General features: G+C 36.8%; 1 protein-coding gene, 1 long non-coding RNA gene and 1 pseudogene across 4 annotated transcripts; 2 read left to right on the top strand and 1 right to left on the bottom strand.

Annotated features, from left to right (window-relative positions):
* Nucleotides 1-52,974: 52,974 nt before the first annotated feature.
* On the bottom strand, nucleotides 52,975-53,317 carry LOC125752541 (overexpressed in colon carcinoma 1 protein homolog; annotated as a pseudogene).
* Nucleotides 53,318-57,565: 4,248 nt separating this feature from the next.
* Nucleotides 57,566-70,276, top strand: LOC125752543 (uncharacterized). The gene is made up of 3 exons (XR_007402348.1): nucleotides 57,566-57,703; nucleotides 60,718-60,872; nucleotides 61,856-70,276. It is a non-coding gene; the product is annotated as an uncharacterized LOC125752543 (long non-coding RNA).
* Nucleotides 70,277-95,858: 25,582 nt separating this feature from the next.
* C15H1orf185 (chromosome 15 C1orf185 homolog) lies at nucleotides 95,859-129,147 on the top strand. Of its 3 annotated transcripts, XR_007402347.1 has the most exons (6): nucleotides 95,859-96,808; nucleotides 107,714-107,819; nucleotides 119,438-119,573; nucleotides 122,437-122,750; nucleotides 126,844-126,880; nucleotides 128,430-128,527. XR_007402347.1 is itself a non-coding variant. In XM_025420118.3 (5 exons), the coding sequence occupies exons 1-5, from the start codon at nucleotides 96,721-96,723 to the stop codon at nucleotides 128,822-128,824; spliced, it is 762 nt and encodes a 253-aa protein (XP_025275903.3). In that variant the 5' UTR covers nucleotides 95,984-96,720; the 3' UTR covers nucleotides 128,825-129,147. The 3 variants fall into 3 exon arrangements, 2 of the variants coding, with proteins under 2 accessions (XP_025275903.3, XP_025275904.1); XM_025420118.3 differs by lacking the exon at nucleotides 122,437-122,750 and having other exon boundaries at nucleotides 95,984-96,808; nucleotides 128,430-129,147; XM_025420119.3 differs by lacking the exon at nucleotides 122,437-122,750 and having other exon boundaries at nucleotides 95,987-96,940; nucleotides 128,430-129,147.
* Nucleotides 129,148-144,179: the final 15,032 nt, after the last annotated feature.

Below are 144,179 nucleotides of genomic sequence, written 5' to 3'. Positions count from 1 at the left end.
CTGTAAGTTCCATGAGATCAGGGATGATGTCTATTCACAGTAGTATTCTCAGCATCTAGTAAAAATCTGGAATCCTTTGAGTAGTCAACAAATATGTACCCAGTACCTATCATTGGTTGAGCACTTTTCTAGACTCTAGGGATACAGTAAAGAACAAACCAGACAAGAATTCTAACCTCATTCTATGAGGGAGAACCAAGATGAAAACCAAAATATACAAATAAAATCTGTGGTATGCTAGAGGGTGGTAAATGCTATGCGAAAAAAAAATCAAAGGAAAAAGAAAGTATTGTGGGAATTGCGATTTTAAATAGGGTGATTGTGGAGGGAATCAATAGGTAAAATTTGAGAAAACATCTAAAAGTTATGAGCCATATTGCTATCTGGGTTAAGAGTGTTCAGACAGAGGGAAAAAAAATGAAAAGGCCCTTGGGCAAGGGCATGTCTGTCGTGGGCATATTCAGAGAACAGCAATGAAGCCAATACTGTAGAATTAGTAGAGTGAGTGAGGGGAAAATAGAGATTACATCAGAAGTACTGGGGGATAGTGAGGCAGATAATGTATAATCTTGGAGACCACTGTCAAAATTTTACCCTGAGTGAGATGAGGAGAAACATTTAAAGCTTTGAGGAGGGAAATAATATGATCTGATTTCTATTTTAACACTAAGATGTGTGGAAGGGAAGAGTTGTAATCATTGACCATAGAATTTAAATTAGGTAATTAGGTAAGAAAAGTGTGAGGTCATAAGTGGGATGAAGGATAATTAAAAGGTCACAGGAACAGTCTTGGGGCTTTGAGACTTATTGGAGTTATGATCTTAGAGAGAGTAAGTGGAAAGACAAATGATGGTTGGACAGTATGATGCTTGGAGTTGAGATTATAGGAAGGTTATAATTACAGGTAAGACAAGGTCCAGAGTGTTACAATGGTAGTGATTGGTAGATGTAGGTTGGAAAAAGAGTCAAGTAATGAAATACACATAGTCTAAAGGAAATTACAGTCTCAGGTAAGAGGGATGACCTATTGATCTGGGCTTTTTATAGAGGTTGGTATAAACAGGGACAAATGACCATCACAAGGTTATTTCTGATGGCCCCAAGGAAGATGTTTGTGGTAAAGTAGCGAATATTGCAAGAGAGAAGAAATCTTGTTAAAAGCTGAGAGTTTTGTGCCACACCTCAAATTCTGGCAGAGGTATTAAAATATTCAGAGGGTCCCTGAATAACAAAATTTAACAATTATTGAATGTCAATAATTCAGAATAACTGAATAAATGTAAGAAAATTTTGGGGTCAACTCACTGAAGTCTGGCTTCAATCCCTACCACTGTTATGAAGAATGCCAGTGAGCCTGCTTGGGTTTTCTTGAGAGGGACTCCATACAGGACTGCTTGAGAGTGAGGTGACCTCAATAGATAGGTGAACTGTCAGAAACTAAGGTTGAGGGGAGTTGTAACAATAAGCTAGGAGAGTCATTAGGTATTGTAGAGAGATTCCGAATTGAAAAGAAGGGTCTACAATTGAAAAAGCCCACAAAAGTACTCTATGAAAGAGAGAGCTACTAATTGTGCAACTGGCCTAAAGAAGACCCTAAAGGCAGATTATAAGTAAGTCAGTTAAGGGAGATTTTTCTGCCTCTTCCCTCTTCTCCCTCTCCCTTGTTCCAATCCAGATATACCCTAGTGAATAGGAAGGGGGGAGTGAAAGAGCAAGGTAGTAAAGTAGAACAGAAGTCAATTACATTACTCTCCTCAACTCGGGGTTTATATCTATCACAAGTCAAGCTGGATAAAGAAGTTTAAACTGTATGCAAGTTTGAAGTAGGAGAGTTTGGACTGGACGTTTTTAGTTTCAAACAAAAAACTCCTTTATTTGACTGGAAGTTACTAAAAATAATCTGAAAAGCTATGAAACATCTTGAGATATCATCCAAGGGTGGGAAAGAAAAAGTTGAGAGTAGTGTTGAAAGAATCTGGGGGAACAAACAACGTTATTTTCTGGTAGCACTATACCAGGTCCAGGTTGTTAGTAAAGAGGCTACAATTACAAAGTAGAATATGATAAGTGACATAGGAAAAGAAGAAAAGTTCTTTGAGAATTGGGTGAAAAAAAAAGAACCCAGGAAGTAAAATGGAAGGGGCAGCAATTAAGCATGACTTGAAAATAATATTGGATACTTCAGAGTAGATAGAATTTAAAGCTGAGAAGGAAAGACTACTAACTAACAAGTCACATTAGCCTGGGTTCCCTAGAAAACAAATCCTGAGGCAAAGCTGAAGTATTAAAGTAAGACTGAGGAAAATAGGGTGCCTTGGTGGCTCAGTCAGGTAAGCATCTGACTCGATTTCAGCTCAGGTCATGATCTCAGGGTTGGGGGATCAGGCTGGGAATCAGGCTCTTTGCCCAGCAGGGAGTCTGCTTGAGATTCTCTCTCTTCCTCTGCCCCTCCCCCTTCTCTCTCTCTCTCTCTCTCTCAAATAAATAAATCTTAAAAAGGAGAGAGAGAGAGAGAGAGAGACTGAGGGAAAAAGGCAGTGAAGTAGGGAGAAGTTGGTAGCAAATACTATGTATTGCATTGCTAAACTGGCTATTACTTCTCAAAGTTAGACAGCCAGCAGCAATTTACCCAAACAGGATATCTGCAGACAAGTTATACAGAAACACTTGACCCAGACATACCAGACCAGAGAAGAATGAAAAAAGAATCTACTGGTTGACCCCTCCTGTGTCCTGTCCCCATTGTCAAAGTTTTCCCCTGACAGAGTTAACTACCCTATATTTTCTAGTCATTTGGCCTCTCCTATACTTTTTGGATAAACAAGATCTCATACTCTATGGCATGATCCCTTAGTTGAGTCTGGAATTTGTGGGTGGAGTCTGAGACTTAAAGATTCAGTTGTGAAACAATTTGGATCAATTGCAATCTTTTTAATTGACCAAAGAGGCAGTAGCTAGGGCTGACCAAGTAGCTGAGGGCCAGGAAAACTGGTAGAAAAACTGAGGCAATGCTGGAAAGTATCAAATATACTCCCAAATCTGTAACTATAACCTACATATTCCCACTTGGATTGTCTACAGGTATTTTAATCTCAATATGTCTAAAATATGTTCAAACTTTTTTTATTATGATATATTACATACCCAAAGAAAACTGGGGGAAAAAGCCATGGAAAGAGAGAATATATTTGCAATACATAAAACTTACACAGGACCCATTCTAGAAGAATATACTAAAAAGCTCCTTTAAATCATTAAAAAGTAGGGGTGCATGGGTGGCTCAGTTGATTAAACAATTGGCTCTTGGTTTCAGTTTAGGTTGTGATCTCAGGGTCATGAAATCTAGTCCTATGTTGGTCTCCACACTTAGCACAGAGTCTGCTTTGGGACTCTCTCTCCTTCTCCCTCTGCTCTGTCCCCCTGTTCTCTCTCTAAAATAAATAAATAAATAAATAAATAAATAAATAAATAAATAAATAAATAAATAAATCTTTTTAAAAAGTAGAAAACTCAGTAGAAAAAAATCTTTTGCAACATACATTTCACAAAAGGGAAAATCCAATGCCCCTAAATAACATGAAAACAGCTCAATTTAATTAGTAATCTGGAAAATTCTCTTTAAATCATGATAATTCCACCTGTGGGTAGGATACGGTGGGAAGGAAAAATAAATGTTCTTTTGTAACAAAGAAATGGATAAATTCCAAAAATGTTTTTAAATACATCAATGTTCATTTAGATGAATTAGACTTTTATTTATTTTTTTAAAGATTTAAAAAAAATAAAGATTTTTATTTATTTATTCATGAGAGACATAGAGAGAAAGGCAGAGACACAGGCAGAGGGAGAAGCAGGCTCCATGCAGGGAGCCCAATGTAGGACTCGTTCCTGGAATTCCAGGATCATGCCCAGGACCGAAGGTGGTGCTAAACCACTGAGCCACCCAGGCTGCCCTGAATTAAACTTTTAATGGGAAGAGCCCTCTCCAGGTAACTTGATAACAACCAACAGTTTTCTTTCCTCATTATATTTATTAATTCTAGGCACTGAGGAGTTGGGCTTGGCCAAACAGAGGGATTCCCTTGGGAGAAAAAGGAAACAGAAAAGCATCTGACAGCCATTGGCTGGTATAATGGATAGGAATTTAGAGGTACACCGAATAGAAAGAGAGAAAGAGAGAGAGAGAGAGAGAAGTAAACCATAAGGAACTCTTAATGATAGAGAACCCTTAATGATAAGGGTTGATGGAGGAAGGTGGGTGGGGGATTGGCTGAATGGGTAATGGGTAGTAAGGATGGCACTTGTTATGATGAGAACTAGATGTTATATATAAGTGATGAATTGCTAAATTCTATTCCTGAAATCAATATTACCCTATATGTCAAAACCTAGAATTTAAATAAAAATTTGAAAAAAATAGAAGTACACCATATATGGAGCCAGTTTATCATAAGGGTCATTTTCTAACTGAGTGGAGCAGGAAGCAAGAGAACCTGGGCCAGGGAGGAAGTGAAATTGCATAGGGCAGGAGACAGAGTCTTGCTGAATTAAATGGGCCTGCAATAAACACACATCAGGCCTCCCTCCCTCCCAATAAATTTGCTAGGTTTCATATCTGCATGAGAAGAGAAGCAAAACATTAAGTTTAAAACAAGGAAATTTCAGAGCTGAGGAGATAGAGACTCACCAGTCTTTCGTAAAAGCCTGGAATGGGCACACTGAAGGATGGGGCTGGGCTGAAAAGGTAGAGTGAAATCTCTGTGGTTTCCTGTTGTTCAGACCTCTGAATGAATGTCCATTAGTGTGTTAGGCTTCTCCCACAGTAGGTCAGTATTGCAGACTTACCAAAATTCCAATTAAAAGCTTAGAAGGGGGCAGCCCCGGTGGCGCAGCAGTTTGGCGCCGCCTGCAGCCCGGAGCGTGATCCTAGAGACCCAGGATCGAGATCCACATCGGGCTCCCTGCATGGAGCCTGCTTCTCCCTCCTCCTGTGTCTCTGCCTCTCTCTCTCTCTCTTTTTGTCTCTATAAATAAATAAATAAATAAATAAATAAATAAATAAATAAAATCTTTAAAAAAAGAAGCTTAGAAGGGCCACTTCTAGAGAACGGGGACAAATCAGAGGTGAACTGAGTTTCACTAAACGTATAATTCAGCTTTTGCCTAGTTCACTTTCCAGATTATACTGAGGTGATCTTACCTTATTTCGTTTATTTAGCAGAGAAAAGAGTGAACTATCCCTGAAGGAAAATAACATCACCAGTACTCCCTATAATTACGTTATACACAATGTCTGCATATAATTAAAAATTATAATACACATAAAGAGAAAAAATGACACCAATAAAAAGAAAAAGAAAAAAACAGAGCCAGAACCCAGATGATACATATATTGGAAATAGCAGACAAGGACTTTAAAAATCACTATTAACAAATATGTTTTTAAAACTTAAAGAACAGATTTTTATTTCATTTTATTTTAGAAGATTTTATTTTTAGTAATCTCCACATCCATTGTGGGGCTCGAATTTGCAAGCCAAAGATCAAGAATTACACACTCTGAGGGGTGCCTTGGTGGCTCAGTGGTGGAGGTCTGCCTTTGGCTGGGATTGTGATCCCGGCATCCTGGATCGAGTCCCATGTCGGGCTTCCCACAGGGAGCCTGCTGCTCCCTCTCCCTATGTCTCTGCCTCTGTTTCTCTTTGTCTCTTATAAATAAATAAAATCTTTAAAAAATTTTTTTAAAGAATCACAAACTCTTAGATCAATGGGGCAGAGTAGAAAACCAGAAATGAACCCACCACTCTCCAGTCAACTAATCTTCAACAAAGCAGGAAAGAATATTCAATGGAAAAAAAGATAATCCCTTCAGCAAATTACATAGGGAAAACTGAACGGCCATATGCAAAAAAGGAAACTGGACCACTTTCTTAACCCCATACACAAAAATAAATTAAAAGTGGATGAAAGACCTAAATGTGAGACAGGAAACCATCAGAATTACTAGAGAAGAACACAGGAAGTAACCTCTCTGACCTTGGCTGTAGCAACTTCTTACTAGTTATGTTTCTTGAGGCAAGGGAAACAAAAGCAAAAATAAATTATTGGGACTTCATCAAAATAAAAAGCTTCTGCCCACTGAAGGAAACAACAAAATTAAAAGTCACCCATGGAATGAGAGAAGATATCTGCAAAATGACATTTAATAAAGGGTTAGTATTCACTTTTTAGAAGATTTTATTTATTCATGAGAGACACAGAGAGGCAGAGACATAGGCAGAGGGAGAAGCAGGCTCCCTGAGGAAAGCCCGATGTGGGACTCGATACCAGGACTCCAGGATCATGCCCTGGGCTGAAGGCAGGTGCTCAACCACTAAGCCACCTAGGCATCCCAAGGGTTAGTATTCAAAATAAAAATAATGAACTTATCAAACTCAACAGCCAAAACACAAACAATCCAGTCAAAAAATGGGCAGATGACACGAATAGACATTTTTCCAAAGAAGACAAACAAATGGTTAACAGACACATGAAAAGATGCTCAGCATCATTGATCATCAGAAAAATACAAATCAGGGATCCCTGGGTGGCGCAGCGGTTTGGCGCCTGCCTTTGGCCCAGGGCGCGATCCTGGAGATCCGGGATCGAATCCCACGTCGGGCTCCCGGTGCATGGACCCTGCTTCTCCCTCTGCCTGTGTCTCTGCCTCTCTCTCTCTCACTGTGTGCCTATCATGAATAAATAAAAATAAAAATACAAATAAATAAAAAAAATACAAATCAAACCTACAGTGAGATATCATCTCACACCAGTCAGAATGGCTAAAATTAACAACACACACACAAAAACCCAACAGGCTTCCTCAGCAAGAATGCTGAGAAAGAGGAGCCCTCTTACACTGTTGGTGGGAATGCAAACTGGTGTAGCCACTCTGGAAAACAGTTACCAAAAACTGGATCGTTTCTTGAGAACTGGAGGTTTCTCAAAAAGTTAAAAATAGAACTACCCCACATCCAACAATTGCATTACTAGGTTTACCCCCATAATACAAAAATACTGATACAAAGGGATACATGCACCCCAATATTTATAGCGGCATTATCAACAATAACCAAAAAAGAGTCCAAATGCCCATCGACTGATGAATGGATAAAGAAGATGTAATATATATATATATATATATATATATATATATATATATATATAATTAAAAAAGAATAAAATCTGGCCATTTGCAATGTCATGGATGGAGCTAAAGAGTATTATGTCAAGCAAAATAAGTCAGTCAGAGAAAGACATATACCATATGATTTCACTCATATGCAGAATTAAGAAATGAAACAAATGAACATAAGGGAGAAAAAAAGAGGCAAACCAGAAAACAGACTCAACTATAGAGAACAAACTGAAGGTTACTGGAAGAGAGGTGAACAAGGAGATGGGTTAAATGGGTGATGGGTATTAAGGAGGGCACTTGTTATGATGAGCACTGGGTGTTGTATGTAAGTGATGAGTCACTAAATTTTACACCTGAAACTAATATTACACTGTAATACTACACTGTATGTTAACTAACTGGAATTTAAATAAAAACTTTGGGGAAAAAGAGTGGAATACTCTAATAACTGAACCAGCCAGGTGCCCCAAGAAGAGATTTTTTATTTTATTTTATTTTTTATTTTAGAGAAAGAGCATGAGCAGGAGGAGCAAAGGGAGAGGGAGAGAGAATCTCAAGCAGACTCCACGCTGAGTGTGGAGCCTGACTTGGGGCTAGATCCCAGGACCCTGAGATTGAGCTAAGCTGAAACCATGAGTTGAAGACTTAACCAACTGCACCACCCAGGCACCCCTAGAAGAGATTTTTAAAAAGTGTTTGAAAAGGTGGAAAACTTCAAGAGCGAGTTGAAATGTATAGAAAGGAATCAAATAGACACTCCAAAACTGAAAATACAACACTGAAATAATGAATTCATTAAGTGGGTTTAAAAGCAGATTAAAAAGACCACTGAACTTAAAAACAGGTCCAATGGGGATCCCTGGGTGGCGCAGCGGTTTGGCGCCTGCCTTTGGCCCAGGGTGCGATCCTGGAGACCCGGGATCGAATCCCACATCAGGCTCCCGGTGCATGGAGCCTGCTTCTCCCTCTCCCTCTCCCTCTGCCTATGTCTCTGCCTCTCTCTCTCTCTGACTATCATAAATAAATAAAAATTAAAAAAAAAAAACAGGTCCAATGAAAAATACCCAAACTGAAGCATAAAAAGAAAAAAGATGAGAAAAACAGAACATAAAAAATGTTAATGAAATATTCTACATTCTTTTTTTTCATACTGTCTTCCAAATCTAGTGAGTTTTACTTTTGCAGTGCATCTTAATTTGAACTAGCTACAACACGGCACCTGGCTAGCTCAGTTGGTGGAGCATCCAACTTTTGATCTCAGGGTCATGAGTTCAAGCCCCACACTGGGCAGAAACCTACTTTAAAAAAAAAAAAAAGAACTAGGTGCATCAAATACTTAATAGCCACATGCAGCCTAGTAGCTACCAAATTGGACAAAACTCTAGACATGTCAATATTTTTCTTTACTTATTATAATCATTACCACATAAGTCAGTAAATTCAGTCAAAGTAAATCAAGGGGACGCTTGGGTGGCTCAGGGATTGAGCATCTGCCTTGGGCTCAGGCATGACCCTGGGGTCCCGGGATCGAGTCTCACATCGGGCTCCCTGCATGGAGCCTGCTTCTTCCTTGGTCTGTGTCTCTGCTTCTCTCTCGGTGTCTTTCATGAATAAATAAATAAAATCTAAAAAAAAAAAAAAAAAAAGTAAATCAGGACTTCTATCACAATAGAAGAATCTTACAATAATCTAGCTCCACTTATTCCCCATCCTCCCTTTGTGACATTGTTGTCATATGTTTTATTTCTATATATGTAATAAACCCTACAAGATTGCATTATTGTTACCTTTTAAAAATCTGTATTCTTTTGTACCAACTCACATATTTACCCCTATGGTATTATTTATTCTTTTCTGCAGTTCTGTACCTCTTCTGGGATCACTTTCCTCTAACTTGAAAATCTTTTAGAATTTATTATTGGGTGGGGCTATTGGCAACAAAGTCATTTAGTTTTCTGTCTGTCTTTCTGTTACCTCATTTTGAAGAATATTTTTTTCTGGGTATAGAATTCTAGTTTGGGAGGGTGTTTGTTTGTTTAGCAATTTAATGATATCATTACATGATCTTTTTGGCTTTAGCTGAATGTCAGTTGGAAATCTTGTTGTTACTCTTTTAAAGAATACTTTCTTTTTTCTCTGTATGCTTTGAAGGATCTTGGTTCTTTTTCTTTTATTTTCAGCAATTTTTCTGAATTATATCCGGTCATGGTTATCTTTGCATTCATCCACAACTTCTTGAATCTGTGTAATACTATCTTATAATCAATTTTGTAAAGTCCTTGATTATCATTTCTCAAATATTGCTTCAGCCCCATTCTCTTTTTCTTTTCCATTCCAGACTCCAGTTATATATTTATATATTTATATGTCTATATATTTATTTATATATTTATTATATATATGTTGATTACATGTTTAAATGATAATATCTTAAATATATTTGGTTAGATAAAAACATTGTTTAAAGTAATTTCACCTCTCTCTTTTTGCTTTGTAAATGTGGCTACTAGAAAACTTAAAATTACATATATAACTTATTTTATATTTTGGTTAGACAGCACTAATTTAGAGCAGTGATTCTCAAACAGGATTAATTTGGCTATCCTGGGGAACATTTAAAAATGTCTTGGAAATTTGGGGATGTCACAACCTTGGGTGGAAATTTGGGGATGTCACAACCTTGACTAGGTACAGGTCTTAGATGCTGGTAAACACCTAGAATGCACAGGACAGTCTCCACAACAAAGAATTATCTGCTCCAAAATGTCAGTAGTGCTGAGGCTGAGAAAACCCTTTCTTTCTTTCTTTCTTTCTTTCTTTCTTTCTTTCTTTCTTTCTTTCTTTCTTTCTTTCTTTCTCTCTTTCTTGGAAACCCTGCTTTAAAGTGATCTTTAATATAATAATACCTAGTGTGTAACTAAAAATTCACTATTCTAAAAGAAGAAGATGAGGACTATGGGAAAAGGTTAATAAGGAAACATAGATGAAACAAATAGCAAGATGACATATTTAAATCTAAATATATCAGTACTTAAATGTACATGGACATTGATTAAAAGAAAAGTATTGTAAGAATGACTGAAAACAAGACCTGGGGATGCCTGGGTGGCTCAGCGGTTTAGCACCTGCCCTCAGCCCAGGGCACGATCCTGGAGTCCGAGGATCGAGTCCCACATCAGTCCCTGCATGAGGCCTGCTTCTTCCTCTGCCAGTGTCTCTGCCTCTCTCATGAATAAATAAATAAAATCTTAAAAAAACCTCAACAAGATCTGATTATATACTGTTTACAGGAAACATGCTATAAAGACAAGAACAGGTAAAGGTAAAAAATGAACCTTAATCAAAAGAAAACTTACAGCTATGTTAACATGGGAAAAAGTGAAGCCAAGGCAAGAAGTATTGTTAGATATAAAAGGGGACATTTGATAATGATTAAAGTTATTAATTCAAAAGGAACACACAGCAATCCTAAGTTTATATGCACCTAATAACATAGCTTCAAAATATATAAAGCAAAAAAAAAAAAAAAAAAAGAAAGAAATAGAAAAACAAAAAGAAAAACAAAGAAGAAAGAAAAAGAAAAAAATCCAAATGGTCTTATACCTATTAAAGAAATGGTATTCAAAACTGAAACCCTTTCCACACAAAAGAACTCTAGGCACATATGGCTTCACTGGTAAATCATTCCTAACATTTTAGGAAGGAAATAATAACGGTATTAACAGCCTCTTTCAGACTATAGTGAAAGAGTGAACACTTTACAATTTGTTTCATGTAGCCAGCATAACTCTAATTATAAATAAAGACATTGTAAGAAAATAAAATTATAGGCCAATATCTCCCATGAACCTAGATGCTAAAATTCTTAAAAAAAAAAAAAAGTATTAAGAAATCAAACCTTGTGATCTGTAAAAAGAACATATCATGACCAAGTTAGATTTATTCCAGGAAGCAAACATGCTTTAACATTTGAAAAAGCAACTAACTAATTTATTTTACCACATAAAAGAATAAGAAGGAAAAAAATAAAATCATCTCAATAGCAGCAGCAAAAGCATTTAATAAAGTTCAAAATGAATTCATGATAAAGGGACGCCTGGGTGGTTCAGCGGTTGAGCATCTGCCTTCGGCTCAGGGAGTGATCCTAGGCTCTGGGATGGAGCTATATTGGGCTCCCCGTGGGGAGCCTACTTCTCCTTCTACCTATGTCTCTGCCTCTCTCTCTCTCTCTCTCTCTCTCTGTCTGTCTCTCATGAATAAGTAAATGAATCTTTTAAAAAAAAGAATTCATGATAAAAACTAAGAAAAAATAACTTTAAAATCTGATAAAAGTTATTTACATAAAACCTACACTTAGGTTACATCTCCTTTAAATCTGATAAGATGTTCACTATCATCTATTCAGTATTATACTAGAGGTCTTAGGCAGTGTGATAAGAAGAATTTTGCAATATGTGAAGATTGGAAAGAAAGTAAAAGTTGTATTTACAGATAATATGATTATATATATATATATATATATATATATATATATATATATATATAGCAAACCCAAGAAAATATACCAAAAAAATAGGTGATTTTGGCAAGGTAGCTAGATGCAAGGTTATTAGATAATAATTAATTGTATTTCTATATTCAAGCTAATTCTAAAATTTATATGGAAATGCAAAGTATTTAGGTTAGTCAACATAATCCTGAATAAGAATAAGATTTGAAGATTTACTGCAAAGGTACATTGGTTAATATACTGTGGTAGTGGCAAAAGAATAGACATTTGTGTCCTTCCCCCTCCCTTCCCAAATTCATAGGTTAAAATTCTAACCTCCAATATGGTAACATTAGGAGGTAGGGCCTTTGGAATATAATTAGGTCTTGAATGGAGCCATCATAAATGGGATTAGTGCCCCTATAAGAAGAGACAGGAGAGTTTGCTCTCTATTTCTCTGCTCTCCACTATGTAAGGATACAAAAAAAGACCCATCTAGAAACCAGGAAGCAGGCTCTCACCAGACACTAGCTCTGTGGGCATCTTGATCTTGGACTTCCCAGCCTCCAGAACTGTAGGAAAAAAATGTTTGTTGTTTACACCAACCAGTCTATGGTAATTTGTTATAGCAGTTTGATGTGCAACAGTAGACATACAGACCAATGCTGTTACAGAATAGAGTTCAGAAATAGATTCATATGTATATAGTCATTTGATTTACAATGAAGTAAGTTAAGTAACTGTAACTGCAATTAAGTGGCAAAAGGATTTTTTTTTAAGTAGTGCTAGGTAAAGTGGATACCTGTTTTAGAAACAATGAAACTTAACCCCTATTCATACCATCTATAAGAATTAGTTGAGATGAATTGTGAATCTAAATGTGAAGGCTAAAACAATTAAGTTCAGAGGGGCAAACATAGGAGACTATCTTTATGATCTTGTGGTAGGCAAGGATTTAAATAGGTCACAAACAAACACTAACTCTAAAATAAAAATTAATAAATTAAATTTAATTAAGAACTTCAGTTCATCAAAAATACTAGTAAGACAGTACAAAGGAAGGCTATAGTCCAGAGAAGATGTTTATAGCACATACAACTAATGAAGAACTTGTACCTTGAGTTTACAAAGATCTCCTACAAATAAGATGAAGGGAAAAATTAATTAAAAAATAACGAAGGAATTCAACAAGTATTTCTGAAAGAAGGTATCCAAATGACCAATAAAAATCAACATCATTATCATCAGGGAAATGTACTTTAAAACTACAGTGAGGGGCACGTGTCTGGCTCAGTCAGTAGAGCATGCAATTCTTGATCTCATGTTGGAATTTAAAGATTTTAAAAATAAAATCTTAAGGGGCTTCTGGGTGGCTCAATAGGTCAAGTGTCTGCCTTCAGCTCAGATCATGATCCTGGAGTCCCAGGATGGAGCCTGTATCAGACTCCCTGCATCAGTCTCAGTGAGGATTCTGCTTCTCCCTCTCCCTCTGCCTGCTGCTTCCCCTGCTTGGACTCAATCCCCCACCCCCCTCTCTCTGTCAAATGAATAAAGAAAATCTTTTTAAAAATAAAAATAAAAAATTACAAATAGAGTTTCCATACGATCCAGTAATTTCCTACTAGGTATCTATCTAAAGAAAACAATAACAGTAATTAAAAAAAATGAACCCCTATGTTTATTGCAGCATTATTTACAATAGCCAAGATATGGAAGCAACCCAAGTATCCACTGATAAATTGAATAGACAAAGATGTGGCAATAATGGAATATTATTCAACCATAAGAAAGAATGGGATCTTGCCATTTGCAACATGGATGGACCTAGAGGGTACAATGCTAAGTGAAATAAGTCAGTCAGAGAAAGATAAATACCGTATGACCTCACTCATATGTGAAAATTGATAAATAAAACATGATCAAAATAAAAAGAGACAGACTAAAATATAGGGAATAAATTGGTGGTTGCTAGAGAAGAGGTGGCTGGGAGGATATGTGAAATAGATAATAAAGGGGATTTAGAGTATACTAATCATGAGGAGCATTGAGTAATATATAGAAGTGTTGAATCAGGGGCTTCTGAGTGGCTCAGTTGTTTAAGTGTCTGCTTTTGGCTCAGGTCATGATTTCAAGGTGTGGGATCAAGCCCTGCATCAGGCTCTCCACTCAGCAGAGAGTCTGTTTCTCTCCCCTACTCTCCCTCTGTGTGCTGTCTCTCTCTCACACAAATATGTAAATAAAATGTTTTTTTAAAGAGAAATGTTGAATTATTATATTATACATCCAAAACTAATATAACACTGTTAATTGACTCGAATAAAAAATAATAAAACTGAGGAATAAAAACTTCATAGTTATATACTTAATATATTTTGCTACATGGATATTAAGCTTAGGAAAAATGGTGGCATGGCTATCACTAAACATCAGACTATATCATATTCAGAATGAATTTTCAAGTTATAGGATTTCATTGGAGACACTTCTTTTTTTCTTTTTTTTTTTGATTTATTTTTTATTGGTGTTCAATTTGCTAACATACAGAATAACCCCCAGTGCCCGTCACTCATTCACTCCCACCCCCCGCCCTCCTCCCCTTCTACCACCCCTAGTTCGTTTCCCAGAGTTAGCAGTCTTTACGTTCTGTCTCCCTTTCTGATATTTCCCACACATTTCTTCTCCCTTCCCTTATATTCCCTTTCACTATTATTTATATTCCCCAAATGAATGAGAACATATAATGTTTGTCCTTCTCCGACTGACTTACTTCACTCAGCATAATACCCTCCAGTTCCATCCACGTTGAAGCAAATGGTGGGTATTTGTCATTTCTAATAGCTGAGTAATATTCCATTGTATACATAAACCACATCTTCTTTATCCATTCATCTTTCTTTGGACACCGAGGCTCCTTCCACAGTTTGGCTATCGTGGACATTGCTGCTATAAACATCGGGGTGCAGGTGTCCGGGCGTTTCATTGCATTTGTATCTTTGGGGTAAATCCCCAACGGTGCAATTGCTGGGTCGTAGGGCAGGTATATTTTTAACTGTTTGAGGAACCTCCACACAGTTTTCCAGAGTGGCTGCACCAGTTCACATTCCCACCAACAGTGTAAGAGGGTTCCCTTTTCTCCGCATCCCCTCCAACATTTGTTGTTTCCTGCCTTGTTAATTTTCCCCATTCTCACCGGTGTGAGGTGGTATCTCATTGTGGTTTTGATTTGTATTTCCCTGATGGCAAGTGATGCAGAGCATTTTCTCATATGCATGTTGGCCATGTCTATGTCTTCCTCTGTGAGATTTCTGTTCATGTCTTTTGCCCATTTCATGATTGGATTGTTTGTTTCTTTGGTGTTGAGTTTAATAAGTTCTTTATAGATCTTGGAAACTAGCCCTTTATCTGATATGTCATTTGCAAATATCTTCTCCCATTCTGTAGGTTGTCTTTGAGTTTTGTTGACTGTATCCTTTGCTGTGCAAAAGCTTCTTATCTTGATGAAGTCCCAATAGTTCATTTTTGCTTTTGTTTCTTTTGCCTTCGTGGATGTATCTTGCAAGAAGTTACTATGGCCGAGTTCAAAAAGGGTGTTGCCTGTGTTCTTCTCTAGGATTTTGATGGAATCTTGTCTCACGTTTAGATCTTTCATCCATTTTGAGTTTATCTTTGTGTATGGTGAAAGAGAGTGGTCTAGTTTCATTCTTCTGCATGTGGATGTCCAATTTTCCCAGCACCATTTATTGAAGAGACTGTCTTTCTTCCAATGGATAGTCTTTCCTCCTTTATCGAATATTAGTTGCCCATAAAGTTCAGGGTCCACTTCTGGATTCTCTATTCTGTTCCATTGATCTATGTGTCTGTTTTTGTGCCAGTACCACACTGTCTTGATGACCACAGCTTTGTAGTACAACCTGAAATCTGGCATTGTGATGCCCCCAGATACGGTTTTCTTTTTTAAAATTCCCCTGGCTATTCGGGGTCTTTTCTGATTCCACACAAATCTTAAAATAATTTGTTCTAACTCTCTGAAGAAAGTCCATGGTATTTTGATAGGGATTGCATTAAACGTGTATATTGCCCTGGGTAACATTGACATTTTCACAATATTAATTCTGCCAATCCATGAGCATGGAATATTTTTCCATCTCTTTGTGTCTTCCTCAATTTCTTTCAGAAGTGTTCTATAGTTTTGAGGGTATAGATCCTTTACATCTTTGGTGAGGTCTATTCCTAGGTATCTTATGCTTTTGGGTGCAATTGTAAATGGGATTGATTCCTTAATTTCTCTTTCTTCAGTCTCATTGTTAGTGTATAGAAATGCCACTGATTTCTGGGCATTGATTTTGTATCCTGCCACGCTACCGAATTGCTGTATGAGTTCTAGCAATCTTGGGGTGGAGACTTTTGGGTTTTCTATGTAGAGTATCATGTCATCGGCGAAGAGGGAGAGTTTGACTTCTTCTTTGCCAATTTGAATGCCTTTAATGTCTTTTTGTTGTCTGATTGCTGAGGCTAGGACTTCCAGTACTATGTTGAATAGCAGTGGTGAGAGTGGACATCCCTGTCTTGTTCCTGATCTTAGGGGAAAGGCTCCCAGTGTTTCCCCATTGAGAATGATATTTGCTGTGGGCTTTTCATAGATGGCTTTTAAGATGTCGAGGAATGTTCCCTCTATCCCTACACTCTGAAGAGTTTTGATCAGGAATGGATGCTGTATTTTGTCAAATGCTTTCTCTGCATCCAATGAGAGGATCATATGGTTCTTGGTTTTTCTCTTGCTGATATGATGAATCACATTGATTGTTTTACGGGTGTTGAACCAGCCTTGTGTCCCAGGGATAAATCCTACTTGGTCATGGTGAATAATTTTCTTAATGTACTGTTGGATCCTATTGGCCAGTATCTTGTTGAGAATTTTTGCATCCATGTTCATCAGGGATATTGGTCTGTAATTCTCCTTTTTGGTGGGGTCTTTGTCTGGTTTTGGAATTAAGGTGATGCTGGCCTCATAGAATGAATTTGGAAGTACTCCATCTCTTTCTATCTTTCCAAACAGCTTTAGGAGAATAGGTATGGTTTCTTCTTTAAACGTTTGATAAAATTCTCCTGGGAAGCCATCTGGCCCTGGACTCTTGTGTCTTGGGAGGTTTTTGATGACTGCTTCAATTTCCTCCCTGGTTATTGGCCTGTTCAGGTTTTCTATTTCTTCCTGTTCCAGTTTTGGTAGTTTGTGGCTTTCCAGGAATGCGTCCATTTCTTCTAGATTGCCTAATTTATTGGCGTATAGCTGTTCATAATATGTTTTTAAAATCGTTTGTATTTCCTTGGTGTTGGTAGTGATCTCTCCTTTCTCATTCATGATTTTATTAATTTGAGTCTTCTCTCTCTTCTTTTTAATAAGGCTGGCTAATGGTTTATTAATTATGGTCTTATTAATTCTTTCAAAGAACCAACTCCTGGTTCTGTTGATCTGTTCCACAGTTCTTCTGGTCTCGATTTCGTTGAGTTCTGCTCGAATCTTTATTAACTCCCTTCTTCTCTTGGGTGTAGGATCTATTTGCTGTTTTTTCTCTAGCTCCTTTATGTGTAAGGTTAGCTTTTGTATTTGAGTTCTTTCCAGTTTTTGAATGGATGCTTGTATTGCGATGTATTTCCCCCTTAGGACTGCTTTTGCTGCATCCCAAAGATTTTGAACGGTTGTATCTTCATTCTCATTAGTTTCCATGAATCTTTTTAATTCTTCCTTAATTTCCTGGTTGACCCTTTTATCTTTTAGCAGGATGGTCCTTAACCTCCACGTGTTTGAGGTCCTTCCAAACTTCTTGTTGTGATTTAGTTCTAATTTCAAGGCATTATGGTCTGAGAATATGCAGGGGACAATCCCAATCTTTTGGTATCGGTTCAGACCCGATTTGTGACCCAATATGTGGTCTATTCTGGAGAAAGTTCCATGTGCACTTGAGAAGAATGTGTATTCAGTTGAGTTTGGATGTAAAGTTCTGTAGATATCTGTGAAATCCATCTGGTCCAGTGTATCATTTAAAGTTCTCGTTTCTTTGGGGATGTTGTGCTTAGAAGACCTATCGAGTATAGAAAGAGCTAGATTGAAGTCACCAAGTATAAGTGTATTATTATCTAAGTATTTCTTCACTTTGGTTAATAATTGATTTATATATTTGGCAGCTCCCACATTCGGAGCATATATATTGAGGATTGTTAAGTCCTCTTGTTGAATAGATCCTTTAAGTATGATATAGTGTCCCTCTTCATCTCTCACTACAGTCTTTGGGGTAAATTTTAGTTTATCTGATATAAGGATGGCTACCCCTGCTTTCTTTTGAGGACCATTCGAATGGTAAATGGTTCTCCAACCTTTTATTTTCAGGCTGTAGGTATCCTTCTGTCTAAAATGAGTCTCTTGTAGACAGCAAATAGATGGGTCCTGCTTTTTTATCCAGTCTGAAACCCTGTGCCTTTTGATGGGGTCATTAAGCCCGTTCACATTCAGAGTTACTATTGAGAGATATGAGTTTAGTGTCATCATGATATCTATTCAGTCCTTGTTTTTGTGGACTGTTCCACTGAACTTCTTCTTAAAGGGGAATTATAAGAGTCCCCCTTAAAATTTCTTGCAGAGCTGGTTTGGAGGTCACATATTCTTTTAGTTGCTGCCTGTCCTGAAAGCTCTTTATCTCTCCTTCCATTTTGAATGAGAGCCTTGCTGGATAAAGTATTCTTGGTTGCATGTTCTTCTCATTTAGGACCCTGAATATATCCTGCCAGCCCTTTCTGGCCTGCCAGGTCTCTGTGGAGAGGTCTGCTGTTACCCTAATACTCCTCCCCATAAAAGTCAGGGATTTCTTGTCTCTTGCTGCTTTAAGGATCTTCTCTTTATCTTTGGAATTTGCAAGCTTCACTATTAAATGTCGAGGTGTTGAACGGTTTTTATTGATTTTAGGGGGGGATCTCTCTATTTCCTGGATCTGAATGCCTGTTTCCCTTCCCAGATTAGGAAAGTTTTCAGCTAGAATTTGTTCAAATACATATTCTGGCCCTCTGTCCCTTTCGGCGCCCTCGGGAACCCCAATTAAACGTAGGTTTTTCTTTCTCAGGCTGTCGTTTATTTCCCTTAATCTATCTTCATGGTCTTTTAATTGTTTGTCTCTTTTTTCCTCAGTTTCCCTCTTTGCTATCAACTTGTCTTCTATGTCACTCACTCGTTCTTCCACCTCGTTAACCCTCGTCGTTAGGACTTCTAGTTTGGATTGCATCTCATTCAATTGATTTTTAATTTCTGCCTGATTAGCTCTAAATTCTGCAGTCATGAAGTCTCTTGAGTCCTTTATACTTTTTTCTAGAGCCACCAGTAGCTGTATAATAGTGCTTCTGAATTGGCTTTCTGACATTGAATTGTAATCCAGATTTTGTAACTCTGTGGGAGAGAGGACTGTTTCTGATTCTTTCTTTTGAGGTGAGGTTTTCCTTCTAGTCATTTTGCTCAGTGCAGCGTGGCCAAAAGCAAGTTGTATTGGGAAAAGGTGAAAAAGAGAGGAGAGAAAGAAGGAAAGAAAAGAGAAAGAGAAAAAAAAAGGGAAGAAAAAAAAAAGAAAAAAAAAAAAGAGAAAGAAAAAGAAAGGAGGAAAAAAAGGGGGTGGGGGAAGGAAACAAATCAAAAAGCAAAACAAAACAAAACAAAACAAAAAAAAACAAAACAAAACAAAACAAAAAAAAAGAACCACCGGGGAGTATCTTCTGATTCTGTGTACTTTAAGTCCCTTGGCTTCCCCTGGAAGTTGTCAGTCTAGCTGGTGTTCTCGGGGAGGGGCCTGTTGTGCTGATTTTCAGGTGTTAGCAGTTGGGGGAGCTGCTGTGCCCCTGCCTGGTGCAGGGCTCAGTGGGGGTTGTTTACCCCGTGAGGCCCCAGGAGCAACAGCCCCAGTGGCGGGGCAGCTCTGGAAACCTGGATTCAGCTCCGGCAGGAACTCCGTCTGCAGGGCCTGGAGGCTCCGGGGCGGGGCCGCTGATCTGCTCAGCTGGGGCAGGAGCGTCCTCGCTGTCCTGGGCCCTCCCGGCCTCTGCCTGTCCCGGGGGAGGCCGGATCCTGGGCTGTGTCCCGGCGCCCTGTGCTCCGGAGCCTGTGCTGGTGGATTCGCGCTCCCGGGCCGCGCAACCCCCTCCGCGGAGCTGCCGCCCGAGCCCCTCCGAGCTGCTCCTGGAACCGCGCAGCCCCCTCTGCACGGAGCCTCTTCCTCTGCTCGAGCCCCGCCGAGCTGCTCCTGGGGCCGCGCAGCCCCCTCCGCGGAGCCGCCGCCCGAGCCCCTCCGAGCTGCTCCGGGTCCCGCCGTGCGCGCTGCAGCCCTTAGGGAGCTCGGCGCACTCTCCTGGGCGCGCAGTTGCTCTGTTACTGTCCCAGGGAGCCTGAGGTCATCCCCGCCCTCCTGGGTCCTGCTCCAACTCCCCGCGAGCCCCTCTCCGCCCGGGAAGGTCGGTGCAGCTCCTGCGTCTCCGGGACGGGGCTCTCCTGTCCTGGGGACCCTCGCCCCGGCCTCAGCCCGGCTCCTCCGGGGCCCCTCCCCCTTGGAGGCCTTTGTTTCTTTATCTCTTTTTCCCCGTCTTCCTACCTTGATAGATGCGCGAACTCCTCTCACTGTAGCATTCCAGCTGGTCTCTCTTTAAATCTCAGGCCGAATTGATAGATTTTCAGGATAATTTGAAGGTTTTCTAGGTAATTTGGTGGAGACAGGTGAATTGGAGACCCTACTCTTCCGCCATCTTGCTCCTCGGGCTCTTTTTTTCTTTTTAAAGATTTTATTTATTTATTAGAGACAGAGAGAGAAAGAGGCAGAGACACAGGCAGAGGGAGAAGCAGGCTCCATGCAGGGAGCCGGACATGGGACTCGATCCCAGGACCCCAGGATCACGCCCTGGGCTGAAGGCAGGTGCTAAACTGCTAAGCCACCGGGGCTGTCCTGGAGATACTTCTTGACCTGGACTTTGCCTTTCCAGAAATATTTATTCATTCTACCAACAGGCTCCTATTTATTTGTTATAGCTAAATATTTAGTGTTTTCTATAATATGCCACACACTTTTGAAACTTTGCAAATGCTGTTTTCTGCCTAGAATATCCTTTTCATCTCTTTATCCTACTCCAAATTTTCCTGAGTAATTTATACACAATTTTAAGTCTTGATTCAATTAGTATCTCGTCCGAAGAACCTTGGCAAGACATCTCAGATACAGTTAGGATACCTCTTTGCTATGGTTTTGTTGTTGTTGTTGTTGTTGTTGTTGTTGTTGTTTTAGATTTTTAAAATGTATTTATTCATGAGAGATACAGAGAGAGAGAGAGAGAGAGGCAGAGACACAGGCAGAGGGAGAAGCAGGCTCCATGCAGGGAGCCTGACGTGGGACTCGATCCTGGATCTCCAGGATCACTCCCTGGGCTGCAGGCGGCGCTAAACTACTGCGCCACCGGGGCTGCCCCTCTTTACTATGTTTTTGCACACCCAATCATAGCATTTTCAAACTGCATTATAAGTTTTTGTTACTTGTGTGACTGTTTCACTAAATTGTGAATTCCTTAAGAACAACCATCTTATATTTGGTGTCTTTAAAAAATACTATTAAGGGATCCCTGGGTGGCGCAGCGGTTTGGCACCTGCCTTTGGCCCAGGGCGCGATCCTGGCAATCCAGGATCGAATCCCACGTCGGGCTCCCGGTGCATGGAGCCTGCTTCTCCCTCTGCCTGTGTCTCTGCCTCTCTCTCTCTCACTGTGTGCCTATCATAAATAAAATAAAAAAAAATACTATTAATACATAACATAGTCTGACATAAATTAGGCACAATAAAAGTTTTTGTAAGTAACTGAACAAGAGAACAATTAGGGGAAAACCTGATAGATTACTGTATTGAGTTTCTTCTATATGTTTAATGTAGTGTCTGTGGCTTTTCTATTATGGAGAAACTCAAAAGACAGAACTCCGTAATTCCTGACTTGAGTACTACAAGGATGGCATTAAATTTACTTCCTTCAGGGAGGTACTTAAATATATAAAATTGTTTGTATTCCCAGAAACAATTTTAGCAGTCAAATGACTTGAATAGAGGATAGATGATTTTGCCCAAGGAAGGTCCAACAATTAGTAGATCTATAATCTTTCCTTAAGAATAACCAGGAGAGATAAAACTGACCAAATCAGGCTAACATAGTTTATTCAGATGATCATTCATCATGAATAGAATGTCATTAAACATTAGAAGGTACAGAAATGATGGTCTTCATAGCATTTAAAAATTCATTTATCATTTTAAATTTTTAAAAAGTAATCATCTTCATTTCATCATTAACAAAACAGTGCTTTCTGAAGATATTACATACAGAGTATACAGGATTAATTATCTTGTACTGGGACAACTGGGTGGCTCAGCAGTTGAGTGTCTACCTTCAGCTCAAGGTATGATCCCAGGGTCTTGGGATTGAGTCCCATATCAGGCTCCCCACAGGAAGTCTGCTTCTCCTTCTGCCTATGTCTCTGCCTCTCTCTGTCTCTTATGAATAAATAATGAAAATCTTTTTAAAAAATTATCTTGCACCAAAATAATGGGTATTTGTTTTTTTTTTTTAATTTTTATTTATTTATGATAGTCACAGAGAGAGAGAGAGAGAGGCAGAGACACAGGCAGAGGGAGAAGCAGGCTCCATGCACCAGGAGCCCGATGTGGGATTCGATCCCGGTCTCCAGGATCACGCCCTGAGCCAAAGGCAGGCGCCAAACTGCTGCGCCACCCAGGGATCCCAATAATGGGTATTTGATTGACAATCTGTGCAGGTGTATCTTAAATTCAACCTAGTTGTATTACTCTAGGATAATGCACTTTTTAGATCAACAAAAGATGTTTGCAGTATCACACCAAAGCTTATTGAAACCATGTGTTTGGTCCCTATATTCTTTTTTAAAGTAGCTTTTAAATTATAAAACATTAACTTAGCAAATATACAGTCAAATGTGTTTTCAAGACATGATTATTGCCTTCATTTCATTATATTTTTTAAAATTGGAATTTTAAGCTAACACCTCTCAAAAATCAATGTAACAGATCACGTTAAAATGTATAGCAGCTGCTTAGTTTGTTGTAACGTATATTTGAGATTCCCTCATCCATACATTCTTTTTTTTTCATACATTCTTATTGTTTTTTTAAAGTTTTTATTTTAATTCCAGTTAGCTAACATACAGTGTTATATTAGTTTCAGATGTACAGTAAAGTAATTCAACACTTCCATACATCACTCTGTGCTCTCATAAGTGCACTCCTTACTTAATCCCCATCATCTATTTAACCTATCCTTTCACTACCCTATTGGTTTTGATAATGATCTGAGGTAAATCTTTTTTTAACCAGACAATCCAAAGAACATGTTCTGGATATGGTACAATTTAGTCTAAATACCTTATGATGTTTTTTTTTTAAAGATTTATTTATTTATTCATGAGAGAGAGACAGAGAGAGAGGAGGAGACACAGGCAGAGGGAGAAGCAGGCCCCATGCACCGGGAGCCCGACGCGGGACTCGATCCCGGGTCTCCAGGATCGCACCCTGGGCCAAAGGCAGGTGCCAAACCACTGAGCCACCCAGGGATCCCCTTATGATGTTTTAATAGCAGGAAATCCTGTTACAAATTTGTTAATAACATCTACTTCTACTAAGATTTTAATAGTAATTTTGCTTTTGTAAACTTACAGTCAAAATATTATTTGGGAATGTGTATGCAAAACCAAATTTGGAAGTAAGTGAACTACAGTAAATTTTTAACAGGAACACAACTTGAGAATTTGGAAAATTATCATTTTAACAACATAAAATAAGCATTTCTCATAAGAAGCCACCTGTAACACATTAAGTATAAATCATAGTTTCTCAAGTGCTGTTTGGGGACCTTTATGTTGCAATTCCAGAAACATAAATTGATTAAGCAAGGGTATTGTTGCATTTGGGATGAGCAAAACAGTGATGAAAGATAGGTCTTAAAATATTTGGGGGAGAAACACTTTGGAATTTACACTCGATATAGAGTAAATGTGGGGGAAAATAATAAAGTAAGAATTTAATGTATAAATATCTACATAGCAAAGGATCATTAATTTACTGATCTTACTAGATTATTTTATAATTGTGCCATGAACAGATTCCCTTTTATTTAAAAATATAACCAAACAGGGGCGCCTGGGTGGCTCATTTGGTTAAGCATCTGCATTTGGCTCAGGTCATGATCCTGGGGTTGGGCTCCCTGCTCAGTCTCCCTCTCTGTCTGCTCTTCCCCTTTTGCTTATGCTCTGTCTCTCATTTTCTCTCTCTCAAATAAATAAATAAAACCTTTAAAAAATATGTAACAAAACAGCACCGAAGTTGTAAATTAGAAGAAAAATTATATATTTTAACATTGAAATGCAACAAAATACAGAGTTCAGTCCTAATCCTAGAGCCTCTTAAAACCTTTACTAAAAATCCTCATTATTTTTTAATATTTATAATGCTTACAAAGTATCAGCTACAATTATAAGCATTTTATAAGTATGAAATTATTAAATCCTTATAATAAACTCATTTTACAAATGAAGAAAAAAATTGCTTTTGCTTGGGTAAAACCTACAACATATTGAAGTTAAGTAACTTGCCCCAGTTCACCAAGATAGTAAGTGGCAGAACCAGCCTTTTTTTTTTTTTTTTTTAAGATTTTACTTATTTATTCATGAGAGATGAGACCCAGAGAAAGAGGCAGAGACACAAGCAGAGGGAGAAGCAGGCTCCATGCAGGGAGCCTGATGTGGGACTTGATCCCAGGACTCCAGGATCACACCTGGAGCCACCCAGGGGTCCCCAGAACCAGACTTGAACACAGACAATCGCTCCAAAGACTATGATTTTATTCACTCTATGCTATGCTGCTACCCCAATGCCTAATATTTAGTCTTCAGAAGATTAACTAGTATCAGATGTAGAACTAAACTAAAATGGAGTCATTTATGTCAATGACAAAATGGGAAGGGTCAATGCAGGTGCATAAAGAAAACAATCTAACCTTATAGGAATTTATAGCTCTTCTTGCAAATCAGCAGAGGACACCAGCCAATCCCCCAAACTCCAAGTCTGTTTTCATCATCTCTGGACTTCCTTGTTCCTGTGGCTCAGCTATCCTGATCCAAATAAGAAAACTACTAGGCAGCCAATCAGCTGAAAAAGCCAAATAACTTCTGCATTCATCTCATAAAAATCTCTTATTTTGTAAGCAACTTCGAATTCATCACTTCTGCATTCTTGAGTTCCTGGTTTGCAAGTCGAAAGCCTTGCAGTGAACTCATCTTTATGCTTTGTTTTATTCAGTATGTGGAGTTTGGCTTTTGACACAGGGAATAATAGTGCATTTTGAAATTTTTTAATTCAACAGAATATCAAAGAATATAAAAGCTAAGGGCATTTTATTCTCCTAAAACTCCCCATAGATAGTTGAATTCCCCATAAATAGTTGAATAGCAGGAATTTCTAACGTGTCTTCTAAAGTCACATGAAATTAACCTCATTTTTTTCACACTTACTCTTCAAATATGTGAAGGAAACTGACTGTGTTCTAAAATGTGTTCCTCATTCGTACTTTTTCTCCTCTGAATCTGCCCCAATCTGTCTTGTATCTTTTAAAGTGCACCATTCCTAAACTGAATTCCACATTCAGGGAGGTTTTTTTTTGTTGTTGTTAACTAAAACAGAGTAGCAACATTACTATTCATTCTAAATACTATTAATGTAGATGACTATTGATATTTTATTTTATATTTTATTTTATTTTATTTTATTTTGTTAGTAGGCTCCATGCCTAGCAAGGAGCTCAATGTGGGGCTTGGACTCAGAACCCTGAGATAAAGACTTGAGCTGAGATCAAGAGCCAACCGCTTAACTGACTGAGCCACCTCGGCACCCCATATTTTTATTTATTTATTTACATAATCTCTATATCCAATGTAGGGTTGAACTTATGCCCCAGAGAACAAGAGTTGCATGCTCTACTAACTGAGCCAGCCAGGAGCTGACTTTTTAGATAGCAAAAACTTACAGACTTGCATCAAATTTATCATAAAATAAAGCCTCTAAGATTTTTTTCACATATATTCTGCAGCTTGCAACCGATTTACTTATGCAGTTGATTTTTGAACATAAATTTAAATTTAGCCTTATGAAATTGAATCTTACAGAAGATCAGTCTATCATTCCAGTCTATTGAGATCTTTTAAAATCCCAGTTATCTTTTTTTTTTTTTTAGATTTTATTTATTTATGCACGAGAGACCGGCAGGGACACAGGCAGAGGGAGAAGCAGGCTCCACGCAGGGAGCCCGACGTGGGACTCGATTCCGGGTCTCCAGGGTCACGCCCTGGGCTGAAGGCGGCGCTAAACCGCTGAGCCACCCGGGCTGCCCAAAATCCCAGTTATCTTAACAAATTAGCTATCACTTCTTGTTCTTCTCCACCGAAGTTGATTGGGACACTATCAATATTTATACATGATAGTCATTTAAATACCAAACATGAAAGAAACAAAGCTCTACTACTAACTTAAAAAATTATTTATTAAATGAACTGTTTACTTTATAACAGTTTGAGATGTATGTAAATATTACAAAGATAGTACAGAGACATATACCCCATATCCAGTTTTTCTATTATTAACATCTTACATTGTTAGTATGGTATATTGTCAAAATTAATGAAACAATATTTATATATTACTATTAAGTAAAGTCCATAGTTTATTCAGATTTACCCCGTTTTTCCCTAATAGTCCTTTACTGTTCCAGGATCTCATCTGGGATACCACATTTTATTTATTTATTTAAATTCAATTAGCTAACACACAGTACATCATTAGTTTCAGATGTAGTTTTCAATAATTTACCAGTTGCTTATAACACCTCTTGTCTCTTTAGACTACTCTTGGCTGTGATGGTTTTTCAGACTTTATTTTTTATGACCTTGACAGTTTTGAAGAATCCTTTTTTTTTTTTTTTTTTTTCAAAATACAAGGATACAAGAATAAATTTTTGTGAAATTGACCTGGTGTTTTTCTCATGAGTAGAATGAAGTTACAGGTTTTGGGGAGGAAGACCACAGAGGTAAAATACCATTCTCCTCAAATCTTATCAATATGACTGCTTTCGATACTATCAATATGACTTATCATTGTTGATACTAGTCTTAGTCACCTGTCTTGAGATTGTTTGCCAGCATTCTCCACTATAAAATCACATTCTCCCTTTTAAAAAAAAATATTTTTCCATGATTTACCCTTTGAGAGAAAGTCAAAGAGTGTGCAGCTCACACTTGTGAAGCAGGGATTTCTGCTTCATCTCTTTAAAAGTAGATAATTTATGTAAGTTATTTGGAATCCTGCATGCGATACTTGTCTATTCTTTCTCATGTATTCATTTATTTAATCATTTAATTATATCAATATGGGCTTGTGGATATTTGTTTTAGACTTTGAGTTATAATTTGATACTATTTCATTTATTTTTTTTTGTTCAAATTGTTCCAGCTTTGGCTGTTGGGAGTCCTTTCAGATGGCTATGTCAGCCCTTCAACATACTCTCATCACTTGGGTGGGTGTTTGAGCACTTTCTTATTTTCTGGCACTACTTTTTTTTGTTTGTTTTTAAGAAGTCTCTGTACCCAATATAGAGCTCGAATTCATGATCCTGACATCAAGGGTTGCATACTCCACTGAATGACCCACCCAGTTGCCCCTCTGGCACTAGTTTCTTACTTTCTGGCTCATATTGTGTACTTGTTGCCCCAGTTATAGAGTTATCCATCTCTCTAAGGCTTATCAGTAGCTTTTTTTAAAAAAATATTTTATTTATTTATTCATGAGAGACACAGAGAGGAAGGGAGAGAGAGAGTGAGGCAGAGACACAGGCAGAGAGAGAAGCAGGCTCCATGCAGGGAGCCTGACATGGGACTCCATCCCGGGTCTCCAGGATCAGGCCCTGGGCTGAGGGTGGGGCTAAACTGCTAAGCCACCCGGGCTGCCCTTATCATTAACTTTTAATGACCAAATACTTCTTCAAGTTTAAAACGGACCTATAATTCTTACTCACTGAGTATTGTTTTTAATATAAATACACATTTTATTGCTGAATTATCAAGTCAACATGGCTATGTTATCCACTCACTGTTGTCACAAGCAATTAGGTCTAGAGAGTGTGTGAGCTGAAGTCCAGACACAACATATAATGGTTTCCTTATTCTAATAAAGGTCTATTAATACTTTCTAATGACATTATCCAAAGAAGAGAAGAGTTGATATGACTTATAAAACACAGGCTATATGCATGTATGACTGAAAAGGACTTATAGAACGAAGTATCACAACCTGAAAATAAGTCTAATTATGAAGCTGTTAAAAAAGCAAATAAAATCCTAGCATCCAGAAAAGAAGAGCAATATGCAGCAATTTGTAATTATCCCTCTTTATACCAGGTAGATACTTATTAGACTGATTTTGAGTCAATAATAAGTTACATAACCTCAGAAAGACAAAGCTTTTTAGAGAAAGCTTACAGAATACTCATGAAAAGGATGAAAGGGTAGGAAAATGGAAAAATTAATAGTTAAGATTAAGGAAAATTATATTACTCTAGAGAAAAGACAGATACAGTGTTATTTAACAGTGACACGTCTTTCAGTGCCTAGAAGAGATTTAGATATTACTGAAATAATTTAAAAAATCACCTGATACTGTATATTTATGTGGATAGCTGAGGATACCCTTTTGAGACTCCAACCCATAAATCTCTCAGAGATCAAATTTAGGATGGAATTAATTTAATCACTTGGAAGCTGAGTCCAAAAATAAAACAAATCTAAAACCAACTTATTGTTGGCATAATGTGCCCTTCTAATAATAGCTGAAGGCCTAAAAGACTTGCACATAGATAATTTTAGTCAGTTGTTTAATTTTCAGTTTCAGTATATGCTACATAGATATCTCGTATCTTGGAAAGTTTTAGTGCAAGAATATGTAGGTTTGTGGTAGTCATAGCCAATGCAAAAGACAAAATTATAAAATTGAAAATACTAAGAAAGAGGCAAAAGTATTATTATTTTGCAGATAAAACAATTGAATATGTAGATAATTTAAGAGAATCAACTGAAGACTTTTAGAAATGTGAAAATCTTTAGTAAGTAGTTGGTTACATAATATGCAAAAGTTGAAAGTTTTACTATATAAGATAAAAACATTATGATGACAACTACCATGAAAAAAATCTAAAGGATGTCTAGTTAAGAACTTGATAAGAAATATTCAAGACATATTGAAAAGCATAAACAAGATGGACATAAGGAAATAAATAGAAAAAATATAAGCATAGAAAAATGCTACTTCTCCCCTTATTAATTGATATACTTAATACATTCATCCCCTTATTAATTGATATACTTAATACATTCACAATCAAGATAAAAAATTTTTGGAACATAATGCCTTCAGAAATTCTTCTGAAAACATTAATATTGAGAGGTCTGTTTCCAGCAAATTGTTGGATTACACACTCTGAAGGGCTTTCCTACTACTGTATAATGACATCCTGGATAAAATACAACAAGTATATATTTTTTAAAGCTTTGCTGGCCATTCAATAAAGTAAAGGAAATTTCCAAGAGCCAAAATAAAGACAGTGATGTGAAAACAGAATTGTGAGGGGTTAGTAAATTCTGAAGTGGAGGTTTCACTGGAGTTAGATGCCAATACAAACACTTATATTGCGAGGCAGAATGTAGATCCTGCCTTGAAGTAAAAAAGCAGAATTCAAGATTCAGATAATTAACAGGAAGATAATAAAAAACACCTCATGAACAGGGCTGAAATTGTTCCATATTTATATCACAACTGCTTATTATTAGGAGCAAGCATAAATCTTCTTTGAAGGAAAGTAATCCCATTTAGACCTTCATGATTCTATATATTGAATTTAATAAATTATGTGAACTCCCCACAATACCAAACACACAAGGAAACAAGTTACCACGAGTAAAAGTCAGCAAAATGATAACAAATTTAGACCTCCAAAAATTTCATATATTAGAAGATCAGATAAAGAATACAAAAACTAAAATATAGAATGGTATTTTTAAATTATCAATAAACAAGAAATAAAATGATTAGGCAAACTTGAAAGTAAATAAAACTTTTAGAAATGAAAAGTAGAATAAGAGAAGTTTTAGGGGCAACTGGGTGGCTCAGTTGGTTAAGCATTTGCCTTTGGCTCAGGTCATGATCCTGCAGTCCTGGGATGGAGCGTATTGGGCTCTTTGCTCAGTGGGGAACTTGTTTCTCCCTCCCCCTCTGCTGCTCCCCTTGCTCTTCTCTCTCTCTCTCTCTCTCTCTCTAATAAATATGTAAAATCTTTAAGAAAAAAAGAAGTTTTAAAAAAATCTGTTTCTGAGTGAACAGATTAGCTACAGAAAAATATGGATAAGAGATGTAAAATAGAAAGGAAGATGGATATAAGACAATTTCCAATAATAAAGCACAAAAAGGTTAAAATAGAAAATAGGAAGAAGAATTTAAGAGCTAACATACCTCTAAGACAATTTCAAGAAAGAATATGGGAGATGGAGTATTCCAAGAGATTATAGCTTAGAATTTTCCAGAAATGATAAAATATACAGATATATTTTAATATAAAAATATAAAATTATAAAATATGCAGATAATAAATGTACAGATATATCAACAATAGTATTTACCATACAGGATAAGCAAAAACAAAGTAAAACCAAAAAACCCACTCCTAGATATATTGCTGACACATTTGAAAAACAACATAGATGAAAAAGATGAAAAAGATATATTCTAACAATAGCCAAAAAAAAAAAAAAAAAAAAGGACAGGTAAAAAGAAGACATCTTAAAAACAATCATGGAAGCATAAAAAAATGGAGTATCTTCAAAGTGCTTAGAAAAAAATAACCACCTAAAATTGTACAGCAAAATTATATTTCAATAATGATTTTTTAAGTGCTTTTAGAGTAACAAAATAGATGTGAAATTACTACCAAGAAACCTAAATTAAAAAAATCTTCTAAAGGATTAATTTTAGGAATAAAGAAAATGTTCCCAGCAGGTAGTCCACAATACATAAAGAAAAAGTGAATACATAAACATGTAGAGAAATCTAAACAAAAATGGCCTATTAACAATAATAACAAAAAAATACTTTGTGGTGTTAAAAATACAGAATTAAGAGGAAAGGACTTCTAGCTTGGGCAGAATGAAAATTTTGACAAATCCATTCACCTCAAAACAACTATAAACCTGGAAAAAATTGTTTAATTTTTTTTTCACGTTCTGGAAATAGACCAGAGGGAAGCAACGAATTGAAAAGTGTTGTGAAGAACCACTGAATAGTATCAGTACGTGGAGTTCTTGCCTAGGGCTGCTTGCATCCGCAGAATAACAGGGAAATATGATCCATATTCAAGAAAAGTGCGATCAACAGAAACTGAGTCTAGGTGGGTCATGATATTGGAGTTAGCATAAAATGACTTCAAAGCAGTTATTATAAATAAGTTCAAAGAATTAAAGGAAACCATGTTTAAAGGTTAAAGAAAACTATGATGAGAATGAATGAACAAATATGGCATATCAATATAAATAGAAATTATTAAAAGAAGCAAATTTTAGGGTTTATAGGCTTTATTTTACAAATGTGAAATGATTAGAATGAAAAATTCACAACTGCAATTTAAGTGCTAAGTTTTTGTTTTGTTTTTTTTTAAGGAATCAGTGGGGATGCCTGCGTGGCTCAGTGGTTTAGCGCCTGCCTTCATGCCCAGGGCGTGATCCTGGAGTCCCGGGTTCCAGTCCCACATCGGGCTCCCTGCATGGAGCCTGCTTCTTATTCTGCCTGTGTCTCTGCCTCTCTCTCTCTCTCTCTCTGTGTGTCTCTCATTAATAAATAAAATCTTTAAAAAAATAAAAGAATCAGTGAACTTGAAGCTAGATCAATAGAACTAATTTAAGAACACAAAGTAAAATTACTAAAGTGTTTTTTTTTTTTTTTTTTTTTTTTTTTAGGAACAGGGAAGAGAGGGCAGAAAAGTATTTGAAGAATAATGGCTGAAACCTTTGCAAATATGATTAAACAAAGAAAACATTAACTGAGATATCAAGAAGCTCAAAAATACAGTTACTAGGAGAAAATCTTGAAAGTAGCAAGAGAAAAAAGATTATCAAGTGTAGAGAAACAACAACAATATGATTAACAGCTGACTTCTCAACAACAATGACCAGACAATAGGCAGTGGGATGATATATTCAAGGTGCTGGGAGAAAAAAATGTTATCACCGAAGAATTATATAATGAAAATTCAGGAAAAAAAAGGTATTTCCAGATTAAACAAGACTGAAAGAATTCAGTCAGGAAGTCCTTCAGGCTGAAAGGAAATGATATGAGACACTAACTTAAATCCACAGGAAGAAATGAAGTGTGCCAGAAATGGTAAATATATGGGTAAATATAAAAACCTGTATAAATATCTATAGTTCTTTTTTCATTTCTTAATTTAAGAGACAAGATTGTATGGAAGCAACAATCATAACATTATATTGTTGAATTTATAACATATACAGATAATGTATGACAATAGTAGTACCAAGGATGTAGCTATAATTTACTGGAATTGATCAGTATTGACCTTAAGTAGATAATCATGAATTAATATGCATATTGTAATTCCTAGAGCAAATATAAAAATAAGTACAAAATATTCAGTTAAAAAGATAACCAGAGGAATTAAAATGATATGCTAAATGTAGTTGTTTAAAACAAGAATGCAGTATAGAAAAAATATTACATTAGACATTTGGAAAACACATAGCAAAATAGCAGATGTAAATCTAACCATATCATAATTAATTAAATGTGAATGGATTAAAAACTACAATTAAAAGAGAGAGTTTAAGACAGTATAACAGGCAAGATTTAACTATATGCCATATACAAGAAATACACGTTAGATTTAAAGACACAAATAGATTTAAAGTAAAATTATCATTCAAAGAGTAACCATAAAAAAGTCAGAATGACTATGTTAATATCAGATAAAATATATTTTAAAGTGAAAAGACACATTTCATAACGTTTTTTTTTTAAGATTTTATTTATTCATGAGAGACACACAGAGAGATGCAGACACATAGGCAGAGGGAGAAGCAGGCTCCCTGGGATCATGACCTGAGCCAAAGGCAGACGCTCAACCACTGAGCCATCCATGTAACCCACATTTCATAATGTTAAAAAGCTTGATACATCAGGAACACGTAACAAGTAAAAATTTACACACATTTAACAACAGAGGCACAAAAAACATGAAGCACAATCTGACAGAATTAAAGAGAAAAATTGATAGTTCCACAGTTTGGGGTACAGATGTCAATACACCTTTCTCAATAATTGACAAAATAACCAGGCAAAAATTTAACAAGGAAAGAGAAAACTTGACTATTTACCAACTTGCCCTAAGGTATTTTTTGGACTAGTCCACCAAACAACAGCAGAATACACCTTATTTTAAAGAATATATAAACTATTTCCAGAATTGATCACATGCAAGGTTATATAGTCACATGAAAAAAGTCTCAGTAAATTCAAAAGGACAGACGTCATTAATCTATGGATTTAAAGTAGAAATCAACAACAGAAAGAAATTTGAGAAATCTTCAAATGTTTGCAAATTAAACAACATAACTTTAAATAAAAATCAAAAGAGAAATTAGAATACATTTTGAAAAGAATGAAAATTAAAACACAACATACCAAAACTTGTGAGACAAAATGAGTGTAGATTAAAAATATAGCTTTAAATGCATATATTAGAAAAGAGGAAAGGTTTTTAGCATATGTCTAAGCAATAACTATAACAAAACAAAAACCAACCAAAAAAAAAAAAAAGCAAATCAAAGCAAGCAAAACAAGGAAAGTAATAAATCAATGAGAGGAAATCAATGAAATAGAAAATAGAAAACAGGGGATCCCGGGGTGGCTCAGCGGTTTCGCGCCTGCCTTTGGCCCAGGGCGCGATCCTGGAGTCCCGGGATTGAGTCCCGTGTCGGGCTACTGGCATGGAGCCTGCTTCTCCCTCTGCTTGTGTCTCTGCCTCTCTCTCTCTATGTCAATCATAAATAAATAAAAATAAATCTTAAAAAAAAAAAAGAAAATAGAAAACAATTTCGAAAATCAATGAAACCAGAAGTTAATTCTTTAAGAAAATCAACAAAATTGCTAAACATCCATTTAAATCGACAAAGAAAAACAGAGAAGACTCAAATTACCAAAATCAGGAATGGAAAAAGGGATATAGTTACTATTGTCAATCCTATTGGAAAAAAGCAATTAAAGGGATTATTTTCGACAACTTTGCACCAATTAGGCACTTTAGATGACATTGACGAATTTCTAGAAAAACAAAAATTGCCAAAGTTGACTTAAAGTACTAGAAAATCTGAATATACATATAACAAGGAAATTAATTAAACTAGTAATAACAATTTATTTATTTATTTATTTATTTATTTATTTTTATTGGTGTTCAATTTACTAACATACAGAATAACACCCAGTGCCCGTCACCCATTCACTCCCACCCCCCGCCCTCCTCCCCTTCTACCACCCCTAGTTCGTTTCCCAGAGTTAGCAGTCTTTACGTTCTGTCTCCCTTTCTGATATTTCCCACCCATTTCTTCTCCCTTCCCTTATTTTCCCTTTCACTATTATTTATATTCCCCAAATGAATGAGAACATATAATGTTTGTCCTTCTCCGACTGACTTACTTCACTCAGCATAATACCCTCCAGTTCCATCCACGTTGAAGCAAATGGTGGGTATTTGTCATTTCTAATAGCCGAGTAATATTCCATTGTATACATAAACCACATCTTCTTTATCCATTCATCTTTCTTTGGACACCGAGGCTCCTTCCACAGTTTGGCTATCGTGGACATTGCTGCTATAAACATCGGGGTGCAGGTGTCCCGGCGTTTCATTGCATTTGTATCTTTGGGGTAAATCCCCAACAGTGCAATTGCTGGGTCGTAGGGCAGGTCTATTTTTAACTGTTTGAGGAACCTCCACACAGTTTTCCAGAGTGGCTGCACCAGTTCACATTCCCACCAACAGTGTAAGAGGGTTCCCTTTTCTCCACATCCTCTCCAACATTTGTTGTTTCCTGCCTTGTTAATTTTCCCCATTCTCACTGGTGTGAGGTAGTATCTCATTGTAGTTTTCATTTGTATTTCCCTGATGGCAAGTGATGCAGAGCATTTTCTCATATGCATGTTGGCCATGTCTGTGTCTTCCTCTGTGAGATTTCTGTTCATGTCTTTTGCCCATTTCATGATTGGATTGTTTGTTTCTTTGGTGTTGAGTTTAAGAAGTTCTTTATAGATCTTGGAAACTAGCCCTTTATCTGATATGTCATTTGCAAATATCTTCTCCCATTCTGTAGGTTGTCTTTGAGTTTTGTTGACTGTATCCTTTGCTGTGCAAAAGCTTCTTATCTTGATGAAGTCCCAATAGTTCATTTTTGCTTTTGTTTCTTTTGCCTTCGTGGATGTATCTTGCAAGAAGTTACTATGGCCGAGTTCAAAAAGGGTGTTGCCTGTGTTCTTCTCTAGGATTTTGATGGAATCTTGTCTCACATTTAGATCTTTCATCCATTTTGAGTTTATCTTTGTGTATGGTGAAAGAGAGTGGTCTAGTTTCATTCTTCTGCATGTGGATGTCCAATTTTCCCAGCACCATTTATTGAAGAGACTGTCTTTCTTCCAATGGATAGTCTTTCCTCCTTTATCGAATATTAGTTGCCCATAAAGTTCAGGGTCCACTTCTGGATTCTCTATTCTGTTCCACTGATCTATGTGTCTGTTTTTGTGCCAGTACCACACTGTCTTGATGACCACAGCTTTGTAGTACAACCTGAAATCTGGCATTGTGATGCCCCCAGATATGGTTTTCTTTTTTAAAATTCCCCTGGCTATTCGGGGTCTTTTCTGATTCCACACAAATCTTAAAATAATTTGTTCTAACTCTCTGAAGAAAGTCCATGGTATTTTGATAGGGATTGCATTAAACGTGTATATTGCCCTGGGTAACATTGACATTTTCACAATATTAATTCTGCCAATCCATGAGCATGGAATATTTTTCCATCTCTTTGTGTCTTCCTCAATTTCTTTCAGAAGTGTTCTATAGTTTTGAGGGTATAGATCCTTTACATCTTTGGTGAGGTTTATTCCTAGGTATCTTATGCTTTTGGGTGCAATTGTAAATGGGATTGACTCCTTAATTTCTCTTTCTTCAGTCTCATTGTTTGTGTATAGAAATGCCACTGACTTCTGGGCATTGATTTTGTATCCTGCCACGCTACCGAATTCCTGTATGAGTTCTAGCAATCTTGGGGTGGAGACTTTTGGGTTTTCTATGTAGAGTATCATGTCATCGGCGAAGAGGGAGAGTTTGACTTCTTCTTTGCCAATTTGAATGCCTTTAATGTCTTTTTGTTGTCTGATTGCTGAGGCTAGGACTTCCAGTACTATGTTGAATAGCAGTGGTGAGAGTGGACATCCCTGTCTTGTTCCTGATCTTAGGGGAAAGGCTCCCAGTGCTTCCCCATTGAGAATGATATTTGCTGTGGGCTTTTCATAGATGGCTTTTAAGATGTCGAGGAATGTTCCCTCTATCCCTACACTCTGAAGAGTTTTGATCAGGAATGGATGCTGTATTTTGTCAAATGCTTTCTCTGCATCCAATGAGAGGATCATATGGTTCTTGGTTTTCTCTTGCTGATATGATGAATCACATTGATTGTTTTACGGGTGTTGAACCAGCCTTGTGTCCCAGGGATAAATCCTACTTGGTCATGGTGAATAATTTTCTTAATGTACTGTTGGATCCTATTGGCCAGTATCTTGTTGAGAATTTTTGCATCCATGTTCATCAGGGATATTGGTCTGTAATTCTCCTTTTTGGCGGGGTCTTTGTCTGGTTTTGGAATTAAGGTGATGCTGGCTTCATAGAACGAATTTGGAAGTACTCCATCTCTTTCTATCTTTCCAAACAGCTTTAGGAGAATAGGTATGATTTCTTCTTTAACGTTTGATTAAATTCTCCTGGGAAGCCATCTGGCCCTGGACTCTTGTGTCTTGGGAGGTTTTTGATGACTGCTTCAATTTCCTCCCTGGTTATTGGCCTGTTCAGGTTTTCTATTTCTTCCTGTTCCAGTTTTGGTAGTTTGTGGCTTTCCAGGAATGCGTCCATTTCTTCTAGATTGCCTAATTTATTGGCGTATAGCTGTTCATAATATGTTTTTAAAATCGTTTGTATTTCCTTGGTGTTGGTAGTGATCTCTCCTTTCTCATTCATGATTTTATTAATTTGAGTCTTCTCTCTCTTCTTTTTAATAAGGCTGGCTAATGGTTTATTAATTATGGTCTTATTAATTCTTTCAAAGAACCAACTCCTGGTTCTGTTGATCTGTTCCACAGTTCTTCTGGTCTCGATTTCGTTGAGTTCTGCTCGAATCTTTATTAACTCCCTTCTTCTCTTGGGTGTAGGATCTATTTGCTGTTTTTTCTCTAGCTCCTTTATGTGTAAGGTTAGCTTTTGTATTTGAGTTCTTTCCAGTTTTTGAATGGATGCTTGTATTGCGATGTATTTCCCCCTTAGGACTGCTTTTGCTGCATCCCAAAGATTTTGAACGGTTGTATCTTCATTCTCATTAGTTTCCATGAATCTTTTTAATTCTTCCTTAATTTCCTGGTTGACCCTTTTATCTTTTAGCAGGATGGTCCTTAACCTCCATGTGTTTGAGGTCCTTCCAAACTTCTTGTTGTGATTTAGTTCTAATTTCAAGGCATTATGGTCCGAGAATATGCAGGGGACAATCCCAATCTTTTGGTATCGGTTCAGACCCGATTTGTGACCCAATATGTGGTCTATTCTGGAGAAAGTTCCATGTGCGCTTGAGAAGAATGTGTATTCAGTTGAGTTTGGATGTAAAGTTCTGTAGATATCTGTGAAATCCATCTGGTCCAGTGTATCATTTAAAGTTCTCGTTTCTTTGGGGATGTTGTGCTTAGAAGACCTATCGAGTATAGAAAGAGCTAGATTGAAGTCACCAAGTATAAGTGTATTATTATCTAAGTATTTCTTCACTTTGGTTAATAATTGATTTATATATTTGGCAGCTCCCACATTCGGAGCATATATATTGAGGATTGTTAAGTCCTCTTGTTGAATAGATCCTTTAAGTATGATATAGTGTCCCTCTTCATCTCTCACTACAGTCTTTGGGGTAAATTTTAGTTTATCTGATATAAGGATGGCTACCCCTGCTTTCTTTTGAGGACCATTCGAATGGTAAATGGTTCTCCAACCTTTTATTTTCAGGCTGTAGGTGTCCTTCTGTCTAAAATGAGTCTCTTGTAGACAGCAAATAGATGGGTCCTGCTTTTTTATCCAGTCTGAAACCCTGCGCCTTTTGATGGGGTCATTAAGCCCGTTCACATTCAGAGTTACTATTGAGAGATATGAGTTTAGTGTCATCATGATATCTATTCAGTCTTTGTTTTTGTGGACTGTTCCACTGGACTTCTTCTTAAAGGGGAATTTTAAGAGTCCCCCTTAAAATTTCTTGCAGAGCTGGTTTGGAGGTCACATATTCTTTCAGTTGCTGCCTGTCTTGGAAGCTCTTTATCTCTCCTTCCATTTTGAATGAGAGCCTTGCTGGATAAAGTATTCTTGGTTGCATGTTCTTCTCATTTAGGACCCTGAATATATCCTGCCAGCCCTTTCTGGCCTGCCAGGTCTCTGTGGAGAGGTCTGCTGTTACCCTAATACTCCTCCCCATAAAAGTCAGGGATTTCTTGTCTCTTGCTGCTTTAAGGATCTTCTCTTTATCTTTGGAATTTGTAAGCTTCACAATTAAATGTCGAGGTGTTGAACGGTTTTTATTGATTTTAGGGGGGGATCTCTCTATTTCCTGGATCTGAATGCCTGTTTCCCTTCCCAGATTAGGAAAGTTTTCAGCTAGAATTTGTTCAAATACATATTCTGGCCCTCTGTCCCTTTCGGCGCCCTCGGGAACCCCAATTAAACGTAGGTTTTTCTTCCTCAGGCTGTCGTTTATTTCCCTTAATCTATCTTCATGGTCTTTTAATTGTTTGTCTCTTTTTTCCTCAGTTTCCCTCTTTGCTATCAACTTGTCTTCTAGGTCACTCACTCGTTCTTCCACCTCGTTAACCCTCGTCGTTAGGACTTCTAGTTTGGATTGCATCTCATTCAATTGATTTTTAATTTCTGCCTGATTAGCTCTAAATTCTGCAGTCATGAAGTCTCTTGAGTCCTTTATACTTTTTTCTAGAGCCACCAGTAGCTGTATAATAGTGCTTCTGAATTGGCTTTCTGACATTGAATTGTAATCCAGATTTTGTAACTCTGTGGGAGAGAGGACTGTTTCTGATTCTTTCTTTTGAGGTGATGTTTTCCTTCTAGTCATTTTGCTCAGTGCAGAGTGGCCAAAAGCAAGTTGTATTGGGAAAAAGAGAAAAAGAGAGGAGAGAAAGAAGGAAAGAAAAGAGAAAGAGAAAAAAAAGGGAAGAAAAAGAAAAAAAAAAACGAAAAAAAAAAAAAAGAAGAAAAAGAGAAAGAAAAAGAAAGGAGAAAAAAAGGGGGTGGGGGAAGGAAACAAATCAAAAAGCAAAACAAAACAAAAACAAAAACAAACAAAAAAAGAACCACCGGGGAGTATCTTCTGATTCTGTGTACTTTAAGTCCCTTGGCTTCTCCTGGAAGTTGTCCGTCTAGCTGGTGTTCTCGGGGAGGGGCCTGCTGTGCTGATTTTCAGGTGTTAGCAGTTGGGGGAGCTGCTGTGCCCCTGCCTGGTGCAGGGCTCAGTGGGGGTTGTTTACCCCGTGAGGCCGCAGGAGGAACAGCCCCAGTGGCGGGGCAGCTCTGGAAACCTGGATTCAGCTCCGGCAGGAACTCCGTCTGCAGGGCCTGGAGGCTCCGGGGCGGGGCCGCTGATCTGCTCAGCTCCGGGCAGGAGCGTCCTTGCTGTCCTGGGCCCTCCCGGCCTCTGCCTGTCCCGGGGGAGGCCGGATCCTGGGCTGTGTCCCGGCGCCCTGTGCTCCGGAGCCTGCGCTGGTGGATTCGCGCTCCCGGGCCGCAGCCCCCTCCGCGGAGCCGCCGCCCAAGTCCCTCCGAGCTGCTCCTGGAACCGCGCAGCCCCCTCTGCACGGAGCCTCTTCCTCTGCCCGAGCCACTCCGAGCTGCTCCCGGGGCCGCGCAGCCCCCTCCGCGGAGCCGCCCCCGAGCCCCCCGAGCTGCTCCGGGTCCCGCCGTGCGCGCTGCAGCCCTTAGGGAGCTCGGCGCACTCTCCTGGCGCGCAGTTGCTGTTACTGTCCCGGGGAGCCCGAGGGCATCCCCGCCCTCCTGGGTCCTGCTCCACCTCCCCACGAGCCCCTTTCCGCCCGGGAAGGTCGGTGCAGCTCCTGCGTCTCCGGGACGGGGCTCTCCTGTCCTGGGGACCCTCGCCCCGGCCTCAGCCCGGCTCCTCGCGGGGCCCCTCCCCCTTGGAGGCCTTTGTTCCTTTATTTCTTTTTCCCCGTCTTCCTACCTTGATAGATGCGCGAACTCTTCTCACTGTAGCATTCCAGCTGGTCTCTCTTTAAATCTCAGGCCGAATTCATAGATTTTCAGGATAATTTGAAGGTTTTCTAGGTAATTTGGTGGAGACAGGTGATTTGGAGACCCTACTCTTCCGCCATCTTGCTCCTCCTAGTAATAACAATTTACACACACAAACACACACAACCACTTGTGCTCTGAGGCTCAGGTAGCTTAACAGGTAAATTCTTTTTTTTTTTTTTTAAGGTTTTATTTATTTATTCATGAAAGACACACAGAGAGAGGCAGACACACAGGCAGAGGGAGAAACAGGCTCCTTATGGGGAGCCTGATGAGGAACTCGATCCCCAGACCCCGGGATCACAACCTGAGCCAAAGGCAGATGCTCAACCACTGAGCCACCCAGGTGTTCCACTTCATAGGTAAATTCTATCAAACATTTAAAGAATAAAATAATGCCAATCCAAATAAACTATTTCAGAACATCTGAACCAATGTTCAGATGATGCACTTTTTCCAGCTCAACTTATAAGGCCAGTAGTACCCTGTACCAAAGCTAGATGAAGATATCACAAGAAAATAAAATTACAGCCCAGTATCCCTCATGAATTCAGGTATAAAATCTTTAACAAAGTATTAGCAAGTAGAATACAGCCATATATAGAAAGTATTACACACCATGGGCATGTGAGATTTATCCTAGTAGTTGGTTTAACATATGAAAATTCATTAATATGGTGCATCATATTAATAGAATTAAATAAACATGATAATTATAGTCAATACAAAAAACATTTGACAAAATTCAACACTTACTAATGATAAAATCTTTTAACAAACTAAGAGTAAGAGAACTTCCTCAATCTGATGAAGGGCAGCTAACAAAGCTTTGGACATCTAGAATGGATAAAGAAGATGTGGTGCACACACACACACACACACACACACACACACACAGGAATATTATTCAGCCATAAAAAAGAATTAAATGACATGGATGGAGTTTTGAAATGACATGGATGGAGATAGTATAATGCTAAGCAAATAAGTTAGAGAAAGACAAATACCATATAATTTCACTCACATGTGGAATTTAAGAATCAACACAAATAAGCAAAGGAAAACAAAAGAGAGAGAGAGACAAATAAAGAAATAGACTCTTAATCATAGAGAACAACTTGATAGTTACCAGAGGGGAGGTGGGTAGGAGGATGGGTTAAATAGGGGATGGAGATTAATGAGGGCAACTTTTGATGAGCACTGACTGATGTATGAAATTGTTGAATTACTACATTGTACACCTGAAACTAATACAACACTGTATGTTAACTATACTGGAATTGAAATAGAATTAAATCTTCAAAAATTTTATTTATTTACTTATTTATTTATTTAGTTAGTTATTTGAGAGAAAGAGAGAGAGAACAAGCAGGGGGAATGGCTGAGGGAGAGCGAGAAGCAGGCTCCCCACCAAGCAGGGAGCCCAATGTGGGGCTCGATCCTAGGACCCTGGGATCGTGACCTGAGCTGAAGGCAGATGTTTAATTGACAGAGCCACCCAGGCATCCTAAAAAATGTTTTTTAAAAAGCCTTACATATTTAAAATCATATTTTAATGGTACAAGACCAAATATTTTCTCCTAATATCAAGATCAAGTCAAAGAAGTCCTCTCTCACCACTTTCTATTGAACATTTTACACTAAATTCTGGCCAATGCAATGTGACAAGATAAAGTTAAAGGTATACAGATTTACAATGTATTTCTTTATTCCTATTTAATGTTTGTACTGATTACATGTATTCAGATATAATTTTATGTCTGTTGAATTTAATAAGAAATTTGACTTGATTTTTCTATGTCTTTAAAAACTATTGCATTTTTAAAAAAGATTTTATTTGTTTATTCATGAGAGAGAGAGAAAGAGGCAGAGACACAGGCAGAGGGAGAAGCAGGCTCCATGCAGGGAGCCCGACATGGGACTCGATCCCAGGTCTCCAGGATCACACCCTGTGCCTAAGGCAGCACTAAACTGCTGAGCCACCTGGGCTGCCCCTATTGCATTTTTAAAGTAATGCATTTTAATTTTATTTTCCCAAAGTATTATTATGTGATAGATGGGTTTTAAAAAACAGAACCTGAACTTTCCCCACTGGAAATTTGAGAAGTGCTGCCCTAGACTAGTTTGCTATCCAGGGTCTCTAACTATATAGAGAATCTGGCAATACTTATGTAGATTCCAAAGCTTCTGTTCAGCAGGCTGACCAGTGCTATAAAATAAACTCTATATAATCAACCACCCATTACTTATTAAACGCATTAATGAATCCAAAAGAAGAAAATTAGAAAAGGGAATTATTCATCCAAGACCACATAAAAGGAAAAACAAAACCACAAATATTATCAATACCCATCTAAGCAATGTCTAAGGGTAAGGGTAGGTAGCCACATTATTTATTTCCATTATATTTGCAAAGCCATGCCTACAAGACATTGATACTGTTGCCAAAGAAACTGGAATATTCTTATTCTTTTAATAGTATTAATATTTCTATGGACTCATAACTGTGGAATTAACCATTACATTCAGTCTCTGGATTAGTGACTTCATACAGGATGGTGAACTAGCAGTAGTTGTTGGCTGTCTCAGTTAATTCTGTTACTGTCCCTGAGCTCCAAGCTCACCCTTCTATACTCTGCTTTGTGAGGCTATTTCTTGGACGCTGCAAACTCTGGGTAGCTAATATATTTCAGGACAATTCTCACCAACCAACACAAAGACTGAGAAAATTTCCAGGAGGTTGAAAGTGGCTCTGCCAAAAGGTGGCAGTTGAGAAGGACTACAAGCCTTGGGCAGAAAGAAGAAACTTGCTGTTCCTGTTTGTTCTTTTTGGGCCTGTGTGGGCTTCCTACTTATTTGCAGTTCCTTTAAGTGGCATCCCAGTAATTATTTACCCATGGCAATACTTTCTTCCTATCACATCAACCAAATCCAGGATGCAGTTATTCCAACACTTGTAGAACCAGCTTCATTGTTCCCTATTCCCTCTAAAGGTACTAGCTTCAACTGGGTACCCCCTTCAAAGAAGGTAGTCCCAGGCCTAGGTTGGCAAGATCTCTGTTCAAACTTAATGCCATTAGTAATAGTCAAGCAGCACGCCTACTGAGATGTCTGAGTTTCATCTCTGTCTCCCCTTCTTTAAGTTTCCAAATTTTAGTAATTCCAATCTCTTCACCTCTTCTCAGCCACAGGAGTTTTAGCTGCCTTCTGCAGTTGCTACTTCTGGGATACCCTACAGTTCTCTGTTTACCCTTTCAGTTACATGGGTAAAAATAATTATATCAAATTTGTTGTATACACATGACTAGTATGGTTGCTGTTCCTTGACAGACTCTGATCCACTGGCTCCCTTCAGTGAATGCTTTCTGGAGAAGCCACAGGAAGGAGGAATTGATAGATCTCAGATCCATTCTTATCAACTAATTCAAGAACTGTGAGAAAATTTTAGGAAGACTGAATATTTCTAGGACAAACTGTAGAGAAAGAGTGTCCTAGGCCCATAGAAGGCTAGGGACCACAGACGGACAGATTTCTTTTTTTTTTTATTTATTCATGATAGTCACAGAGAGAGAGAGAGGCAGAGACACAGGCAGAGGGAGAAGCAGGCTCCATGCACCGGGAGCCCGACGTGGGACTCGATTCTGGGTCTCCAGGATCGCGCCCTGGGCCAAAGGCAGGCGGTAAACCGCTGCGCCACCCAGGGTTCCCGACGGACAGATTTCTAATTGCACTCTTTTCTCTTTACTATATTGCATTATATAAGTCTGACAACAAAAACAAAACAAGTGTGATCTAAATTGGGAAGATTGTTTTTTTACTGGCTGGTGACTCCTATTACTTTATTACACTGAAAACACAAATAAAGTAGAACACCCAGGCAGAACTGATCAAGAAAAAAAAGAGATCAATAAAATGTGGTGGTGGGGAGAGTGTGGGGGAAGGGAGGAGGGAGAGGGAGTTAGAAAAAAAAGGAGAGAAGAAATACAGAATTAGAATCAGAAAACAATCATAGATATATCCAATATTTTTTTTAAGATTTTATTTACTTACTCATGAGAAACACGGAGAGAGAGGTAGAGATACAGGCAGAGGAAGAAGCAGGCTCCCTGTAAGGAGCCTAATGCGGGACTGGATCCCTGGACCTCAGGATCACGCCCTGAGCCAAAGGCAGACGCTCAACCACTGAGCCACCCAAGAGTCCCTATATCCAAGATTTTACACTAATAAAAGAAATTATGAAAAACTATATGCCAAAATATTTGAAAACTTAGATAAATAGACAAATTCCTGGAAAGGGTTTTCAAATGGAAGAAAAAAAAACAGCACAACATTCAGTAGAAAACTTTCAGAAAGAGATAACATACAGAAGATAAAATGGGAGTCCATTCCCTCTTCCCTATTTCTCTTTTCTAAGTGCTAGTGTCAAGTAGTAGAGTTCTATTAAGTTTTCAAAGAACATAGAAAAGAAGTAGCACTAATTCTTTTTTTTTTAATTTTTATTTATTTATGATAGTCACACAGAGAGAGAGAGAGAGAGAGAGAGGCAGAGACATAGGCAGAGGGAGAAGCAGGCTCCATGCACCAGGAGCCCGACGTGGGATTCAATCCCGGGTCTCCAGGATCGCGCCCTGGGCCAAAGGCAGGTGCCAAACCGCTGCGCCACCCAGGGATCCCTAATTCTTTTTTTTTTTTTTAAAGATCTTACTTATTTAATCTGAAAGACACACACACACACACACACACGCACACACACACACACACACAGAGGCAGAGGCAGAGGCACAGGGAGAAGCAGACTCCATGCGGGGAGCCCGAGGTGGGACTTGATCCTGGGTCCCCAGGATCACAGTCTGGGCAGAAGGCGGCGCTAAACTGCTGAGCCACCAGGGCTGCCCAGTAGCACTAATTATGATATAATAATAATAATTATGAGATAATAACCTTGACAGAACATCCAAATATAGTACAAGAAAATTGTAAGCCAATTCCACTTATGAAAATACATGTAAAAATCCTAAACAGTAGCTAATTGAATGCCACAGTATATTTAAAAAATGCAACATGATCAAATTTAATTTAGCTTACTAACATGAGGAAACATTATTGAAGTTAGATATTTTGGATAGTTTTCTCAATCACTATTTCTCTCACCAATTATTTGAAGGCTAGAAGTCTTAAAAAACAAAACCCAAACATCTTCTAGATCCCTTTGCAGCTAGGGTTCTGAATATAAATCAGGTTCTACCAGTAGAATACACCACACCAGTGAGATTTAGAAGGTGAAAGTGAGATAGATATCTATTTAGCTGTAGTTCTGGTCTGTTGATGCTAGAAAGCAAGTTTTGTAAACATGCAGCATTCTGCAAAAGCATTCCAGTATCCAAAAGTAAGGATAAGTGTCCACATTCTTTGTTTATTCCAATCAGATTTGCAAAGCCATGCCTACAAGACAGATTGATACAAGGAACTGTTGCCAAAGAAACTGAAATATTCCCAGTTACCTGTGAGTAAAGAGGCAATAGTCATGGCAATGCTTCTTCATCTGAATTCATACTTTGTAATATCCTGTCTGTTGTATTAGATACTCATATGCTGCCTTGTGTGTAAGAGACTGTTGTAACAGCAACTTCTTTTTTTTAAGTTTTTATTTAAATTAGCTAATTAATATACAGGGTAATATTAGTTTCAAGTGCACAATATTAGTGATTCAGCACTTCCATAAAACACCCAGTGTTCATCACAAGTGTACTCATTAATCCCCATCACCTATTTAGTCCCCCCACACCTGCCCTCTGGTAACCATCAGTTTGTTCTCTATATTAAGAGTCTGTTTCTTGTTTTGCCCCTCTCTCTTTCTTTCTCCTTTGTTCTTTTTTTAATTTAAAATACATTAGCCAACATATAGTACATCATTAGTTTCAGATGTAGTGTTCAATAATTCATCAGTTGTGTAAAACACCCTTTGCACTTAGATGCAGTGGCCTCGGTGATAGTTGTCCCCTAGTGTATCACTTCAGAATTATTCTGGTAGTAATTCCAGGATACTTATTCAAGAAGCTGCTCCTACTACTCTCCAAAGATTTTGTGGATGGAAAGTAAATAACTGCACACTGACAAGTTAACTTATTTGTATGCTGTGGCAAAACATTTGGTAAAACTATTGTCTGATAAATTGGAAGTAAAATTATGTACTGACTGGGGTTAGAAAATAAAAACATGTAGTATACATTGGCTATTATTCGCTGCTTGTAAAAAGATGTTACAAGAAAGAAATATGCTCAGAGAAGAATTATCCAAATTTCAAGGAGAGATAAAAGATAATTCATCTGCTAAGGGAGACTCTTCTGCCTGTGGATTACAATCTAAGTTGACTCATACCTACCAGGGTTGGAAAAATTCAGCTGCTCATATTCCTCCAAACAAGAGACTATATAGCTCCAGATTCTTCTCAGGATTCTTCCATTAAGACTTTTCTTCCAGGATGAATAAATTACAAAATAAACCAGCTGCAAAGATTGGGTTAAGAGTGATGCCTTCCAATTCAAGATTGTTATTAATTTAAGTGGACTCAAGATAGCTGCCATTTATCTGTACAAGATCAGACAAAAAATGTAAATAAGTTAGTCTCAAAAAAAACAACAACCTGGACTATGATTCTTTTTTTGAATTTTAAGATTTTAGCTTTGAACTTTATTTTTTTATAATTATTTTTATTGAGTTTGATTAGCCAACATGTAGCATAACACCCAGTGCTCATCCCATCAAGTGCCTCCTTCAGTGCCCATCACCCAGTCACCCCAACCTCCCACCCACCTCCCTTTCTACTACATGTTGGTTTGTTTCCCAGAGTTAGGTGTCTCTCATGTTCTGTCATCCCCACCGATATTTCCCTCTCATTTTCTCTCCTTTCCCCTTTATTCCCTTTCACTATTTCTTATATTCCCCAAATGAATGAGACCATATGTTTGTCCTCCGATTGACTTACTTCACTCAGCATAATACCCTCCAGTTCCATCCACATTGAAGCAAATGGTGGGTATTTGTCGTTTCTAATGGCTGAGTAATATTCCATTGTATACATAAACCACATCTTCTTTATCCATTCATCTTTTGATGGACACCGAGGCTCCTTCCAGTTTGGCTATTGTGGACATTGCTACTATGAACATTGGGGTGCAGGTGTTCTGCCATTTCACTGCATCTGTGTCTTTTGGGTAAATCCCTGCAGTGCAATTGCTGTGTTGTAGGGCAGTTCTATTTTTAACTCTTTGGGGAACCTCCACACAGCTTTCCAGAGTGGCTGTACCAGTTCACATTCTCACCAACAGTGCAAGAGGGTTCCCCTTTCTCCACATCCTCTCCAACATTTGATGTTTCCCGACTTGTTGATTCTCACCATTCTCACTGGTGTGAGGTGGTATCTCACTGTGGTTTTGATTTGTATTTCCCTGATGGCAAGTGGTGCGGAGCATTTTCTCATGTGCTTGTTGGCCATGTCTATGTCTTCCTCTGTGAAATTTCTGTTCATGTATTTTGCCCATTTCATGATTGGATTGTTTGTTTCTTGGGTGTTGAGTTTAATAAGTTCTTTATAGATCTTGGATACTAGCCCTTTATCTGATAGGTCATTTGCAAATATCTTTCCCTTTCTGTAGGTTGTCTTTTAGTTTTGTGGACTGTTTCTTTGGCTGTGCAGAAGTTTTTTATATTGATGAAGTCCCAATAGTTCATTTTTGCTTTTGTTTCCCTTGCCTTCATAGATGTATCTTGCAAAAAGTTGCTGTGGCCAAGTTCGAAAAGGGTGTTGCCTGTGTTGTCCTCGAGGATTTTGATGGATTCTTGTCTCACATTTAGATTTTTCATCCATTTCGAGTTTATCTTTGTGTCTGGTTTAAGAGAGTGGTCTAGTTTCAGCCACATGCAGAAGAATGAAACTAGACCATTCTCTTACACCAGACACAAAGATAAACTCGAAATGGACTATGATTCTTAACACCTATAATTGTCTGGAAGTATATCAGAAACCTACTAAATATTTTAGGAAATTGTGTTGCCAAAGAAACCATAACCTGGCTTGAAGAAGCCTGTGGTTGTGTCTAGGTATAAATATCTTTGAGCTTATCATACTTGGGGTGTGTTGAGCTTTTCTGATGTATAATGTTTTTCATCAAATGCAGGAAGTTTTTGATCATAATTTCTTCAAGTATTTTCTTCTGCTCCTTTTTCTTTCTCCTCTCTTTCTGGTACTGTCATTATGCATTATGCATTATATATATACATCACTATGCATATATGAGGCTGCATGTTTGAGATTATCCAGTCTGAGGACAGAAAGAAAAAAGAATGAACAAAAATGAACAGGGTCTCAGAAACCTGTGAAACACCATCAAACATATTGACATATATATAATGAGAGTCCCAGAAGAAAAAGTGAGAAAGATCAGAAAGACTATTTGAAGAAATAGTGGCCAAAATCTCCCCAAATTTGATTACAAAATCAATCTACACATGCAAGAAGCATAGCAGGCTCCAAGTCAAATAAATTCAAAGATATCTGCATCTAGACACTCCAAATGAAACTATTGAAATCCAAAGAGAAAATCTTGAAAGCAGCAAGGGAAATGCAACTCATCAGGCAAAAGACCCCCAAAAAAAGATTCACAGCAGATTTCCAATCAGAAATCTGGGAGGCAAGAAGTTGTGAGTTGACATCTTCAGAGTGGTGGGAAAAAAGACTGTCAAGTATTCTATATCAAGCAAAATCACCCTTCAAAATTGAAGGAGAGGGATACCTGGGTGGCGCAGCGGTTTGGCGCCTGCCTTTGGCCCAGGGCGCGATCCTGGAGACCCGGGATCGAATCCCACGTCGGGCTCCCGGTGCATGGAGCCTGCTTCTCCCTCTGCCTGTGTCTCTGCCTCTCTCTCTCTCTCTGTGAGACTATCATAAATAAATAAAAATTAAAAAAAATGTTCAAAATTGAAGGAGAACATAAGGATAACAAAAGCTAAGAAAATGCTTCATTTGCACACCTGTACTACAAGAAATTAAATACCAAAGGGAGCTTTCAGGCTAAAAACTACACTGCAGTATCATTTCTCACCTGTTAGATTTGCCAAACTTCACAAGCTTTTCAACACTATTTTGGTGAGGTTTCAAGAAATAAGCACTCTCATACATTTCTGATGGGAATTAAAAATAGTCCATTCCCTGTTGAGGTGAATGTGGTATTATCTAATACTATATATATAGTATATATAGTATATAGTATAGTATATATAGTAATACATATAGTAATATATATAGTTATATATAGTTTTATATATATATATATATATATATATATATATATATATATATATATATATATCCTTTGACCAGCAATCTCATGTTTAAAAATTTACCCTGGAAACGAACTAGGGGTGATAGAAGGGGAGGTGGGCGGGGGGTGGGGGTGACTGGGTGACAGGCACTGAGGTGGGCACTTGACGGGATGAGCACTGGGTGTTATTCTATATGTTGGCAAATTGAACACCAATAAAAAAAAATTTATATATAAAAAAATTTAACCTAGGATCCCTGGGTGGCTCAGCGGTTTAGCGCCTGCCTTTGGCCCAGGGCGTGATCCTGGAGACCCAGGATCGAGTCCCGCGTCAGGCTCCCCGCATGGAGCCTGCTTCTCCCTCTGCCTGTGTCTCTGCCTCTCTCTCTCTCTCTCTCTCTGTGTGTGTCTATCATGAATAAATAAATAAAATCTTAAAAAAATTTACCCTGAAGACACATCTCTAGGAATATGAAAATACATATGCACAAGGTTATTCATTGTCCCATTATTTGTAATTATTTGTAAACAGAATACAGAAAAAAAAACAGAAATGCTCATACATAAGAAATTGGATGAATAAATTACAGGACATCCACACAATAGAGCATGCAGTTGTAAAAGATAATGAGGAAGATCTGTATAAACTGAAATGAAGGGATTTCTAGGATATAATGTAAAGTGAATAAAGCAAATTTAAAATAAATATGCTATCTTTTATGTAAGAGATAAAGGGAAACAAGAAACATAAACATATAAACATAGTATATATATATATATATATATATATACACTTTAAAAAGTAGCATAGGAAACACAAACCAATAACTAATGGAAATTACAACGTAGCAAATATAATGAGACAAATTGACATAATCATTATGATTTGGCCAAAATACATAACCTGAATTTAATCCTAAGGAAGCATAAGAAAAACAAAAATCAGAGGATATTCTGCAAAACAACTGTCCTACACTCTTCAAAAGCGTCAGTATCATTAAAACTTTAAAAAGTCCATTCTAAGGGGACCTGGGGGTCTCAGTCAGTTAGGCGTCTGACTCTATAAGTACATATATATATGTACTTATATATACTTATAGTAGCCAAAAAAAAAAAAAAGACAGAAAATAGAATGGTAGTTTCCAGGTACTGGGAGGAGGAGAGAATGGGGAGTTGTGTGTGTGTGTGTGGGGGGTTTGTTTTGTTTTAAATTTTTTTTATGAAGTAATTTCTGTGCCCAACATGGTGTTCAAACTCACAACCCCAAGATCAAGAGTTGCATGCTCTACTGGCTGAGCCAGCTAGGTGCTCCAGGAGTTATTGTTTAATGGAAATAGAGTTTCAGTCTTACAAGATGAAAACTACAAGATGGAGAGTTATCCATCTCCACAGCTCCATCTTCATAGCATGTGATGGTTCCACAATATTATAACTGTATTTAATACCACTGAAGTGTACACTTAAAATGGTTAATATGGGTAAATTTTATGATAAGTGAGTTTTACCACAACACAAAATTGAAACATATGTATGTGTGTTTGTGTGTCTAGAGAGAAAGGAGTGATAATGAAAAACTAGCAAAATATTAAAATTAGTGAATTTGAGTGATTGGTATACAAAATGTACTATTTTTTCTTTTTTAAAGATTTGTTTATTTATTTGAGAGAGAGAAAGAGAGCAGAGGGAGCGGCAGAGGGAGAGAGAATCCCAAGCAGACTCCCAGCTGAGGTGAGTCCCATGTGGGACCCCAAGATCATGACCTGAGCCAAAACCAAGAGTCAGGCACTCAACTCACTGAACCACCCAGGAACATCATAAAATATGCTATTTTTGCTGTTTTTTAGGTTTGAAATAACTTCAAAATAAATTTTTAAAAAAGATATCGATTACCCATACCATCAGATGGTTTTTATTATAAAGGTCTGCATTAAGTGAATGTATGATGTGATGATGAGTTTGAGAAATCACTATTGAAAGATGAGAGATGGTAATTTTGAAGAGTTGCAAAGCTCAGAATAAGTCCAAAAGAAAATAATTTCTGAACAATAACATTACCAAAATAGAACTTATGAAACGTAGTTCTTAATATAGATCATGTTGGAAATAGGCTACTAGATTAGAATATGTTAGAGTATGTAATTTTAAATAAGTAGTACAGGTTTTTTAAATAAGTAATTTTAAAATGAGGTAAAAATATATTAGACTTATTGCAAAGGGGAAAAATTGGCCAAATCTTGTGATGGGTAAGTTATGTCAAATAAAGAACTGAGAAATCAAAGATTTCAAGTTTTCCAGTATAGCTAACAATAATAGTTACACATCATAAGAGAAAAATGTAAAGAGATAAGAGTTTAGTGATAAATTTTTAAAATAATGACTTTTATTTTTATTTTTTTAAAGAGGGATAAACATTTTTAAATTGTTGAAATATATTGGTAAATTGAGTAATCTACATTGTAGTACTAAGTGGCTACACATGGTCATCCTCAAATTAAGAACTTTCCAAATACCCCACTAACCATCAATCACAAGTCCTTGAAAATACTATAGGATTAACTTGATGAGATGCTATGATCACACAAAGGAGAATAGGAGAATCAATGACTGCAAAGGATTCGTGGTGACATCAGCCTTCGACTAAAAAGAAAATAGAAAATCAATCAAAACATGCATAAGGCATGCGAATTTTGGTGGCTTATTTTTCAACATTGCAATGTCATACATTGTTCCTAACAGAAGAAATCCTCTGACACTTACACAAAGCTGAAAACCAAAACATAAAAAACAGTCAAGAGAGAACCGTTAAGAATCAATTTAACCGTTTTACAGCTAAAAATTAATGTGACATAAAAATAGTGAAAGATAACCCACAAATATATTACGTTAGGGATTCATTTATAGTGCCTTCTTATCTGAAGTTATAAATAGAATAAGGATTTTTTATATAAAAACTATCAAAAAAGTATCAGTGAAAAGACATGATCTTCATGAGCTGTACTGAATGGCCAGGGAACAAGTCCTGCGAGACACAGCAGGCTAGCTCCAGATACCAGCAGTTTGTCAGCTTGTCTTTCACAGAAGGACCCCAGAAAGTTCCATATACCCGTGTATTGTTGACCTGATTCCTTTCTAGTACAACATTCAACATGTACCCATGGTTTCAATTACAGACTTAAGAATTTGGGTGGAGAGGGGAGGCGGAGCAGGCGACTATTTAGAATTTCCTTGGAAATTTCTGTACACATTATGATGTCCTGTGGAATGCAATTCCTTCCAAATCTCAATGAGCAAGCTCTTGATTATTGAGTCATGATATTTTCTTCTAATTTTTGTGTACAGTCCTTGTTTGATTAGATATCATATTGATAGCTTCAGATGGCAGACCTACTTATATCCCTCCATAGTTTCTCCTCTTGTCATCTTCCATTATCGATTCTTCTGTAGCATCTTTAGCTGCTCCTGCAGGGCCTAGGCTGGTCCCTGCGCTGGTGGCGGTAGAGTTACTGCAGCCCATCGCGCCGCTGGCCGGGTGAGCGGCGCTCAGGAGCTGGCGGCCTAAAATAATGACTTTTAGATGTTTTTAGGAAAACCAATCAGAGACAGGTTCACCTTTCATCTTTTCCATAGCAAGTTTTTCATTTCACTTTTACCCATTTCTAGCTTCCTTCTTAGCTGCTTTCTAAAATTTTAATACATTCTTGCTGCATACCTTTGGTTGTTTTTGGAAATCCTCCCCACCCACTCATCAAATTTTCCTCTAAAATTTTCCTTCAGAACAATTCTTTAAAATTATTATATTAGCTATTTCATCAAATGTAAGCAATTACTATATTACTATAGCTATGGTGAGCTCAAATTGCAATAGTCTTAAATATTATTCACATTTATATATAGTTAACTATAGATAATAGTTAATTATTATTAACTATACCCATTTCCATCTACTGTGCAAAAGTCCTGATTTTTTAATTAACTGTTTTCTGTAATTTTGGTAAGTTTTTCCTTGTTAAAGACTGTAATAGTTCTTTCAGGATTCTTTAATGAAATACCATAGACTGACTGGGTTAAGCAACAGATATTTATTCTCTCACAATTCCAAAGGCTGGAAGTCCAAAATCAGAATGTTAGTATAACCAGTTTCTGGTGAGAAACCTTCCAGGAGTGCAGACAACCACCTTCTGGCTGTGTCCTCACATGGTGGAGAGAGAAAGAGCAACTCTGATATTTTTTCTTTAAAGGCCATTATTCCCATCATGAAGATCTGATCTCATGATCTTATCTAAACTTAATTCTCCTCCAAATGCCCCATCTCCAAATACCTTCACATTGGGGATAATCCTTTAACATATGAATTGGAGGGGTGCATCATACAGTCCATAGCAAAAACCTGGCCTTTATATAAGTTTAATTTATATTAGTTTATGCCATTTGGATGTTATTCTTAATCCTGGCAGTAAAGATGGAGCAAGAGATCATTTAAAACACATCCATTAATCTGTAAAGTATAAAAGATCCAATTTATGTCTCTATTACCAACTTTGAATATCATTTCATTATTTAACATTCTCTTTGAAAATATGTTTACAAAAAATAAAAATCTTGACAATAAAATGTAGTAATTTGAACATCTGAAATGCAAAATTAGTATTATTATAACAAATAAATGAAAATTGGTGATGATTTTGTGGTATACAATAGAATGTCACTTTTCTCTGTTCTCATTCTCAAATTCCCACATTAACATGTTAACCATGGCACCATCTTGTGGATATTTTATCAAATAGCTGAGCTGTGCAAACACGTATATGGAAACAATGAAAGCACATGTATTAAAAAAAAAAGAAAAATTTAAAACAAAGTAAGTTAATAAAATAAAATGTTGGCAAGTAATTTTCTTCAATCTTTTTCAAAGGGCTTTAACTAAGGACGCCTGAGTTGCTCAACAGTTGAGGGTCTGTCTGCCTTTGTCTCAGGGTGTGATCCTGGAGTCCTGGGATGGAGTCCCGCATCGGGCTCCCTGCATGGAACCTGCCTATGTCTCTGCCTCTCTCTCTCTGTGTGTCTTTCATGAATAAATAAATAAAATCTTTACAAAACAAAAACAAAAACAACCCTCCCCCTCCCACAAAAAAAACCAAAGGGCTTTAATTATATAAGTAAACTCTTGAACCAGCTCCAGCTTGGTTACTTTTTCTTTTTAAGGCATTTTCTGTACTAACTGCTTATATTAAGTTTCAAACTGGCCAACTGGTTCTGAATACACTAAATAGATTGTATTTAGTGTGTATAACGTATGCACATGTTTGTTTACACATATAAATATAGGGGTACCTGGCTGGTTCTGTCAGAGGAGCATGCAACTCTTTATCTCAGGGTCATGAGTTCAAGCTGCATGTTGGGTGTAGAGATTTCTTAAATGAATAAATTTTTAAAAATACATATAAATGTGTGTGTATACTACTGTAATTTTATATTGATCTAACTTCAGGCTCTATTAAAAGATGGGAATTGACAGATTAGGTTAAAAAAATAAAATAATAAAATAAAAAAGAAATTAAAGTTAGGGGGATCCCTGGGTGGCTCAGCAATTAAGTGCCTGCCTTTGGCCTAGGGCCTGATCCTGGAGTCCCGGGATCAAGTCCCACCTCAGGCTCCCTGCATGGAGCTTGCTTGTGTCTCTGCCTGCCTTTCTGTCTCTCTCTCTCTCTCTCTCTCTGTGTCTCATGAATAAAAATAAATAAATAAATAAATAAATAAATACATAAATAAATAAATAATCTTTAGAAATTAAAGTTAGTTACCTATTGGCTATGAACAACTTACTTTGAATCTAATTTTTCTGAGGTAGAATGAAACATACTGGCAATTGTCAAATATTAAAGGAGATATAATAAAACACACCAAGTTCTGATAACATCAAAACTATATATTATTTTTTTAAGATTTTTATTTTTTTATTTATTCATGAGAGACACAGAGAGAGAGAGAGAGAGAGAGAGAGAGGCAGAGACACAGGCAGAGGGAGAAGCAGGCTCCATGCAGGGAGCCCGACGTGGGACTTAATCCCGGGTCTCCAAGATCAGGCCCTGGGCTGAAGGCGGCGCTAAACCGCTGAGCCACGCGGGCTGCCCTATATTATTTTAATATGAAGGATTTAAATGTCTATTTTTAAAAAGATTTTATTTATTTATTCATGAGAGGCACACAGAGAGAGGCAGAGACACAGGCAGAGGGAGAAGCAGGCTCCATGCAGGGAGCTCAATGTGGGACTTGATCCCGGGACCAGGATCACGCCCTGAGCCAAAGGCACACGCTCAACCACTGAGCGATCCAGGCATCCCTGATTTATTTATTTATTTTTAAAAGATTTTATTTATTTATCAAAGACAAAGAGAGAGATACAAAGACACAGGCAGAGGGAGAAACAGGTTCCATGCAGGGAGCCCGACGTGGGACTCGATTCTGGGTCTCCAGAATCATATCCCAGGCTGCAGGCGGCGCTAAACCGCTGGGCCACCGGGGCTGCCTAGATGTCCTTGATTTAAATGTCTATTGACTGTGATAGGAAAATATACTAAATATATTTTAATTAGAAAGGTATTGATCACACTTTTTTTTTTTTTTTTACTTTTTTTAATTTATTGATAGTCACACAGAGAGAGAGAGAGGCAGAGACACAGGCAGAGGGAGAAGCAGGCTCCATGCACCGGGAGCCCGACGTGGGATTCGATCCTGGGTCTCCAGGATCGAGCCCTGGGCCAAAGGCAGGCGCCAAACCACTGCGCCACCCAGGGATCCCAATCACACTGTTTTGATAACTTCGTCAGAGAGTATGTGGAAAAATCACTGGTGAAATTGATGAGATTTTTCAAAAAAAATTACTGAAAGTGTTTTTCTGTAACACTTTCATTGTAGTTTCAGAATTTAGAGTTTACAACCACATTTAAAACCTTTCATTACTGGGGTGTACGGATGGCTCAGTTAAGCATCTGACTCTTGATTTTGTCTCAGGTCAGGATCTCAGGGTCAAGAGTTGGAGCTCCAAGTGGGGCTTCATGCTGGGCATGGAGCCTGCTTAGATTCCCTCTCTGTTATCTCTCCCTCTGCCCTTACCCCCTACCTCATACACATGCTCTATCTCTCTCTCTCTAAAAAAAACTTAACAAAACTTCTCATTACCATATTTACACAAAAGAGAAAGGAAAGAGGAATAGCATCTCTTGTAAACCCTACTATATGCCAAGCATTTAGATACATTACCAATAAAAAGTATACTAATCCTTTGAGTTGGTATAATTATTTCTACTTTTCAGGTAAGGAAAACTGAGACTCTGTAGTTATATAACTCACCAGGGTCATAGAGTAGTAAGAAGTCATAATTTTAGCTTAAGTCTTCAAAGTCTAAATTCTTGTCAAAACACAATCCTGCTTCCAAGAAATTTAGATAGATATCAGAGATTTTAGTCCAGAGATTAAAATAGAATCTTAAAATATATTTACTCAAAGTCCTATATTTATGCCAAATTAACATTGTTTAATTTTTCACATACAAAATTTAAAATATATTAAACTTAACATTATTGCATTTTGAGACAAAACTCTCCCAATAAGACCATACTTTGAAAGTATAGAAATGCTAGGTATATTATTATAAAATTCTAGATAACTGTAAATAAGAATAAAATATAAAGAGAGAGCAAATTTTCTTTCTTTCTTTCTTTCTTTCTTTCTTTCTTTCTTTCTTTCTTTCTTTCTTTCTTTCTTTTTTTAGGGGAAGGAGGGGCAGAAGGAGAGAGAGAATCTTAAGCAGACTCCACACCCAGCATGAAGGCCCAGGTGGGGCTTGATCTCATGACCCTGAGATCATAACCTGAGCTGAAATCAAGTTGAACACTCAACCAACTAAGTCACCCAGGTACCCCCAAGACCAAATTTTCTTTTCCTTTCTTTTAATTAATTAACATATAATATATTATTGGTTTCAGAGGTAGAGGTCAGTGATTTAACAGTCTTATATAACACCCAATGCTCATTGCATCACCCAGTTACCCTCTCCCCTCTAGTGACTCTTAGTTTGTTTCCTATGATTAAGAGTTTCTTATGATTTGTCTCCCTCTCTGATTTCATCTTGTTTCATTTTTTCCCTCTTCCCCTATGATCCTCTGTTTTGTTTCTTAAATTCCACATATGAGTGAGATCATATGATAATTGTCTTTCTCTAATTGACTTATTTTGCTTAGCATAATACCCTCTAGTTCCATTCACGGCATTGCAAATGGCAAGATTTCTTTCTTTCTTTCTTTCTTTCTTTCTTTCTTTCTTTCTTTCTTTCTTTCTCTCTCTCTCTCTCTCTCTCTCTTTCTTTCTTTCTTTCAAGGCTGATATATATTAATATGTGATTATATATTATATTATATATTAATATATATTATACATATTATTATATATTATTATCACATATTTTTTATCCATTCATCTACCGATGGACATCTGGGCTCTTTCTATAGTTTGGCTATTGTGGACATTGCTGCTATAAACATTGGGGTGCAGGTGCCCCTTCAGATCACTGCATTTGTATCTTCGTGATACATACCTAGTAGTACAATTGCTGGGTCATAGGGGAGCTCTATTTTCAACTTTTTGAGAAAACTCCATACTGTTTTCCAGAGTGGCTGCCCCAACTTGCATTCCCACCAACAGTGTAAGAGGGTTTCCCTTTCTCCATATCCTTGCCAACATCTGTCGTTTCTTGACTTGTTAATCTTAGCCATTCTGACTGGTGTGACGTGTTGTCTCACTGTGATTTTGATTTGTATTTTCCTGAAGCCGAGTGCTGCTGAGCATCTTTTTCATGTGTCTGTTGGCTATTTGTATGTCTTTGGAGAAATTTCTGTTCATGTCTTCTGCCCATTTCTTGATTGGATTATTTGTTCTTTGGGTGGTAAGTCTGATAAGTTATCAGATATGTCACTTGCAAATATATTCTCCCTTTTTTTGGCTGCCTTTTGGCTTTGTTGTCTGTTTCCTTCACTGTGTAAAAGAAAAGCTTTTTATCTTGATGAAGTCCCAATAATTCATTTTTGCCCTTGTTTCCCTTGCCTTTGGAGACATGTCTAGTAAGAAGTTGCTGCAGCCGAGGTCAAAAAGGTTGTTGCCTGTGTTCTCTAGGATTTTGATGGATTCCTATCTCACATTTAGGTCTTTCATTTATTTTGAGTCTATTTTTGTGTATGGTGTGAGGAAACGGTCCAAATTAATTCTTCTGCATGTGGCTGTCCAGTTGTCCCAACACCATTTGTTGAAGAGACTTTTTTCCATTGGATACTTTTCCCCACTTTGTCAAAGATTAGTTGACCATAAAGTTGAAGCTCCATTTCTGGTCTCTATTCTGTTCCATTGATCTAGTGTCTGTTTTTTTTTTGTTTGTTTGTTTGTTTTTGTTTTTTGTTTTTTGTTTTGTTTTTTTTGAGGACCATATTCTCTTGATGATTATAGCTTTGTAATAGAGTTTGAAATCTAGAATTGTAATGTCACCAGTTTTGGTTTTCTTTTTTTTTTTCTTTTTTTATTTTTTGGTTTTCTTTTTCAACATTCTTTTGGCTAATCAGTCTTTTCTGGTTCCATACAAATAGCTCTCTGAAATAAATTGATGGTATTTTTTTTTTTAAGATTTTACCTATTTATTTGAGAGAGACAGATAGAGATAGTGATAGTGATAGAGAGCACAAGCAGGGAGGAGAGGGAGAAGCAGGCACCCTGTCCAACACGGGGCTTAATCCTGGGCAGGACCCCGGGCAGACGCTTAACTGACTGAGCCACCAAGGTGCCCCAGTTGATGGTATTTTAATGGAGATTGCTTTGCACGTATAGATTGCTCTGGGAAGCATAGACATTTTAACAATATTTGTTCTTTCAATCCATGAGCATGGAACATTTTTCCATTTCTTTGTGTCTTCCTCAATTTCTTTTATGAGTGTTCTATAGTTTTCTGATTACTGATCCTTTGCCTCTTTGGTTAGGTATATACTTAGGTATTTTATGGTTTTGGGTGCAATTATAAGTGGGATTGACTCCCTAATTTTTCTTTTTTTCTCACTGTTAGTGTATAGAAATGCAACTGATTTCTGTGCATTGATTTTATATCCTGCCGCTTTGCTGAATTTCTGTAGCAATTTTGAGATGGAGTCTTTTGGATTTTCCAGATAGAATATCATGTCATCTGCGAAAAGTGAGAGTTTGACTTCTTCTTTGCCAATTCAGATGTCTTTTATTTCTTTTTGTTGTCTGATTTCCGAGGCTAGGACTTCTAGTATTATGTTGACTAACAGTGGTGATAGTGGACATCCCTGCCATGTTCCTGACCTTAGGGGAAAAGTTCTCAGTTTTTTTCCCATTGAAATGATATTTACTGTGGGCTTTTCATAGATGGGTTTTATGATATTGAGGAATGTTCCCTCTATTCCTATACTGTGGAGAGTTTTAATCAAGAAAGAATACTATACTTTGTCAAATGCTTTTTTTGCATCTGTTGAGAGGATCACATGGTTCTTGTCCTTTCTTTTATTAATGTGGTGTATCACATTGATTGATTCATGGATGTTGAATCACCTCTGCAGCCCAGGAATAAATCCCACTTGGTTGTGGTGAATAATCCTCTTAATGTACTGTTGGACCCTATTTTGGTGAGAATTTTTGCATCCATGTTTATCAGGGATATTGGTCTGTAATTCTCCTTTTTTAGTGAGGTCTTTGTCTGGTTTTGGGATCAAGGTAATGCTGGCCAAAACTGAAACAGAAAGAAATAGAAAACCTGAACAGACTCATAACCAGCAAGGAAATGAAGCAGTAATCAATCATGCAGGGAATGATCCCAATCTTTTGAAGACCAAATTTTCTCAATGGTAATTCTTTTTTTTTTTTTTTTTTAAGATTTTATTTACTTATTCATGAGAGACAGAGAGGCAGAGTGAGAAGCAGGCTCCATGCAGGGAGCCCGATGTGGGACTCGATCCTGGGTCTCCAGGATCAGGCCCTGAGGCCGAAGACAGCGCTAAACCGCTGAGCCACCCGGGCTGCCCTCAATGGTAATTCTTAAGCATCAATATCCCTTAAATCATTGTTTTCTTTTTTTTTTTAAGTACTATAGCTTAAAATTATTTATGTCTTCTAAAAATTAAAAAGAATATCATGCTAAGAACACTTAAGATCTACCTGCTTAACAAATTTTTAAGTGTACAATACAGTATTGTTAGCTATAGGCACAATGTTGCTCAATAGATTTCTAAAATTTGTTCATCTGAGTAACTGAAACTTGATACCCATTAAAAAAGCAATTCCCTATTCTCCCTCTTTTCAGTACATGGAAACCACTATTGTACTCTATTTGTATGAGTTTGACTATTTTAGATACTCTATAAGTGGAATTATGTAGTATTTATCTTTTTAAAAAGATTTTATTTATTTATTTGAGAGAGAGAGAGAGAGCGCGGGGCGTGGTGGTTGGCTCAGAGGAAGAGGGAAAGAAAACCCCAAGAAGACTCCATGATGAGCACAGAGGCAGATGCAGGGCTTGATCTCACAATCCAGAGATCATGACTTCAGCCCAAATCAAGAGTCTGAGGCTCAACCAACTGAGTCACCCGGGTGCCCCAGTATTTGTATTTCCATGATTGACTTATTTCACTTAGCATATTATCTTTTAGGTTCATCCATGCTGTTGCATATGGGTAGATTCTCTTCTTTTTTTAAGGCTGAATAGTATTTCCTCATATGTATATATTACATTTTCTTTATCCATTTATCCGTTTATGAACATTGAGTTTTTTTCCCCACACCTTGGCTATTATAGTGTTGTAATAAACACTTGAGTGCTAGTATCTCTTCAAGATCCAGATTTCAATTCTTTTGGATATATACTCAGAAGTGAAATTGCTGGGTTAAATAATAATTGTATCATTTTTTTAATGAATCTGCATACTATTTTCCATAATGGCTGCACCATTTTATATTATCCCCAATTTGTCCATATCTGAGCCAACACTTGTAACCTTTTGTGTTTTTATTACAGCCATCGATGTTTTTTTAATTTATTCAGTCATGAGAGACAGAGAGAGAGAGGCAGAGACACATGCCGAGGGAGAAGCAGGCTCCGTGCAGGGAGCCCGACGTGGGACTCGATCCCGGGTCTCCAGGATCACGCGCTGGGCGGAAGGCCGCGCCAAACCGCTGAGCCACCGGGTCGCCCCGTGAGGTGTTATCTCATTAAGGTTTTGGTTTGTATTTCCCTGATTAGTGACAGTGAGCATTTTTTTCATACCTATCGGCCATTTGTATGTTTTCTTTGAAGAAACATCTATCACAGTCCTTTGCCCGTTTTTTTTTTTTTTTTTTATCTTTTAAAATTTCTGTGATGCTTTTTATTTTTTAATTTTTTTTATTGGAATTCAGTTTGCCAACATATAGTGTAACACCCAGTGGTCATCCTTCAAGTGCCCCCTCAGTGCCCATCACCCAGTCACCCCATCCCCCCGCCCACCTCCCCTTCCACTACCCCTTGTTTGTTTCCCAGAGTTAGGAGTCTCTCATGTTCTGTCTCCCTCACTGATTTTTCCCACTCATTTTCTCTCCTTTCCCCTATAATCTCTTTCACTGTTTCTTATATTCCCCGTATGAGTGAAACTGTATAATGTTTGTCCTTCTCCGATTGACTTATTTCACTCAGCATAATACCCTCCAGTTCCATCCACGTTGAAGCAAATGGTAGGTATTCGTCGTTTCTAATGGCTGAGTAACATTCCATTGTATACATAGACCACATCTTCTTTATCCATTCATCCTTCCATGGGCACCGAGGCTCCTTCCACAGTTTGGCTATTGTGGACACGGCTGCTATGAACATTGGGGTGCAGGTGTCCTGCTGTTTCACAGCATCTGTATCTTTGGGGTAAATTCCCAGCAGTGCAATTGCTGGGTCAGGGCAGATCTATTTTTAGCTGTTTAAGGAACCTCCACACAGTTTTCCTGAGTGGCTGTACCAGTTCACATTCCCACCAACAGTGCAAGAGGGTTCCCCTTTCTCCACATCCTCTCCAACATTTGTTGTTTCCTGTCTTGTTAATTTTCACCATTCTCACTGGTGTGAGGTGGGATCTCATTGTGATTTTGATTTGTATTTCCCTGATGTCTTTGCCCATTTTTAAAAAATATTTTATTTATTTTATTTATATAGTCATGAGAGACACACAGAGAGAGGCAGAGACATGGGCAGAGGGAGAAGCTGGCTCCCTCCAGAGAGCCAGATGCAGGACTCAATCCCAGAAACCCAGGATCATGCCCTGAGTCAAAAGCAGATGCTCAACCCTTGAGCCACCCAGGTGTCCCTAATTCCAGTATATTTAAACATAGCATTTTGTGTTTCAATGTTTTTAAAAAAGATTTTAAACCTTTTTAAAAATATTTTATTTATTTATTTAAGAGTGAGCAAGAGAGATAGCATGAGTGAGAGGCAGAAGAAGAAGCAAACTCCTCACTGAGTAGGGAGCCTGATGCCAGGCTCAATCTCAGGACTCTGGGTCATGACCTGAGCCAAAGGCATACACTTAACTGCCTGAGCCACCCAGGCACCCCAAGAATCCTTTTAAAAAAGATATATTTATTTATTAGAGAGAGGGAGAGCATGAACAGGGAGAGGGGCAGAGGGAGAGAATCTCAAGCAGACTCCCTGCTAAGTGCAGGGCCTGATGTGGGGCTCAATCCCAAAGACCCCAAGATCATGACCTGAGCTGAAATCAAGAGTTAGAAGCCCAAATGACTGAAGCACTGAGGTGCTCTGGGAGAGAGAGAGAATCTTCAGCAGGTTTCAGGCCCAGTGGGAGCCTGACTCAAGGTTCGATCTCACAGTCCTGAGATTATTACCTGAGCCAAAAACAAGAGTTGGATGCTTAACCAACTGAGCCACCCAGGTACCCTTTTGTGGAGATTTTTTTTAATTAAAAAATCATTTCTTTAATAGATATATGGATATTGACATTATATTTTTCTTCCTGAGTGAGTTTTGTTAGTTCCTTTCAAGGAATTTGTCAATTTGATTGTTATCAAATTTATTGTCACAAAGCTATTCATTATAGTCTCCTTTAACGTCTATAGTACCTGTAGTGATGTTCTCTTTTCATCCCTAATGTTGACAATTTACATCTTCTTTCTATTATTGATCAATCCTACTAGAGGTTTATATATTTTATTGATTCTTTCAAAGTACCTGCTTTTGTTTTCATTGACTTTCCCCAATTTTTCTGTTTTCAATTTTATCAGTTTTCTTTTATTTCCTTCTTCTACATGCTTTGGGTTTTATTTGCTTTTTCTAAGTTGGAATAAGTTAGTATGTACTTGAGACATTTCTTATTTTCCAATAGAAGGTTTTAGTCCTACAAATTTCCCTCTAACCACTGCTTTAGCTACATCCCACAAATCCTATTATGTGTATTTTCTTTCCTTTCTTTTTCTTCTCAAGTTGCTTTAAAAAAGTTTTAAAAAATATAATTCATACATGGTATATTTCACCTATTTTAAAGTGCATAATTCAGTAGTTTTTAGAGTATTTGTTAAGTGGGTAATTATCACAACATTCTAAGTTTCGAATATTTCATCACCCTTAAAACAAACCTTATACCTATTAGCAGTCATTCCCATTTCCCCACACGACCCTAAACAACCACTGATCTATTATTGCCTATCTCAAAGAATTTTCCTATTTCACATCAACTTAATCATATAATATGTGCCTTTTCATGTCTGGCTTTTTTTTTTTTTTTGATTATTTATTTATGAGAAACACACAGAGAGAGACAGAGACATAGACAGAGGGAGAAGTAGGTTCCCCATGAGGAGCTTGATGTGGGACTTGATCCCAGGCCTGCTAGATCATGACCTGAGCCAAAGGCAGATGCTCAACCACTGAGCCACCCAGGTGCCCCATGTCTGACTTCTTTTATTTAACATAGTATTTTTAAGATTCATCCATGTTGCAGGATGCCCGGGTGGCTCAGTGGTTACGTGTCTGCCTTTGACTCAGGGTGTGATTCCAGAGTTCCAGGACCAAGTCCCACATTGAGCTCCCTGCATGGAAACTGCTTCTCCCTCTGCCTGTGTCTCTGCATCTCTCATTAGTAAATAAAATCTTAAAAAAAATAAGATTCATCCATGTTGCAGTAGGTATCACCTACTTTATTCCTTTTCATAGTCAAATAATGCTCCATTGTTTGGATATACTGTATTTTATTTACTCATACACCACTCCACATTGGTTTATACAGGTCTTCTTAACTTTTTAATGCCTGTGTAGTCTCCATGATGTATATTTACCACAGTTTATTCCAATCGGCCCCCTGCAAATGGATGGGCAGTAAGTTTTCAAATTAGGAAGTGTGAGTACTTGAGCTCTGTTCTTTTTCAAGATTGTTTTGGCTATTCTGGATTCCCTACATTTACATATGAATTTTAGTATTATCAATTTCTGTAAAAAGGACAGGTTGTATTTTTTTTTAAGATTTATTTACTTATTTATGATAGACATAGAGAGATAGAGGCAGAGACATAGGAGGAGGGAGAAGCAGCCTCCACACCGGGAGCCCGACACGGGACTCAATCCCGGGACTCCAGGATCGAGCACTGGGCCAAAGACAGGCGCTAAACTGCTGAGCCACCCAGGGACCCCCGGACAGGTTGTATTTTGACACAGATTGCTGGGATTACTTTGGAAAGCACAGACATCTAAAAATATTAAATCTTCCAATCCAAACATATGAGATGTCTTTCCATTTATTTAAGTCTTTAAATTTTTTTCATATGTTTTATTTTTTTTAAAGATTTTATTTATTTATTCACGATAGACAGAGAGAGAGAGGGAGAGAGAGAGGCAGAGATTTAGGCAGAGGGAGAAGCAGACTCCATGCCAGGAGCCTGACGCGGGACTCAATCCCGGGACTCCAGGATCGCTCCCTGGGCCAAAGGCAGGCGCCAAAACGCTGAGCCACCCAGGCATCCCCTGTTTTATCATTTTTAGTATATAAGTCCTGCACTTCTTTTGTAAAATTTATTTCTGGGGCACCTGGGTGGCTCAGTCAGTTGTGTCTGACTTCAGCTCAGGTCATGATATCAGGGTCCTAGGATTTTTTAAAAAGATTTTATTTATTTATTCATGAGAGATAGATATATATATAGAGAGAGAGAGAGAGAGAGGCAGAGACACAGGCAGAAGAAGTAGGCTCCATGCAAGGACCCCAATGTAGGACTCCTTCCCAGGACTCTGGGATCACTCCCTGAGCCGAAGGCAGACACTCAATCACTGAGCCACCCAGGCATTCCAAGATTTAGGATTTTCTATCATATCATACTCAAATAGAGATGGTTTTACTTTTCCTTTGCAATCTGGGTATCTTTTATTTCATTTTTCTGAATAATTGCACTGAGTAGGACCTCCAGTACAAGAATGAATAGAAAATGGCAAAAGTGGACATCCTTGTCCTATCTTAGGGGGCAAACCTACAATATGATTCTAGCTGCGGATTTTTCATAGATGTCTTTTGTCAGGTTGAAGAAGTTCTCTTTTATTTTTCACTTATTATTTTTTAATGACAGGGTATTAGAATTTGTCGAATGCTTTTCTGCATCTAGGAATGATTTTGTGAGTTTCCCCCATTATTCTATTAATATAGTATAATAAATGTATTTTTCTGTTTTTATTTTTAAATTCAATTAATTAATATATAGTGTATCATTAGTTTCAGAGGTAGAGTTCAGGGATTCATCAGTTGCATATAACACCCAGGGCTCATTCCATCAAATGCCCTCCATAGGGACACCTGGGTGGCTCAGTGGTTGACCATCTGCCTTCAGCTCAGGTCCTAATCCTGGGGTCCTGGGATCGAGTCCCACATCAGGCTCCCTGCAGGGAGTCTGCTTCTCCCTTTGCCTGTGTCTCTGCCTCTCTCTCTCATGAATAAATAAATAAAATCTTTTTTAAAAAAGTGCCCTCCTTAGTGCTCATCATCCAGTTGCCCGCCCCCCCCCCAGCAACCCTCAGTTTGTTTCCTATAGTTAAGAGTCTCTTATGGCTTGTCTCCCTCTCTGATTTCATCTTATTTTATTTCTTCCTCTTTTCTCTATGATTCACATACGAGTGAATTCAAATAACGGTGAATTCCACATATGAGTGAAATCAAATAACTGTCTTTCTCTGATTGATTTATTTTGTTTAGCATTATACCTTCTAGTTCCATCCAGATCATTGCAAATGGCAAGATTTCATTCTTTTTGATGGCTGAATAATATTTCATTGCATATATATCATATTTTTATCCACTCATCTGTTGTTGGACATCTAGGCTCTTTCCATAGTTTTGCTCTTCTAGACATCACTGCTTTATAAACATTGGGGTGCAGGTGCCCCTTTGGATCACTATGTTTATATCCTTTGGGTAAATACTCAGTAGTGCAATTGCTTGGTCACAGGGTAGTTCTATTTTTAACTTTTTGAGGAACCTCCATACTGTTTTCCAGGGTGGCTGCACCAACTTGCATTCCCACCAGCAGTGCAAGAGGATTTCCCTTCTTCTGCATCCTCACCAACATCTGCTGTTTCTTGACCCATTCATTTTAGCCATTCTGACTAAAATGTATGAGGTGGTATGAGGTGGTATCTCATTGTGGTTCTGATTTGTATTTCCCTGATGCTAAGTAATCTGGAGCATTTTGTCATGTATCTGTTGGTCATTTGTATGTCTTCTTTGGAGAAATGTCTGTTCATGTCTTCTGCCCATTTCTTGACTGGGTTTTTTTGTTGTTGTTGTTGCTGTTTTGTTTTGTTTTTACTGTTTTTTTTGTTTTTGTTTTGTTTTGGGAGGTATTAAGTTTGATAGGTTCTTTACAGATTTTGGATACTAATCCTTTATCATATATGTCATTTGCAAATACCTTCTCCAATTCCATAGGTTGCCTTTTAGCTTTGTTGAAAATTTCCTTCACTATGCAGAAACTTTTTATCTTGATGAAGTCCCAGTAGTTCATTTTTGCTTTTGTTTCTCTTACTTTTGAAGACATGTCTAGCAAGAAGTCGCTCAAAAAGGTTGCTGTCTGTGTCTATGCTTTCTAGGATTTTGATGGATTCCTGTTTCCCATTTAGGTCTCATCCATTTTGAGTTTATTTCAGTGTATAGTGTAATAAAGTGGTTCAGTTTCATTCTCCTGCTTGTGGCTTCCCATTTTCTCAACACCATTTGTTGAAAATACTGTCTTTTCCATTGGATATTCTTTATTGATTTGTTGAAGATTAGTAGGCTGTTAAATATTACAGGAATACCTCACACATGAGGAGCTGCTTCTCTCTTGCTCCTTATAAGATTCTGTGCCTTTGGCTTTCTACAGTTGGCTATGTTGTCTTTAGGTATGGGTCTTTTTTAGTTTATCCTCTTTGGAGTCTCTTGAGCTTCTCTATTGTGCAAACAAATGTTTTTCATCAAATTTGGGACGTTTTCAGCCATTGTTTCTTCCAGTATATTTCCTATTTCCTTCCCGTCTTCTCCCCTTTCCTCTCCTTCTACAGGTACCATTATGGATATGCTGGTATACTTGATAGTGTTCCCAAGTCTCAGGATCTATTTTTGTTCATCTTAGTTTTCTTTCTGTTCCTCTGTCTAGATAATTCTTCTGCCATCTCAAATCTGCTATTGAACTTTTCTAGTAAGTTTTTCATTTCAGTCGTTTTCAACTCTTGAATTTATATTTGGTTCATTTAAATCATTTCTATCTCTTTATGGATGTTCCTTATTTGGTGAAGCATCATTCTCTTACCTTCCTTTAGGTCTTTAGAAATAGTTTCCTTTAGTTCTTTAAACATATTTAATAATAGCTAATTTAATGTTTTGTTAGTAAGTCTAGTGTCCAATCTTTCTCAGGAGTAGTTTTTATTAGCTCCTTTCTTCCAGTATGAGTCATACTTTATTTCTTTGAATCTCAAAATTTCTGTCAAAAATAGACACTTTAAATAATATGTGACAGCTATGGAAATCAGATTCTTACCCTCTCCAGGGTTTATTATTATCGATAGCTGTTTATTTATTATTGTTGTTTATTGTTGCTATTTACTTAGTGACTTTCCTTAACTCATTCTGTAAATTATATATTCTTTTTCATGTGTGGTCCCTGAAGGCTCTGCTCAATTACCTCAGTGGTTAGCTAACAATTACAAAGATTTTCTTAGGTGCTTGGAATCAGCAAATCTCCTAGTCTTTGCCAAACTGCCCATTGGGGCACTTTCAACTCTCAGGAAGGCAGTTTACAACTCTGCTTTAGCTGTCACTTCCTGTTTATATAGACTCAAGGTCAGTCATAAGTGAGAGCTTAAAGCTTTATTAGGTCTATCCTGCACATACATACAGCTCTGCTATACATGCTCACAGCCCTATGCATTTGCATTGCCTAATAAATTTCTGGGACTATGTCAGAGTTTTTTAAGACTCTGTGTGGATATCTTATTTTCTAGATTTTTTTTAAAGGTTTTTGGTCAGCTTCTTGTTTACCCTATCACTGCCACCCTAGGCAGTCTTAATGTTCAACAGTTGCCAATGACTGTTTATGACAAACACTCCAAGGTGAGCTCTGAATCAGGTGAAATAAAGCAAGCCCTCTGTGTGAAATTTTCCAGAGAATAGTCAGGTAGGTCAAATAAGGACAATTCTCTGATAATAGAGATTTGAGCAAGCTCCTCCTCATGGATGCAAGGCTTCTGATTTTCACCATGACTGTGAAACTGTTGGTTTTCAAGGATATCACTTAACTGGAGACAGGAAAATGGAAATAAGACAAGTAAACATACTTCAAGGCTTACAGTGCTTACAAAGTCACTTAAGTTATTTTTCTTAAACAAATGGTCCATGGATTGCTGCAAACATGAGGCTAATTTCCAGAGTTCTAGAAAAAGTTGATTTTGACAATTTTGTCCACTTGTTGTCTTTGCTTTTAAAGAGGGGAGGATTTTTGGAGTTGTTACTTCATTGCTTCCACTAATGTTACCCATATTTTCATTGTCAGTCAATTTAGAATATTTTTAATTTCCCTTTAAACATTCTGCTTGAATATGGGTTATTTGGTAGTTTTTTCCAGATTTCTTTGTGTTCTTTATTCTTAGTTTAATTCCATTGTGTTCAGAAATATACTTTGTATTATTTAAATTATTTTATATTTCTTGAGTTTGCTTTATGACCTGGAACACTGTCTATCTTGGCAAATGTACCATGTTCAAGTTCTTTTAAGTCTTTGATGGTGGCACTTATTTACATCATGCCAGGGAAGCTCTGGTATCTCAGCCTTATTAAATATAGTTTCACTCATATGGGGAATATAAAAAATAGTCAAAGGGATTTTAGGGGAAAGGAAAGAAAATGAGTGGGAAAAATTAGGGTGACAAAACATGAGAGACCCCTAACTCTGGGTAACGAACAAGGGGTAGGGGAAGGGGAGGTGGGCAGGGGGATGGGGTGACTGAGTAACAGGCACTGAGGGGAGCACTTGACGGGATGAGCACTGGGTGTTATACTATATGTTGGCAGATTGAACTTCAATAAAAAATAAAAATATATAAGCTATTGTTGAGTCCAAGTTCCATAAACAAATCAAGTAAGCTGTTAAGCTGCCATGAGTTAATGCATTAAATCCAGTGTAATATTCCACTTTCCTTGGTCCAATTCCTTCAGAGTTACTCCCACATTTCCCAGATTTCTGCTGATATATATTAGCAAAGCCTTTCAATCATTTCAGTGGTGTGTAAGCTATTTCTTCCTGGGTAATAGTGTTACTTGATTCTATGGAGCATGCTGAAAATTGACCCTTAATTGGGGTCTAATGGTAATAAGAGATGGCTATGGTTGGTCTTAAAAAGAATGAGCATCCCCTTTTAAGGCATCTGTGCCATAGGAGGGCATCACAAAGTTTTCTAGAAAAGGAAGGCTAGTCTACTCAGAAACAAAAGGGCAACTACTTTCATAGCAAGTGAAGCCCAGAGTGACAATCACATCTGGGTTCAACCAAAAGTTCCCATTCCAAGTTTCAAGATCCTATTCTTTCCAATTGCTATGGTCTAAATGTTTGTGTTCCCCCAGACCCCAATCTACATATTGGAATCCTAACACCCAATGTGATGGTGTCAAGAGGTGAAGCCTCCAAAAGTGATTAGGTCCTGAGAATAGAGCCTTCATAAATGCAATTAGCACTTTTATGAAATAAATCAGCAGAATGTCTTACCCCCTCCCACCATGTGAAGATATGAGAAGGCTGTGATGCATTCAATGGCCCTCACCCAACCATGCTGGCACTCTGATCTTAGACTTCTAGCCTCCAGAACTGTGGGAAATAAATTTCTGTTGTTTATAAGCTACCCACTCTGTGACACTTTGTTGTAGCAGCCTGAATAGACCAAGACACCAGTCAATTTTCTAAGTTTTCCTCAGAAACTTGGTAGAACTATTAATTCTACTGACACTGTAATTCAGCAATATATGTAGTTAGATTTTACATATTCTTTCTAGGAATATCAGCCCTGTGGCCATAAGATATCAGATTATTTTTATGACTGTCAAGGCAGCTCTCTGGTTCTTAGATCATAACTTCAGCTGAGAGATAAAAGATTTGAACTTGTCATTTTCTTTCTGTAAATGTTCAAGACAGTCAGTCGGATACATTTCATACTAGTTCTTTTAGTCATTATCATAACATTCAACTACAGCAGTCACTTGGGCTCATAAGTGAGTTGTTCCAGTTGTTATCTATTAACAATCATCTTCAGGTAGTAGCATGATTACTTGTGGTGATATTGCTTAACATGAACTACTAGCATCCCACTTCCTATTGGCAAGGATCTCAGCACTGCATTCAAGCCCAAGGGCATGACTAAACAAATCCCCAAATTCAATCTTTTCTGGTCTATCTCTTGGGACCATTCCCAGTACCAAATTTGGATTAGTTGGGGTCCACTTAGCAGAAAGAAACTACACAGTAATTTAAACAGGGAAAGAATTATGAATTGTTATCAAAAAGAAAAGAGAACTCTAAAGAAGAGTAGAATAGGAGATATAGGGAGTAGCACTATCTGTAGGACTGAGCAGAGCATTCAAAGAAATACAAATCTGAAAAAGCTCTCTACCCACCATTGGACATGGTGTAGCTGTGGCCCACTGAGGTACCAGGGGAAGTCATCTAGAAAGGTGCTCCACTGATAGAACTCACCGGGGCTGCCACACACTGTGCAGAAAGTTGCCTCCTAAGGGTCCAAAGCAGGCCATTAATGGTAAGATACCACATGCTGATGCTCACTAAATGCTGTTGGCTGCCACATATTGAAGAAGCCATTTACTACAGAACCTGCTGAGAAAAGCATACTAAAACCAGGAAGAGAAATCAGTTTTTTTCTTCAGTGTCTCTCCAGCAACCTGTCCTGACGAAGATTAACATTGTATCATCAGGCAAAACAGAGATGTTTACAGGTTCAAGTTCTATTTTACAAAGCAGGCACTGAAATGTGGACATGAAGCTGAAAGGTACTCAAAACATCTCTGAACAAACTACTTATTAATCTCAATGGTGAGAAAACTGATCCCTTAATCAAATGACAGAGGTTAACTTCACCAATGATGTAAGAAATCAGCATGGATGCTACTTGATGGGATGTAATTTAAAAATCCAAGAATGATTTTTTTTATGTTCCTGCCAAAGATGCATAACTGAATCTAATTATGAAGAAACATCAGAAAAAAACCAATAGACATTCTACAAAATAGCTCTCCTGCCTTGTTCAAAACTGTCAAGATCCTGAAAGTCAAAAAGGACTTAAGAAATTCTTCTATATTGAAGGACAATAAAAGAAATCTGACCACGAGAATCTTTTTGCTATAAAAAACATTTTGGGAACAGTTAGTGAAGCTTTAGTGGGATTTCTAGAGGTTCTTTGTACTGTGCTTACAGTCTTTCTGTAAGTTAATATTATTTCAAAGCAACATAAGAGTAAGTCAAATAAATAAGACAGTCCTATCTGTTAATACTGTTACATGTCTCACCAAAGCAAATACAAATTCCTTAGAATGCCTTCAAAGAATTCACACGGATAGAGTTCAAAAACATATAAGCTCATAGTAAAAAAAAAAATCATAAAACACTTGAGGAAATGACATATCATATATGAAAGCCAGCATAAAATCAGATAGTAGAATCAGATCCACAGACTTCAGGATCATCATAAACATAACATAAAATGTTCATGTTTACTATATTTTTTAAAAAGAAGGAATTGAAAATATAAAGAGCAAGAGATTATTTTTTAAAACAACAAACAATATGGAAAACAACGGAATTTCTAAAAAATGGAAAATGTTATACTCAAAATGAAGATTATGAAGATGAATTTGAAGGGATTATTTTACACTTAGCACAGGAAAAAATGATAGTGATTAAGACACATGGAGGATAGATTAAGAAGGAGGCCTAATTAGTTTTCAGAAGGTGAGGACAGAGTGAACGAAGCAGCAATACTTTAAAAGATAATGTCTTAGAATTATTCAGAAATTAGAAAGGATACCAATCTATAAGTTCAGGAACCCCAAAAAATACCAAGTATGATAAACAGAAAATCTATACTTAAATATTAAATAGTGAAATCAGAATATAAGATCAAGAAAATCCTAAAAACTAGCCAGAGAGAAAAAACCATAAGCCTGTGAAAAGAATGCTATTAGACTGATAGCTGACTTATTAATACTAGCAATAAAAGTTGAATGAGAATAGAGAAAGTAAGTTTCAACCTAAAATTCCCATTTTGTTGAAAATATTTAAGAACAAATTCAAACTAAAGATACTTTTAAATGTTAAAGAACTGAGAGAATTTGTTACAAACAGATCCTTAGTAAAAAACATTTTAAAAGAGAAACTTCGGGATCCCTGGGTGGCGCAGAGGTTTAGCGCCTGCCTTTGGCCCAGGGCGCGATCCTGGAGACCTGGGATCGAATCCCATGTCGGGCTCCCGGTGCATGGAGCCTGCTTCTCCCTCTGCCTATGTCTCTGCCTCTCTCTCTCCCTCTGTGTGTGTAACTATCATAAATAAATAAAAATTAAAAAAAAATGTTAAAAAAAAAAAATAAAAGAGAAACTTCAAGTAGAAAGAAAGTAAACAGAAGGTCTGTGAAATGTGAGGTGAATAAGCAAGATGGGATAAATAACTCTAAATCTAAAAAGAATAATTTTTATTCAAGAAGGTAATTCTAACCAAACTGATTTTTTTCTTTCTGAGTTTTGATTTAAATTCCAGTTAACAGACAATGTAATATTGGTTTCAGGTGTAGAATTTAGTGAGTCATCACTTATATATGACACTCTGTGCCCATCACAACTGCCCTTCTTAATCCCTATCACCTCCTTAACCCATACTCCCACCCACCTCCTCTCCAGTAATCCTGTTTATTCTCTATAGTTAAGAGTCTGTTTCTTGGTTTTGCTCTCCCCGCCCCATGTTCATTTGTTTCTTAAATTCCACATATGAGTGAAATCATATGGTATTTGTCTTTATCTGACTTATTTTGCTTAGCATAATCTAACTCCATCTATGTTGTTGCAAATGGCAAGATTTCATTCTTTTTGATGGCTGAGTAATATTCTAGTGTGTGTGTGTGTGTGTGTGTGTGTGTGTGTGTACGCCTCACATATTATTTACCCATTCATCTGTTGGACATTTGGGCTGTTTCCATAATTTGGCTATTGTTGACAATGTTGCTATAAACATTGAGGTGAATGTGTTCCTTTGAATCAGTATTTTTGTATGCTTTGGGTAAATACCTAGTAGTGCAATTGCTGGATCATAGGGAAGTTCTAGTTTTAACTTTTTGAGGAATCTCCAAACTGTTTTTCAGAGTGGCTACACTGGTGTTTGCATTCTTACCAAGAGTTCAAGAGGGTTCTCTTTTCTCAGCATGCTTGCCAACACCTGTTGTTTCCTGTGTTGTTAATTTTAGCCATTCTGACTGGTGTGAGGTGGTATCTCATTGTGGTTTTGATTTGCATTTTCCTGATAATGAGTAATGTTGAGTTCACGTGTCTATTGGCCATCTACATGTCTTCGTTGGAGAAATGTTTACTCATGTCTTCTGTCCAACTTTTTAAAGATTTATTTTTATTTATTTATGATAGACATAGAGAGAGAGAGAGAGAGAGAGAGAGAGGCAGAGACACAGGCAGAGGGAGAAGCAGGCTCCCTGCCGGGAGCCTGACACGGGACCCGATCCCGGGACTCCAGGATCACACCCTGGGCCAAAGGCAGGTGCGAAACCGCTGAGCCACCCAGGGATCCCCTTCTGTCCATTTTTTAACGGGATTATTTGTTTTTGGGGTGTTGAATTTGATAAGTTCTTTATATATTTTGATACTAACCCTTTATCAAATATGTCATTTGCAAATATCTTCTCCCATTCTGTGGGTTGCCTTTTAGTTTTACTGTTTCCTTTACTGTGCAGAAGCTTTTTATATGGATGTAATCCCATTAGTTTATTTTTGCTTTCATTTCCCTTGCCCCTGAGACATGTCTAGTAAGAAATTGTTGCTATGGCCAATGTCAAAGAGGTTATTGCTATGTTCTCCTCTAGGACTTTTATGATTTCCTATTTCACATTTAGGTATCTCATCCATTTTGAATTTATTTTGTATATATAGGGTAAGAAAGTGGTCCATTTTCAGTTTTTTGCATGCTACTGTCCAGTTACATTACAAAGCTATAGTTGTCAAGACAGTATGATACCAGGATAAAAACAGACACATAGATCAATGAAACAGAATAGAAAAACCCAGAAATGAACTTTCAAGTATGGGCAATTAATCTTCAACACAGCAGGAAAGAATACCCAGTGGAAAAGACAGTCTCTTCAACAGATGGTGTTGGGAAACATTGATTTTTAAAAATAATAACATCATCAGGGTTAAAAAAAGCAGAAGTACAGGGAAAAATAACATGTAAGTCAGGAAAATCTGATCTAAATTATTCTACTGATTCACTTATTCCGAGGATGGTTGTTTTTATTTTGTCTTTATGCCTATATTTCAGTATTGTGGAATAAAATCAAATGTCTGCCACTCAAATATTTAGATTAAATAATGCAAACAGAAAAAATAATTAAAGTATTCTAGAATCTTGGTGTTGTTTGAGAAAAGGATAAACATTCAATAATTTTCATCTTTGATACAGTAAATGGAAATATAAAAAGTAACCACTAATATATTAGAAATAGAGTATATACTTCCTGAAATAGTAGTGGGTAAAAAATTAAAATGACAAGAATTCAGAAGTTGCAAAAAAAAAACAAAAAATAAAAACAAGATAACAAAATAAGGTAAGACAAATCCAAGTATATTAATAATTGTAGTACATAAAAATATATAAAATCTCAGTTAAAAGACAAAGACTGATACAGTGGATGAAAAAAGATCTAGCAATACCTGGTTTACTAGAGACATACCTAAAACCAAAGAATACAGTAAGGTTACAAACTAAATAGTTGGACAAAAATATACCAGGAAACTATTAACCACAAGAAAGTTAGTATCATTATATTAATTCAGAAATAGGTTTCAGTGGAAAAAATATTAACAACACAGAGAATAATAACATAATTTAAGAAGTTTAATAATTCTAAATAATTTTAATATGTACCTAAAAATTGTCATACATATATATATCATTTCTCACCATTACTACATATATATGTATATATCCTATATATATATATATATACATGACATAGGATATATATATATACATGACACATATATATATACATATACTACATATATATATATATACACACACATACATGACAAAAACTGACAGAATTACAAGGAAAAATAAGCAATTCTACCAAGCATAGTGGAAGACTTTTATTATTATAAAATAAAATACAGATAAAGAGTAATACATGAATGTGTATATATATATATATACACATATATATATATGGTGAATACCCTTGAAACTAGGTGAGAAAAACATACAATTCAGTATGTCCCTCCTGTTATTTCCTGCAAGTTGATAGCTACATCCAGTGGTTTCAATAGACTCAGTGTTAATGGTTTTAACAGCCATTGCTGCCTAATGCTTACAACCATTAACTCACTAAGACTTCCAAAATGCTAATATTCTAATGCTAACATTTCTTTTTTATTAGGTAAAATACTTCCTTAAGGTGACACTTCTCTTTGTCTATTATTTGGGTACCAAATGATACAGTTTCATGTAGGAAATGTAGGATAAATTCTTGATCTTTCCCTCTATCAGCTTTAAAGTACTGAATTTGTTTCCTATCATTTTCTGAATGTGATCAATTTTTTTATTACTATGAACTCATGGATTCTATGAATTTCAATCTATTGTAATTATGATCCTTACTGAAGCTCAATTTGTCCATATCTGGCCAGTGGGAACCTCTTCAAGTTTAGTCATGTGTCCTTTTGATTTGATACTTGTAATCTTTGATAGCTTCCTTGCTATCTAGTATGACAAGGTGTCCTAGGCTCATCTTGCATATTTCCTGAACTAAACCATTTTTCTAAGAAGCTCTGGTTTCTTTAAGTGGCAAATGTTAGTTTTAGGCTACAGTCTGGGAATGTGGGTGCTAGGGTTGCTCATTATTATTGGGTTGGTCATTTCTCTATTCCTTCTTAGTGGACAAAACTATACATACATATATATGCATGTGTACATATACATACACACATCTATATGATACCTCACATGTTCAAATTAACACTTCCAATTCAAATGTTTTTTATTTACAATGCTTTTATGACCTCTCTATCTTCTGTATAATTTCTCTATTTCCCCTCTTCCATACTGAGAATCTTGGATCTCAGAATATGGGTATGATGGTAATAAGAGATGGTAATAAGAGACTTTAATATACTCTGTCAATAACTGATATATAGATTTTTAAATGCAGTTATATAGAATATATGAGTATAATTCACAAGCTTAATTTAATGAGAATACTTAAGACATTGCATTTCCAACTGAATAATTCATGTTTCAATTAGGGTCTCAACAGTAAACACATGGCACACTTGAAAAAGGACAATTCATTAAGAGTTTATTTATAAAGGAATATTTTTAATATGTAGGTACAGGGAAGCCACAAAGGATAGTCATTAACCTAGAGTTTCATAGTAGCTGTTGAATTAGTTTGGGTTTGTTTGTTTGTTTGTTTTGTTTTGTTTTGTTTTGTTTTTAGAATTACGTATCTTTAAAGGAATAGTAGTTGTTAGGCAAGAGACACAGCCATGTAACCTTGCAAGAAGTAATCCACTTGCAGAAGAATAATTACCTGACCTCAGCCTTATCCCTCCCTCCAATTTCCTGCTGGGGATCTTTCACCTAGATTACTTACTGCAATACTTCATAATTTGTTCATGCTTCTTCCCTTGTTTTCCTTCAGTACATTCTCAGCACAGTAGCTAAAATGTTCCTGTTAAAACACAATAGATGGGGCAGCCCGGGGGGCTCAGCGGTTTAGTGTCACCTTCAGCCCAGGGCCTGATCCTGGAGACCGGGGATCGAGTCCCACATCGGGCTCCCTGCGTGGAGCCTGTTTCTCCCTCTGCCTGTGTCTCTGCCTCTCTCTCTCTCTCTCTGTCTCTCATGAATAAATACATAAAATCTTAAAAAAAAAACTACAATAGATGATTTGGGGGAGATGGCAGAGTAGGAAGCACCATGAATCTGTCTCCCTACTTAGACAACAGCTGCACTGTCAGAATCTGCCTGATATAACTAATTTTGAAACTCTGGAGTCTGTTGAAGGCTTGCAACTTCCAGGATAAGGCCTGGACAGGTAAATTGTGGTTAATTTTAGCCAATTTCGGCTCTTAGCACAGTAGCAGCTACCTTCCCCTCAACCCCCAGACACATGGCAGCCAGCTGTACATGTGTTCCTAAAGCATCTTGCACACAGCTTGTGGGAGCTAGGATGTGTATCTGTCCTCCAAATATTGGTGATTTGTGCTCTGATGACTGATTGCTGCAACTGGTCACAAAAGTACAGAAAAAGAGGCTGGCAGTCATTGTTGTACATCTCCAAGAGTTGTAAGCCCCTCCCCCTCTAGCTGAAGTGACTTTCAGGACGTTTAAAGGGTTTGTGCCCTTTTTTTTTTCTACCCTTCATTTTTTGCTTTTCTCCTTTCAGTAGCCAGACATTAAAGACTAGTATATTCAAAAACAACTGAATATATGGAGAAAACCACAAAGTGACTGTGCATTCCCAGAAAAGAGTTAAGAAAACATTAAATTTATTTGTTAGGCTGATCCTTGAGACAGAAATAGCACAGAAAAAAAAAACAATTAAAAAAGCAGGAAGAAAAGGGACCTGTGGGACACTAATACTCATTGTGGAAGTCCCAGAAGGATAAGAGAAAGAGAAAGGGGCAGAGAGAATATTTGAATAGAAAATGGCTGAAAAGTTCCCAATTTGAGGAAAGACATGAATATTGACATTCAAGAAGCTCAACAAACTCCAAAATAAGATGAACTCAGAGAAACCCATGACACATTATAATCCAACTTGCAAAAGCCAAAGAGTAAACCTTGAAATCAGCCAGAGATAAGCATATTAACACACACAAGGGATTGCCAATAAGATTATTAGCAAATTCTCATTAGGAACTTTGGAAACCAGCAGGCAATGGGCCAATATATTCAAAGTGCTAAAAGGAAAAAGTGTCAACCAATAATCCTATATCTGACAAAACTGTTCTTCAAAAGTGAGGGAGAAATCAAGACATTCTCAGATAAACACAAGCTGAGAGATTTCATAACCACTAGACCTGCCTTGCAAAAAATACTCAATGAAATCCTACAAGGTAAAATGAAAGGACACTAGATGGTAACTTGAAGCTATATGGAGAAATAAAGATCTCAATAAAGGTAAACACACAGGTAACTACAAAACCTATTATTACTGTAACAATGATATATAACTTTTTGTTTTCTATGTAATTTAAGAGACTAATGTTTAAAGATTAAAATATTCATGTAACTTGGGTTTGTATCTCTAATCTTGTTTTCTATATAATTTAGAATATTAACACATTTAAAAAATTATTAGTTTATGTTTTGGGGCACACAATGTATAAAGATGAAATTTTGTGACACATCAACCAAAAGGAGTGGAGTTGGAAATGTAAAGGAGCAGAGTTTTTGTATGTGATTAAGCTAGGCTGCTATAAATTCATTTAGAATGTTATAACTTTAGAATGTTAAATGTAATACCCATAGTAACCACAAATAGCTATTGATTATACACAAAAATAAATTAAGAATTTTAATACTTCATTACAAAAAATCAACAACCTAATAAGACAGGAATGCAGGAAATGAGAGCCAAAAACCTATAGGGGCATGCAGAAAACAACACAATGATAGAAGCAAATCCCTTTTTATCAGTAATTACTTTAAATGTAAATGGATTAAATTTCCAATCAAAAGACAGAGAATGGCAGAATGGATTACAAATGCATGACTTCTTTATAAGAGACTCACTTAGGATCCAAAGACACAAACAGGTTGAAAGTGAAAGTATGGAAAAAGATATTCCATGAAAATACTAACCAAAAGAGCAGAAAGAGTTATACTAATATCAGACTAAAAAGACTTTAAATCAAAAATGTTTATGAGACAAAGAACATTATTTATTAATAAAAGTTTCCATTCAGAAAGAAATATAACCATTATAAACATTTATGCACCTAATGATAGACCATCAAATTATATGAAGTAAAAACAGATAGAACTGAAGGGAGAAATATACATGTGCACAATAATAGCTGGAGACTTCAATACCTCTAACAATAATCTGGTTGATAGAGCAGCCAGATAAAAGATAGTAAGGAAATAGAACACATAACCAATGCAATAAACCAACTACATCTAATAGACATATACAGAATACTCCATACATCAATAACAGCATACCCATTCTTCTTCAGTGCACATGGAACATTTTCCAGCATAGACCATATATTAGGCTACATATTAAGTATCAATAGATTTTAAAAGATAGATATCCCACAAAGTACCTTCTCTGACCAATAGCATAAAAAATCAATAACATAAAGAAAACTAAAAATGCACAAAATTGTGGAAATTAAACAACACACTTTTAAACAACCAATAGATCAATGAGAAATCACAGGGAAATTAGAAAATACTTAGAAATGAATGATTATGAAGATATAATATACAGAAACTTATGAGACCCAGAAAAAGCAACGATAAGCAGGAAATTTATAACTATGAATACCTACTTTAAAAGCAAGAAAGAGCCGAAATCAACAACCTAATATTAAAACTTAAGAAACTAGAATAAGAACTAACTAAACCCAAAGCTAGCAGAAGGAAGGAAATATTAAGATGAGAACAGAGAGAAACAAAATAGAGGGTAGAAAAACAATAGAAAAATCAATGAAACCAAAAGCTGGTTCTTCAAAAAAGATGAAAAAAATGGACAAACCTTTAGGTAGACAGACTAAGAAAAAAGAGAGAAAACTCAGATTACTAAAATCTGAAATGATAGTGAGGGCATTAATGCTGATTTTCTATAGAAATGAAAAGGATTATAACAGAGTACAATGCATAATCGCCAAAAATTTATTTATTTATTTATTTATTTATTTATTTATTTATTTTTAATAATTGTTTATGGTTTATTTTTTTAATTTTTTAATTTATTTTATTTTTTTATAATAAATTTATTTTTTATTGGTGTTCAATTTACCAACATACAGAATAACACCCAGTGCTCATCCCGTCAAGTGCCCCCCTCAGTGCCTGTCACCCATTCACCCCCACCTCCCGCCCTCCTCCCCTTCCACCACCCCTATTTCGTTTCCCAGAGTTAGGAGTCTTTATGTTCTGTCTCCCTTTCTGATACTTCCCACACATTTCTTCTCCCTTCCCTTATATTCCCTTTCCCTATTATTTATATTCCCCAAATGAATGAGAACATACACTGTTTGTCCTTCTCCGATTGACTTACTTCACTCAGCATAATACCCTCCAGTTCCATCCACATTGAAGCAAATGGTGGGTATTTGTCATTTCTAATGGCTGAGTAATATTCCATTGTATACATAGACCACATCTTCTTTATCCATTCATCTTTTGATGGACACCGAGGCTCCTTCCACAGTTTGGCTATTGTGGCCATTGCTGCTAGAAACATCCGGGTGCAGGTGTCCCAGCATTTCATTGCATCTGAATCTTTGGGGTAAATCCCCATCAGTGCAATTGCTGGGTCATAGGGCAGGTCTATTTTTAACTGTTTGAGGAACCTCCACACAGTTTTCCAGAGTGGCTGCACCAGTTCACATTCCCACCAACAGTGTAAGAGGGTTCCCTTTTCTCCACATCCTCTCCAACATTGGTGGTTTCCTGCCTTGTTAATTTTCCCCATTCTCACTAGTGTGAGGTGGTATCTCATTGTGGTTTTGATTTGTATTTCCCTGATGTAATTGCCAAAAATTTAGATAGCCTAGATGAAATGAAATCAGGGTCTCAAAGAGATAACTGTACACCCTTGTTCATGGCAGCATTAGTCAAAAGAGCCAAGTTATAGAAACAGTCTAAATGCCAATCAACAGATGAATAAAGAAAATGTGGTATATACATAAAATGGAGTATTATTCAGCCTTAATAAAGGAAGGAAATTCTACAATATGTTGCAACATGGATGAACCTTGGAGACATTATGCTAAGTGAAATAAGCCAGTCACAAAAAGAAAAATATTGTATGATTCTACTTACCAGAGGTACTTGAATCTATCATGAAGATAGAAGAATAATGGTGGTTGCCAGGGGCTAGGTGGACGGGAGAAAGACAAGTCAGTGTTTAAGTCAGTGTTCAATTTTACAAGATGAAAAAGAGTTATGGAGATGGATGGTGGTAATAGCTGCATAACAGGGTAAATATACTTAACACTACTGAACTTTACACTTTAAAATGGTTAAGATGATACGTTTTATATCATGCATGTTTTACCACAACTTTTAAAAAATGGCAGATCAGGTTATTTGTCAGTTCAATATCCTTCAATTTTTATCTCATTCAGAATTAAAGTCAAAGTCTATTAAAACCCACAAGGCCTTTCATGATCTGAACCCCCTCTTACCATCTTACCATCTACCTCCCGCATATTCTGTTCCTACCACATAGACCTCAGCACCTCTGGATCCATCTATTGGAATGCAAGCTCCACAGATATCAACTTGTCTCTTCTTTCCTATTTCCTTCAAGTCCTCCTTGGCCATCTGACCTAAAATTGCAATAATCACTACCACATACTTCCTATGCCCAAGCTCCGCTTTACTTTTCTGTTTAGCATTTGTCATCTAAATATGCAACACACTTTGTTGACATTTATTTATCTTGTTTACTGCCTTAATCTCCAACCAGAATGTAACTCCTTGAAGACAAGGACTTGTGTCTGATTAATCATATGTCTCACACATATAAGAGATCAACAAATATCTGTTGGATTAACGAATGAAAAAATATGGTTCAAAAAGTAATAAAGTTAACCTACATTTTATGTACATTAAAAAAACGATTAATGTATTTTCACCAGTCTGTATAATGTTTTCCTGAACTATTCACAGTTACTAAATGCTAGCTTTGGCTTGCTTAATGATAACTTAGAACTCTGCCTATTTCACTAGATGCTCTCTTCTTTTCCTCCACTCTATAGATGGGGCTAAATGAACTTGGAGACAAAGGCCAAAAATAGGTAGAAGTACACAGGCATAGGCCTTGGAATCAGATAAACCTGGATTTACATCCCAGACACTCCACCTGATAATGTAGGGTTTTCAAACCTCTATGTGCTTTCATTGTCACCAAGACAGTATGAAATAGGGAAAAGTATATTGGCTTAAGAATCTGAGAGTCTTGGATTCCAATGCAGTTGCATCTTTGGGCAGCTATTTAATATATAACTGAATTTCCTCATCTATAAAGCGAAGATAATATCTCTTTCATAGGGTTCTTGTAAAAATATACCATAAAGCACCTGACACAGAAGGTAACCAGTAAATGTTCATTTCTGTTGCTAATATAGGGTAGTCATTAATTTTCAAAGATAATTTTGTTCATTAGTGAGAGGCATGTACCCTGGAGGGTTTTTTTTTTAAATGATTGCTACCCTCCAAACGAGTCTAGGATGGATGTGTTTCAATATTGCTAATAATCCACTTAGAAATTAAAGCCAGAGGTATATTCCTCTTAGCAAGATTTTACCCACAAATACCATTTTGAAAGGCATGGAAGGCAGAAAGCGAGCACTGCCAGCTTACAACATTCCTCTTGCATCCACTTTCTGTTTTCTATTACAGGTGGAATCTCATTTTAATGAATACCATTTCAAACATCTGTTTCTACATACTGAGGCTATTTTTGTGTTCTAGCAGATGGGCCACAGGAACTGTGCTCTGTTGACTTGGCTAAAACAAATTCTTAAAAAATGAAAATTCTTTCTTTACAAGAGCTGTTTATGCAGAAGTATTTTCATAAGAGGCAATTATCATTTGTAAGTGATATACCCTGGCCAAAGCTACTTCCAAGAAAATAGACCTGGGTTGTGGGTGTGTGGAAGGCAAAGTGGGCTGGAAAGCAAGAGAAAATTAAGGAAAAATGGAGCAAAAACCTCAAGTTAGCTCTGTTGGAAAGTACAAACCTTAAGCCAGAACTCCACTTGTAAACAGCCTCTCTTTTCCAGGGCTTACTACACATGCTGCTCCTCCACCAAGACTTTCCTCGTCCCTCCAGATGTGTCACTCACTTCTCGGCCTCCTGTACCCGTCCTCAACCTGTTGTAGTAGCATTTACCAGGGGTTTCTCTTACACTATACAAAATAATTATTTTGCATGTCTCTTCCTTCTAGGAGCTCGGATCTCTAGGACAAAGGTTGATTCGACTTGCTATGACCAATTCCTAGGACAGCTTAATTTAGAAGAGATGTTGAATAAATTCTCATTGAATTTAGTATATATATTAAGTATTGATATGCTCCAATCGAGTATTTTTTACTTATATTGGATGCTTCTTGAGAGCAAAAAATGTTTCCACAGGATCTGACACCCAAATGCTCAGTGCTGTGTTGGTTGGAAAAATTACTGATATCAATATATCAAACTTGGTAAAAACCACAATCAGACTTTTAACGTTTTTCTCAGCTCTTTGGTGCCCAAATAAATCTGCTACATGACACTGAATTAACGCCGAGGGCAAGTGACGCAAACACAGCGTGCGCCCTGGGGAGGCGGCCAGGCTTGGTGCGCGGCGGGAGAGGCAGACAGTGAGGACCAGAGAAGTGGCCTGCAACGGGCCCCCGGGAGCGCCGGGGGGGGGGGGCTCGGTCCTCCTCCCTCTGATTACACCACCCGGGGCTCAGGGACAACGTGAGCCGGCCATTCGGAGAGAGGCTCCAACTCCCGAAGCCGCCGCGCCTCGTCTGCCGTCCCCGGGGTGTCGCTTCACGTGGCCCAGCTTCCCGCCCGTGAGGCTCTCACTTCCGGCGGCGAGGCCCCAACTTCCGGGGAAGGCACCGCCCAGTCCCGGAAACGCTGGGCGGGCGCCGCAGGTCCCGGCTGCGGGCGGACCAGGGCGGAGGCCGTTGGCCTTGCTTGTGTGGCGCCGACTTGCTCCGGGCCGTCCAAGAGCGTCTTCCTCCGTTCGTGCTGCCTCAGAAGCTTCAGAACCTCGGAGGACGTGCCCTGCTCCTCCTGCTTCCGCGGATGGGCTCAGCGGAGTCTCCCACTGCCCGTCCGAGCGGTGGCTCCTCCTTTGGCCCTCGGTGTCTCTGCTCCGTTTCCGACACCCGCTGGGCTTTGGGACTCCGTAGTCGAGGACCGTTTCCGGCCCAGAGCCCTGGACGCTCTGGACTTCAGCTAACTCTTGGGGATTGCAATGAGGAGCCTCTTGCCCTGCGTGTAAGGGAAAGGCCAAAATCTTTGTAACAGGGTGATGAGAGTGCGAAAATCTAAAAATGTTGCCCGATTCTGGCCCTTCCGGAACAGCCTTTGGGATAATAAGATAATCCTGTTTACTCTTCCTTACATCTGAACACTTTCCTCAAAGAGACCAGCTTCCAACCGCGCAAATTAAGGTAAACTCCGGGAACCTCCCCTCGCATAGGACTTACTTCTGCAGGGGCTTTATGGTAACAAGGTGAAGCGCTGTCCATGTACCCCTCAGTGTCTCGCTAACTCACTCCAAGATTAAGGTGTACTGAATCCTATGAACAAAGAAGGCATAGAACATGACAAAAGTAACCATTTCTACCTGAATATATTTTCCATTATTATAATCCATCAAATATGTTTTAACTAATGCAATTCATTTTATCCACTGTCAAGAATATATATTCAAAGTTTCTTTTTTTTCTTTTTAAACTTTTTTTTTTTAATTTTTATTTATTTATGATAGAGAGAGAGAGAGAGAGGCAGAGGGAGAAGCAGGCTCCATGCACCGGGAGCCCAGTGTGGGATTCGATCCGGGGTCTCCAGGATCTTGCCCTGGGCCAAAGGCAGGCACCAAACCGCTGCGCCACCCAGGGACCCCTCAAAGTTTCTATTTCTACTCTTGAACCTCTGTATTCCCACTCAGTTTATGCTACCTGTGAATTTAATTGTGAGCCTCCTTAATGCCTAGTGAATAGGAAAAAGAAAATTCAAAACAAGTTAGAAGTTGGTATAAATATAATAGACTCACTATTTATTAGTTATATGACTTTAACCAACTTCTTTATCTTAAATTGGGTTTCCCCACAACTAAGACTCTGAGGCGAGGATAGGGATACAAAGAAATTTGGGAAGCCTAGTGAGGAAGTGAGACAATGAATGAAAGAAAGCCAATGAAGTGTGTTAATGAGCAGGTTACTACTGAGAGCAGTTGGAATTCAATCCACTGGTGATCCCCTAAGAGGCTGTATAGGGGGATACCCGGGTGGCTCAGCGGTCTAGCGCCGCCTTCCGCCCAGGCCGTGACCCCGGGGTCCCGGGATCGAGTCCCGGGTTGGGCTCCCTGTGTGGAGCCTGCTTCTGTCTCTGCCTCTCTCTCTCATGAATAAATAAATAAAATCTTTTTTTTTTAAATTTAAAAAAAAATAAGAGGCTGTATAGAATAAAACTCAGAACTGGTTCACTGAGGGACAAGAAAACTGGGATATTTACCTCCCTTCTCACTTAAAGGTTATTCTTCGGAGTATTAACTGGCTGGTACTTCCCTCAAGTAGCATGCTCCTGTTGGTAGAGAAAACCTTCAGGCAGAAAGATGGTTGAGATAGGAAACTCTTGGTATGACACTGTGAATTGCCACTGAAGCTGCAGGTATCCTCCATGGTGGGCAAGGCAGATATGGGCAGGCCACTGATGGTGCCTCATATATTCATTAAGCCTTAATTTGTTTCTCTGCAAATGAGATAATAATTAAAGATTATGGCTAGAGTGATACTAAGTTCCTAGCCCATAAAAGAACTTTAAAAAATCTTTGTATATGTTAATATAATAATGTGTAATAATAGTTCAGCACCTTTTTTTATATTTATTTTTTTTATTGTAGTTGACACACTATGTTACCTTAGTTTCAGGTGTTCAACTTAGTGATTCTACAACTATACATTATGCTATGTTCGCAAGTGTAGCTACCATCTGTCACCATACAACGCTATTACAATATCATTGACTGTGTTCCCTGTTGCTGTGCCTTTCATCCCTGTGACTTATTCATTCCATAACTGGAAACCTGTACCTCTCACTCCACTTCATCCATTTTACTGGTCCCACACTGCCTCCTACTTTCCCAACCACCAGTTTGTTCTCTTTTTAGAATTTTTAGCATACATTGACATTTACTTGTGGTGCCACTCTGTGGGGTACAGTTCTGTGTCCTCTAGTCTACGTATATTCACACTTATTTGGATGCTTAGTTGTCATGTTACCTAGAAGTCCTTTAGGTAACTCTTTGATTCTTTAATACCCTGTTTCTTCCCCTGAATTATTTATGTCTCTCCACTAGGCCATAATGAGAACAAAGACAGTGTAATTTTTCCTTCAACAAAAATGTGTGAAGCAGTGTGACAAATGAGGGATCTTAAATATTAAAAAGAAGGCCTCACTTTCAGGATTTTACAGTTCAAGTTAAATAATGAAAATATATTATGATATTCTGATAAAGGTAAACCCAAAGTTTTATAGAAGCAAATAGAAGGAATTAATTCCAGAATTTAGTCTGGAAGGATACAATGACTGTTAATAGTAGTTATCTGGGGAGAGGAAAGTGTATGTGTGCGTATGTGTGATATTTGGAGGAGAGAGGTCAAGATAAGGAATAGTTGACTTCTATATTTTGCTGTGTTGTGTGAATCCTTTAAAAGAATATGTATTTATCACTTGCTTATGCAATTAAAGAAAAAAAAAAGTTCACATAATGAAGGAGTTGAAGGGGTACCAGAGAGAGGAAACAGCAAAGGCACGGAGACTTTAGGTCCAGAGAATGCATTATATTCGGGGAGGTAACAAGACACATTGTATAGGTGTCTCATAATGAGCCTAAAGAGAAGGGTCATGAAATCAAATTAGTTAGATCTGGTCCAACCCAATTTTGTAGGCTTTTATAGTACGAAACAAGAAAAGCCTGAGACCATTACCCAGCAAAAGTGAGAGAGGAAGGAATGGAGGATACCAGATATAAGAGGTAACTTAATGCATAGATATGGAAGGTAAATGAGGGCCTGTCTCAACTGAGTTCTGCAAGAGAACTAAACCCGGGTTTTGTTTATTATAAACAAGGGTTTATATGTAATATAAACCTTGAGGCATCTATTATATGTAATAGATTAATTTCCTATGCATCTGGAATAGTATTAATTATGTACTGATCCTTGGAAAAATTGAGAAATAATTATTTTTTGTGTTCAAATAAAGGTCCTAGATTGAGAAAGGCCTAGATGATTGTATGGAAGATAGTTGTTTATTATTGGCTAAAATATGTCCAATCTGTGTAGAAGCAAATTTGAATTTAGTTTTCAGTATATTGAATTTGAGGTATTTATGGCACATTTAGGAGAAGAGATGGGATAGCTAGTTGAGTTATGGTGCTTATGGTGGAGATCTAGACTGGAAATAAAATTTAATGAGTCATCAGCATATAGGTGTTGTAATTAAAGTCATAGGTTCAGGTGGATCACCCAATTAGTATAAAGGAAAAAAACCTAAAGATTTAAAATAGAGTCTAAGGGAACTATGACATTTGGGAGATGGGCATTAGAAGATGAACCTGCTAAGACTCTAAAGCAAGAAATGGAAACCTGGAGAAACTTATGGCATAGAAGGCAATGAAAAAAAGAATTATAAGAATGAAGGAGGGATCAACTGTGTCATTATTATAGAAAAGTGTCCATTGGCCATAATAATATGAAGATCAATGTGGACCTTAGTAAGACCAGCTTTGGAAGAATGTATGGGCATAAGTAATATTAGAATGAGCTGAAAGTGAATAGGAGGTGAGAAAGCAGAGATAGAGTGAACAGCATTTCCAAGAGGCCTGGCCATGAGGAATAATAAAGGGTTTATTTGTCTTAAAGAAGGAAGAGGCTTTGAATGTTTATATGTGAATAGAAAAGATTAATAGGGAGAAAGGAGGAAGAAATAGTTCTGAAGGAAGAGAGAAGTGATGATTAATGGTTTCTGAGCTCAGGTGGAAAATTAAACTATAGATAGAAGGGAGATTCTTCAACCAAAACTGGAAAGAAATACTTATGCAGATTAAATTACAAGTAGTGTGGAGTAAATTAAAGGAGTCTTGGCCTAATGGCTCCAGATTCCTCTATGAAATAGGAAATCAGGGATCCCTGGGTGGCGCAGCGGTTTGGCGCCTGCCTTGGGCCCAGGGCGCGATCCTGGAGACCCAGGATCGAATCCCACGTTGGGCTCCCGGTGCATGGAGCCTGCTTCTCCCTCTGCCTATGTCTCTGCCTCTCTCTCTGTGTGTGTGACTATCATAAATAAATAAAAATTTTAAAAAAAGGAAATCAGGTCATCTGCTGAGCTAGTGGGAGAAAGAGATTAAATGAGAGTTTGAATAAAAAGATGAAATCTTGAAATAGTTAATGAAGGGAATGAGAGGAACAGAAAGAACTAAGAGTTATTGAAGGTCTAATAAATGGTAGCCTATATGGTGAAAGCTGTATATACATTACTGCGTTTAATTCTAACAGTTGTCGTTTTATATGTATCCAAAAAAGGATAAATATCTGCTCATTTTTCACAGCTAGTAAGTAACAGAGCCCAAATTTGAACCCAGAGTTTTTCTGGCCTCAGATCCTATGACTGATATACCTCTAGGGTTTAACAAAACCCAAGAGAGTATAATTAAATTTGTGGACTACAAGATTTTGTGCTGGATAGGGAAAAAAAACAGGGCTGGAAGTAAAGCTAGAGAGTAATAATAAATTAGGAGGAAGTGAGAGGGTCAAGGGCTTAGGAATATCAAGGTGTGCATTATCTGTTTAACCCTCACAATCCTTAATAAAGTAGATACTACCACTATTTGCATTTGCCAGATGAGGTGGTTTTGACTTACTTTCTTAAACTAAACTAATGGGATCAGATTTTCATCAGACACCTTTTATGGTTAATTTTATGATTAATTTTCTTACTAAAAATTTTATGATTTTTTTAAATGGTTAATTTTCTTAATACATTTTCACCCTCCACCATTTCCTCCATTCCCCTATACTCCCTCTGGGAACTATAAGTTTATTCTCTATAGTTAAGAGTCTGTTTCTTGGTTGGTTTCTTTTTTCCCTTTACTCATTTGTTTGTTTATTAAATATTACATATGAGTGAGATCATACGGTATTTGTCATTCTCTGATTGACTTTTGCTTTGCATTATACTCTCTAGCTCTATCTATGTTGTTGCAAATGGCAAGATTTCATTCTTTTTTATGACTGAATGGTATTCTGTTATTTATTTATTATTTATTAGTTATTTATTTATTTATTTATTTATTTATTTATTTATTATTCATTCAATGATCGATAGACACTTGGGCTGCTTCCATAGTTTGGCTACTGTAAATAATACTGTAAATAATTTACTACTATTTTGTAATATAACTTGAATCTGGAATTGTGACACCTCCATTTTTTATTACATTCTTTTTTAAAATTTTTTTATAAATTTATTTTTTATTGGTGTTCAATTTGACAACATATAGAATAACACCCAGTGCTCATTCCATCAAGTGCCCCCCTCAGTGCCCCCCGCCCACCTCCCCTTCCACCACCCCTAGTTCGTTTCCCAGAGTTAGGAGTCTCTCATGTTCTGTCTCCCTTTCTGATATTTCCCACTCATTTTTTCTCCTTTCCCCTTTATTCCCTGTCACTATTTTTTATATTCCCCAAATGAATGAGACCATAAAATGTTTGTCCTCTTATTGACTTACTTCACTCAGCATAATACCCTCCAGTTCCATCCACGTTGAAGCAAATGGTGGGTATTTGTCATTTCTAATGGCTGAGTAATATTCCATTGTATACTCTTATTACATTCTTTAGCATGTACCAAGAGATGCATTTTTTTCCAATGGCATTTCTAATTCTAAAATTTTATGAAATAATTTTAATTGTAATAATTAATGATTTTTTAAAAGATTTTATTTATTTATTCATGAGAGACAGAGAAAGAGAGGCAGAGACACAGGCAGAGGGAGAAGCAGGCTCCACGCGGGGAGGGACTCGATCCCGGGACTCCAGGATCACACCCTGAGCCCAAGGCAGGTGCTAAACAGCTGAGCCACCCAGGGTTGAGGACCCAACTCCCCTGCCATCTGGCCCCACCCCTAGCACAATAACCTTTAGGTCCATCCATGTTGTCTCAGGTGGCATAATCTCATCCCCTTTATGGCTGTGTAACATTCCATTGTGTGCATGTACACCACATTTTACTTATCCATTCATTTACTCACGGGTACTTAGATTGCTTCCATGTAAATCATGCTGAAATAAACCTAGGGGTACACACATATTCTGGAATTAGTGTTTTCATTTTCTCTGGGTAAACAGCCAATAGTGGAAGTATGGGAATGTATGGTCATTCTATTTGTAATTTTTTGAGGATCCACCATTCTGTTTTCTACAGTGGTTTTACCAATTTACTTTCCCACCAGCGGTTCACCAGCGTTCCTTTCTCTCCATATCTTTGCCAACATTTGTTGTTTCTTTTTAATGTTAGTGATTATAACAGGTATGAGGTGATGTCTCATTGTGGCTTTGATACACATTTCCCTGATGATGATTGATATTGAGCATGTTTTCATGTTTCTGTTGGTATACCACATCTTGTTCATTCACGCAGCTATCGATGAACATTTGACTGCTTCCATAGTTTGTCTACTGAAACTACTGCTGCAATAAACATGGGGATGCATCTTTCTGTTTTAATTAGTGTTTTTGTGTTTTGGGAGTAAATAATAACCAGTAGTACAACACTGGATCAAAGGGTAGTTCTATTTTTAACTTTTTGAGGAAACTGCATACAGTTTTCCACAGTGGCTGCACCAGTTTGCATTACTATCAACAGTACAAGAGGGTTCCTTTTTCTCCACATCCTTGCCAATATTTATTTCTTGTGTTTTATGTTTAGCCATTCTGACAAGTGTGAGGTGATATCTCATTGTGGTTTTGATTTGCATTTCCCTGAGGATCAGTAGTGTGGAGCATCTTTTCATGTGTCTGATGGCCATCTGGATGTCTTCTTTGGAGAAATGTCTGTTCATGTCTTCTACACATTTTTAATTGGATTATTTGGTTTTAGGGTATTGAGTTGTTATAGTTCTTTATATATTTTAGACACTAACCCTTTATCAGATATATCATTTGCAAGTGATCTTTTCCCATTCCCTAGGTTGCCTTTTAGTTTTGTTGATTGTTTCCTTCACTGTGCAGAAACTTTTTATTTTGATATAATCACAATAGTTTGTTTTTTCTTTTATTTCCCTTGCCTCAGGAGACATATCTAGAAAAATACTGCTTAGATCCAATGTCAGAGAGCCTGTGCTCTCTTCTAGAATTTTTATGGTTTCAGGTCTCACATATAGGTCTTTAATCCATTTTGAATCTATTTTTGTATCTGTCAAAGGAAGTGATCCAGCTTCATTCTTTTGCATGTGGCTGTCCAGTTTTTCCAGCACCATTTGTTGTGAGATTGTCCCTTTTGTTTGTTGTATATTCATTCCTTCTTTGTTAAAGATTAATTGATCATATAATTGTGAGTTTATTTCTGGGTTTTCTACTCTGGGTTTTCTAGTCTCTTTCTATTGACCAGTGTGTCTGTTTTTATGCTAGTACCATACTGTTCAAATCACTATGGCTTTATAATATAATTGTGATGCCTCTAGTCTTGCTTTTTTTTCTCGAAATTGCTTTTGTTATTTGAGGTCTTCTGTGACTCCATACAAATTTTAGGATAGTTTGTTCTGGGTCTGTGAAAAATGTTGTTGGTATTTTGATAGGGATTGCATTAAATGTGTTCACAGGGATGCACCGTGATATTTATAGCAGCTATCTACAACAGCCAAATTATGGAAACAGCTCAAGTGTCCATTGACTGATTAATGGATAAAGAAAAACTAGTATGTATGTGTATATATATGTATATATGTATGTATGTATACATATGCACATATAATGAAATATTATTCAGCCATAAAAAAGAATGAACTCTTGTCATTTGTAATGACATAAATGGAGCTAGAGAGCATTATAATAAGTGAAATAGGTCAAATAAAGATAAAAACCAAATGATTTCACAAATGTGTGGAATTTAAGAGACAAATCAACCAAGGGAAGGGAAAGAGAGAGAGACAAACTAAGAAATAGACTGTTAACTATAAAGAACAAAGTGATGGTTACCGGAATGGAGGTGGGTAGGAGGGAGGGTTAAATAGATGATGGGGATTAAGGAGTGCACTTGTTGTAAGGAGCACCGGTTATTATATGGAAGTGTTGAAACACTATGTTGTACACCTGAAACTAATATTAAACTGTATGTTAACTAACTGAAATACAAATAAAAACTTAACAAAGAAATGATCCTGTTTTTTTGTCCTTTCTCTTATTTTTTTAATAAATTTATTTTTTATTGGTGTTCAATTTACCAACATACAGAATAACACCCAGTGCTCATCCCGTCAAGTGCCCCCCTCAGTGCCCGTCACCCATTCACCCCCACCCCTCGCCCTCCTCCCCTTCCACCACCCCTAGTTCGTTTCCCAGAGTTAGGAGTCTTTATGTTCTGTCTCCCTTTCTGATATTTCCCACACATTTCTTCTCCCTTCCCTTCTATTCCCTTTCACTATTATTTATATTCCCCAAATGAATGAGAACATATAATGTTTGTCCTTCTCCAATTGACTTACTTCACTCAGCATAATACCCTCCAGTTCCATCCACATTGAAGCAAATGGTGGGTATTTGTTGTTTCTAATATTCCATTGTATACATAAACCACATCTTCTTTATCCATTCATCTGTCGATGGGCACCGAGGATCCTTCCACAGTTTGGCTATTGTGGACATGTTCTTTCTCTTATTGATGTGGCATATTACATTGATTGTTTTATCAATATTGTACCACCATTGCATTGCCAGAGTAAATTCCACTTGATTATTATAAATGATTTTTTAAATGTATTGTTGGATTCTGTTTACTAATATTTTGTTGAGATTTTTGCATCTGTGTTCACTGCTCTTTATTTTGTGGTGTCTTTATCTGGTTTTGGTATTAGGTAATGCTGGCCTCATAGAATTTGGAAGTTTTCCTTCCTTTTTACTTGTTGGAAGAGTTTGAAAAGAATAGGTATTAGCTCTCTTTAAATGTTTGGCAACATTCACCTGTGAAGCTGTCCAATCCTGGTCCTTTATTTTTTGGGAATATTTTGATTATGGATTCAATTTCATTGTTGGTAATAGATCTATTTACATTTTCTATTTCATCCTGCTTAGTTTTGATAGGTTGTATGCTTCTAAGAATTTATCCATTTTGTCTGAGTTGTTCAGTTTCTTGGCATATAGGTTTTCATAATATTCTATTATAATTGTATTTCTGTGATGTTGGTTATTATTTCTCCTTTTGTTAGTGATTTTATTTGGGTTCTCTCATGCTTTCTCTCTCTCTCTCTCTCTCTCTCTCTCTCTCTCTCTCCCTCTCTTTTTTGATAAGCCTGGCTAAAGGTTTATCAATTTTGTTGATCTTTTCAAAGAACCAATTCCTGGTTTTATTGATCTGTTCTATTGATTTTTTAGTTTCTATATCACTAATTTCTGCCTAATATTATTATATCTTTCTTTTTCCTGGGTTTGAGTTTTGTTTGTTTGTTTGTTTGTTTGTTTGTTTTTTAGATCCTTTAGACATAAAGTTAGGTTGTTTATTTGAAAATTTTCTTTCCTGTTGAGGTAGGCCTGTATTGCTATTAACTTCCCCCTTAGAACTGCTTTTGCTGCATCCCAAAGATTTTGGATTGCTGTGTTTTCATTTTAACTTGTTTCCATGTAATTTTTTATTTCTTTTTTTATGTTGTGGTTGACACATTCATTGTTTAGTAGCATGTTATTTAACCTCCATGTGTTTGTGGTCTTCCTAGATTTCTCCATGGTTTTCCTAGTTTCATAGCATTGCGGTAAAAAAAAAAATACATGGTATGACTTTGATTTTTTTCAGTTTTGAGACTTATTTAGTCGCCTAATATGTGATCTCATCTGGGGAATGTTCCATGTGTACTTGAAAATAATGTGTATTCTGCTTTAGGATGGAATGTTCTGAATATATCTGTTAACTCCATCAGGTCCAGTGTGTCATTCAAAGTCACTGTCTCCTTGTTTATTTTGTTTGAATAATTTGTCTATCAATGTAAGTGGGGTGTTAAAGTTCCCTACTATTATTGTATTACTGTTGATTCTTTATGTTTGCTATTAACTATTTTATGTATTTGGGTACTCCCATATTGGATATGTAAATATTTACAATTGTTATATCTTCTTAATTGATTGTTCTGTTTATTATTATATACCGTTCTTTGTCTCTTGTTATAGTTTTTGTTTTAAAGTCTATTTTGTCCAGTATAAGTCTTGCTACTCTTTCTTTTGACTCCTTTGTATGATGAATGTTTCTTCATCTCTGCACTTTCAATCTTCAGGTGTCTTTCGGTCTCAAATGAGTCTCTTGTAGGCAGCATTTGGGGGGGGGGTATCTTGTTTCTTTAATCTACTCTTTTACCCCGTGTCTTTTGATTGGAACAGTTAGTCCATTTGCATTCAAAGTAACTATTGATAGATATGTATTTATTGCCATTTTTTAATTATTTTATGGTTTCTCTAGATTTCCTAGATCCTTTATTCTCCTCTCTTCCATGGTTTGCTGACTTTCTTTAGTGATGTACTTGGATTCCTTTCTCTTTATCTTTTGCATATCTATTACTAGTTCTTTACCATCTGGATTGTTTTCTGTTTTCTACTCCATTGGTTTTCACTTTAGTTTTTAATACTCTTTCTTCTGTTTACTTTGGGCTTAATCTGCTTTACTTTAGTTTTTAAGGTTTTTCACATGTTTTCCCCCTAATATTGCAGTTTTTTTGGTGTAAGTTTTCCTCTAAATTGTGCTTTAGAGGTATCCCACAAATCCTGATAGGTTGTGTTTTCATTTTATTTGTGTTGAGTGCTCTATAAATGTTAATTAGATCCATGAGGACTTATGGCTCCAAAGTTCCCTGGGGATAATTTCCATCCCAGTCAAGCCTAAAGGGAGAAAGAACATGGAGAGGGGTTCTCAAGAGGTTTTTATGACATCACTTCCATTCAAATTCCATTGGTTAGAACTCTGTCATATGGCTTCACCTAATGGTATGGGAAGCTGGGACATGTAGTCTAGCTTTTGCCTGGGAAGAAGAGGAAAATGTATTTGGACAAACAACGAGCAATCTCTTTCTATTTTTTGGAAGAGCTTGTATAAGATAAGAAATACTTGCATCATGGGTATACAGTAGAAATTGTAAAGTTATTGGGGCCTGCTGTTTTCTTTGGGGGAAATTTTGTAACTGCTGATTCAGTTTAATGGATACATGTTCATTTAGGTTTTCTGTTACTTCTTGAGTCACTTTTTGTAAGTCACTTTTTAGGTACATATAACTTTGTGTAAGTTTTAAAATGTATTAGAAAATTTTTCAAAGTATGTTCTTATTTTAATCTCTGATGTAATTGTAATTATGTTCTCTTTCTTCATTTTAAATATTGTTTACTATACCTTTTTTTACTTGGTTATTAATCTAACTAGAGATTTGTCAATCTTATTAGTCTTTACCAAAAATCTTAGTTTTATCCCATTAACTTCTGTTCATTATTTTCATTATATTACTTGGGCTTATTTTGCTGGTCTTTTTCAACTTATAATTTGGATAATAAGCTTGTTATCTTTCAGCTTCCTTTTCTAATATATGTGATTAGAGCCATACATTTTCCTTGAATCTAGCTCCAGCTCTGTTGCTACAAGTATTTGTACATATATCATTATTATTACCTCTATGTATTTTCAACTTCCACTGATTTCTTCATTAATGCATGAGTTATTTATAATGTGAGTTTAAATTGCCACAAGTATGGGAGCTTTTCTCAGGGTATATATTGTTATTAATTTCAAAATTAATTGTATTATTCTTAGAGAATGTGGTATGTGTAATAATGATTCTACAAAACTTGTTGAATCTTGCTTTATGGCCTGGTATATGCATGTTAAGTTTGAGATGTATTCCTGTTTTTTTGTTGTTGTTATTAAATCCTTCCAATATTATCTCATTTATTTCTAATCCTAATTGTGTAAGATAGATAGTATGACTCCCATTTTTCAAATAAGAACATTAAAGTCCCATTAGCACAGTAACTTTTCCATATTCACAGGACAGGTCTAGTTATTCTTTTAACCACTTAGAACAAATACCAAATAAAAATGAGTGGGAAAAATTAGGATGACAAAACATGAGACTCTCCTAACTCTGGGAAATGAACAAGGGATAGTGGAAGGGGAGGTGGGCGGGGGGGTGAGGTGACTGGGTGATGGGCACTGAGGAGAGCACTTGATGGGATGAGCACTGGGTGTTATACTATATGTTGGCAAATTGAACTTTTTTTTTTTTTTTTTTTTTTTTTTTTTTTTTTAAACTTTTATTTATTTATGATAGGCACACAGTGAGAGAGAGAGAGAGAGAGGCAGAGACACAGGCAGAGGGAGAAGCAGGCTCCATGCACCGGGAGCCCGACGTGGGATTCGATCCCGGGTCTCCAGGACCGCGCCCTGGGCCAAAGGCAAGCGCCAAACCGCTGCGCCACCCAGGGATCCCGGCAAATTGAACTTTAATAAAAAATAATACATATATATATATATATATATAAAACAAAAACAAAAAATGTATGGTCAACTTTTTATACTGGTTGCATATGAGCCTTATTTATATCAAATTATAGATTTTTACGCCTTCAAGGCAAGGATTCATTCTTATTTAAATAGCTCTTTATCCCTCACTTGGTGTCTGAAACAGTATTCTACACATATTTGGTGCTCAAAAGATTTTTTTCTTGATGGGGTACCTGGATGGCACAGTCAGTTGTGACCAACTTGGTATTCACTTACATCATGATCTCAGGATCATGAGATTATGTCCCACATGGGGCTTCACAAGCACAGAGTCTGCTTGAGACTATTTTTCCTCCTTCTCCCTCCCCCTCTGTTCTTCCCCAACTTGCTCACCTCTCTCAAATAAATAAATAAATAAATAAAATATTTAAAAAGAAAGATTTTTGTTGAATTGGAGTAAACTTGAGACTGAAATCTGTCAAAACTTAAAAAGTATAATAAACAGGTAATTTGCGAATACTCAAAGAATAAAACAGAACTTGTAGTGCTGGAATAATTGCAAAAAATAATCTGAAAACACTCCTGGTATAAGTACCTAGTAATTAAAAAAAAAGTACCTAGTAATTCTGGGAAAAAATATAGATATAGGTGTTTATAGGTAACATTAATATCTATCTATATCCTCTAAATACCTCTATGTATCTGCCTGCATACCTGTCTAGATTTAGATATGTTAAAGGATATATATATATATGTAAATATATGCAGTTATAGCTATATAAACATATATCCTTTATATTAATATGAAGAATATATTAGATATAGAGACCTGTTAAAGGATAGATGAACTAACAAAGAGAGACCTACAAAGTCAATAAAGGTATAGATATATAAATGGAAGAAAAACTAAGTGAATATAGTTTACTGATGCCAAGGCAAAAGAGTGGCCAATAGTGACCTTTTAATTTTTATGTTAATGAAGTTATTAATGACCTTGGAAATAGACATGAAGAAGTTGAAATTCTCATTTTAAAAGTTTAGGCTGCAAATGGTAAAAACAAAACAAAAGATCAACTGAACTATAAGCTGGAGGGTGCCACCGTTATTTATTTTAAGATTGAAGAATCATAACCTGATTTAAGACTTAATGTTCTTGCCTAGCTTCTCTTACTCATTCTGTAAGATTCAGCTCAGGTATTATCTCTAGGACTCTACCTGCAGTTGATCAAACTGCCTCTGTTATCTTAGCACTGTCAAAGGTCATTATTATAGCACTTGGAATATTTTAATGAATATATCCAATTAAATGTCTTGTTTACTACAGATTATAAACTCCATGATCATGTGTTTCATCTTTCAATCACCAGTTTTTTGTATATTTTTTATTGGAGTTCTATTTGCCAACATATAGCATAACATCCAATGCTCATCCTGTCAAGTGCCCCCCACAGTGACCCAGTCACCCTGTCACCCCAACACCCCACCCACCTCCCCTTCCACTACCCCTTGTTCGTTTCCCAGAGTTAGGAGTCTCTCATGTTTTGTCACCCTCACTGATATTTCCCACTCATTTTCTCTCCTTTCCCCTTTATTCCCTTTCACTATTTTTTATATTCCCCAAATGAATGAGACCATATAATGTTTGTCCTTCTCCAATTGACTTACTTCACTCAGCATAATACCCTCCAGTTCTATCCAAGTCGAAGCAAATGGTGGGTATTTGTCGTTTCTAATGGCTGAGTAATATTCCATTGTGTATATAGACCACATCTTCTTTATCCATTCATCTGTCGATGGACACCGAGGATCCTTCCACAGTTTGGCTATTGTGGACATTGCTGCTATAAAATTGGGGAGCAGGTGTCCTACCATTTCACTGCATCCGTATCTTTGGGGTAAATCCCCAGTAGTGCAATTGCTGGGTCATAGGATAGTTCTATTTTTAACTCCATGCAGTTTTCCAGAATGGCTGGACCAGTTCACATTCCCACCAACAGTCAATCACCAATTCTTGACAAAGATTTGGCAATAGAAAGTTCTCAGGCAGTGTTTAACTAAATTATGGAGCTTTTTAAAATTTACCCTTTCTATAGATGTACTTGTGTCCACATTTTGTACTTATTTCTTCCATTAAAACACCTATATATATAAAAAAACACCTATATACTTTTTAATTGCATTTATTCCTTTTTACATGTATAACGTTCCTATATACATACTTATACTATTACATGCTTATAAACAACATACTTATTTTATTAATTTTTGTAATACTAGCATTTAGCACAGTGCCCGTCATTCATTTATTGAATATTCAATCACTTCTCAAGTAAGCAGTCATTATTCTAAACTCTAAGAATACCATAATGAAAAAGACTTATCTTCTGGTAGAGGAAGACAGAATAGACAACCAGTAAAGAAAATTATTTACAAAAAAAAAAAAAAAATTATTTACAGTAGTAATTATTAAAGACAAAGAAACAGGTGATATGATAGAGTACCTGCTGAAAGTGAAGAATCATTTATTTATTTATTTAGAGAGAGGGCACACATGAGCAGGGGGAGAGGGAGAGAGAGAGAAAGAATCCTCAAGCAGACTCCCCACTGAGCAGGGCTCAATCTCAGGACTCTGAGATCTTGACCAGAGCTGAAATCAAGAGCCTACTGCCCAGCCAACTGAGTCACCCCAATGGACTCATTACTTTAGACAAAACACTTAAAAGCAGAATCAAGAAAGTAAAAATACTATTTTTGCATATAATGTTTTTTAAAAATATGTATATTGACTAAAACTTTAAGGAGGGGATCTTAATGATTACAAAGTCCAGTCTTTTCATTTTACAGAGAACATGTGACTTGTTAAAGGTATTAACAAATATATAATTTGTCTTTCTTTTGGTAAATTGGTTTGGAAACTTTTAGATTCTTTATACCTCATCGGGACTTCCCTGAGATGTAAATGACCTATTTGAACCAGGGACTATGATGCTGTCCTAATCACACCCATTTTCTTCCCTAATGGAGATTTGAAAAGAAAAAAAAAAAAAGATAAAGAGGAGGGCAGAGATCTTTAGTAAGAGAAAGTTAAGTGGGCTATAGTCATAGGGATAACAATAAAGAAAGTTCTAGAAAGAGACTTCTAGCATCTAAGTAAAGTATCATTATATAGGAAGCTTCAAAAAAATTTTTTTTGGTTTTTCTAAGACACTCATGGTAGAAAATACACACACACACACACACACACACAATGGTTTAGAGTAGAGAATTGTAACTATAAGCCCTTACCCTAGGGATAACCACTGTTGATTATTTTCCTTATACAAATATTTCTCTCCTTCCTTCCTTCCTCCTTTCTTCACAAAAGTGAATTTGTATTATTTATATATATATTTAAAATTTTTTGGAAAACAGAATAGTGAAAAAAAGGAAAAGGACAAAGGATAACAAACACTAAATACATATTTTTTGGTCATATAAGCTTCAGATATTTAATATTTTAAAGAAATAAAACATTACAGATAAAGTCTAAGTTTATGTTCCATCCAGAGTCTCATTCCTCTCATCCCTTCTCCAGACACAACAAATATCATGAATTTAATGTATTTTAATACTTGTATTAATGTTTTTTAAAAATAGTATTATTTTGTGTTTTCTTTTAATGTGCATACATGGACAGTACATAATTGGAATAATTGAATACAGATTTATGGGAATTGCTTTTTGCACTGAACATTACATTTTCAGTTCTCTTCATGCTGATATATATATAGTTTATTCATAAATCATATTCATTATTCATAACCTTGATGAATTTTCACTGAACACATCTATGTGACTAACACTCTGCTCAAGAAACAGAACATTATCAGCATTCCTAAATTCCCCAGATAACTGTGTTTGAATTTTATTTTGGCCTTCTTTTGCCCACCATTATTTATGAAATTTATCTATTTTGTTGTGCATAATTGTATATAATTGTAGCCTATTCTTTCCCATTTATAGGATATTTTGTTTTCTTAATTCAGTTTTTAAAATTTATCCATTCAAAAATTGATGGGTATTAGTGCAGTTTCCAATTTGTGGCTCTTTCAAATAATGGTACTATAAACACTCTAATACATATTTTTCTGAATGTATATATGTGTGTGTGTGTTTCATTTTGGTATATGTCTAAAAATTGTTGGGTCATGCATATGTTCAGGTTTAATAATAGAGCCAAACAATTTTCCAAAGTATTGTACAAAACCATATTCACACCAACAGTGAATGAGAATTCAGGTTGGTTTTTCTGCCTCCTTGGCAACACTTGACATTTTCTGTCCTTTTCATTTTAGGCTCATATAGAGTAGTTGTTATTATCTCATTATGGTTTAATTGGTAATTCCCTGATTGTTAATGAAATTTTCATATGTTTATTGGCCATTTAGATATTCTTCTTTATGATATCCTTAAATACTTAACTGACTTTTTTCTAACAAATCTAAAGATATTAGGGTCTCTATTCTCCACCCAATCTAGATAACGCAGGACCTTAGCAATATTTAGATTACTATCTTTCCCTCACTTAGCGGTTGTGTGCCTTCAAGCAAGTTCCTTAACCTTATTTTGCCTCATCTGTTTCTGCATCTGTAAAATGAGGAAATTTTAAGTACTTAACTCCCAAGTTGTTGTGAGAATTAAATGAGTTTAAATATATAATACATTGAACAGTGCCTGGCATGTAGTATTTACAACATGAATTTAGTTGTTGTTGTTGTTGTTGGCAAAAGGATAGACAATATATATCAAGGGGACAGAATAGAGATTCCAGAAATAGATGGACACAAATATAGCTACTTGATTTTTGACAAGGGTGCAAAGGCAACTCAGTGTAGAAAGGATAATCTTTTCAACATATGGTATTGGAACCACTGGGTATACATATCCACAGAGAAAAAAAAGGACCTATGCCTTATACCTTATGTAAAAAAATAATTCTAAATGAATCATAAATTAAATGTAAAACATGAAACTATAAATCATTTATAGGAAAACATAGGAGAAAACTTCTGGCTTGGGTTAGGCAAAGAGTTCTTCTCAGATAGGACCATAGCATAATCTCTATAAGCAAAAAGTTAATAAATTAGACATCACCAAAATTTGAAAGTTTTGCTCTATGAAAGACACTCTTAAGATAATTGAAAAGACAAGCCATAGATGTGATGAGAATATTTCCAAATCACGTATCTGACCGAGGACTTGAAGTCTAAAAGATCAGCAAAGATTTAAACAAATACTTCACTAAAGAAGATATATGGGTGGCAAATAAGCACATGCAAAGATGCTCAAAATCATTATTCATTAAGGAAATACAAATTAAAACCACAGTGAGATAACATTGTACATGTTAGAATGGCTGAAATAAAACTAACAGTAACCAAGTGGTGGCAGTGATACAGAGCAAGTGGCACTGTCATATAATGCTGGTGGGAAAGCAAGATGGTACAGACACTTTGGAAAGCAATTTGGCAGGTTCTTACACATTTAAATATGCATTTGCTATATGACCCTACTGAAATAAAAATTTATGTTCAAACAAACACCTTTATGCAAATGTATAGCAGCTTTAATCTAACAGCCCCAAACTGGAAACAACCAAATGGTACATCTGTAAAATGGAATGTTACTCAGCAATAAAAAGAAACAAATTATTGGGCAGCCCCGGTGGCGCAGCGGTTTAGTGCTGCCTGCAGCCCGGTGTGTGATCCTGGAGACACGGGATCAAGTCCCATGTCAGGCTTCCTGCATGGAGCCTGCTTCTCCCTCTGCCTGTGTCTCTGCCTCTCTCCCTCTCTCTCTCTGAATAAATAAATTTAAAAATCTTAAAAAAAAATTATTGATACATGCTACAATGTGGGTGAATGTCAGATGCATTACACTGAGTGAAAAAAGCCAGATTCAAAAGGCCATATGCTGTATGATTCCATTTATATATGAAATCCTGGAAGAGGCAAAAGTATAAGGATGGAGAATAGGGATGGAAAATAAACAATGGTTGCCAGTAATTAGAACTTGACCACTAAGAGGCAATTTTGAGGGAATTTTGGGAGGCGATGGAAGTGTCACATAACTTGGTTATGGTGCTGTGACAAATATTTTTTGTATTTGTCAAAACTTAACAGAATTGCACACAAATACACACACATGAATTTTACTATATAAATTTTTTTAAAATTAAAGTAAAATCCTTCTTAGATTATTTCTCTGAATATTGCTTCTCTGCTACTATTTTTTCTTTTGGAATCTCTGTTACTTTTACATTATATACTCTTAATTTTCTCTAAGTCTCACAATTTCCTTATATTTTTCATTTCTTTATGTAATTGTTGTGCCCAAGATCGCGAATTGGAGAAACCGCCAAGGAGCCGACACCGATGCAATCACACGAGGGTTTATTTACAAGCTCGAGCCTGGGTCCAACTATACCCGACACAGCGAAGCAGGGACTTGGACCCTGAGACTAAGAGGCTTAGCAACTTTATAGGGGCCAGTGGCCAATGGGATACGCAGAAAGTTTCACAGTCATGCTGGTCCTCTGAGCCGGATTTCCGGTTAGGGTATGTCCTGGTCTTTGACTAGGGCGGGGCAGTGCCCTAAGTAATGAGCAGGTCAGCACAAGGCGGGTAGAGCCCGAAATAGAGCCAGTACTGCTCTGCTTGTCCAGGGGTAGGGGATTTTGTTCAGTTTCCTGGGTCCCACAGTAATTAGATGAGTTTCTCAGTGTTATCTTTCATCTCATTAATTGTGTTCGATGAATTTATCTTAAAATTTTTGAATTTTTAATTTTCCAAGATTCTGTCTTAGTCTCCTATTAGTGGTTCTGGAACCCCTTCCCTCAGAGCTTTTGTTAATGTAGTAGAGTCATTCACAGCACCAGAGGATGATTCGGTCAAGGTCTTGTCTCAGTGATATTCTCTGCTTCTAGCTAATTCTCGCTTCCAGATCTCAGTGCTTCATATGCCTGTGGTTTTAGCCTCTACTTATTTATCTGTTGCTTTTATTTTATTTTATTTTTTTGTCCATAGAAATCTTTCTCTTTTTTCGCCCAAAGTTTTATTTAAGTAATTGTTGCACCCTATGTGAGGGCTCAGATTTATGACCCTGAGATCAAGAGTCACATGCTCTTCCAACTGAGCTGGCCAGGTGCCCCTAGAAATTTTTATCTTATATTTGAGTAGAACTATGTCTTTTTAAACTTTTAAGAATACATATTTTATGTATCTTGCTTGCTTGATGTATTTGAGAGAGAGAGCAAAAGAGAGCACACAAGCCCAGGGTGGGGCAAAAGGGAGAGGAAAGGCAGACTCCTTGCTAGGCAGGGAGCTCCTTGTGGGGCTTGATCCCAGGACCCTGGGATCATGACCTGAGCCAAAGGCAGATGCTTAACTGACTAAGCCACCCAGGTGCCCTACTTATCTTGCTTTTATCAATGAACACTATCTGATATTTCATTATACAACGATGCCAGTGATTCTCAACTGGGGGCATTTTGCCCCTCAAAATACATTTGCCTGGAGACATCTTTGGTACAATGCACAAGACAGTTCCTACAACAAATTATCTGATCCAGAAGATCAATGATATTGAAGTTGAGAAACTCTGCACTAAATAATTAAAGAATATGATATTTTTCATATGTGACATCATCATTACCTATTTAGTTGCCTTTCTAATGTGCACTTAGAGGGTTTTTTTTTTTTTTGTATTATAAGTATCACTTTGATTAATAGCCTTCTATACCTTTTTGTATAATTCCCAAATGTAGACATTTTCTGAACCCAAAGAAAACTAAGATTTGAGAGGCACCATCTTGGAAGCTGGAAATTACTTAGGAAACAACAAAAGTATGGGAACAACAAAGTTTTTATCGTTATATTTTTAGTGGAACTTATAATATGTTCATATATAAAAATCTCCCATTAGTTTTATTTTTTAACATTTTATTTAAATTCATTAGTTAACATATAGTGTAATATTAGTTTCAAGTGTACAATTTAGGATTCAGCATTTCTATGCAACACCTGGTGCTCATCACAAGCCCCCTCTTTAATCCCTATTATCTATTTAACCCATCCCCCCCCCACCTCCCCTGTGGTAATCATTTTAAACCCTTTTTTTCCAGGTAATATGCAATTGACCCTTAAATAACATGGGTTTGAACTGTGCAGGTCCACTTATATGTGGATGATTTTCAATATAGTACAGGACTATTAATGTATTTTCTCCTTCCTATGATTTTCTTAATAACATTTTCTTTTCTCTAGCTTATTTATTGTAAGACTGCAAAATATGTGTTACTCGACTATTTATGTTATTGGTAAGGCTTCCAGTCAACAGTAGGCTACTGTTTATATATGTATATATGTAAGTAGTTAAGTTTTGAGGGAGTCAAAAGTTCTATGTGGATATATAGCTGCACAGGTTGGCACCCCTAATCCTCATATTGTTTAAGGGTCAGCTGTACTCCTAAATTGTTTCAAGGCCCTTCATGTTCTATACAGCTTTCTTTGAAAGCTTCCTACAGCCTGCTTAATGGTTAGGTATCACATTTCAGAATCTTATGGAGTACTTGACCAATTTGACTATAACTACCTCTTGCATCCTTTATTTTTTTTAAAGATTTTAATTCTTTTCAATACATACAAGTATTAATGATGATTGGTAGTAGGGAAAAGATAATAGAAAAAAAAGAGGACTGGCTTTAATCTGCTGCCTAATCTTAGTTCAAGTGCTTCTCTTACCTAGACCTCAATTTTATTATCTGTAAAATGAAGAAGTTATACCATATAGTTCCTATAGGCTTTTCTAATTATAAACCTGTGATGTGATATGCTGTTATTTTATACTACTTCTATTTAGCTTTTGGCCATGATTATCTATTGTTCCTGGGATAAAATAGAGATAAAACAAAGATGTCTAAAATATTTTAAAGTTCCTTATATTCTTTATTACCTTCCATCTGCCTTCTTATAGTGATTGACAATACAAATTTTAAAATGAAAAGTGTCTTCTGTTGAAGGACTGTGAAGAATGATACTGGAAAAATAAGAATTTAGAGGTAGACTGGGAAAGGAGAAAGCTAGATAAGAAAAAAAGAGGTGACAGCTGTACAAAAATAAACAAAAGCTAGGTATCAAATCTAGGCAGGGTCAGATCCCTAATCTCCATGAGGCCCTGTGTAATTCTCAAATTCAGAGTCTTAAAATTTGTTAGAATTGCACAGGACCCTAGAATTCGGGTCTCCCAACTTTCTAGTCTTAACACTACGCTATGTAATATCATTTAAATTATTATGTCACTTAATTTTACCTTGAGAGTGAAGATACATGCATGAAATAATCTTTTATAATTTATTTGTATAGGTTTTTTTAACCACTTAACTTATTTTCTGGCTGCTGGTGCTGTTACTTTGGGAATTGGTTTCTTTGCTTTGGCATCAGCTTTGTGGTTTCTGATTTGCAAACGAAGGTAAGGTTTGTTAGAATGTTTAACTTTTTTTTCCTTTTTAAAATTCAAATGAAAGCCTTTTTCACTTGGTATTAAATAACTATAACAGCATTGTTTCTATAATTTGAGGTTTGGTTATAGACCCTTTGATTGAGGAGGAAAAGCTTTACATGTTTAAAATAGCCTGGAAAGATAACTCCTACTAGTATAATAGTCTACTTGAGTAGTGTAATAGCAATATTCATGCATTACAATTTTAAGGATTAATGAGATATATTTTATTCTCTGGAAGACATGAATTCAAATTATAAGGCTAGAAATTTTTAAATTTTTTTATTTTTAATTTAGAGGTTAAAAACATTACAGAGATAGACTCTCTTTCTTTAGGAGATACTCAAGAGAAGAGCTGACAAAATGCTCTGGTATAGTCTAAATATAGTCTTTTGCCAGGGACAGAAAACCCTAAATTTGGTGGTTTTGATTATTTAGTTCAGTATTGTTTTGTTTGGTGTTTAAAAATGTAAATTGTAACATGTTCTTGCACACACTCCTCCAGTATTCCCTTATCTCAGCAAATGAATACATAATATCTGTTCACTTGCACAAGTCCGAAAACTGGAAGTTATTCACTTATTCATTCTTTTTAACAAATATTTATTGGTGCCTGCCATTGTTCTAGGTACCAAGGATACAACTGTGAACAAGTCAGACAGGGTTTCTGTTCATAGACTGGCAGTGCCACTGGGAGGAGACAGATAATGAAAAATAAAGTGGTCGAAGAATGTCTCTTCAAGCGGGCAGTATTTAATCCAAGATCAGAGTTAAAAGAAGGAGCAAAACATGTGAAGACTTTGTCAAAGAGCTCTCTAAGCTGAAGGGGATAGCAAAGATCCCCACATGGGAATGTTCGTGGTATTGTTCAGTAAAAAGAAAGAAAGCTAGTGTATATAGAGTGTAGTGAGTGAGGGAAATAATGAAGAGATTGAAGATGTAGATAGGGCCAGATCACATAGGATGTTGTAGGCTAGAATGTAGACTTTGGATTTCATTATTTATGCCATTATAAAGTTTAAAGTAGGGTAATCATTATCCTAATATTATGATAATTATATTAATTATCAATTAATATTGAGTACTTACTACTACATACTAGGCACTATTCTAAGTGCTTTATATATGATCTCATTTAGACTTCATAACCACCCCATGAGGTAGCAGTAATATTATCTCCCTTTTAAGGATACTATATCATCACCCATTGGGGATTTGCATTTTTATAACACTTTAAAATTTGATATATAATTAATATGCAATAAAGTACATAGATTTTAAATGTACGATGATGAATTTCAGCAAATATATTCCCATGTAATCACAACCCCAGTCAAGGTATACAATTTTCCATCACCCTGGAAAGTTTCCTCATGCTCCTTTCCAGGCATCACTCCCTACCTCCCACTCAGAGGCAATCTTTATTCTGATTTTTATTACGATAGATTAATTTTGCGTAGTCTTGAATTTCATGTAAATGGAACCATATGGACTTTTTTATGTCTGCTTTTTTGACTTAACATAATATTTTTAGATTCATTCATGTCATTGTATTTATCTCTATTTCATTCTTTTTATTGATTTTTATTCATTGTATAAATATACCTCAGTTTATTCTTTTAAAGGACAGTTGGGTCATTTTCAGTTTTTAGTTATTAGGAGTAAGGCTGCTATGAATGTTCTTATATAAATCTTTTTGTACATGTGCTTTCACTTCTCTTGGGTAAATACCTAAGAGTAGAATTGCTGATCATATGGTTAACTTTGTAGCAAATTGCTAAACAGTTTTCCAACATGGGTACTCCCAACGTACTCCCACCAGCAATCTATGAGAGTTCTAATTCATATTTTTTAAAAGATTTTCCCCACTTCTCTGTGAAGCCTGAATTTTAGTTGAGCAAGAGTGAAAGCAGGGAATGTTAGGAGGCTGTTACATAGTCCAGGTCAGAGATGATAGTGTCTTGGACTAATATGGAAGTAAAAGAGATGAAAAGAAGAGATTGGATTTAGGGTGTGTTTTGCAGGTAAAGTTAGCAGGGCTTGTTGATGGATTGGATTCAGTAAGGAAAGATAAGTGAAATGGCAGAATTAATACTAACACCTCCATTTCTACCATGAGCAGCTGAGTAGTTGATCTTGCCATTTGCTGAGATGAGAAGATGATTAGAGAGGGGAGCATGTGGAGGAAATAGTGATAAACTAGGAGTTGCATTTTAGATGTAAGCTTGAAAGTCTGTTGAAATCCATTAGAAATGTCAAATACTCGGATGTACATGTAGGAACTTCAGGAGAGAATTCAAGCCTGAAGATTTCGGATATCAATGTGTAGAGGGTATCTACGGCCATAGAACTAGGTGAGACTAATGAAGGAGTTAGAACCTAAGACTATGTCCTTCCAACATGAAAAATCTAGCAAATGAATAGGAAGAATCAATGCTGAGAAGAAAAAGCAGAAAGGTACACTGTCAAGGGTGGCAAGATTAGAAAATGTTTCCGGGGGTAATGGGAAGATGGTGGAGTAGGAGGACCCTAAGCTCACCCTGTCCCATGTTTACAACTGGATATCACTCACATCCAAGTCAATAAACCAGAGAGTTACCCGAAGACTAGCAGAACAAACTCCACAATTAAACGTGAAGAAGCTGCATGGCAAGAGGTTAGAAAGAGCAGAAACTGTGGTCAGGAGCTGCCCATAGGAGGGAGAGAGCTGCAGTCTTAAGAGAGGGTAAAACACCAGGAATCCCACACGGAGAAAACAAATTCTCCATAACCTCTGGCCCTGAAAACCAAAGCAGCTGAATTCTGTGAGTTGTATAACCAGCAGGAAGTGGAGCCTAGAGTTTTGAAAGAGGGCTAGTGGGAGCCCTTAAAGAGTCCTTACCCTTAAAGAGCCCAAGGAAAGGCAACATAGAAGTGACAGTTTGCAGAACTGAGGGAGATCTGTTTATACTGATTTCAGAGAGTGTTGGAAGATTTCTCTGGAAACAAAGGAGCTGGCAGGTGCCATTTTCCTCTCCTGGCCCCCAGCATAAACGTGAAATCACCTGCAGGAGGTGTACTGTGGCTTGCCCACGAGTTCTCCTGAGGACTCAACAACTCCAAGCCTGCTGGACTTAGCCCTGGGCTCAGTGCAATTTTTGTTGACACTGTCAATGCTGTACCTACCCAGTGCTTCTACATGCTGTGCCCTCACAGCCACCACACTTTGGGAGGTCCAGCCTAGGACTAGTGGGTCAATGCAAATTTTACTAACACTTCATGTGTCCAGCCCAGACACCAAGTGCCCCTGATGGCCACCACCACCCTCATATGCTGTACCCTGGCCGCCACTTGGCTTTGGGAGATCTGGTATAGGACTAGGGGTTCAGTGCAAATTTTGCTAACACCACTGCCCCACCCCCAAGCCCTTCTTTTGTCACACCCCCTCAGAGCTGGCCTACCTGGATCTCACTAACATAGAAAGCAAACATAGCCCACAACAGGCAAAGAGTCAGTGCAGATGTCTGGACTGAAATGAAAAGTGACTCAGACACCATAGCAGGATGCAAGCAACACACATAGGAGACTCCTCTGAAGAGCCAGGTTCTAGTGAATAGGGGACACTGCACTGCAGAGCACTACAGGACCTCTTCTTTGTAAAGCCACTACTTTCAAGAACAGAACATACAGCTGACTTTCATAACACACAGAAATGGCCATAGAGAGGTAGACAAATGAGACAGAGTCCCAAATGAAGGAACAAGACAAAATCACAGCAGGATATCTAAGAGAAAAAGAAATAAGTAAGATGCCTGATACAGAATTTAAAGTAATGATCATAAAGATACTCACTGGACTTCAGAAAAGGGTGGAGGACATCGGTAAGAATCTTGACAAAAACATAAAAAAATTACATATCAGAGATGAACTCAATAAATGAAACTAAAAATATAATGGATGTAATAAATAGTACACTACAGGAAGCAGAGGAATGTATCGGTGACCTGGAGGATAGAATAATGGAAAACGATCAAGCTGAGCAAGTAAGAGACAAATACTACATAATGAGAATAGACTTCTTTCTTTTTTATTTTTAAGATTTTATTTATCTGTGAGAGACGCAGAGAAATGCAGAGAGAGAGGCAGAGGCACTAGCAGAAGGAGAAGCAGGCTCCACGCAAGAAGCGTGGGACTCGATCCCGGGTCTCCAGGATCATGACCTGGGCTGAAGGCAGAGCTAAACAGCTGAGCCACCTGGGATGCCCCAAGAATAGACTTATAGAACTCAGTGGGTCCTTCAAGCATAATAACATGTTAGAGGGATACCAGAAAGAGAAGAGAGAGAAAGGGAGGCAGAAAATGTCTTTTCAGAAATAATAGCTAAAAACTTCCCAAATCTGGGGAAACAGAGATCCAAATACAGGAGGCACAGAGACTCCCCCAAAACTTCAATCAAGAAGGTCCACACCAAAACACTAAGTAATTAAAATGACAAAAAAAATGATAAAGAATTTTAAAGATATCAAGAGAAAAGAAGACAGTTACATATACAGGAAACCTTATAAAGATATCAGCTGATTTTTCAGCAGAAATTTTGCAGGCCATAAGAGAATAGTGTGATGTATTCAAAGTGCAGAAAGGGAAAATTCTGCAGCCAAGAACACTTTACCCAGCAAGGCTATCATTCAGAATAGAAGGAGAGATAAAGAGTTTCCCAGACAAAAGTTAAAAGAACTCATGGCCACTAAACCAACTACAAGGAAGGTTAAGGATTTAACGGACTCTGCGATGGAAAACAAAAGCCATAAGTAAGAATAAGAAAAATAAGAATCACAAAATAAAAGAGTATAAAAATGATTCCAAATATCTAAATTGTAGAGAGGAGAGAAGTAAAGAATGACTTTAAAAATAAGTGACCATCAGCTTAATATGGACTACTATATGTAAAAGATGTTACATATTAACCGAATGGTAACCACAAATCAAAAAACAGTAATAGATATGCAAAAAATACAGAGTAAGGAACCCAAGTATATCACTGAAAATCCCCCAGCCAGCCATGAAGGAGAGAAAGAAAAGAATCAGAGAAAAACTATAAAAACAACCATTAAAGTAACAAAACGACAATAAATATGTATCTACCTATCAATAACTACTTTGAATGTAAATGGACTAAACACTCTAGCCAAAAAACATAGGGTGCAAGAGTGGATAAAAAACACAAGACCCAACTATAGGCTTCTTACACAAGACTCATTACAGACTTAAAGACACCTGCAGATTGAAAATAAGGAGATGGAGAAATATTAATCGTACAAATGGTTGTCAAAAGAAAGCCAGAATAGCAATACTTTTATTGGACAAAATAGATATTAAAATAAAGTCTCTAAAAAGAAACAAAGGACACTATATAATAATAAACAGAACAACCCAACAAGATATAATGATTGCAAATATTATTTACACATCCAATAGTGGAGCACCCAAATACATAAAACAGTTAATAACAAGCATAAAGGAAATATTCAATAGTAATACAATAATAGTAGGGGACTTTAACACTCCCCTTACATCAATGGACAGATATTCCAAACAGAAAATCAGCAAGGAAACAATGACTTTGAATAACACACTGGACCAGATGGATTTAATGGATATATTCAAAATGTTCCATCCTAAAGCAGCAGAATACACATTCTTTTCAAGTACACATGGAACACTCTCCAGAAGAGATCACATATTAAGGCACAAAATAAACCTCAAGAAATTAAAAAAAGATCAAAGTCCTACCATGCATCTTTTCTCACCACAATGTTATGAAATTAGAAATCAACCACAAGAAAAAATCTGGAAAGACCACAAATACATGGAGGCTAAATAACATGCTACTAAACAATGGGTGGGTCAACCGTGAAATAAATGAAATTAAAAAGTACATGGAAACAAACAAAAATGAAAATACAATAGTCCAAAATCTTTGGGATCCAGCAAAAGAATTATTTTTAAATTTATTTTTATTTTTTAGAGCTAGAGAGAGAAAATGAGAGCAGGGGAAGAGGGAGAGGGAAAATTTTTTTTGTATATTTTTATATTGGAGTTCAATTTGCCAACATATAGCATAACACCCAGAGCTCATCCTATCAAGTGCCCCTCTCAGTGCCTGCCACCCAGTCACCCCATCCCCTTGCCCACCTCCCTTTCCACCACCCCTTGTTCGTTTCCCAGAGTTAGGAGTCTCTTATGTTCTGTCACCCTCACTGATATTTCCCACTCATTTTCTCTCCTTTTCCCTTTATTCCCTTTCACTATTTTTTATATTCCCCAAATGAATGAGACCATATAACGTTTGTCCTTCTCTGATTGACTTCACTCAGCGTAATACCCACCAGTTCTATCCACATTGAAGCAAATGGTGGGTATTCATCGTTTCTAATGGTTGAGTAATATTCCATTGTGTATATAGACCATATCTTCTTTACCCATTCATCTTTTGATGGACACTGAGGTTCCTTCCACAGTTTGGCTATTGTGGACATTGCTGCTATAAACATTGAGGTGCAGGTGTCCTGCCTATTCACTGCATCTGTATCTTTGGGGTAAATCCCCAGTAGTGCAATTGCTGGGTCATAGGGCAGTTCTATTTTTAAGAGACAGAAAATCTTAAGTAGGCTCCACACCTAGCACAGAGTCTGATGTGGACTCAATCTTATGACCCTGAGATCATGACCTGAGCCAAAGCCCAAAGTTGGATACCTAACAGACTGGGCCACCCAGGCAACCTCCCCACCCCCCACCAACAAAAGCAATTCTAAGAGGGAAATTTATAGCAGTATAGGCCTACCTCATGAGTAGAAAAATCTTAAATCAAACCCTAGACCTAAAGAAGCTAGAGAAAGAACAACAAACAAAACCTAAAAGGTTTTACAGAATAAAGGAAATAATAAAGATTAGACCAGAAACAAATTATATAGAAACTTAAAAAAAATAGAACAGCAGATCAATGAAGCCAATGAAGCCAATGAAGCCAGGAGCTGATTCTTTGAAAAGATCAACAAATTTGATAAACCTCTAGCCAGACTCATCTGAGAGAGAGAGAGAGCGTGAAAGGACTCCAATGAACAAAATCACCAATGAAAGGAGAAATAACAACTAACATCCTAGAAATACAAATAATTTTAAGAGAATATTATGAAAAACTGTATGCCAAAAATTAGACAACCTAAAAGAAATGGATAAATTCAGAGAAATATAATCTATGAAAACAGAAATAGGAAGAAACAGAAAATTTGAACAGACCTATTACCAGCAAGACGATTGAATCAGTCATCAAAAAACTCCCAAAAAACAGCAGTCCAGGGCCAGATGGTTCACAGGTGAATGCTACCAAACGAAGAAGAGTTAATACCTCTTCTACTAAAGCCATTCTAAAACATAGAAGAAGAAAAACTTCTAAATTTATTCTGTGAGGCCAGAATTATCCTGATATCAAAACCACATCAGAGATGAACATTGATGCAAAAATCTCAAAAAAATACTAGCAAACAGAATCCAACAATACATTAAAAAAATCATTCACCACAACCAAGTGGGATTTATTCCTGGGATGCAAGTGTGGTTCAATATTCACAAAATAATCAATGTGATACATCCCATCAATAAAAGAAAGGATAAACAGAAAAATCTCAACAAAATACTAGCAAACAGAATCCAACAATACATTAAAAAAATCACTCACCACAACCAAGTGGGATTTATTCCTGGGATGCAAGTGTGGTTCAATATTCACAAAATAATCAATGTGATACATCCCATCAATAAAAGAAAGAATAAACAATAAAAGAAAGAATAAAAAGAAAGAATAAACATCAATAAAAGAAAGAATAAACAGTTGACACAGTACAACATTCATTCATGATAAAAACCCTAAAAAAATAGGTTTAGAGGGGACATACCTCAGTCTAATATAATAAAGGCTATACATGAACAGCCCACAGCTATTATGATCCTCAGTGGAAACACAGAGCTTTCCCCTAAGGTCAGAAACAATACAAGAATGTCCACTCTTACTACTTTTATTCAACATAGTACCAGAAGTCCTAGCCAAAGCAATCAGACAACAAAAATAAATAAAAGACATCTAAATTGGAAAGAAGTAAAACTCACTCTTATTTGCAGTTGATATGATACTATATATAGAAAATCCTAAAGACTCCACCAAAAAACTACCAGAACTGATAAATGAATTTAATAAAATCACAGGATACAAAATCAATATGCAGAAATCTGTTGAATTTTTATACACTAATAATGAAACAACAGAAAGAGAAATTAATAAAAGAGTCCCATTTACAATCTCACCAAAAATAATAAGATACCTAGGAATAAAGAGGTGAAAGACTTCTACTCTGGAAACTATAAAATATTGATGAAAGAAATTAAAGATACAAATGAAAAACATTCCATGTTCATTGCTTAGAAGAACAATTACTGTTGAAATGTCCATACAACCCAAAGTAATCAGATTTAATGCAATTCCTATCAAAACACCAACAATATCTTTCACAGAACTAGAACAAAAAATCATAAAATTTATATGGGACCACAAAAGACCCTGAGTAACCAAAGCAATTTTGAAAAAGAGAAAGCTGGAGGTATCACAATTCCAGATTTCAAGTTATATCACAAAGCTATAGTAATCAAAACAGTATGGTACTGGCACAGAAATAGACACATAGATTAATGCAACAGAATAGAAAACACAGAAACCCATAATTTTTTGTCAGTTAATCTTCGACAAACCAGGAAAAAAATATCCAATGAGAAAAAGAAAGTCTCTTCAACAAATGGTATTGGGAAAACTGGACAGCCACGTGCTAAAAAATGAAACTGCACCACTTGAAGAGAGCAAAGGCAGTAATTTCTGACATTGGATCTAGCAACATTTTTCTAGGTATGTGTCTCCTGTAGCAAGCGAAATAAAAGAAAAAAATAAGCTATTGGGACTACATCAGAATAAAAACCGTCTGCACAACAAAGGAAATAGTCCAATTAAAAAATGGGCAGAAGACATGGATATTTCCCCAAAGAAGACATCCAGATGGCCAACAGACACATGAAAGGATGCTCAACACCACTGATCATGAGGAAAATGCAAATCAAAACCACAATGAGAGATCACCTCACACCTGTCATAATGGCTAAAATCAAAAGCACAAGAAGCATCAAGTGTTGTTGAGATGTGGAGAGAAGGGATCCCTCTTCCACTGTTGGTGGGAATGCAATGTAGAGCAGCCAGTGTGAAGACAGTATGGTGGTTCCTCAAGAAATTAAAAATAGGGTCACCTGGGTGGCTCAGTAGTTGAGCATCTGCCTTTGACTCAGGGCATGATTCCAGGGTCTGGGATCGAGTTTTGCATCAGGCTCCTTGCAGGTAGTCTGCTTCTCCTTCTGCCTATATCTCTGCCTCTCTCTCTGCATCTCTCATGAATAAATAAAATATTTAATTTAAAAAAGAAAGAATTTAAAAATAGAGCTATCCTATGATCTAGTAATCGCACTACTGGGTATTTACTCAAAAATAATCCAAAAACATGAATTTAGAGGGATACATGCACCCCATGTTCATTGCATTATGTACAGTAGCCAAACTATGGAAGCAGCCCAAGTTTTGATTGACATATGGATAAAGAGGATGTGGTATAATAGACAATGGAATATTATTCAGCCATAAAAAATAAAATCTTGCCATTTGCAGTGACATAGATGGAGCTAGAGAGTATAATGTTAAGCAAGATAAGTCAGAGAAAGACAAATACCATATGATTTCACTCATATGTGGAATTTAAGTAAAAAACAATGAGCAAAGCAAAAAAAAAAAAAAAAAAAGAGAGAGAGAGAGAGAGAAACCAAGAAGCAGATATAGTGAACAAACTGATGATTATCAGCAGGGAGGTGAGGGGGAGATGGGTGAAAAGGTGATGGGGATTTTTTTAAAGATTTATTTATTCTTGAGAGACATGGAGAGAGAGGCAGAGACACAGGCAGAGGGAGAAGCAGACTCCCCAGAGGGAGCCCAATGCAGAACTCATGCCCTGAGCCAAAGACAGATGCTCAACCACTAAGCCACTCAGGCATCCCAGTGATGGGGATTAAGGAGTGCACTTGTCATGATAAGTACTGGGTGATGTATGGAATTGTTGAATCACTATATTTGCACCTGAAACTAAGATAACACTGTGTGTTTACTGGAATTTAAAGTTAAAAAAAAAAAAGAAAGAAAAAAATAGAAAATGTTTCAAGAAGGAGGAGAAGATGATGTTGATAGTGCTTAAATTGAGAAAGATGAGGATAGATAATTTTTGAATTTGGCAAATGGAAGTTATTGCTGATCTCTGACAGTTTTGGTGGAATGATGGGCTCAAAAGTTCACATTTGAATAAAAGGATGTAAGATAATTGAATCAAGTATAGACCTCTCTTTAAAGAAGATGGGTTGTTTTGTTTTTTTGGTGAAGGCGACTTGATAAATGGAGAAGTAGCTGGAGGAGAAGGGTTGTTTTTCTCTAAAGATTGAAGATATGCTAGATACCTTCCTCTCTCTTTCACACTTCCCCCAAATTTGAACCATCACAAAGTTCTTTTTATTTTACCTCATAAATCACTCAAATCTGTCCTTTTCTTTCAGTTACCAGTGCCCCCATCTCATTTATCATTATTCCTCATATAGATTACTGCAGTATAACTGACCCTCTACCTTCACTATTGTCCTCATTATATCTCTTCACATTTCTAATCAAGTCACCCAACCATTTCATCCCATCCTCATTATATTATAAAGGACTTCCCATTGCTTTTAGGATAAAGACAAATGATACGACTTTTAAGGCCTTACATGGTCTGCCCATTTCATCTCCCACTTTCTCTTGCTTTCACTGCTTCTGCTTCACTATCCTAATCTGGCCCCTAGGTCTTTATACTGATATTTTTTCTGACTGGAATATTCTTTCTTCTGCACCTCCCTTCCTTCACAATACTCTACCTAATAGCTTATTATTACTTCAGATGCTCAATTCAAGCATCTTTTTCCTCAGAAAAGCCTTCCCTAACCTCTCTAACCAGATTTATTCTCTTTGCTACATATTCCCACAGTACACCAGGCACCCTTCCTTGACAACGTTTTCCAAAATCATAATTTTTCATTTTCTTGTCAGTGTTTTATTAATATCTGTCTTCCTTAATAGTGTTTAACCTCCACGAGAGCGTCTGCCTTTGGCTTACATTGTGATCCTGGGGTCCTAGGATCAAGTCCCACATCAGGCTTCCTGCATGGAGCCTACTTCTCCCTCTGCCTATGTCTCTGCCTCTGTGTGTGTGTGTGTCTCATGAATAAATAAATAAAATATTTTTTAAAAATTTGTATTCTATGAATAAAATAGGTGTAATGAATCAGTAACATGAAAAGAGAATATATATTTTGGTTTGTGTTATAAAAATAAGAATATAGTAATATTTTTTATTTTGAACCTTTGTGTATAACTATTGGAAATAATAGTTTAAGTGGTTTATAATGGAACTCATGTTTAATAATATTCTCTACCATATATTTTTCAGAGAAATATTTCAAAATTCCAAATTTAAAGCAACTGATGAGAGATGCAGGCAAAGATCATCAAAGGCAAATATTAAAGCTCATTCTCAATGTGTCTTTATTTCTCGAAATTTTCACACTGGAGGATTCCAATTACAGGTAGTGTATAATATTTTATAGAAATCTTTTCAAATAATTTATATGATACTATGTCATTAACATTGTTGTCTTTAAATTTGAAGGACAGAGTATCCACTGTTATTTTTAAATTTGAGAGATAGTAACATGGAGCTAAATTTAAATTACCTAAGCTAGTTAGTTTTTATATTATAGGAAACTGAAAAGCTAATTGAAAATGTCTGCTTTTATAATTGCTTCTGTATATCTCTAGCCTGAGAACCTATACTCCTTTTATTGAGATTGCTATAGGAATTAAGATAAATGGTGTAAGAAAAGCAAAGCAAAATTACCAGGCCTATTTTAGGAAAGTGATTTGGAAGTAAGAGGATACTCAGATAACCAAATAATTTAACAAAACCAACTAATTGAAATTAAGTACAATTTAACAAGGATTTATTAAGACTTCGTTGCATTCTAAACTCTGGGAACCCCCTATTAAGGATGATAAGATATGCTAGAATAATAAAAGTGGGAAAGCCAGACACATAGTTAACTTCCTGTTATGTGGTGTCAAAACAGTGTTACATGGACAAAGTAAAATAAGGGAGATACCAACAGAAATTTAAAACTGTGATATAACTAAACAAAACTAATATTAGTGGTTTATGGTATCATTATTATTATGATAGCATTAGTAAATAGCAACAAATTGATAGGATATCAAAGTTTCATAGTACATATTGAATATTGAACTCAAGTTGAACTCAGCGTTCACTTGCTTAACAAATATTTTTCAAGTGTCTTAAATATGACTAGTTTTGGCACTGAGGCTACATAAACAAAAAAGATATGAGTTCAGACCTAGATGAGCCCAAAGTTAGTAGAGAAGAAAAACATAAACTAAAAATTACAACATAATGTGGTAAGAGCCACAAAATTGAAGAAATACAGACAAGGAAGCATAAATTCAGGAAAGCTTCACAGAGAAATTTTTAGCTGGATTTTGAGAAACCAATAGAAGTTTGCCAGGAGGAAAGAGAGTGAAGGACATCCATTCTGTGTTCAAAGGCTTGCAGCTATGAAAGTAACATGTTCAGTAAAAATGTTACAATGTTTGGGGCCTAGAGTTCACAGAGGGAAGTGGTGGGGGATGATCCTGGAGATAAGGTTATGAGAAAACTCATTTATAGCCTGGGGTTTGGGATTTTACTCCATAGGCTTTACAGATCCACTGGAGGCATTATGGGATTATGGTCAAGAGCATAGACTGTAAAGCCAGTTAATGCAGGTTAGAATCCTGGCTCTACCACTACTAGCTGTGTAATCTTAGGCAAATCACTTAACTTCAGTGTGTCTGTTTCCTCATCTGTAAATGAGGATGATTTCATCTCTAAAGAATCGTTATGGGAAGTAAATTAATTAGTATGTAAAAAAAACACTCAGAATTATGCTCACATAGTGAGCACATTACAAATTTACCATTATGACTACTGAAGGGTTTTAAGCAGGTGGATTTAATGATCAAATCAATTCTAAAGATTAATAGCTCTGACTTTGAAATAAAAGATTGTTTGAAAAAAAAAAAAAAAAAAAAGATTGTTTGAAATTGAGATTTCATTCAGAGAAAAATGTTTCTATGCAGGATTTAATAATAATTGAATTTACTGAGTATCCATCACATGCTAGGCATTTTGCTAGGTACTTCAGTATAATGATGTCTTCATACCTAATGATAGATACAGACAAACAGACAATTACAAAAATGTCATGAGTGCTATGATGGAAGAAGTGCACATATAGTAGTACTGTTTATTTTTCATTCAACAAATACCTAATAAAGGCATATATGCTAGGTACTGTTCTAGGCAAATGGAAATTTGGTAGTGAACAGGAAAGATAAGAGTCCCTGTTCCCATGAAATTTATAGTCTAATGGGAGAGATAAATAATATACAATTAAAATATTATTCAGGACTCTTGATAGTCACTGATAGGAACCTAATTCAGAAAAAAAGAACAAAACGTAGTATGAAAATATGGTAGGAAAAGAATAAGGTAGTGCTGACTTCATCCACAATCAATTTAAGTACCAAAGGATTCTTTTTCATATCATCCCTCTTTTTCTCATCTCAGTTTCTGCCTGTGTATCAGCCTCTTCGTCACCTCCTAGAAGTAGTCAGGATAATGAAAATTGTAACAAAAGATATGGCTTAATATATAGAATTAAAGCTTAATTTCCAAAAAAGCATTTATTGTGAAATACAGTATACAAACAAAAGAATACCCACAAACAACTTAAAGACTAATAAATGTAATTATTTATACCCACCACCCAAAATAAGAAATAGAATATTACCATTACCTTTGAGGTGTCCTGAGTCTTCATTTATCTCTTAGAGTCAATATCCCCACCCTTCGACCCATTATCCTATAATTGCAGTTAATCATTTCTTTGCTTTTCTTTATGGCTTTACCACAAATACTGTAGATCCTTGAACAATGTATTATTAAGTTTTACATATTTTTAGACTACATGTCTAGTATACTCTTACTTTTTTGTACTGTTCCTGAGATTCATGTAGGTTATGTACTGTTTCTGAGATTCATGTAAACATATATATACTCATAGTTTATTATAGACTTTTTTTACAGTATTCTATTTTATGAGCAAATCAATTTTTACATTTCGCAAATAAGCCTAAAATTAAAAGACCTCAAATAGCCAAAGGAAAGAACAAAACTGGAGGTATCACAATCCCAGATATCAAGATATGCTACAAAGCTGTAGTAATCAAAATAATATGGTACTGGCACAAAACCAGACACATAGATCAATGGAACAGAATAGAAAACCCAGAAATGGACACACAACTAATATGGTCAACTAATCTTTGACAAAGCAGGAAAGAATATCCAATGCGAAAAAAAGACAGTCTCTTCATCAAATGGTGTTGGGAAAACTGGACAGCAAAAGAATGAAACCGGACCACTTTCTTATACCACACATACAAATACATTCCAAATGGATGAAAGATGTAAATGTGAGACAGAAAACCATCAAAATCCTAGAGGAGAACACAGGCAGCGACCTCTCTGACATCGGCTCTAGCAACTTCTTACTTAGACATGGAGGCAAGGGAAACAAAAGCAAAAATGAACTATTGGGACTTCATCAAGATTAAAAGCTTCAGTGTCATGTCTAAAACCTTTCTCTAAGGTGGTAAAGATTTATGCCTATATTTTCTTCTAAAAGTTTTAATAGTTATATTTAAGTGTCTGATCTATTTTGAGTTAGTTTTTGTATATGGTGTGAGGTATGGGCCCAACTTCATTCATTTGCACGTACATATCTGGTTGTCCCAACACCATTTGTTGAAAAGACTATTCTTTCCCCAATGATTGTCTTGGAACACTTGTCGAAAATCAATTGACTATAAATGTGAACGTTTATTTTTGAAATATCAGTTCTATTTCATTGATCTATATATCTGTCCTTATATCAGTACTACATCTTAATCATTGCAGCTTTGAAGTAAGTTTTAATTTCAGGAAGTTCTCCAACTTTGTCCTTTCTCAATATTATTTTGCTGTAAGTTTTATATTTTATATTTCTTTGATCGACTTTTAGTTAATTTTTAAAATAAAGTGTGAGGTTTAAGTCAAAATTCATTTTTTTGGCTACTGATGTCTAATTGTTCCAGCACTATTTATTGGAAAGGCTATCCTTTTTACACTGAATTGATTTTGCAGCTTTTGTCAAAAATCTGTTAGGCAAATATGTGTAGGTCTATTTCTGGATTCTCTGTCTGTACTGTTGACCTCTGTCTATTTCTACCAGTACCATACTCAAGCTACATGGTAACTCATAAAATTGAGCAGGATGGTTCCTCTAATTTCATTCTTCTTTTTCAATATTTGGGTTTTCTTTCTTTCTTTCTTTTTTTTTTTTTTTTGGTTTTCTTGTTTGTTTTTTGTTTTTTTTTTTGTTTTTCTTTTTTGCCTATTCATATACATTTTAAGATAAATTAATCTCTAGCTACAAAAAATCTTGTTGAGATTGTGATGGAAATTATATTCAGTTTATAGATCAGTTTGGAGCAAATTGCAATCTTTATTAAAATTGATATTTATGTTGACCTGTGTTCTGTGACCTTTATAAATAAATTTACTTATTACTTTTAGCAGCTTTTTTTTTTTTTGTGGACTCCATAGGATTTTCTTCAACACAATCATATCATCTATGAAAAACATCAATTTTACTTATTGTCCAAACTTTATGCTTTTATTTTATTTTCTCATCTTGTTATACTGGATAAGACCTCCAATATAATGATGAATTAGAAGTGTTGAGAACAGTTAGCCTTTTTGAATCCCTGATGTCAGAGAGAAAACATTCAACTCTTCATCAGTGAGTAGAAGGTTAGCTATGGAATTTTTGTAGATGCATATTATCAGGTCAAGGAAATTCCCTTCTATTCTTAGTCTAATGAGAGATTTTTTTGTTTTGTTTTTTAAGTCATGAAGTTTGCTGAATTTTGCCAAATGGTTTTTCCACATCTTTTGACATTGTTTACATGGATTTTCTCTTTTGTTAATGTGAATTACAATGTATTTCAAATGTTAAACCAAGCTTGTATTCCTGGAATAAACCCCATTGGATTTGATTTACTGATATATTTTAAATCACTATTACATCTATGATCATGAGGGACATTATTCTACAATTTTATCTTGTAATAGCTTTGTTAGATTTTTAAAAAGATTTTATTTATTTGTTTGAGAGAGAGAGAGAAAGAAAGAAAGAACATGAAAGAAAGAACAGGGGGAGTGGCAGAGGGAGAAGCAGACTCCCCACTGAGCAGGGAGACTGATGCTGGGCTCAATCCCAGGACCCGGGGATCATGACTTGAGCTGAAGGCAGATGCTTAACTGACTGAGCCCCTCTTTGTTAGATTTTAAAATCACAGTTATTCTGGTCACAAAACAACTGTGAAATGTCTTCTGTTTTTAATAGTATCCACTTATTATCCTTCTGATGTCTGTAGAATCTTTAATAATGGCACTCGTTTTATTCCTCATTATATCTCTCTTTTCCTAAATCAGTCTTGCTAGGAATATGCAATTTTATTATTCTTAGAGTTTTCCTCTTTTATAATATAAACATTTAATGTTTAAATTTTCCTCTAAGTACTGCTTTTGCTGCATCCCACCAATTTTTATGTTTTGTTTTCATCATTATTCAGTTCAAAATATTTTAAAATTTCCTTTTGTTGTTTTTCTGATATTGACATTTTTGAAGAATACAGTCAGTTATTTTATAAATCATAGACTCATTTTGACTTTCCTTGTGATCAGATTCATTTTATCACTTCTGAAGACATACAATGTTCATCTGCTTCCTCTAATGATTTTAGTTGATCACACAATCAGGATGATATCTGTTCTTCACCCATTGTATTATTCCTATTTTTACCCTAACAATTAAATAATCTGTGTGATGACACTTTGTAACCATGTAAATATCTTTTCTTCATCAAACTCTACTTACCAGCTTAATAGCTGGTAAATAAATAAAACCATTCTACTACTTCCATCTATATTTGTCATTTGGCTTTCTACTATAAGAAAAAAGCTCTCTTTATTTTATTTTTTAATTTGTGTAGACTTATGGGTTTGTATGTTATTCAGCAGATGATAATCCATTGTTATACTTATTTTGATGTTCAAATTTTTCCAAATTTAACCAATGGGAACTCCTTTCAAGGTTGTTTCTCTTTTTTATATGTATCTGTCATTTTTCGAGCTCTTACTTCTGAAACTATAGCATTATTTTTAATAGGTGGAAGAATATTTATTGTATTAGTATCTATGAATCAATACATTTAAGTATTTCTTTGCATTAAGAATTTTAAAATGAAGATTTTAAAAAAGCTTAGCAATGTTGTAAAAGACTTTCTGGCAACTGAATATTTACACAAATCCAAAATTATTAACTTGGAATAATACATTTCTAGAAGTAGATTTGTTATATTTCCCTCAAGAAAAATTCTTCCTAATAATGGGCAGCAATATGTAAGAATGTTCATTTTGCTATTCCCTTAAGTTTGGGTGGAATTTCAATCATCTAGGGCCTTATTCTGTGGTCCTCAGACCAGTGAGATTGTCATTACCTGGTCACATCTATTAGAGATGCACAATCTCAGACCCCACTTGAGACCTGCATTTGAACAAACTCCCCAGGTAAGACATAGGCACATTAAAGTCTGAGGGGCAGCGTTCTAATATAATTTATATAGGAGTCACAAATTGAATTGATCCAGGTAAGGTAAGTCAGGAGCCTATACTGGCATTTATATTTATAAAAGATTAAAGTGACAAATAAGAAAGTTGATTCTGAAAAAAAGTGTTTATATGTTATTCTATATACATATGTGTGTGTGTGTGTATACACGTGACATATATACACACACATGCCCTCACACACACACCCTATATATATGTATATCCGAAACAAACCATTTTGGGGGACAAGACAAATCAGATCAGCATGGAGTATTAACACTGTTCCCCCAAAACACAAGAAGATAATGTCATTATCTCTCCCCCCACACACACTCCATCCCAAACACCCTATGCAGTAGCCCACTGTTTATCTAGTGGTCTAAGGAAAGACTGAATCAGAACTGCTTGTATGTTACAATGCATACCCCAAAACCCCTGCCAGAGAATCTGTTAAATAGTAGAGTCTGATATTATGTCCAAGTATCAGCATTTTAATAAGCACACCAGGTGATTCTGATGCCCTGGAGTTTGAGAACTACTACACCATGACAGTTCCTAGAACACATCTGGAATGTATTGTTTGAGCAACTGTTTTATTTGCTTCAAAAGAATAGTTGCATTTTAGTAAAAGTCTTCAGCCTGAATTCACTTTTTTGTTGTTGGTGGTTAATGGAATGAGTAAGTCTAGGAATTCTAATTACTTTTTTAGCCCTTTCTAGTTCTAACAAATGACTCTGAGTTAGTTGGGAGGGAGAGAAATAATCCTGATGAACTCTATTTCACCCTTCCATTCCCTATCCTGAGACTGCCTTCTTGAACCAATTCACATTCTTTCCAGATGATACCTAAACACTTTTTTTTTTCTGTAAATATATTTTGGTGAAATAAACTCATATCATGGAAAAAAAACATTCCATCAAAAATGTATTATGATGTTAAAATAAATTATTATTATATAAATATGTTAAATATATTAAAGAAATTACCTAGAAACCAGTTTTTAAATACAAATAACTTTTTTTATGTAGGAGGAACAAAGAAAAAAGGAAACAGCACGTATAAAAGGTAATTTTTCTCAACAATTTATTAGAAGAAATCATAATCAACTTAGAGCAATTTGTATCTTAAAGAATGAAGAGGCCTACCTAAATGTTATCTAAATATTCTTTTAATATCATGGAAATTGAAGGGAAGCATTAATGTGTTAGTATGTGGGTGGGCATTTATTTCTTAAAAAACAAAAACTTGGGGCACCTGGGTAGCTCAGTGGTTGAGCATCTGCCTTTGGTGTAGGTCGTGATCCTGGGATTGAGTCCCGCATTGGGCTCCCCACTGGGGGGAGCCTGCCTCTCCCTCTGCCTATGTCTCTGCTTCACTCTCTGTATTTCTCATGAATAAATAAATAAAATCTTAAAAACAACAACAACAAAAAGTTGCAATGTCACATCTTAAATTAAAATGTGAAACAAATTTTTGTTCCTTATTTATACACAAAAGTATCATAGTCAGGGGCACCTAGGTGGTTCAGTTGGTTAAGTGTCCAATTCTTAATTTCAGCTCAGGTCATATCTCAGGGTTGTGAGACTGAGCCTGGCATAGGGCTCCACACTGGGCATGTAGCCTCTTTAAGATTCTCTCTCTCTCTCTCTCTTTCCTTCCACCTCTCCCCTCCTTCTCTCTCTCTCCTCCTCTTAAAAAGAAAAAAAAAGTATCATCGTCAATGCCATATAATAATCCTGGAGGGTCAAAAGACATAAGGATTTTATAATCCTCCAGATGTTGCATATTATGTCTTAGTACCTCAAAACATTACCCTCCTACATAATATTTCTGTTATACATTAATATCAAAGGCCAATATATATAACATATCATAAAAGATACTTAGGATACTATATAGTGTGATATTTTCTAAAACTTAACATTTTTAAATACCAACTGTGCAGCATAATTAATGTAATAGGAGAAGCATGAGTCTTAGAGTACTAGAAGTCTAGATGAAGTCTATTGTGTATCTGATTTGTGATGAGTCATCAGTCTCTAAATCTCGATCTTCTCCTTTGTGAATAATAACTACCTTGAAAAGTTATTGAGAAGGTAAATGAGATATGGCAATATATCAAACTGCTTTGCATATTTTAAGGCACTCTAACAATGTTAGTTGTTACTTTAAGTGGTGTAAAGCCAACCCATAGGTCCTTCCTACTATTGACCAAACAATCTGTAATCTGCCTTCTTACAGAGGCATGTGTTTTTAAATTTATTTTTAAAAATAAGGCAATACTTATCTATAAATATTTAAGAAACTATGTTTTCTGATATTAAGGGACATTCCAGAACTGAGCTTTCTAGCCTGCTTAGAATCTTCTCCTATTAAAACAGGTTGATTTTAGACTAGCCTTTTCTACTCTTGATTATTATGAAATTATTAATCCCCAATTGCATATTTAACATTGTACAGATGATGATAGCAACTCAGAATTTTCACTATTGCATCCTCCTAACCATTTTAACCCTAAAACGAGTCTGAATTTTAAAAAGAAACATTGTCCTTATAAGTAAGATTTGGCTCATGAATATGTAATATTAATAGCAAATCTATTTTTCTTTTACAGCGATTAAAGATCACACTAAAGATGAATTCTGCTTTGCAACAAAAAAGGTCATTTGTGACCCCTCAGAGACTAGCTCGGCAACACATCCCAGCAGTGTTACCTTAAGTTTATCAACACTACCATCTGATTCTTATTACAGCCAAAGTATAGAAGCAGCTGATGACTGGTTTTCTGATGATACTCTAGCAAAAAAGAGCTCTACAATGCCTTTTCTCAGGGAACCTCTAATGGAAAAAGTATTTTCATACCTGTCAACAATTTCATTAGAAGACTGTACTGAAAATGAACTGAATATGACACTTTATGATGATCAGAAAGATGACAGCATTAAGGAAATATTTTCACGAAGACATACAGAGGTTGAAATACAAAACCTTCAACACAATATTGAATGACTTTTTTCTTTTGAAACTTTGTTACACTGAAATCATGGAAAGTTAAAACTAAATTACCAGCTTCTGAGTTTCTTAACATGCTCATACTATTACTTTTCTTGTCCTTTACCGTTGAGTGGTCCTACTTCCCTCACCAATTCTTATTTCTAGAAACAAAATTATAGGAAGAATAGAGTGACATCATGAACATTAAGCTTAACTCCTTGTATCTCATCAAAGGACATAATATATAACATGAATGTACTTCAACATACAAGAGAAATACTTTAAGAAATCTTCAGCACAAATAGATTTTGGAATAAAACATTCATAGCATTTCCTTATACTTTTAACATTTTCAATTTTATTTCAATCTGGGTGGGCCGAGCAGAACACTTCCATCAGCATTTCTGATTTTTAAGTACATAAATCTCCTACCATTCAAATTTATTTTGTCATGATTTTGGTGAACAATATAATTTTGCTCTTTAAGGGGAGCCTGGAACACTGAAAAATCCAGAAAATAATTTTCTTTGCCCTTTCCTATATGTGCTTCTTAGAATGGTTTCCCAATCCTTATTCCACTATGATGGACATGTGGGCAGCTATGTTCTTAAGCAGTTGATTCAAGCTAGATGAATCAGAGTTCCTCCCTAATCTGAGAGATCCCCCCTTCTTTTTTTTACATATTTTTATCATTTTATTAGGAATAATTCCAAATGAGTTATGAAGGAAATTTACTGAGTTTGATGAGTTTTCTAAAAACTCTTAATGAAGATAATCTGAGAGCCCCTTGGTTGGATGTCTATGTTTGGCCCTAAAGGATTTCTGATACACACCATGAAATTAGTCTTTTTCCCCCCTTTCTCCTAAATACTCCCCATGTAATTAGTCTCTTTTGGGGGAAAATGATTAATTATAATAACTTTTTTTTTAATTATAATGACTTTTGTGCTTAAGTCACTCATACCAACACCTGGACATATCTTCCCAATAGATAAATCATACCTATTACAATAAATGAAAAGAAACTTGTCTCGATTAAGAAAGAAGTATTGCCCAGGCCTATCATTTCTGTTCCATGGGAAATATTAAAAAGGATTAGAACACCTCTCTCTTCTGAAGCACCTCATCATTTCTGCTAGTTATCAGTTGTGAGAACATCTCTCTAATATCCACCTCCTATGTCTAAATAAGCTATTTCAGCTCAGCGTCTGTAAGGAACAGAATATACGTAAATTGTTCTCTGTCTCTTGGTGTCCTACCATCTTATGTCTTACTACCTATCCTAGAAAAGTCCTCTCTAATTTTGGTAAAATGCTAAAACATTCCTGGGAATTTGGGGTTGGAGATAAGAGATTCTGGCTTTGATCTGACTAGTCTTTGGGATAGAGGAAACAAACTGGGGAGCTATGGGGTGCCATGTCCCACCTTGCAGTTTGTGAAGGAAAAGTAATAAATCTGCAGTAAGAGAGCAGTAAATCACTTGGAAAGTAAAAAACGGAGATGAGAGAATGTGATTCTTGGCTTTCTAATAGTCCTCCATTTCCTTCTTCCAGTCCTTTATGAAGACTGCCCTTGGCTTGGTATGGCACCCTTGTATCCTAATAATAAATTCCCCTGTTTGCTTAAGCTAGCAAGATTTGACATTTTTTAGTGTCCTGTTTTTAACTCTTATTCTGGGCTTTGGTAAGGTACCCTTGTAATTTTGTAATAAATTATCCTTTTTTGCATAAAGTAGAAAGAGTTTTGTTTGTTATTACAACCAAAGCATCCTAACCCAGTTCTTGTCATTACAAATGAGAAAGAGATCTGTGCATATAAATTAATAGTTATATTATGATAGAATAGATGGAATTAACTTCTCAAACTTAATACATTTACTTGTTTATTAAAATGTTATTCTATATCATAGGTATATACATTGTTCTCTTTGAAAAGACTAATGAGGGATCCCTGGGTGGCTCAATGGTTGAGCACCTGCCTTCAGCTCAGGTCGTGATCCTGGGGTCCTGGGATTGAATACCACATCAAGCTCCCCAGGGGGAGCCTGCTTCTCCCTCTGCCTGTGTCTCTGCCTCTCTCTCTGTGTTTCTCATGAAAAGACTGATGAATAGTACATATGAAATTACACCAGTCTTCCAGCAGCCCGGGTGGCTCAGCGGTTTAGCGCCACCTTCAGCTCAGGGCGTGATCCTGGAGACCAAGGATTGAGTTCCCTGTCAGGCTCCCTGCATGGAGCCTGCTTCTCCCTCTGCCTGTGTCTCTGCCTCTCTCTCTCTGTCTCTCATGAATAAGATTTTTAAAAAATTATTTAAAAAAGAAATTACACCAGTCTTAAACAATCTTATTTTCCAGAACGGTGAAAGATATGAGATTTTACCATTCATGCCCTCTGACAAGTTAGCCTTAAATAGTTTCATGTCTCTTGAGTCAGTGACAAATGACAGTTTATAGCAGTAGCAAGGAGGCTTTTGAAAGAGACCGACACCCATGGAATAGATCATCTTGTAACCACTTAATAACATTTCTTCTGATATTGCTCTTTGGGGAGCATTTGCATGAGACTCATTTATATTCATATTCTGTGTCCATTCAGAGAAACTTACCTACATATATCTTTCCTAGACTTCTTGTCACTGATTTTCCAATTGTATTCCTTACAAGTCCCCAACCATTCAGCCAAACCATTACCCACTGCCAGTGAATCAGGAAAAATCTACACCTCTAAACATTTTCCTTCCAGGCTATACAACTAGTTGACTGCTCAAAGTTATGCCTACTGAGACTTTCACCACTGCCTATCAAGGCCATGCATGAGCAGGGCTCTAGACTCCAGCTGTGAACTTTGAGATGATGCTGGAATACCATGTAGAACTATCGGAAAAGCAGGATCAAGTATATTCTTTCTCAGTCAACCAGTGATAAATAACTATACTTGATGCCATTAGATATGTGTTGAGAGGGAGAAGACCATGTGGCAGTAGTAGGAGCCACAGGTATCTTAACTATTTTCTCATATAGTTTCTTTGTGCCTTAAGAATCTGCTCAAATTCAATTTTATACATCCTAAGGCCATTTGTAATTGAGTGTAGATCTGTATGCCTAACTTTGTGGCTTAGCAAATCAGACAACACCAGTTCATGGTGAACAGTTGAACTCAAAACTAAGTTGGTGGCCACGGTCGCATGTTAAGTCCCTACTAGTCTAATAGTAAGCCAGAGGATGTTTCCAAAAGAATAATTATTGGCAGGTGATAACAGTTTTGTTTAGAATCCTATAGACTCTCCTTAACCTAGAGTTGCCTACTAGCGTCTCCAGAGAGTATATCTATTTGCTCCAAACACTTCACATAGCACGGATCTCCTGGGCCAGATGGCCCAAGTGGTAGGACAACTAACTTAGCAGCCTGGATCTGTTGCAGAGCTTTCTACCAGGCCTTACTCAGAACTGGAACTTCTTTCAGGTTACCCAGTAAGTGGGTCCAAGTAGCACATCCAAATGAAGTATATGTTACCTCCCTTATCCAAAGGAGCCCAATACGCATTGTGCCTCTTTTTTAGTGGTTAAAAGTATCAGATGCAACAACTAGTCCTTCACCTTGGGATATCCAGACATGCTCCAGACCACTGGATGCTTAGTAATTTTATTGAGGCAACAGGCCCATGAGTTTCATGGAATTTATTTCCACCCTCTGGCATGCATATATCTTACCAAATTATCTAGCGTAGTTACTAATGCTTGCCCACCATGTCCAGTCAGCATGATGTCACAGATGTCCTGTGGTGTCCATTTGTGTGGGATGAAGATTAAAGCCCATTTATACTAGATATTATGACAGAGAGTTAGATAATGTAGCCCGGCAGTAGAACAGTGAAGGTAGTGCTGACCCTTAGAGATGAAATAAAACTACATCTTGTGGTCCATGCTAACAGGAATAAAGAAAAAAAGTATTTGCCAGAGGAATAGGTGGATAGCAGATACACTAAAAAGTATTGATTTGCTCCATCAATGAAACAACATCAGAAACAGTAGCTATAATTAGAAGGACTACCTGATTAAGTAATTTAAAACAATCCATTTCATTTTCTAAGATTTATCTGTCTTCTGCACAAGACAAATAGACAACTTGAGAAGAGATATAACAAGAATCATGACTCCTGAATCCTTCAAGTGGCATTAACCTCTAATCTCTCTATGTGTATTGCTTTTGGTTTATTATTTTGGGAAGGAGAAACAGTTCTAGTGGGTCCCACTTGATTTTTGCTACCATAATCACCTTCATCCCATGGATTAGGGAACCAATGTGGAGATTTTGCCACTTGCTAAGTATGCCTATTCCAAGTATGCTTTCTAGGACTGGAGTTGATAAGCATGGGTTGGGCTTGGAATCCACTGGGCTCACTAAGATGGACCAAACTAAAACTACATTGATGACTTCACCTCCATAGGCTCCTATTTTGACCAGTGGATCACTGTGACATTTAAAGTCTCCAGGAATTAGTGTCAGTTCACAACCAGTATCTGGTAATCTACTTTTTATCTGGTTATTTCCCTTAGCCCAATGCACTCTCACACTGGCAAATGGATACAAATATTTGGAGAAAAGCCTGAAAGGAAGATTTACAGTGTAATAAAATTTGCAGTGTAATTTTCAGCAGAGCAGCTGGGCCCTTCCTCAAAGGCCATCTTTTATCTAAAAGATTCACTAGCTCAAATCTGGGAAGTAGTTGAGAAACCATATACTTCATACAGCGATGATTCAAGTTAATACAACTATCAGACTTAGAGCTTTTCCTCTTATTTAAATCAAGTAAGCTTTTATAGGTTAAATCTGTCTCCACTGTGATAGAGAATAACTGAAGTGCCTGCTTAGCTCTTTCAGCTCTCCAGCTGTTGTTTTGCCCCTAGATACCTTGGATTTCCACATATACACAAAACAGTTCAAGAATGAACCATGGCAGAGGAACTGAAGAGAAATTTTTCCAAAGAAGACATACAAATAGCTAACAGGTACATAAAAAGGTGCTCAAAATCACTAATCATCAAGGAAATGCAAATCAAAGCCACAAGATGTCACAGATGTCACCTCACACCTGTTAGAATGGCTAAAATAAAAAACACAAGAAATAACAAGTGTTGGCAAGGACATGGACAAAAGGGAATCCTTGGTGGGAATGTAAATTATTACAGCCATCCTGGAAAATAGTATGGATGTTCCTCAAAAGATTAAAAGAACTGGGATGCCTGGGTGAGTCAGCAGGTAAGCATCTGCCTTCGGCTCAGGGCATGATCCTGGAGTACGGGATTGAGTCCCACATCGGGCTCCCTGCATGGAGCCTGCTTCTCTGCCTCTCTCTCTCTGTGTCTCTCATGAACAAATAAATAAAATATTTTTTAAAAAGGTTAAAAGAGCTACCATATTTTCTAGCAGTTCTACTTCTGGACATATTCTGAGAGAAACAAAATCAATATCTTGAAGAGATTTCTGTACCTCTATGTTCCTTGCAGCATATTTTACAATAGCCAAAATTTGGAAACAACCTATTCATCAATGAATGAATGGATAAACACACACACACACACACACACACACACACACACACACACACACTGGAATGTTGAAGGCATTACGCTAAGTGAGATAAGCCAAAGACAAATACTATGTGGTATCACTTATAGTGAAATCTTTTTTTAAAAATTGCATTTACAGAAACAGAGAGTAGAATGACCATTGCCAGGAGCTAGAAATTGGGGGAAATGGGGAGATATTAGTCAATGGGTACATATTTTCAAGCATAAGATGAGTAAGTCCTGAGGATCTGATGTACAAGGTATTGACTAGAGTTAACAATACTGTATTGTATACTTGGAATTTGCTAAGAGAGTAGATCTTAAGCTTTTGTCACACACTCAAAAAAAGTAACTATGTAAGGTGATGGAAGTGTTGATTGACTTAATTGTAAAGTTTTACAATGTGTGCATATATCATCATGTTGTATACGTTAAACATATACAGTTTTATTTTTCAGTTTTACTGCCACAAAGTTGGAAATAAACTAGACAAAACAAAAGCATCTCTCAAAGCTACTTCATTAAGTTTTATGGCTTCAAGAAACAGTCAAATGCTCTTAAAGATCATGATGGGGGTGCCTGGGTGGCTCAGTGGTTGAGCGTCCGCCTTCGACTCAGGTCGTGATCCTCGGGTTCTGGGATCGAGTCCCACGTCAGGCTCCATGCAGGGAGCCTGCTTCTCCCTCTGCCATTGTCTTTGCCTCTCTCTCTGTGTGTCTCTCATGAATGAATAAATAAAATCTTAAAAAAAAAAAGATCATGATAATATCTTCATCAGCAGCCTAGAGATTTAAAAAAAAAAAAAAAAAAAAAACCCAAAACTGGAAAGCAATAAAACTTGTGTTCTTTGGGGGAAAATATCTGCTTTGCATGTGTTTGTATGTTAAAATCCACAGAAGTACCATGAAAAACCTAAAAAGGCATATGTGAACTCCCAGGATAAACAAATATTGATATTTTCTAAAAAAAATTTTTTTAAGGTGTGTTAGGTTACATACGGATCAGCCTTTAGTATATGTAGGCCTAATATAGTATTAGGTTCTCTTCTGAGAACTCTGATTCCTTGTGTATTATGATGTCTTCTCACTCTGGCTTTGCACACAAAATATTCCCAGCCCTGGGTGAGCTCTGGGAATTATATGGCCTACTGCTTTCTAACATTCTTTCCCAGCCTCAGGTGGTTTCCTCATTTGCATGCACAGATCAATACTCAACCAAAGATTCCGGGATCTGCAAACCTCCAAAGCTTGTTCTTTGTGCATTTCCTCCTCCCTGGCATCCTGCCTTACTAATAGTAGCTCCTGCCACCTCCTGAAACTACACTATCTGTCTCCTCACCTCAACAAGATCACCAGGATGCAAGGGTGGTTCAATATTCACAAATCAATCAACATAATACATCATATCAACAAAAGGATAAAAACCATAAGATCATTTCAACATATGCATAAAAAGCATTTGACAAAGTACAAAATTGTTTCATGATAAAACCCCTCGGGATCCCTGGGTGGCGCAGCGGTTTGGCGCCTGCCTTTGGCCCAGGGCGCAATCGTGGAGACCCGGGATCGAATCCCACGTCCGGCTCCCGGTGCATGGAGCCTGCTTCTCCCTCTGCCTGTGTCTCTGCCTCTCTCTCTCTCTCTCTCTCTCTCTGTGTGTGTGACTATCATAAATAAATAAAAAAATTTTTAAAAACCCTCAACAAAGCAGAAGGAACATACCTCAATGTAATAAAGGCCATATATGAAAACCCCACAGCTAACATCATCCTCAGTGGTAAAAACAAACAAAAAAGTGAGAGATTTTCCTCTCAGATCAGGAACAAAACAAAGATGTCCACCCTTACCACATTTATTCAACATAGTACTGGAAATCCTAGCCAAATAAATCAGACAACAAAAAGAAATGTGTCCAAATTGCTAAGGAAGAAGTAAAACTCTCATTATTTGCAAATGACATGATACTATATATTTTATTTATTTATTTATTTATTTATTTAATACTATATATTCTTAAAACCCTAAAGACTCTATTTTAAAAAACACTACTAAAACCAATTAATGAATTCAGTACGGTCACAGAGTACAAAATCAAATATACAGAAATCTGTTGCATTTCCATACACTAATAATGAAGTTACAGAAAGAGTAATTAAGAAAACAATCCCATTTACAATTGCACCAAAAATAGTAAGATACCTGAAAATCAATTTAACCAGGAGATGAAAGACCTGTACTCTAAAAACTATAAAACATTGATGAAAGAAATTGAAGATGACACAAACAAATGGAAAGAGTCCATGCTCATGGATGGAAAGAAGAAATATTGTTAAAATGTCTCTACTACCCAAAGCAATGTACAAATTTAATGCAATCCCTATCAAAATACCAACAGCATTTTTCACAGAACTAGAACAAAATAATCCTAAAATTTGTATGAAACCACAGAAGACCCCAAATAGCCAATGCAAGCTTGGAAAAGAAAAACAAACTGGAAATATAACAATCCCAGATATTAAGATATACTACAAATCTGTGGTAATCAAAACAGTATATTATTGGCACAAAAATAGACACATAGATCAATAAAACAGAATAGAGAGCCCAGAAATAAACCCATGATTATAGTGCCAATTAATCTTCAACAAAGTAGGAAAGAATATGCAATGGGAAAAAGGCAGTTCTTCAGAAACCGGTGTTGGGAAAACTGGACAGCCATACGCAAAAGAATGAAACTGGACCACTTTCTTACACCATTCACCAGATCAAACTCAATATGGATTAAAGACTTAAATGTGAAGCCTGAAATAATAAAAATCCAGAAGACAGGCAGTAATCTCTCTGACATTGGCTGTAGCAATGTCAGATATGTCTCCTGAGGCAAGTTAAATAAAAGCAAAAATAAACTATTGAGACTACATCAAAGTAAAAAGCTTCTGCACAGCAAAATAAACAACCAATAAAACTAAAGTAACCTGCTGAATGGGAGAAGATATTTGCAAATGAGATAGCTGATAAACGGTTAGTGACAAGGATATATAATACAATTAAATAACAATACAATTAAAAATGGGCAGAAGACATGAACAGACATTTCTCCAAAGAAGACATCCAGATGGCCAACAGACATATGAAAAGATGCTTCACACCACTGATCGTCAGGGAAATGCAAATCAAAACCACAATGAGATACCACCTCACACCTGTCAGAATGGCTGAACCCAAAAGCACAAGAAGCACCAAGAGTTGGTGAAGATGTGGAGAAAAAGGAACCCTCTTGCACTGTTGATGGGAATGCAAACTGGTTCAGTGAGTTTGGAAGACAGTATGGAGGTTTCTCAAGAAATTATAAATAGAGCTAGCCTATGATCCAGTAATTGCTCTACTGGGTATTTACCCAAAGAATACGAAAACACTAATTTGAAGGGAATTATGCATCCCTCTGTTTATTGCAGCATTATTTCCATTAGCCAAACTATGGAAACAGCCCAAGTGCCCATCAGTAGATGAATGGATAAAGAAGAAGTGATACATATACATATATATACACACATACAATGGAATATTATTCAGTCATAAAAATAATGAAATCTTGCCATTTACAACAACATGAATGGATCTAGAGAGCATAATGCTAAGTGAAATAAGCCATTCAGAGAAAGACAAATACCATATGATTTCACTCCTATGTAGAATGTAAGAAACAAAACAGCAAACAAAGGAGGGGAGAAAAGAGATAAACTAAAAAACACACTGGTAACTATAGAGAACAAACAGATGGTTACCACTGGGGAGGTGAGGGTGGGTGGAGGAAATAGGTGAAGGGAATTAAAAATACACTAATCTTGATGAGCACTGAGTAATATATGGAACTGTCAAATCACTGTATTGTACATCTGAAACTAATATATTACTGTACATTAATTATACTGGAATTAAAAAAAAATCACCAAATCGAATTTCCCTTCCCACCTCTATAGTATGGAAACTTCTTCCAAAAAGTGAGGAAATCAACTTATTTCTCAAATCTATCTTCTTTCCAATAAAACCAGAGTGATATTTCATAAATGCAAATCTAATATTATCTCATCTCACTTAAAACCCCTCAACTGCTTCCATCTGACATTAAGCCCATTCTTAAATTCTAGATCTAGTCGTCTTAAGCATTTCTAGAATTCATCAGGCTGTTTCATTTACCTATGTCTATTTTATCCTGCACTCTTTTATCTTTAAAAGACAGTTCTTCACGGTCAAAAGGTTCAAACTTCTAATTATAAGAATAAGTTCTGAGGATGTAATGTACAGCATGGTGATTGTAGTTAATCATGCTGCATTATATATTTGGAAGTTGCTAAGAGAGTAGATTTTAAATATCATCACAAAAAAGATGGTAATATGGGACGTGGTTGAGGTATTAGCTAACACTATGGTGGTAATCATTTTGCAATATATATGTGTATCAAATCAACATGTTGTATACCTTAAACTTACACAGTGTCAATTATATCTCAACAAACTGGAAAAAAAGACAGTTGTCTACGTCATCTATAAAGTCTTCCATAACCACTTTCAGCATTCAGGCACAGTGAATTCCCTCTTCCTCTGTACTTGACAGTTTGTCTAGTACTGAATTCAATTGATGTTATTGTTAACTCTGTTATTGTTAACTCTATGGCTACGTGTTCATCACACTACATTAAGATTATTCATATATCTGTCCCCTTCACCACTAGATTATGAGCTCCTTACAAATAGGGCTTGTCTCTTCTTAATGTCTTTATCCCCAGGACTTACCACAATGCATAGCACATAGTAGATGTATAATAACCATTTGAGAATTCAGAAATATTCCTAGTAGCTCATCCTTCAAAATATCCCTCGGATTTATTCTCTTATACTTTATCTGTAGCTACACTTAGTCTTCATATTATCTTGCTTACATTGTCACAAGTGTCACAATTTTCTCCCTGCTTTTTTTCTCTTGACCTTGAACAATTCATTCTCTATACAATGTCCAGTAAAATTTTGAAATATAAATCAGATTACTGTAATCCCCTTTTCAAAAACTGTCGATGTCCTTCTGCTGTGCTAAAATACATTCCAAACTCCTTACTGTACCGTATACAGCTTTGTGTGAGGCAACTGCTTCTTGCCTCATTGACTTGGTTTGAAACAGTACGTTCTAGCCAACCTGGCCATTCCATTTCTCCAACACACCACACTTATTTCTGCTGTAGGCCTTTGTACTTGTTCTCTCTACTTGTAATGATCTGATTCTAGAATTTATATGTCTGGCTCTTAAATATTATTCTGATTTCATCTCAAATAGCACTTCCATAGAGGAGACTTAGCTGAATTTCATGCAGAGTAGAACTGCAGAAGAAAAGAAAAACCCCTGTGATGTGATATTGGGTTGCAATTAGAGGTATTAGTATGTATGTATATGCATGGTGTGTTTGTGTGTGTATCTATTTATTTACACTGATACCTCTAAAACTATTATTAGCATTAGTATTTTTATATTATATGTCCTCATGTTACATTTACTAATACATATACCTCATCTCAGGTATCAACACAGTTAATGCCCAGCCTTGGTTTCTAAAAACTGATCCACATCTCATTATTCTTAAGATAAAGATCAAAGTTCTTTCGGTGATTTGCAAGGCTCTTGGTGATATTACCACTCCCATTCCAGCCCCATTCCTACTTCCACTGCTGTGTCACTTGGCTCCTTTTAGCCCCTCAACTGAGCCTCATCCCTCATGACCTTGATCTTTCTGTGTGTTATCCCCCTCTATCTGGAATGGGACACACCCATTTTGCTCATCCTTCAGATCTCCTTTCAAATGCCACAGGGTGTTCCTCCTTCTCATTTGGGCACATCTCCTTGTTACTATCACAGCGGTTTACACTTGACCTTGATAACACTCACCAGCTGCATAAAAATGCCTTAAGTTGTACCTTCATTGCATTCTCAATGCCACATGATAGGGAGTCAATAAATATTGGCTGAATCAATGAAATAATGTAGGAGAACATAAGACTCTGTGAGCTCAGCATAGTAGCAAAATTATCAGATACCACCCAAGCAAATATCCCCCTTTCACTTCTGGGAAACTGAGGCCTAGCAAGGAGCAGGAATTTTCCAACTGTTACACAGGGCAAACCTGAGGATTCTGACTCCTGGTCACTTGCATGGTTCCCAGTGTGATGTTCCTAACTTTGCTTCAATGTCCACCTGTCCAAGTCTGATTCATCCTTCAGGATACAACTGATTCTTAAACATCTCAAGGATGCCTTTCTCATTGCACTTCAATCCCATCCCAACCCATGTTAGAATTGACTACTCTTTTTTCTTTGTTCACCAAACAGCCTCTAGCTTTGATCTTGTCCTTCAGTGCTATGCTATAGTTGAGCTCTTCAAGTAAGACTATGTCTGACTCTATCCCCAGGGAGGCTTGCATGCAGCAGTACAAATGCAGTATGTGAAGTGTGCTGCAATACCAGAAGAGAGGAATGTGGGATTGTTGAGTAATCCCTAACTCAGCCTGGAGGTCAGAGAAGGTTCCCAAAAGGCAGTGAATCATGACCTGAACAAGTAGGATTGTATTCACAGATGGTGCATCTGTGTTTGTGTATGCTTTGAGTGACACAGGAGCTGATAGGAGATGGGTTGTTTTTGTTTTACGTACCATAGATTTCTGGATATATAATTCATATAGAATATAAATCACCCATTTAAGTATGTAACTCAACTCTCCAACCATAACCACAAACTATTTTAGAATATTTTCGTAACTCTAAAAGAAATCCCATTCCTATTAGTAGTCACTTGCATTTCTCCCCCTACCATCACTAGACCCAGGCAAAAATAAATAAATAAAAATAAAAAAATATGTGTATACGAATGTATTTTAAGATTTTATTTATTTATTTGAGACAGAGTAAGAACATGACAGAGGGAGAGCACAAGAGGGGTAGGAGCAGAGGGAGAGGGAGAAGGAGAAGCAGACTCCTTGCTGAGCAGGGATCCCAATGCAGGGCACCATCCCAGGACCCTGGGCTCATGACCTGGGCTGAAGGCAGACATTTAACCAACTGAGTCACCCGGCGCCCCATTGTCTCTCTACATTGGCTTATTCTGGACATTTTATGTTAATGTAATCAAACAATATGTGATCTCCTGTGATTAGCTTTTTCCACTTAGATTAACGTTTACAAGGTTCATCCATGTTAGAGTGTATAACAGTCCTTCATTCCTTTTTATTGCTGAATAGTATCCTATTATGTACATATACCACATTTTTGTTTATTCAGTCATCAGTTTATAGACATTTGGGTTGAGATAAAAAAAAATTTTTTTAAGTAATCTCTATACCCAACATAGGACTCAAGAGTCCCAATAGTCGAAATGAACAAGGGGTGGTGGAAGGGGAGGTGGGCAGGGGGTGGGATGACTGGGTGACGGGCACTGAGGGGGGCACTTGATGGGATTAGCACTGGATGTTATTCTATAGGTTGGCAAATTGAACATCAATAAAAAATAAGTTTATATATATAAAAAAAAGAGTCCCAAGAGTCCCAAGCTTTACCAACAGAGCCAACCAGGCGCCCATAGACAAATTTTTAATGCAAATTGTTAGTAGGTTGATGTGAGTACAAGCTAGCAAACTAAGTAATTAGTTCCCTTGTATGTAACTGTCTTCTTTTCTCTTTTTGCTTTTAAAATTCTCTATCACTACTTTCTGCCATTTTAATTACTATATGTCTTGATGTGGAACTCCTTGGGTAGATTTTGCTGGGGGCTCTCTGCTCTCTGTGCTCTCTGTATTTGTTTCCTTCCCCAGATTAGAGAAATTTTCAGCCATTATGCCCTCCTGCTGGGATTCCTATAATACAAATGTAATTATGCTTGATAGATTCACTGAGTTCCCTAGGTCCGTTCTCATTTTGCGTAATTATTTTCTCTCACATGCTCAGCTTGATTACTTTCTATTACTCTATCCTCCAGGTCACTAATTCATTTCTCTACTTCTTCTAGCTTGCTATTTATTCTATGTATTTTTAATTTCATTTATTTTGTTCTTCATCTCTGATGGGTTCTTTTTTATGTTTTCTATCTCTTTTTTAAGGATCTCATTGATGTGCTGTGCTCTTTTGTCGAGTCTGGTGAATATCTTTTCTTATTTTAATTTTTTTAAATGTGAGCCTTGAACTCAAGTCCAGTGAGTATCTTTATGTTGAGTCCTGGCCACTTTTAACTTCAGTCCAGTCATCCTTCTCCAGTCCAGCCTTTTGTGGCTGGTAGGGGGAGTGTTTGATCCACAGCCAGAGTGGAATGTGCCATTTTTAACAAGGTACACTCAGAGAGAGAGAGAGAGAGAGAGAGAGGCAGAGACACAGGCAGAGGGAGAAGCAGGCTCCTCACAGGGAGCCCGATCTGGGACTCGATCCCAGGACTCCAGGATCATGCCCCAGGCCAAAGGCAGGCACTAAACCGCTGAGCAACCCAGGGATTGCCCAGGCATATTACTTTTTGTTTTGTTTTGCTTTTTTGTTTTTAAGATTGTATTTATTTATTCATGAGACAGAGAGAGAGGCGGAGAGACAGGCAGAGGGAGAAGCAGGCTCCCTGAAGGGAGCCCTATATGGGACTCTCCCAGGACCCCAGGATCACGACCTGAGCCAAAGGCAGATGTTCAACAACTGAGCCACCCAGGTGTCCCCCACACCAGCAATTTTAATGCACAGTATGCAGTGAATGAAAAAGACTTACTAAAACCAGTAATACATATATAAGCACTAGTGGTTTTTAATCTCCCCACAGATAACATTATTCCTCTAAGCTGATGAAATACTAAAACTCAGCAATATTGATGTGTGTATACACACATATGTATGTGTATGTAAACTATTTTATTTCTTTTTTTGTATTTTTTTTTATTGGAGTTCGATTTTAGGCATATAACATATCCATTTCATGTAAGTCTCTTGCTGTGGTTTGGTCTTCTTCTTTCATTTGGGACATATTCGTCTGTCTCCTCATTTTGTCTAACATTCTGTGTTTCTCTTTGTTAGAAAAGTCAGGTATCTCTTGCTATTGAAAGTAATGGGCTTATAAAGAAAAGGTCCTTTGGTGTCCTACAGTGCAGTATCCTCTGTTCACCAGGACCTGGTTCTTCAGAATGTCCCCTCTGTGTGTTGCATGTGCCCTACTGTTGAGTCCTGGCCACTTTTTCCTTCAGTCCAGTCATCCTCCTCCAGTCCAGCCTTCTGTGGCTGGTAGGGGGGAGTGTTTGATCCACAGCCAGAGTAGTGTACCATTTTAACAAGGTACACTCAGGTCTACTTTTGAAATGAGACTTTCTGAAGCTCTTGGGAGCAGGGCTGTATGGATAGGGCACACAATTTTAACAAAATAGGTCTCAGTCATCCACAAGGCCCACTGACCTGGGAACTGCAGTCTTGGCAAGGTTTGCTCCAATCTTCTGAGGGAGGGGTGCAGCTGCAGGACCTGGATTGAAGCAAATATGACTGAAAAGGGTACATCTGCCATAGCTTGGGGTGGGGGGACATGCTGGGGAGAGGAGGAGTTTGTTGTCAGAAATTCAGATAGTGAATGTTGGCACTTTGCTGGTCCTTGCAGTGGCTACGTGTTTACACTGGGGATTGGGAGAGGGAAATGGTGCCTGTTCCTGGGGAAGTCCCTCAGGGAACCCTGCCCCTCAGGCTGAGCTTTTAAGTGTGTAAATAATTCTACCTCCCATGTGCCCCAGGTGGTTTTCAAACTGCTACTTCTA

The sequence above is a fragment of the Canis lupus genome, chromosome 15 (assembly GCF_003254725.2).
Source record: "Canis lupus dingo isolate Sandy chromosome 15, ASM325472v2, whole genome shotgun sequence".
Lineage (NCBI taxonomy): Eukaryota > Metazoa > Chordata > Mammalia > Carnivora > Canidae > Canis > Canis lupus.
Note: the sequence above shows the minus strand (reverse complement) of the source record. Positions and strands in the feature narration are given on the sequence as shown.

Coding starts and splice junctions, on each gene's coding strand:
- C15H1orf185 (XM_025420118.3), top strand. CDS start 96,721: ATGGAGAGGGGTTCTCAAGAGGTTTTTATGACATCACTTCCATTCAAA. Junction 107,820..119,437: donor TTTCTGATTTGCAAACGAAG/GTAAGGTTTGTT, acceptor TATATTTTTCAG/AGAAATATTTCAAAATTCCA. Junction 126,881..128,429: donor GGAAACAGCACGTATAAAAG/GTAATTTTTCTC, acceptor TTTCTTTTACAG/CGATTAAAGATCACACTAAA.